At 38.6% G+C, this 121896-nt stretch overlaps 3 protein-coding genes across 4 annotated transcripts; 1 reads left to right on the top strand and 2 right to left on the bottom strand.

The window, feature by feature from the left end:
- Positions 1-1235: 1235 nt before the first annotated feature.
- On the bottom strand, positions 1236-9531 carry cd226 (CD226 molecule). Of its 2 annotated transcripts, none has more exons than XM_056254094.1 (6): positions 9126-9531; positions 7652-7978; positions 6109-6465; positions 3766-3862; positions 3179-3233; positions 1236-2325 (listed from the first exon to the last, which is right to left on the bottom strand). In XM_056254094.1, the coding sequence occupies exons 1-6, from the start codon at positions 9190-9192 to the stop codon at positions 2194-2196; spliced, it is 1035 nt and encodes a 344-aa protein (XP_056110069.1). In that variant the 5' UTR covers positions 9193-9531; the 3' UTR covers positions 1236-2193. The 2 variants fall into 2 exon arrangements, with proteins under 2 accessions (XP_056110069.1, XP_056110070.1); XM_056254095.1 differs by having other exon boundaries at positions 1236-1610.
- An 87-nt stretch (positions 9532-9618) lies between these two features.
- On the bottom strand, positions 9619-67598 carry rttn (rotatin). Its single transcript, XM_056254096.1, has 49 exons — positions 67455-67598; positions 66786-66973; positions 66346-66541; positions 66042-66119; positions 64540-64630; positions 64331-64445; positions 63393-63540; positions 62558-62723; positions 60663-60835; positions 60429-60544; positions 59088-59258; positions 58617-58829; positions 57478-57590; positions 57235-57361; positions 55565-55690; positions 55181-55297; positions 54593-54732; positions 53013-53184; positions 52748-52847; positions 52114-52202; positions 50634-50751; positions 49075-49171; positions 48152-48217; positions 47793-47984; positions 46341-46580; positions 45052-45196; positions 41952-42124; positions 36051-36270; positions 35334-35462; positions 34791-34901; positions 33615-33773; positions 30555-30632; positions 30208-30385; positions 29827-29924; positions 28916-29012; positions 28600-28795; positions 27318-27405; positions 23923-24073; positions 23684-23821; positions 22883-23091; positions 21178-21283; positions 20335-20432; positions 19287-19364; positions 16570-16696; positions 13680-13888; positions 13224-13500; positions 10499-10602; positions 9985-10054; positions 9619-9837 (listed from the first exon to the last, which is right to left on the bottom strand). The coding sequence occupies exons 1-49, from the start codon at positions 67483-67485 to the stop codon at positions 9755-9757; spliced, it is 6705 nt and encodes a 2234-aa protein (XP_056110071.1). The 5' UTR covers positions 67486-67598; the 3' UTR covers positions 9619-9754.
- A 6931-nt stretch (positions 67599-74529) lies between these two features.
- Positions 74530-79765, top strand: LOC130087665 (suppressor of cytokine signaling 6). The gene is made up of 2 exons (XM_056254093.1): positions 74530-74891; positions 77321-79765. Exon 2 carries the CDS (start codon positions 77438-77440, stop codon positions 79013-79015), a length of 1578 nt encoding a protein of 525 aa, XP_056110068.1. The 5' UTR covers positions 74530-74891; positions 77321-77437; the 3' UTR covers positions 79016-79765.
- Positions 79766-121896: the final 42131 nt, after the last annotated feature.

Here is a 121896-nt window from a genome sequence, read left to right as displayed (position 1 = left end):
TTCAATTAGCATCCCTCCAACCATCCAACATGTGTATAACCGAATTACGTTTATCTGTTGACGCTGCATTTGTCTAAAAGCAGAACAAAATATCTGTTCTCTCCCCGCACAGGAAAATGCTTAACTCTTCTGAATGTCTTTGGGTTTTTTCAAATGGTCTTGTATAGATAGGATGATAAAAGTGTGCACAGAAACAATAATGCATTCAGTGAGACAATCAATTTACTTTATAACTTGACCATAAAATACCTTTAAATGACTGTTGATCTTTTGTCTCATCGTGGTAGAACAACCTGATTTCACCAGAATAATAACATATGTCATGATGTGGAGCTAAATGTTTTAAAGCACATTATGAATTGTCATTCCCCCCCCTCCCCCCTTTTTCCACATGTAATTATTTGCTGATACTCAGAATTCATTCTAGGCAGCGTTTAGTAGCACTTGAATGTGAATCAAACCTCTGTTTTCTTACAGTATGCATTGTACATCATTTAAAAATGTCTTTAAAAAGGGAATGTCCTTTCCTAAGGAGATTTCTAAGGGATGTTTGGTCAAACACTGTGTTGTTTAATACCATGATATTCCATTGCTCGGGACTTTCCCTTTGGGATTTTCCAGAAATCATTTCTTGTAAGATGTCTTTCTGGTTGTGTTATAGCATTTACACCAGTTTTAGTTTGTGTGTGTATGCTTATTTGTAATTGTATGTTGTTTTTAATCCATGTTTTATTTTAAGGCATTAAGTAGATTTTGTCCTGTGTGGATGTGTCAATGTTTACTGAGTAAAATAAAATGGACTTTACAGAAACCCCTGAATACAGTATATGCGTCTGTGACAGAAATAATTCACAAATATATATGTGTGTGAATACTGTATATATATTTCTTAAATACAGTGAGAACAGTAATATTGTGAAATTATATTCCTGTGATGGCAACGCTGAGTTTTCAGCATCACATTATCCCTCAGAAATCATCTAATATTCAGATTTTTGTGCTCTAGTAACATTTCTTATTATCAATATTGAAAAAAGTGCTTTTTTTGATGAATAGAAAATTCTAAAGAACAGAGTTTATTTGAAATGAAATAAATTATTTTATTCATTATATATAAATTAAAGTAAAATAAATCTTACTAACCCCAAACTTTAGAAAAAATGTAGATGTGATCTTTCCATTCATACTTGATATTTAAATGAGCATATAAAAATAAGAAAAGCAAAAAGTCTACATTTAAAAGGTTAATATCTTTATATAAGTCTTAAAGAACACCATCATTCATGCATAATACAGTCTCATGAAGCCAAATCCCATGTCTTTTCAGAGTACCAAGCCTAATTTTTGATTCATAATCAAATACAGATCGATTTGTGAGATCAAGGACAGAATAGGAGCATCAAAATGTGATTCATTTTCTTCCTGTACTTGTTAAGTGCCCTGTGCTCAAACACCAAATCTGAACTCTTGAATGATCCGAATCATTTAAAGTCATTATTCCTCACAATGCAAATCCTATTCCGCCTGTAAGCTGAGCATTGTCAGTTCGACCTATGAGTAATGAAGCCTTCGTATCCTCGTTTTCATTCGTGAGGCTGGTACGTCCATTTCTGCAGAGAGAAAGCATTCAGGCTCAAACTGAGACAAGGATGTGATTCTGAGAAGATTCATCCACTCAAAAGCTCTCTGAGATCCAATCATTTGATAATTAGAGTCACTCAAGCTAAAGCGTCGCTTCGGTGTCTGTTCAGAGTGACCGTGCTTGGCTTATATCTGGCTTTGACACAGTCCAGAAAGCTTCTTAAGCAGATTACCTGTCAAACAGACTCCACCGAGGAGCAGAGAGGACGTTTTTTCCACAATGTGTACATGAGCAGCAAACATCCAGCACCATTATGCAATGAAATGCCATGAAATGTGAGTTCTGGGCCAGGCTTGAATGGTTAATGCACTGATGAAGATGACGATGATGGTGGTAGTGGTTCATCAAATGACAAATTATACGCACAGCTCCATTAATCTTCTGCATTATTAGGAATTTCCCCTCTGATCCATCCATTAGTATTCAGGTGCGAAAGCATTTCTTGGCACTGATGTTTGGTTTGTGTTTTATGATTTCTGCTCTTCAGCCAAAGCTAGTTCTTCCACGTAGACGCCAATTTATCAGTTCGAACTCTATTGAGTGGTGGTGTCTCATCTCTTTTGTTTTTGTTTTTTATGAGCCCTCACTATCTGAAAGTTAACATATATTTCTTTATCTCTCGCCCCACTTTTGGTCCCCTTTTTCATCCTGTCATAGACACAGCCATGATCATATGGGTTACGCTGCCACAGAAAGAAAACATTCAGTTTGAGTTATGAATAAAAGAAGCATTAGTACTACTGCAAAACATCTGTGTGAAGGGATTTTCATTAGTAAAGGAGAAAGCGGCAGCTAAGCAAAGATATGTTTATTGAAGGCTGCTGCAAGGACATGACACCGCTTTTCAATACAATATAATAAACTATTTAATAGAGAATATAAAGTGCAGATTTTCTCAGAACTGTGTTTTGTCAAGTGAAAATGGATTCAGGAGAGATTGGATACTGATATAAGTATAAGAATTGCTATCTTTACTTTGCCTTGTGTTTTTACAGTGGACACACTGGAATTGAGGCATGATGTGTTGATCCCAACAATGAAAAATGTCCCATGAACAGCCGTATGTTTATATACTGCATAATATACTGTTGCAGGGTGAATTTTTATGAAATATGTCCAGGTGTTGTTATTGTCAACTAAAAGTAAGACTATTAAAAATATTTTTTGTTCATTTAAATATATGAACAAAAAATATTTGTAATAGTTTTAGTTTATATATACACACACATATATATATATAAAATAAGTATTTACATTTCATGGTAATATTTGTTGTATTGAATTTAATTTGTTGACTAATAAAATGTTTAGTATGGGCACTGACGATGATTCATTACTGCCATAGTAATAAAAAAGAGGGTTTTTAAATCACTATAATTTTGGAAGAGTAATGTGATTCATTGTGATGAAAATAAATCATAAAATCATAATTTTTGAACTTTTGATTTTGGAGTGAAATATGATCGTGGACATTTCTCCATGAGATTCGACAACACATGGTCAGCTGTGTGGAGCAAAACTGATTGACATATTTACCTGTCTTTTGGCAGGGTGCAGTTTGATTCTGTAGTCCTCTCTCTTCCTTTTCATCCTGTGAAAACCAGTTTAGAAATTGAGTGACGGTTTACTCTAGATGACAGACATTAAAGGCCACTTAATCATTTTATTAAGGAGCAGCAAAGCAAACACTGCCGTATGGAGATAGGCTCGCTTCACTGCAAAATAACAAACTGCACACTCAGTATAAAACTTCGTGAGGCTGGCAGCAAGTGTGCTGGACATATGGTGAAGGCGAGGAGGGGACGGGATTTCACAGCCAATTATCTGAGAGACCTCTTCACAAAGCAGATGCTTATATCTTCATACCTAATGAAAGCTATGGGAACTGCATTGTTCTTCAACCTTCACAACATGAACGGAACACAAGTCTGCGCTATTATACCAGCAATGAATCTGTTCATACTTACTATTTAGTTATGTAACCTCTAATTACTTCCATTTAAAAAAATAAGAAATTATGCTTTTGGCTGTGTTTATCACTTGCTAAAGCAAATCCTCACGAGGTGGATTGAACCTGAAGTGAAAAAACATCTTTATGATTAATAAAGTAAGATGACATATACCTGTTCAGCCACGTCACTAATAAAATCATCAGAAGAGCGACAGCAACCAGCCCTCCTCCAATATACACATACAGCATGTAATGAAGACCCTGCAAATCTGAAATGAGAGACACATTTAAAGGGTCGCTGAATCCTAAAACACATTTTTTGATATGTACAGGTTGCACATCAATGAAAACAACAATAGCGCTCATTATGGGAAAAGTGTTTTTTTTTGGAGCCATTTCGTTCTGGTTTGAAAAGCAAAGTTGAACCAACTTCACGAAAAATGAAGATATGCCTATGCGTTAATTCTAAGTGGTGATTGGCTGCTTCGGCTGGAGAGTAGCCTACATCATCAGTTTCAGAGCATTTCTCAGCATTTATTCATTAGAATTAACTTTTTAATTCAATCACTGCGCTGTATTATTATGCCTGAGATCGCATCAATTCAAAAGACAAAATACTGTTTTAGCGCTGTTCGTTCACACAACTGTTCAAGTTCGGACACACGTGTAGTGTTCCTTTCCTCAGTACTGCAACACAAAAGTGTTGTTGGCATTCTCCCCACGATGCCGTTAAAGTTAAATTTGAGTACCATTTTAATAAAAGCTGGACGACTTGTGTTGCTAAATGTCATGCAATTACTTTACAAATATATTGTATGGTGGAGAAAATGCTGTATTACTTTTACCATACTATATAACAATGATTCGTTTTCTGTTGATAAAGGTATCCAAAAAGTTGCTCGCATGTTTAATAAAACAAAGCATCTTTGGTGTTTTCATGGTTTCTATGGAAGTAAAACCAGAAATCGAGGGTAGCGGGGATATGACATCATTGACAGGCGACGCAATGACACGGGACGTTACACTGGTTAAAATTGCTGATTTCTCTGCATTTTAACATTATTGATTAAACATTTGGGATCATGTAGGTACAAAATTCATCAAAATATATAACATTGTTCTAGTGGTTTTTGGATATTTTAATCCAAAAATCTTACATATTGTGCCTTTAATGAAAATAAATCTGCGTCTCAACTCAAGCTACTGCTACTGTCAACTCAAGCTAAATGTGCATTTCCAAGAGACAAAATATGTAATATTACACATGTAGTGTGGTGCTACCAAACCAGGTGCTGGTGACACTGCTCTCAAATTGACAGAAATTTTGCTAATGACCGTACCTTAAAGGAGAACTCTGGCGCAAAATGAACCTTTGGTCTAATAACACATTGGTACCTAGTCAACCGTTCTCTGAGATTTGTTTTCATGATAATCGAATGTAAAGAGTTGTATCTCTATAAACTGTTTAGCATATAACGCTAGTATATAGGGCATAGAGTAATGAAAAATAAGAATCGCTTGTTAATACCGCTAACAAGGCTCAAAATAGCCCCACACTAACACGGTAGCATAATGAGGGTCCCTACATTCACAAAAACTCGATGGATTACCCACCATTTTGGTTTAGGACAGTCAGTTTCATATTTTGTGCTGCTAACCCTTAAATGCATGAATGTTTCGCCAATCATTATTACATATTCTGGACTTTAGCGACCCGGACTCTATCTAACACGGATGACTCTCTCTGCTGTAATAGTACAAAACTCTCCTGATATTTTAATAAAATTGACAAAGGAATAAAATAAAGCATATTTCGTTACCTTTTGGAACTTCTAAGAGTTCAATTTGAGCAGATGTTTTATACCATCATCATCACAGTCATCGTCAGAGCTCATTTCCCAGTACATTCAGCATCTGGCTCATATTGATTGTGTTCAGTACTTGCTCTGCAGTAAATCGCTCAGCCATTTCAAGTTTTGCTGATGATTCTTGTTATATTATTTAAATTTTAATTTGAAAATTTCGTTAAAAGACCTGAGGTATGCGTTTATGGGTTTAAACAATTTTTGTCTGTAAAAATTCATAACATTTTAGTATGGCAGTGGTTCTTAAACAGAGGGCCGGGGCCCACTAGGGGGCCTCAAGATAAGCTAAATGTTACAAATAACAAAACAAGCATTAAAATAAGCTATAACTAAGCTAAATATTAAGATATATCTTATTTCAATTCAGCGCCAAACGTTTTGATTATAATTATTTTGTTTTATTATTATTTAAGAGGGCAATGGGGGGCTTTCAGTCAAAATGCTTGAGATCTGTTTATTTTTTTTTTTTTTAAATAATTATCATCCTTTTTTAACAGAAAATGATTGCATGATAGGGTTTTTACTTACAAACACTACCATTCAAAAGTTTGGACACATGAATGCCCTTTGACTGGTACTGGTCATTCTGTGTGGACAAAAAGGTGCGGAAAGGAAAGACAGATTTTGTAACAGTCCCATCCTTGTCCTACCTTGAGCAGGTAGAGTGGTCAGCAGGACTGTGGTGGACTGCACGCCGGCGTCTGTGCTGAAGTTGCAGCGGTAGAATCCTGCGTCTTCTTTAATGATGTTGGTGAGGTGTAGACTGACCTCCATAGCATCACTGCAGTTCACTCGTCCTCTACTGTCGAACTCATTCAGCTCCACTCCTTCGCTCAGCATCTGACACGTTGCTATGATATTGCTACTGCCCTCCTCAATGTTCAGTTTCTCTATGCTCACTTGTAAAACCTCACCGTTGTGGACAAGGTCACATTTAATGGTCAGGTTGTCGTTCTCTGCCACCACCAACTTAGTGTCCGGTTGAATAGAGATGGTGGTGGTGATTGCTAGGAAAAAAGTAGGAGAAATGTTATACAAGATCAATAAACCTTATGTATGTTACGTGTTCTGTCTTCCGGTTTGTTTTTCCACAGCATGAAGTTAAAATTGTACGGATTTATGAATGAACCGCTCATTTTCAACATCCTTTTGACATCCTCTTCAAACATTACAATGCTCATAACTTTCATTAACTCTACCATTAGTAAATCCACTAAACCAGCTACAGTACATACTCTTCGATCTATCGCAAAAACAGAATATCAAGGTTATACCTATTGAATTTAGTGCTTGACCAATATGGATTTTTTTTTATGGCTGATATCTTAGAGAGCAGGGTGGTCGACATAAAGCCGATTGGCTATATATGATATCACGCGATTTCATTTAAAGACAGTAAATAATACATGGATAACAATTGCTGCAATAAAAATGCATTTACATTTATTTAACACATTTACTAAATTAGAAAAATGTATATCCATACGCAAAAAAAACGGATAAAAAGTAAATCTGTAAAATAAACAGATTTATATGTTTTACAGAACGTCTTAATTCTGTGATCCTATTTGGATTCACCAAAGATTGGGGTTCGTGAAATTAAATGTTTATTACATATTCTAAGACTTGTTTAGATGATATACATGTATATGTATGTGAGAAAGTGTTGTAGCGTTTGTTTTTTTATTACTGACGATAGAATAATAATATACCATTCGATTTCTTTAAAGTTACCATGAAATCAAAATGAACAATTTCAGGGTTTTTTATGGAATATTGCAGTATTTACTATAAATGATTTATCTGTGCATATAATTTTTTTAATTCATGTGCCCTCATAATTTTTAATCAAAACAACTTCCCCTCTCTCAAGCAACGACATCTCTTCTCTGATGATGTGTTTACTGGCACGAGGGCGGGGCAACCTGTCAATCACATGACATCACAGCAATAGAAACCCAAGCAATCCAACAAATTCCTGATGGACAAAATCAAATCCCACCCTACATTTTTCTTGTTCGAGTAGCCGTTTCACTCGGAAATACGTTACAATAGGAAAGAAAAGACTATCGCAACTTGCTTCTCATGAAGAATATTCTAGATAGAACTGTTAAACAAAACTAACGCAGGCGGATAATGGGTGCTGCGGATCTGTAATGCTGAAGATGGCAAAAGTGAAATGGTTTCAATCACCTGTATTTTCGACAAATGTGTCTTTTGTCCATGAACCCTGAGGATATGTCTGCAGAGAGCAATGATACTGGCCGATGTCATCCTCGGTGACGTTACTTATGGAAATGCTGCCATCCATCTGGGTGGTTTTCAGAAACTCCACTCTACCGTCATAAGATGATTCGAAGTTGGTGCCATACTGAGGGTGATAAATAGCTAAAGGTTGTGAAAGAGACTTTTTAGTCCAAGAGACCATAGTGAGCTGGCCAGTCCACGGACACAGGCAGTCCAATATCATTCCCTCCTGCAGTATGACTGTTGATTCTGGGGCTTTCATCTGAACAGAGTCTAGAAGATCATTGCGGAAATGTGGGAAGGCAGACACAGATTAAAAAAAAAAAAAAAAAACACAATAGGGGGAATATTAAGTAGGAATATTGTATTACTTACACAAATGCCAATAAAGCTATTGTGAATTTGGAATACAAAACCATCTCAAAGATACATAATTCCACATTGTTTTTTTGTTATAATAGATTTCAAAACTAATTTGTTAGAGATTTTGCAAAGAAGTCAATGAAATACACTACCATACAAAAGTTTGAGGTTGGCAAGAATTTTTGTTTTTGCACAAAACAAAAACACACCCTGGGCTCATTTATTTGATCAAAAATACAGTAAAACGTTGATATTGTGAAAGATTATTAATTTAAATATATATTAAAATGGCACATCTGTGTTTTCAGCATTATTACTCGCATGATCCTTCAGAAGTCAGTCTAATATGCGGATTTGCTGCTCAAGAAATATTTCTTATTATTATCAGTGTTGAAAAGAGTGCGGTGTTAATATTTTTGCTAAAACTGACTTTAAGATTATTTGAAAAAGTTGAATAGAATTTTCTGTAACATTCTAAAAGGATATAAAAATATTTCAAAGGTGACAGTAGACACTTATATTATTATATAAATATTACATCAAGTACAATGATTTTTTTTCAGATTTGTATAAATTTAAAATTACCATTCTAACTCTTTTATATACTGCATATGTGTGTATTATAAATGAATAATATATTATTAATATATGTATATACATTTCCAGGCTAAATCAACAAAAAATTGTTGGTTAAATAAGTATTTTTTTAGTTTTATAAGGGTACAAAATATAATGTAACCAACAACCACAAGTACAAATGAAAGTTACTTTCAATGTAACCACATATCCTCCTTTCCAAACTAAGCAAAATCAGTTACTGCAGACGTTTCCTTCAATAAGTCTATGAAAACTTTTTTTTTAATTTATATTCGTCATCAATAAACAGTCAATTCAACTCGTACGTAAACAGGAACACTGTTTATAATGCAAGAGAACAGCCATTCATGCTTACGCGTCCTTAAATATAGATATAAATTACCAATGCACAAACAATTGCTTATAACAAACCATTTAACTACAGCCGAAAGTTCCTACCTTTGCTAAAAAACTACATTACCTTTCAGAAAACAGAGCGGCATCATGAGTACCAAGAAGTACCAGTAATCCTTTTGTACTGCCACCATCTTGCTCCTCTGAGACAGAATGAATACAGCATTGACAGGACTGAGGCGACCACAGGCACTATCTGTGTTCAGCTGCAAGAGTCTGCAATCACCTCCTCAACCAGCGGTTAAACACTGTTACAGAGGAGGTGTTAAGTTCACCAAAATACAATGACCCGAATTCTAGCCCACAGTTTTTTTTTGTTCTACTGAAACTGAAAGAGCGGATTTGAAACCAATCTCTGAATTCCCCTATGATAAGAATACATCAAAATAAAAGTAAAACAAAAATAACGACCTTACGTGATTCATCCATAATTGGATAGTACACCCAAAAATGAAATAAACTTTGGATGTACTAGTCCTTTACAGTGCAAGTGATAAATAATTATTGAGATTTCATCATCCAGTTATACCGATCTGACAGCTAGAAAATGGAGAGGCGTCTACTGTAAAACCAGTCCATTTATTGATTTGCTACAAAACAAAAATATACAAAAACTGTTTCATAGTATGTACCAAAACATAAATATACATTCACATTATTAGGTGACTTCAATGACCTCCATCACCAGTGAGGCACTTAAGAGTTGAAGATGTGTGTGAGATTTTTCAGGCACTTCAGAAGATAGATGTTCAGGGGTTTGTCACTTCTGTGCTCTTCTTCTACACGAACAAATAAACAGACAGACAGACAGACAATTACCACACACTCACAGAAAACGATCCAATCCTGATGTATCTACTGCAGTAGTATCATCTGAAGAGTAAAAACGAGAGGCTCTCCTATGATCAAACTGAATATATTCGCACCTTTCCTGGCGGACACGTACGCCTCTTCAACTTTCAGTCTGATGGAAGGACACTTCAAAGTGGCCTTTGCCTTTGCAAGAGGAGACATGCAGGATGGGAAGATAAAGGGTGAGACAGATCTCCAAGTGTGTGACTCACATGTAATTTGTGTTTATAAAAATGATCATGAATAGTGTCTTATTTCTTTGAATCTAGTACAACTATTATTCCCAATAATAAATTGAAGGGATAGTTCACCCAAAAGTGAAAATTCTGTCATGTCGTTCCAAACCCGTTTCTGTGGCTTAAAACTGGTAGTTGCATAGGCTGTCAATGGAGGGCCAGAAAGCTCTCAGATTTCATTTAAAAAAAATCTTTATTTGTGTTCAAAAGATGAACGAAAGACTTACGGGTTTGGAACAATATGAGGGTGAGTAAATGATGACAAAATTTTCATTTTTGGGTGAACTAACCCTTTAACTGTTTGTAAAAAGCATTATATAACAACTGAATGCCACTGAATAAATGATGTTACCTTCTGATTGTTGTGCAATAAAGCCCAAAGTGCTGAAGCTCCTATGGTACGTATATCTGATGAGCTACTACTCAAACAAGAGACTAATAGCTCAACAGCTTTATCTGAAATACAAAGACATTTTTATATATACATATATGTAAATGTAAATATGACACACAAACATATATACACACACATATATATATATATATATATATATATATATATATATATATAAACACACACCACATACATACTGTACATACATACATATATCAATGTTTAATAAAAAAAAAGTAATAAAAATGGCATTATTGGTGGTGTGGATTTGCACAGTTTCACACTGTTTTATGAGTACATTCACATCATGTCAAGTCAATCATCTCATTTCCTTCGCTTTCTATAAAAAGGAATTGGGCGGAAATGTTGGTGTAATGTGTAAAAATATTATCACGCCGTTGCAGCTATTGTGACACATCTGTAATTCAGTGTTTATGTGTGTGTATGTGTTGCCATATCATCATCGTACACGATGAACAGCTAAGAGAGATGAGTGTTTGTGTGTGGTGGATCACTTTTACACAGGGAGTGTTAAATTCATCTTAACAGGCTGGAGTCAGTCACAGACCAAAAAAAAATATATATATATATATATATGTTATATATATTATATGTTATTATATAATATATATATATAAATATATATATATATATATATATATATATATTATATTTAATAAAATTATTAATTACACCTAACATTATTCCTATTTTGGTAACACTTTACAATAATGTTTAATTTGTTAACATTAGTTAAACTAATAACGAAAAATACTTCTAATGCAGTGTAACGTAGTTCGTTGTTATGGGAAGGAGGAGGCGGGAACTGGCGAACATTTAAAGAATAATAAATAAATAACTTTAATAAATAAATACTAGTAAACTAGTTTATTTATATCCCCTCACGGTCGATATAAATAAACAATAAAATAAAAAATAAAACTAGCCACACAGAATAAAACAAAACCTCAAATAAAACAGTCCAGACGTCATTCCTCCTTTTATGCTTCCGCTCCTCCGTGAGAGATACGAGACTGATGCGTCACGCAGGTGATGCTCATCATTAATCACGACACCGGCCTCGCGCCGCTCTCTCACGGCCCTCGGCCTCGTCCTGCTCGCCACATGCAGTTTTTAACAAAAAGTAAAAACTGCATTAGAAGTATTTTTCGTTATTGGTTTATAATGTTAATATATAACATATATATATTAGTGAACAAAATATTTTATAAAAAAAAAAAGAAAAAAAATGTGTGTATTATTTTTATTTTTGGTCTATGACAGACTCCAGCATGTTAAGATGAATTTAACACTCCCTGTGTAAAAGTGATCCACCACACAAACACTTATGGCAACACATACACACACACATATACACACACTGAAGTACGGATGTGTCACAACAGCCGCAATGGAGTGATAATATTTTTACACATTACACCAATGTTTCCGCCCAATTTCTTTTTATAGAAAGCAAAAGAAATGAGATGATTGACTTGACATGATGTGAATGTACTCATAAAAAAGTGTGAAACTGTAAATCCACACTACCAATAATGTCATTTTTATTACTTAGAATTAATTATTGATATATGTACTGTATGTGTGTGTGTATATATGCTGGGACGCACACACACACGCCCAATTTGACATGTCCAATCCACCTAACCTGCATGTCTTTGGACTGTGGGAGGGAAACCAGAGCACCCGCAGAAAACCCACACTGACACAGGGAGAACATTCAAACTCCACACAGAAAGGACTTAAACCAGGGACCTTCATGCTGTGAGCTGACAGTGCTACCCACTGAGCCACCGTTCAATATTCACGAATACATTATTAAAAACAAAAGTTGTATCTGTTAAAGGGATAGTTCACCCAAAAATGAAAATTCTGTCATTATTTACTCAACCTCATTGGTCCAAACCTGTAAGACTTTCGTTCATCTTCAGAACACAAATGAAGATCTTTTTGATGAAATCTGAGAGCTTTCTGTCCTACGCACATTTGAGCTTCAGAAAGAACCAATGAGGTTTATTCTCGCGTGTCAAGCAGGTTCGGTTGAGCTTCTGTTTATGTTCACTGATCAATGTTAATATGTGAATAAAAGTCTAAATAAATTTGTATCATATAAAGCGGACTAAACCGCTTAATTCATGTGGATTAGTTTTATGATCTCTTTATGAACTTTTTGAACCATCAAAGTGGTAGTTGCATAGCTGTCTATGGAGAGTACAGAAAGCTCTCATCAAAAAGATGACCAAAAGTCTTATGGGTTTGTACGACATGAGGGGGAGTAACTAATGACAGAATTTTCATTTTTGGGTGAACTATCCCTTTAATATTTAATATTGAGCTTATATGAACAATGAACAGTATTTTTTATTAACTAACATTAATAAAGATGAATAAAAACAGTAACAAATGTATTGCTCATTGTTCGTTAATGCATTAACGTGAACTAATAATGCCTTATTGTAAGTGTTACTATAATGTTTATGTTACTTTTGGGGAAAAAACAGGTTGATGTATCAGCTAGGCCAATTATTCAGACAACATTTGGCTATTTTGTAAACCATGCCTGCTGAGCCTTATTAGAGACTGGCATTGGCATCAACCACTCAAAAAGAAACATGTTGGTCGACCATTAACATCTAAAACCCTGTTAATCCAGCGCTCATACCGTTGGCTAAGACTTTGGGCTTGTTAGCGGAGCAGAAGCAGATGTTGTGGAGAATGAGCAGGATGGTGGGTTTAGTGCTCGAGTGTTTGGACTGGGCCAGTTCGACCAGCAGCTCCAAAGCCCCTCGGAGCCTGAGGATCATCTGCTGTCCGTCCTCCCCGAACGACACGTTCAGCAGCAGCCTGAGCCACAGGGACAGAGGATCCCCTGTCGAAACGCCACCTCGACCACCTGCCTTAGGCATGGGGAGAGACAGGAAGTTCTGCAGGAAGTTACTCTAGGGAAAGAGCAAGAAATAAGCTTTTGTTGACACTTCTCTTTGTGAATTTCTCTATGAAACTATAAAGTGGATTTGCAACCAGAAGTTCTCAACTCTATTATTTACTGTATAGACTGAAGTGGTTCTATTTATTTCTCCCCTGAATTGTCTTGTTCAAACATTAGCCAGTGAGTTACCTTCAGCAGTGCCCCTTTGCAGTCCCTCGAGATGGCCAGGTTGGCCAGCAATGAGAAAGCCAGACTGTGGATGCTGCTGTTGTCAGGGGCAACCTGGGAGGCCAGTTTCATCACCCCATGCATCAGTGAATTTGTGACCGCAGTCTTAGGAAGAACAGCCTGAACTGAGCCAGAGCTACAACTGCTGCTGCTACATAAAGCACTGCATGCTGAAAGAGAATGAGGGACAGACAGACAGAGAACTGTTGATAAGTGTTTCTTATCAGAAACCATCCAAAACCCTAAAGATTAGGCCAAACCCCTTGCATACATTTTTTTAGCTTTAAACACGTTGCCACACACAGACACGGTCCCATATTCAGCAAGGATGCATTAATTCAGTCAAAAGTGACAGTAAAGACTTTTATATTGTTACAGAAAAAAGAAAAAAGAAATTCAACTGTTGATGATAATAAGAAATGTTTGATGAGCCAAATCAGCATATTAGAATAGATGTGGCACTGAAGACACAAGTAAATTCAGCTTTGCCATCACAGGAATAAATTACATTTTTTATATTTCACAATATTACTGTATTTTTTATCAATATATATATATATATGTATATGTATATATATATATATATATATATATATATATATATATATATATATATATTGGTGCTGCAGTGCCCTTGGTGCTGCAGAATAGTGCTACAGGAAACACGGCTGGTGATATAAAACCACACAACCCTTTTTCACCTTTTTTTTAATCTATGCATCTTTACTGCCTCAAAATATCACTGCGCAGTTGTGTAACAATGAGCTTGGAAACTCAATGGAAACTTACATTGTATTTTAATTCTTAATATATCTAGATAAAAATGTATTTCCTCCAGATCTAACAATGCTGCATTTAGTACAGTGTCAAAACCACTAAATGTCTCACTTCTGGGTAAGTTGACAGACATATTTTTAAGAATAGAATGGCTGCAGGTGAATCATTTAACATTATTCTACTGGATTATTGAGAGAACTCAGCAGGGTTTTGCTTGCAGAATAAATCCAATATTAATCGGCCAGATGAAAGAATGAGGGTTGTGTGTTGCAGGTTAATGAATTATACAATAAAAAGTGACACAGGACAGAGTATGATGGGAAGGACAATTGCTGGAGGGCTGATTCCATAACTGATGAACCAAGCTCATGAACTTTAAACATCACCTGCTGTAAGCACAGACCTTGAGAAACACCACACATGAAGCACGCTATTGTAGCCTAGTGCTGTTAAACTATAGTGACAGCCTAAACGCACACACAAATATAGGCGAAAAAACACATGCGCACCCACACACAGACGTATACGTACAAACTGACTATACGCCCATGCATTGCTGGCTCTTCACAGGTGTGAAGCCACATCCTGTGCTTAAACACAGCTTTCCATGAGCTCAGATATGTGACATTGAGCAATCATTGTGTTTAGGCAAACACACTCACGAATAGACACTTTCATGTACAAAAGTAGTCTCTCTCACTCACACACACGTGCAAATGCTTTCATGTGTAACCGCCTTGCTCTCACACACACAATGCAGTTTTTTAAAGATTAACGTGTCGTACAGATTTATTTTTTTAGTGTCTGAAGGATGAATTTCTTCCTAGTTTTCTCCTAATACATAATATTTAAAGAAAAGGGAGGTACTACAGCTAACAATCATGTCTAATATAATCAACAGTGGTTGGTAATTGTCAGACCCTTTTCTTATGAGGTTGTTATAAATAAAAATGCTTCTAACTTAAGGCTAAATTCTAAAATGTTAAATGCTATTTTAATATTATATTTTCATCATTTTCATTAGAGGTAGTGTCCATTAATTTCAGATTTTGCTTTTTAAAGGGGTCATAAATGAATAAATGATGCATTTATATAGCGCTTTTCTTATGTACTACTGTACACCCAAAGTGCTTTACAATCAGGGGTCTCTCCTCACCCACCATCAATGTGCAGCATCCAACTGCACAACCGTGCCAATTGAAAGGATGCTGAATATTAGGAGACCATGATTGATAAGGGCTGAGAGAGGGAATTTGACCAAGACACCAGGGTTACACCCCTACTGTTTACGAGAAGTGCCACAGGATTTTAAATGACCACAGAGTGTCAGGACCTCGGTTTAACGTCTCATCCGAAGGACGGACCACAGGTCATGGCATGAGAAATCACATTTGCCTTGATGTTTTGACATATAAGAGGTCTTTGTAACATTAAAACATCTTCCAAGTTTAATATCTTAAAACGCCCTCATTATAAACAAAGCATTTATTTAATCAAGCTTCAAAAACGGCTAGTTTTGATATTGCTTGATCTGTGAAGTACATTTGCATATGACTGCCTCCAGAGCAAGACATTGACGAATCATCACACCATCATCGCCCGCCCACTGGTATTTAGTCGCTTAATGGCTTACATTTGCCTACACTGGATGTGAGCGTCGTATTGCGTCACGTCAAATGCAAATAGTACCCACTATAATCACTGACACAGTCTACACTGATACAGTATACAAATATACTATATATAGCTCCAAAAGTGCTTAATCCAGCGAAAATAAGCATTTACGACTGAAGAACCTCTCCTTAACACAAATGTTCCATCCTAGCTTCCCTTCCAGTAATCTGGCAGCAGACTTAAACTATGACACAATCCTTTCTGTAGCTGTCGGACTCATATCAGCCTTACATTTGGCACACAATGGCTCCCACTGTACCGGCACATGACTCATGAGAGGGTTACAGTGAGCACAAAGCTTATACATTATCTCAGCACCCTGTCTCTGACTTTCTAATGCTCATTCTCTGTCATTCCCCTTTTCTCACTCTCGTTCCTCTCCACCTCTCAGAAGACTGACCAGCTGTGCAGTTAGCAGTGTAGACACAGAGCAGTTCCAGGGCTGAAGTCATGGTGAGGTCGTCCAGCAGGAACCAGGGCCACAGGGCCAACAGCACCGCTGCCAGACGCAGCTCTGTAGCCACAGTCTGAGAGGAGAAAATGATTCATTCATTAATCAAATGAGACGACATTTGTCGTAATCAGTCAATATTGGATATTTAATTGTTCATGCTAATTTATAACATTTACATTACCTTTGCTGACAGCTAACACTCACTAAATCTTTAAAATCACTAAAAAGCCTGTTAAATGTAATCTAGTAAAACCCAAAATTAATTTGATTTGTAAATGAATTCATATGCTATTACACACAAAAAGTCACGTTTTGTATTTAAATGGGCAAATGCTTAAAGGTGCTATATGTAGGGGTGTGCCGGTTTCAGAATTGGTGATGACGGTTATGACGGGAGTCAAATGTGACGGTTCATAACATAACCGGGGGGGGGGGGGGGTTGGGGGGCGGGGTTGAATAACTGTTCATCTGTTATAGGACAACTTAGTTTGAATAAACAAGCAGACACTGATTAGCTACTGGCCTTACGTTTATTTAACATGAACAGCAAGACAACTAGAAGTGAATGTGCTTTCCATTAAATGTATCACACAGTAAACAAATCCTTAACTAACAAAACAAACAAACGTTGCAATGAACGTGCTTTTTTTTTAATAAGTCACACACAGTAACAAAACCTTAACGAAAAAACTTTGGAATGAACTTTGCAATTTAGACGCGCAAACTGCGTGCCGGTGCGGTGAGACGTGCATGCTCGGGCAGATTCGGCTTGAAGGCTATGATTCGGACGCGGCGCCGCGCGCGCTGTTACAAAAAAAAGCCGTGCACACAGCCCATAGATATAAACACACAGCCAAGCCAAATGGGGTCTTGCCGGTCTTGCGCACCGAACGCGTCATTTTTGCCGCACGCATTTTCGCGATCGTGCGGACGCGTCGAGTATAAACAAGGCTTTACTCCGTGTCAGCGCGCGCTCTGATCGGTAAAGGTGCACAGACCTCTCCCAAATCATCTCCAGCAGTAGCAGCCTCCGTTTCCCTCTTAAGCTGATATTAGTATTTCAACATTCTCTATGATAAAAAATGTTTGTAAAAAATATTTTAATAGCATGGTTTTGGCGGTTATAGAGTTCTAATGACGGTGTTCAACTATAACCGTCGGTCTCACGGTTATATAATAACCGTCACACCCCTAGCTATATGTAACCTTTTCACTCTATTAAAGCATAAAAATACCATAATGTTTGGAGATATTTAGGAAACATGCTGAGTTCACATACTCGTTTCTCTGAAAAACACTTCTACAGCCAGTTATTTTAGTTTGAAATGTACGTTCCATGTTGGAATGTCTGTTTTTGTTTTAGTCTGTGTGATCTCGCCCACTGCCAGTTCACCCAATAGTATTTTGACACCCCGGGATGCTAGCTGGCAGGAAACACAGCGTATTGTAGCAAGCAAACAAACTGGGTCAGAGATTGCAGATTCTACCCAACCTAAAAAGCCTCGGTATCCATCTAAAAATCTCTATGAACGAAAGCTTATTAAAACACTGATAAATCAACTCATCAACTTTCAGTGTGTAAGTCTCCTCGGCTTTTATTGTCAATTGCGCTCGTTCCTGTTGCGTGTCCTTAAACTGGCAACCTACGTGAGCGTCGAGTCTGAGGAGGAGGGGACGGGGGAAACAACGATCTCCGATATTTTGAATTTAGACTGCAGTACCCATTTCAACCACTAGCTATCATTCTTACAGACTGCACCTTTAAGAGTATGATTCAATCTTAACTGCAGTTATTATTATGTTTCTATAGCATGTTATATGTTTGGCAACAGTTCTTCAAATCAAATTGATGGAGTGTGTAGCTTTTCATTTCCTAAACAACCATGTAAGACATATCATGGCCATATTCCAGGATGACAATGTCAAGATTCATCAGGCTCAAATTGTGAAAAAATTACTGGGAGGGAGCATGAAGGAGTCCAGACCTTAAATTCAGTGAAAGTCTTTGGGAATGTGCTGGAAGAGACTTCACAGAGTACTTGGCTCTTATTTGTCTATACAAGATCTTGACCCAAAATTGATGCACCTCTTGATGGAAAGAATATCACAGCATTTATTTCCATCAAGAGGTACGTCAATTTTGGGTCAAGATCTTGTATCGACAATGCAAAAGTCAAGCACTCTGGATGAAATGGAAAGTTACACACTCCATCGAACTGTTTCCAAACTGTGCACTAACAGAGCAATCGCACCAGGGTTCGTTTTAATCAAAACGAACATGTTAAGTGTGAACACACCCCTTGAGTAGAAAAAGTTCATTACAAAAGTAGAAAAATATTACTGTGTTTTTCGAACATTCATTGAAAGGCTGTAAATTAGGCTGCTTAATTGGTAAAACAGTTATCCAACAGTCTCCGGTAGATTGACTTTCCTTTGTACTTCACAGAAATGATCACGACTCATTACACGCACGCAAGCATCTTGCTAGGTGTCATGCAGGTTTTCTTGTAAAGACTGCATCTCAGTCCTTACAAGAAAATCTGCATGCAAACCCACAGTGTTTCAAACCCACAAGACCCCTTTTGAGAAAGTCTGCGGATACTGTACGATGAATGCAACTACTTAAATAATAATCACGGGGAACATTATTTGATATGACGTACTTTGCATTCATTATGTTGATACAGGCAATTTCGCAGAATCTCTAGAATCATCTTAAGTTCTCTCATGCTGTTCTCCACCTGCTGACATTGAACAAAGACAGAGCGGTTAGAACAGGAGATCATGCTGATAATGGAAATTTTGATACCATCTTATTTGTAAATGCATACATTTATGTTGCATTTTCCCTGTTTGTATTACTTATAACTCTAACACGTCATAATAAGTTAATAAATCCTAACCAAAATTGCAGTACATTACAAATTCACAGAGCACACTGTGATTTACTGAAGTTTGGCATGTTCCTGGATCAGCATCTTTTGTTATTTCTAGAAATACATTCCTTTCAACCATCATAACGCTACCTCTAAATTTAGACAGCAGTGATTATTTTATAGTATTGTCGTTCCAGGATCAACAAAGGATGTCGATCCAGGAACGTCTTACTTCAAACAAATAGATTAGTTCCCATATTTTCTAATTTAAATAATGGTAAGAGACATGATAGTAATTATTGTCTGTATTTATACATAAAAAACCCAAACAAAACAAAACGGCCAAGGTGGTTTAACAGTCCTAAGATTACAAAGAAAGTATTATAAAAAGGGCTAAATTAAATAATAATCAAATGAAAGAATTATTTGGCATAATTACCATGATTATTTCTTAAAATAAAAATATATAAAATAAAACATGCAAAAACCATAAGTTTTACATCAGAGTGTTTTAAAAAGACCATTCTGGACATCTTTGTCACTGACCCATACATGAATCAAGTTTATATACATTTTAATGGAGTTCCACCAACGATCTGCATTATATAAGCAATAATGATTGTTGATGTTATTAATGAAAGTTATTATAAGTTATAATAAAGTGGAACCATGAGGAAATCAACTGGTTAAATCAACTGAACCAAAGGATTGTTTCAGTTTTGACATTTGTCGTCACATCTGTGACAGCACTATCTCCCCCTCTACCTCCCTCATAACAGGTTTTCAGTGTTTCTGATGTTGAATCTGTCTATAATGTTGCTGGAACCCTATGTACCTTCCTCCTGTGAGTGCTCTTGCCCGTTTTCACAGACTCCAGGTGAAGCTCTGCGTAAATGTGCTTCATGCGTTCCACACAGCTGTCAATCACGCCAGCTGAAGAGGGAGAAGAGACATGCATCAGTCTATGTACTCATCCATCAGACAGTGACATCAGGCATTAAACACAAATATAATGTCACCTGGGACTAAAATGAATGTTTGAATGCCAGATTTCCTCCTAGTTGAGGTTATAGCACCTTTTTAACTGCTATGCATTAAGGGGGCCATTTTCTACACTATGTCTCATCTTTCCCACCTGAAGTTTACTTTTTATGTTAGGCAAGTAAATGCGTAGTCAAATATATTTATATATATATATATATATATATATATATATATATATATAGCGCTCTTCACTATACAGATTGTATCAAAGCTGCTTCACAGTATCAATCAAAACAACTTAACAGTGTTTGTTTATTACTGGAAAAAGACATCCAAGTTTGGTAGAGCTGATCAGTGGTATGATGGGTCATTTAATTTGAATATCCCCCGTAGCAATTTATTATACATTATAATTTTCCACCCTTTTTGACTGAATAAAACAGGATGTTTATGCTACTGTACCTTTAAAGTGCTGATTACCGAATATGCATTAATATGTAAATGTAGGCAAACATATGCAAATGTTATGACATCAAAACTATGATGATTTCTCTGTTAAACAAAACAGTGTGGTTTCATTTCCATAAATGGTTTGAGTGGAATGGGGAGGGAGCTTTGCATTGTGAAAACTAGCGTATGCATATAGTTCCTCATTGTGTAATTATGTGTTGAAAAACAATGAAATGATCTTTACCTTTACATGCGTAACTCTGAGCACTGGAGCTACAGGCTAACAGAGACATGAACGTTTTGGCCATCACCTTTTTGAAGGGATCCTGGAACAGAATCTTCTCATATTGCTGTAAATGAAACAATAAATAAATAAATAATTGTACAATTAAATATAAATATATATAAATGTATAAATAATTTTGGATCCTAAAAAAAAAGAATCTGGAATAGTTTAGAAAAAAAAAAATCATATTCATTATTTAAAATAAAAAAATCAACAAAGATACCTTAATATAACTCATAAAATAATTATGTTTATTATAAAATGTATTAAAAATGTATCATTTATTCTAATTATCGGGCGACCGAGTTCGAGTCCCGGCTCTGGGACTTTTCCAGATCCCGAAAAATAAATTTTTAAATATCTTTTAATTAAAATAATGCTAAATATTTTCCAGAGGAACTTTGTGTACGAGTTATATCAGGAATCATCCACAATCTCAAATAAGCAGAGTCAGACTCTATGAATAGTTTTAAATAGTTACCAATCTAAAACAACTTCTACTATGCATACAAATCCAAATCAGAACAAATTATAAAGAATACATAAATGCTTGCCATCTCCGAGAGTAAGACAGAGAAATATCATGTAGCAGCTCGTGTCGTACAAGGTTTAAATAATTTAAATAGACATATCAAATAGTAGAAAATTCTGTAGTATAGAGTTGTCAAAAAGAACCGACTTCGGTACTGAAATTTAAAAACTGTGACACTGAGCGCTGTTGAGCGGAATCTAAACACCTCTGATTGCCCATTGTACTCACATGCTCATCGGATATGTCTGTGATTGGCTACAATGATCAGCGCTTCAAAAACAATATACATCAGTTAACTTAGCTAACAGCTAAATATACATCAGTGACGCTTTTCACAGAGCGCTTACACAGATACAGACAGGAGCGTTTGAATGCAGGCGTCTATCAGCAGAGCGTTTCGCTAATAGTGCTCTCAAACGCTCCCGCTTCAAAACACTTTCAAACACTTCCGTGTGTTGATCATTGTAGCCACTCATAGACGTATCCGATGAGCAAGTGAACACAATGGCCAATCAGAGGTGTTTACGATTCCACTTAAAATTTCAGTACCGACTTGGTACCGAATTCAGTCCTTTTTGACAACTCTAATGTAGTATTTTAGTTGATGTTACTCTTGCCAAGCTCTGATTTCTGAGACGCACTGAGACGGCAGCTTGATTTGTGCTCATGAGTTTACACTCATTCATTTCACACACTCATTATATTGTGTAGTGATGTATATAGCTATAATAAATATAAAATAATTATATAGCTATAATATCATACTATCCCCTGGCTCACCTGCTATCCAGCAAACTTGAGGAGTGACTAATATTTTTTCTATTATTCGGCAGAATTCGTTATTCGTTTCAAAGACATTATCCATTCTTTTGAGGAAAAGGTATTCAGCTTCGGGCACATCCCTAATACATACACACCTTTTTCAATCAGATTTGAGAACATAAATACATTTTCCCTTAAAAACATGAAAAACCATAAATAGACATTACAATTGCACTTGTCACATGTTTTATCATATTTCATATTGCCATTTTGGTAAAGTGCTTGCCAATTTTGTGCGCGAAACTTGTCTATGAACAGCCAACGGAAGGTGTATCTGCGACCATTCACAACCTAAACTAAATCGGTTACCTCTAATAATAGTTCACACATGACCTCTCCAGGCTCAAAAGACAGGACCGCTGTTAGTGAGGAGCTTGGGCCCTTGCTGGTCAGATCCTCAGTGTGGCCTCCCGATCTCCTCTTAGCCTCCTCTGTGAACAACACACACAGAAAGTGCAGGGTCGACGTGTAGAGAGAAGACTCTGCGCCCGATTGGTTCAAACACACTCGGATGGTATCTGTCACAAGAGAGGGCAAAGACTAAGCATAAAGAATGCTAATATTTCGTTTTCAGAGCTTTTCTCGAACTCCAACTTCGAGACAAGAAGATGCAAAATATACAAAACTTCACAACAAACAATCTTCACCACAAGGGAACATCTGATGTAAAGTCTCTCCAAACTCGCAGGCTTTTAAAAAGGGCTTCCAAAGCTTGGATACCTGCAGGCAAGTCAGCGAGTCTACTGCCCACCCACCTGTTTTAGGATTTTCTACCACATCCATCAGATCTAAAGCAGGCTGATTGTTCTTCCTGTCTCTGTCCCAGTCTGTCATATGCAGCAGGGACACCCATCCACATATACAAGCATAATGAGCTGGCCTCCCACTGCATCTGTCTCCATCTCCTCATCTGTCTCCTTCATTCTCAACATCTATCCAGCCCATCCTCTTCCATCTAAACTCCTCAATCTTTCTTTCCCCTCCGTCCCTATGCACTTTCATCAGGCTTGCCACCATTTTTTCTTTGTACTCTTCTGCCTTCCCTCTCCATTTGCCTGTCTCTACCCTTTGTAACACACTTCGGTTTGTGTGTGTGTGTGTGTGTGTCACCTGAAAAGCACTGCCAGTGTTTCCCCAGTGCCACACCGACAGATGGGCCGACCGCAGCTTGGTTCCTGCGCAGCAGAGTAGCCAGGAGCATCAACACATCCGCCCAGGTGTTGAGCACTGCACCCTGGGCCTGCGCATCTAAGGACCAAAACAACCACACACTCATCTAAAAACAATTTTCTTTCATTTGAAGGTCTTGTTTGGAAGGTTTTGGATTTGCTGAGGACGTTTTGTGTTACCCAAGTCAGCGACAGACAGCGTGAGGATGGAAATTAGGTTGTTCAGCAGGGGTTTGAAGAGCTCTCGGTGGAACGGCGCATCCTCACTGTGCATTGCTGCTGACTGCAGGAGCTTACACAAACTTTGCACATAATACAAGCTACTCAGCACCTGAGGGAGAAACAAGGGGGTGATGGGAGGGAAAGAGAGAGTCAGTGGTAACGAGCGCCGAGTTACCTGTGAAAAAAACACAAATGCAGCACTTTGGTTTCACAACCCTAAACGACAACAAATAGCCGACTAATTGGCACTGAGTGGAACTGAACCAGCAACCATGATGCCCTTGTATTGCACTTGAGGTAGAATAGCATTTTTCTAGTATGAGTGTGTGTACTTAAATTAAAAAGGTTATAATGGGCGTAAAGGGTTAGTTCACCCAAAACATTTCTGTCATCATTTACCCTCATAATGTTGTTCCAACCCCATAAGACTTTGGTTAATCTTCAAAACACAAATTAAGATATTTTAATGAAACCTGACAAGTTTATGCCCTTCCATTGAAAGTCAAGGTAATCAAAACTTAGAGGATCTAAAAAGGTCATAAAAGCTCTATGAATAGAACAGTTTAATCTAATTCTTGTGAAGAGATTTAATCGCTTTAAAAAACAGATTTAATTTAGGCTTTTTTTTATGTGCATCTTAATGAGACACGCATACATAAAGCACATCAAACCTGGTAAACACAGAAGCTCAAACGTTCGTGCTTGATGCACGAGAACCAATGAAGTTTGTTCTAGCACGTGACACGCATGTGTTTGTGTGAATAAAAGCCTAAATTAAATTGTCTTTATGACCTTTTTGGAAATAACAGAATTTTCCTTTTTTGATATACTATCCCTTTAAGCACAAGTGTGTGTGTGTGTGTGTGTGTGTGTGTGTGTGTGTGTGTGTGTGTGTGTGTGTGTGTGTGTGTGTGTGTGTGTGTGTGTGTGTGTGTGTGTGTGTGTGTGTGTGTGTGTGTGTTAGCAGCTCCGATTACCTCACGCAGACAAGCACTAGAATGTCAGAAACTGTTCAGCCTTTTATGTTTAAACTGGAGTCGGACAATGATGGAGAGACTCAAGAAGAAGTGACAACATGTAGAATGCAACAGGACGTTTCTGAATGGTTAGTTGATGAATTTATGTTGCTGATGTGGAGTTAACTATCTTCAATTAGCATATTCTGTCATGATAATCTATAAATCGCTAGTGTGGGAACCAGTGATGTGCGGGTTGATCCAAAATGAGCGGGTGCCGACGGTCACCCGCGGTTACGAGTCATCCAAAAATATTTTTAATGATATTCGGGTCGCGGTCGGTCAGGTCGTTTGAAATAAAGATGTCAATTAAACCTTTGTATTTATATAGACACAATTTTCTATGAAATACATAGGCCTACACTTTATTGGCTAAATAACTGGCACGAAGATGACGCACGAGCTCAGTCTGCAGGTAGAGATGGAGGCGGAGAGAGGAAATATTTGTAGCTGTAACAATATGCGATATGAAACCGAAATCACGACGCTCAGATCCACGAACCTAAAGAATCGCCACACACCCCTTCCAACTCCAAGAGTTATCCTTCCCGTCCAGATCCAATGCTAACACATCTTTAAATTATATATTACTTTAAATTTTGAAGTTAACATTATAAAATACGTAGACCAACACAACAAAACTAGTTGGGGATAAATTTTTCAAAATTGGAGAATTCCAGCGTTTTGGACGTGACATTTGCAGTCAAAACTTGAAATAGGCCTATAAATTCTCAGAAAATGCATTTAATAGGCTACCAATATATTGAAACGTCTGTTTATCCATACCCCCTTAAAGGAGTCCAGACATTAGAAACATATCAGTCTACACATGCGTTTTATATTTATATGAGGGAAATAGGCTACACACGCATTCATGCGTGACAAAACAAATATTAGGCTACACACGCATTCATGCGTGACAAAACAAATATTTAACTTTTAGGAGGCAAAATATTTTTTTTGAAATTCTGTGAATTACACTGCGCAAATAAAAATTAATACTACCCACCGGATGAAGAAGGGTTGGCTCTCCACAGAACGTAAAATATTCATTTTATTTTATTTTTCGTGTTCGCATTTATGAGGAAAAAACAATGTAAGGACGTGACCGCTCTGAAGCGGCACTAAAAGACTGTTTTAAAACTTTCACAGAGACCTCAAACAGAAGACACAAAGCCTTTCTTTAAAGTGAATTGCGATTTGTACTAATTGTATCTTATTTTTAATCAATGTTTCATCAACCAACTGCCTGGATTTAATAAATAAGAAGTAAATATAGCAGACAAGATAATCATGACGGAGGCACCGGCGCGTGAACTGGAGCGCGTCTCATAAATTAACGGAAACTCAGCGTATAAGGTAGCCTACTTCACAGACCTGAAAAATATATCTATATTGAAATGTCTACTTGTAAACAGAACAATTCAAAACGAAAGAAAACGGACTGCTCTCTGCTTATCTGTATGAAATGTGCATTTCTCTCTGGCGCATTCACTACTGCGAAGATTGCGAGTCAGCAACGTCAACTTCATGTTTATTAATAAACAATTAGCCTACTTCTTGCGATGCTATTTACACATTTGTGTTACACGTCTAATGGCCCAATGACGCTACGATGATCATTTACTACTTTTAAATAATGCGTGTCAGGAAACGGGTCGGGTACAATATTTTCTTTCTTTTTTTTTGCGGTCCGAGTTGCGGGCGGGTTAGTTGAACACGTTGGTCGGGTGCGGGTTGTTTATACATTGACCCGCGCATCACTGGTGGGAACTGTTGTAAGATGCCTACAGTGACATGCTATTGCATTTGAGTTAGGTACTGTATTTATTTATTTGTTTGTTTATATATCTATTCATCTATTTAGACTGGGAAAAAACCCTGTGAGCTCAGCTGCATGACTTTCCTGTTGGTTTTGTGCTAAAGACCAATTCACACTGCGCCAACAGAAGCAGACCAACGCCAACAGTCAGCAGATTACAGCACGTCACTTCTCAGACATTTTAATTCCGATTCAGCATGTTCATTCGGCGAAAGACAGACGGCAACAGACTCTGACAGGTACCACACTGATCCGACAAAACCTGATGAAGTGCCTGTTGCCATCTGTTGGGGCGGTGTGAATTGACCTTAACAGTACTACATTGTTAGTTAAAAGTATTCATCAAATAAAAAAATAAAAAAACAGGCATGTTGTGGAGGACGTATAAAAGTTTGTAAATGTGTTTGTGTTCCAATTTTGTGGAAATTTTCCGAGCTTTCAGTGGCGCTCTGCAGGCGCACATTCCCTTATGACAGATTGGTGTTTAAGTGGAGGTAGAAAATCCCATAATGCACCTGGTTCCTAGCATCTTCCATAGCAGCTGGCAGAAGAGGTGTCCTTAACTCACTGACACATTGAGATATGGTCGCCGCATCCACCACACTGAAACAGACAGCACAAAACCAACAGGAAAGTCATGCAACTGAGCTCACAGGGTTTTCTCCCAGTCTAAATAGATATATAAACAAACAAATAAATAAATAAATGGAATCTAACTTAAAACATGTTTTGTATCCCTTTTTTGTTTTTTGTTTACATTTTACGTGGGTCTTTCTGTTAGCCAACAGAGAAAACCACCACAATTTGGCATTTAGTAAGAGCGGGCAGATAAAGGCAGGCAGGATGTGGTTTTGTTAAAGTGTTGTTAGGTAAACCATGAGAATAAAGTTATACTTAATTATGAGTGTGCGTGAAAATGAGGTAAGAGGTGAGCACATCATTGTTATTTTAGTTTTATTAATGTTTTGAATTCGCATTTTTTAACATATATTTTTTGTTTTCATGTTCATTTTAGTTTCATTTTTAGTAATTTTGTTATGTGCTGCTTTTACACTGCTATTAAGGTTTAATTTAATTAGATTTCAGTTTTAGTTCATTTTAGTTTTTATTTATTTCCAGTTAATAATTTTAGTGCTTCAACGTAAACTGTAAATTTCAGTTTATTGCCAAAGCAACATTTCTAATTTTTGTTTTTCAACTACTATTTAGGTAGCACTTTATTTTACAGTCCTGTTCCCCATGTACATACTATGTGCTTATTATAGTAATTGCAATAACTGGGTAATAACTAGGTACTAACCCTGAACCTACACTGGATAATAACTAGGGACTAACCCTGAACCTACACATCAACCTTACCTTATATTACCCAGTATGTTCTGTAAGTACACTGTAAATGCATGTACTGAAAAATGAAGTGCAACTAATATTTATATCTTGTTTTATTTCAGCTTTATTTCAATAAACAGAAAGCTTTTAATAGTTTTAGTTAATGACAATAACCCTGGTGCACAGGTCTGCATTATGTCATACATGTGCAATGCGTGTCTGTGATTAACTGCTAATATTATCTATATTTTTTTAGTAAACATTATATAAGTGAAAATAAAGTCAATAATTTTACTGTTCTGTAGAGCTGCTTTTAATAGTTTTCCTGTCTATTACTGTAAAGCTGCTTTGAAACAATGCATATATAAATAAAGGTGACTTGACTAATAAAGCGTTAGTATAATGATTATATATAAATAATGCCAGATTTCTGCACAATATCTGTTTGTCTTCACATGTCTCTCTAACCTGGCCATGCTCTGAAGTATGTGGTTGTGCTTGAGGGCAGAGAGACTAAACTCAGGAAGCACAGCCAGCAGGTTGTCCAGTAGACCGCACACGGATAGCAACAGGTGAGGGGTTACTATAGCAACAGGCTCAGTCCTTCCCCCTGGGTGGGACTCTTGAGTGAGGGCGGAGTCTGAGCTGTCCGTGTCACTCTGACCTACAACACAAAGAATTAACAGCAGAAAGACTCAAATCACTAAAGACTGAAAGAAACATTCCTCTCAAGACCAAACTGTCAGTTAGTAAAATTTCCCCTCCCCCCTAAAAAAAGTCATACCCTGAGCAGTGAGTCTGTTAACTGGAGTGTCCTGGATTCCAGCAACACCTGAGGTTGGAACTGGAGAATGTGTCCCACTAGAGCTTCCTGATGGAATCTGAAGAACACAAACCGGCATCATAACAACTTGAAAACAGTTATGAATATAATATAATATAGTGATCAGGATATTAAATTATATATATATATATATATATAAACTAATAATAACTAGCCTATATTATTTTACATTACATTAGAACACAATATATTCCATTAAATACACTACTGCTCAAAAGTTTTGGTGGGTAGGTACAATTTTCTAATTTTTTTGAAAGTCTCTTATGATCACAAAGGCAGCATTTATTTATTAAAAAATTAAAACAGTAATATACTGAAATATTATTACAGTTTAACATAACTGTTTTCTATTTATTATTATATTTGAAAATCAAATTTAGTTTTATATTTTAAAAAAGTAATTTATTCCTGCGATGGCAAAGCTGGATTTACAGCATCATTACTCGTCTTCAGTGTCACATGATCCTTCAAAAATCATTCTAATATGCTGATTTGCTGCTCAAGAAACATTTCTTATAATCAATTTTGAAAAACAGTTGTGCAGCTTAATATTTTGTGTAACCTAATTATTTTTTTTCAGGATGCTTTGATGAATAGAAAGTACAACAAAACCGCATTTATTTGAGAAAGAAATCTTAAGATAATTAATATATTTACTGTCACTGTTGATATTAAATGCGTCCTTGTGAATAAAAGTATTAATTTCTTTCAAAAAGGAAATCTGACTGACCCCAAACTCAGTAGTGTATAATATATGGACATTAAATCAGCCTTCCTGTCATCCTGTTCAGGATATTCACTAGAAAAAGAAAAAAAACATTGGTCAACCACAAATGAAATGGTCTACTAACCAGAGTACTGGAGGTGGACATGGATCCTGAGCCTTGAGTTTGGTTTAGAGGAGCAAGCATCTCTCTCCAGTGCTTTAGAGAATCATTCAGATCTGTCTCTACACGAACAGAAAGAAACACAGACCGCTTCATTTACAAATAAAACAGTCATATTTACAACTAAATTATATGCACTGGAATAATTACCTCTAACAGCGTACTAACATGAACATTTTGTTATAACAAGAATGATAAATATAAACACCATCATCTAAAATATGTGGCACACCCGCCATGATCTCTAGTACAGAACAGTATTAATAAAGTGTGTAAGCATATGGATGCCAAAGAGTCAGACATCCACTAATAGCTGGCAGTGCTCTGGGCGCGTGGACGCCGTACCCTGGGTGACATTGGCTGGCGGAGGAGAGGGGCTGAGGGTGAAGGCATGTCTGCCCATGTAACAGCTCTTCACCATCTGGCCCACGCTTTCAAAAAACTGGCAGTGGTACAACAGAGCCTGCAGGGCAGGAAGCCCGACCAGACACAGTCCTGAATCCTCATCATGCACGCAGGGGCTCTGGGAGACACAAGAAAGGGACACAAGATAAAATGTTAAAAAAAGGGGGAAATTTAATACTGAGGAAACCAGAAATCACCATAGACAGATTTGTTATGTCTACAGAGCTTTTAAGACCGGCTGTGATATTGATATTCAGTTCTGAAAGTTTATTCTCATGTAAACATACCTGCCAGGCACACTCTTTGGCCTCTTCTGCATTAGCAGGCATTGGCATCACAAGGAGGTTTTGCAAAATAAACGCTGCCTATAGGGAAGGGAAACATAAAAGTCAGAAACACTGCCATCTTCTTGCAAATGAATGGAAATGCATGCTGGTTGAATTCTCAGTGGAATCGCAGAGAGCAAGCAAATTCCTTCAAAAGAGAGAAATGCAAACACTTTCCTTTTAAACTGTGACTGAGGAATAGTTAAGATTCTTTTCTGTGCAGTGCCACCATGTATATATGGGTTTAACCTCCCCCTCCCGGTCAAATACGCCTAGTTCGAAACCTGTACTAATAAAGAGACATTCAGAAATAGATCACAGATGTGAAATAACATGACTTCCGGAGCCTTTCTGACTTGCGACTAAGTCTAATCATCATTGCAGCTTATTCTAACGAAGAACCGCCCACTTATACAGGAAGTGGCCGTCTGATTGATTTGTAAAGCTAGTAAGCACACTTTATTACACAGCTCTCTGAAATGCTTGATTCTGATTGGTCAGGCGTGACATTCCCCAATAACTGGGTATCTGCAGGGTGTGTCAAATAGGGCGGGAGCCGAGAGCCGTGTAAAATTTTGTTGCATGTTCCCAGCTCGTTCTTCCCTAAACTTGAACTCATATTATAATGGGGGGGGGGGGGGGGGGGGGGTCCCTTGACATGAAATGTTCCCTTTCTGAGGTTTTTTAACATTAATATGAGTTCCCCCAGTCTGTATATGGTCCCCCGCGGCTAGAAATTTCAATCGGTGTAAACCGAGCTTTGGCTATCTTTCTCCGCCTTTGAGAAAATGAAAGGCCAGACGCGCAGATCTTGAATCTCCTCCGTATGACGTCATACGGAGGAAAGGTAACCTCCCCTTTCTCTGCTTTGCCCGCCCAGAGAATTTGGCTCGCCCATGAGAAAATGAGCTAGGAAGTATGAACGCGCGAGCGCGATTTGAGTTTTTCCTCGAGAGATATCTTGGCTTGCAAACGAGCGAAGCATGGCAGTTGATCAGTGTTCGGATGTACAAATGAACACAAAAGTATTTTTTAGTTCCTTCATCCGAGCCTCTGAAGAAACGATGGGTTAATTTTATTTTCTCTAGAAATGCGCCGACACAACTTCCCAAAGTTTTGTATGGTCCAAACATTTCACCGACGACTGTTTCCTCAACTTGGGCCAATACAGAGCTGGCCTCGATGAACGTCTGAAAATAAATCGATCGGGCTACCAAGCAACAATTTCTGATGTGTAAGTTAGCCTAATTGTTCAAGTTCAGACAGGTAATCTTTCTCTCAAAATCGTTCAATACTGTTTATGCATCAGTAAGTCAAGCCAGTGACTAAAATATCAACTTCACATCGTTTCTTTTAGTAGGATGAAAATAATCGTATTTAAATTGTGAACAAATAATACAGAAAGCGTTCAAAGAACAATCTTCCACACAGCGCGAGTTTATCTGGACAACTCGTTATGAAATCAATGACGCACGTTACACTGCACAACAAAGCTCTTACTGTATGTACATCATCGTGTTTGCATTGGTGAAAGCATTAGAGAGAGAGCAGAAACTGCGTTGCAATGATAAGATCTTCATTCTCGCGATCAACAGACTGTCATCTGCTTGCTCAATGCTCATCACGGCAACATTTTATGTACATTCATACTAACATTATAAGGGCAACCCAGGAAACATTATAAAATAACCCCATGTCAGGGGACCTTTAAACTGCGTCTGATAGAAGAGTCAACAGCTTTCACGCATGTCTTTCAAAATAAATGTCTCAATTCAGAAGTCTTGCGACCCACAAGTTGAGAAACACTGTCCTAAACCAAAGTTTTGACAAAAACAAGTTTTATAAAATTATAAACCTAACATTTCAGCCTTACATTCCAGTGTAAGCTGTGTAAAAATATGGGTCAATCTTCACATTGGACTCTGAACAAAAACAGCAGATGCTTTGAATGAAAATGCAAATTCACTCTTTGACAGATGGCCCTTATAGAGCAGTAAAAATGTAACTGTTACCCCTGTTAACAAAGCAGAACTGCTCTTATAAACACTACTTTATTAGGCATTATACGGATAAGATAATGCCATCAAAACTTCCCTCACTGAAATGCAAAGAGTCTGCAGGTTTGACAAACACCAAAAAGTAAACATTGTCTAATACATCCGAATATTAGAGGCCGGCGCTTCTTTCATGTCTCTAGTATCACACCACAGATGTGCTCTCTCTCGTTTCATTTCAACGCTTCTGGTGCCATCTTGCACCTCAGTTATAGAGTATCGACTGTATTTACTGTAAAATGAAACCAGAGGACTTCTGTACTAATAGTAGGCCAACGGTAATATTGTTGAAGCGATCTTCTTGTGATTGTTTTGCACACTGTAAAATCTTACCGGTTTATTATCTTATAATCCATTAAAGCAGTTTCTTCTCAAATCAATATTTCATGTCCCTGTCATCATTTATATGGTGAAAAGCTATATAATAAGTGGCATGACTGTACATTATCCCTTAAATGTCCATTTTGTTTGAACTTGTTCATTCATCTAGGCTCAAATCTGCTTGATAAGAAATGGTTTTCTTCGAGGAAGCTTTGCATTTAATGAGGCGAGCTAATAAAATATTTCAACTCAAATCAATATTTCATGTCTACTTATTCACTTATGAGTCAAGCAGCTGTGTAATAAGCGAGATAATGTACATCCAGTTGGTTGTAATAGCAAATTAAACCCTGACATGGTGATCAGGACACAAAGCGGAGTAACAACCGGCTGGATTTACATTAGCCCTTACTAATTTCATTATATGTGACCTAGGGCAGGTTTATCTGGAATAAATTGTACCACAAAGAAAAATTTGCCTGTCAGTTTTAAACTGGTGATTTCAACCAACACTCTCTGGAGTCTAATATGCATCAGATGGCCAGTGAACGGACAGAGTGCTGGTCCCTAGACTTTCAGTCTGAGGCAGTCTGGGTAAACACTCAGTTTTTTGTGTTGTGTTCAAGCTGAAGCTGGATGGACTCACCTCTCGGCGCACCATACTGCACTCCTGTCTCTCCAGCAGGATGTTGAGTACCGTGGCCCACAGGCCGCCTGAAATGTTCTGGCAACTCTCTGACAGCGCCACACACCCTCTCTCTAGCGAACTCAGAGCCGCACCCACAGCCAGGCTGGCACAGCGCACCTAGAGCCAGACAAATGCACACACACACACACACACACACTTGTGCTCAGACCCTGCACATGTGCTTGGCAGTGCTAACTGCCATGGGCTCTTTGGCGTGTAGCACTGGCACAAATTTGTGTTTACCATGCCCATTATATTTTCAGTGCTCAGCATCTGCTGATCTGAGGGAGGCCTGGACATGCACGGGTACTTGGGAAAACTATCAAAAATAGAAGGCCAAGGCACACAAATTGCTAGATAAGGTTTTCATCAAAATTACAGACACATTTAATAATTTTACATAGACTATGATTGCATTCAGCGCCAATGTACAGTGAATGTACATCTTTTAACACAACTCAGGAGAAAAACTTTAAGTTTAAGAAAATCTGTGGGTAGCTGACTCAACTTTCATGTATTTCATGTCCATGGACTTTTGTCAAAATAATAATATTTATATAAATGTATATGGGAAAATATATCATGTTCTTTAACTGGTAGTGTTGTTTATTGAATTTAAATTATGCTGTCATAGAAATTTGCCTTGGCAACTAACTGAAATAAGCTTAAGTTATGGTACCAAAATTACTAATACTAAAACGGAAATAAAAATAAATTAAAGCTAAATAGAAATTAAGAATGACAAAAGCACATACAATTACTAAAATGAAAAATGAAAATATAAAACTAAGCTAATTCAAAATGTGAATAAATAGAAAAAAAAATACAAAATAATACAAAAAAGTTAACTTCCCCATTAGTTCATTTTAAATGGTCCTAGGGTGTAAAAAAATAAAAATAATCAATGTAGTCTCTCAATTAACATGTACAGGAAAGCTGCATTCATAATGAGAATAAATTAATTAGCAAAAACTGCTTAAAACAGTTTTAGATTAAACTTAGCATGTAAGTTGTACATGCTACACAGGAGATGTAAACTTCAAAAAAGTATTTCATGTCAACTATTCAAAACAATAGTTCATGTTGAGTACCTACTGTATGTCCCAATGTTTATTTTAGACGTGAAGGTCTCACCTCAGGGTCTCGGTCCACCCACAGGGGAATTAACCAGGCCAAGCCAAGCTGGGCAGCACTCTGCTCATCAGAACTTTGCTCACGTCCCAAAGACCACAAGGATATCCAGTCCTTAGACAACACACAAAGCGTGGAGCGTAAAACTGCTGTACTAATGTAACCGATACTTAATTGGTAGTATAACGATCAAACTTAGCATTAAAGGGATAGTTCACCCAAAAATGAAAATTGATAATTTGAACATATTTTGAACATTTTGAAAATGAACATAAAAGAGGAGATATTTTGAAGAATTTGGTTACCAACATTCTTCAAAATATCTTCTTTTATGTTCATCAGAAGAAAGAAACTTGTACTGATTTGGAACAACATGAGGGGGAGTAAATGATGACAGAATTTTCATTTTTGGGTGAACTATCCCTTTAAACAGGTTTCTAGTGATAAACCAATATAATCGACCAATATCATGTTCACTAAATTGATTAGAAGAAGTGTTAGCACCCCCTTGTGTCAGTTTCAAAGCCTTATGATATCATTTCTGACCTCGTTTTTGGTTTCTTTCATCATCTCATGTGACAGGTGAAGCAGGCAGATAACAGCATTTTTTGTCACTCCTTTGCCCATGAAGGACATTGAATTTCCTCCCAAATCTACGTAGAATGAAGAGATGACCTGGGAAGAGCAGTCAAATAGGAACACGATCATAATTAGCTGTCTGGGAGACGAATAGGTATCATTTGTGCTTGAATTACATATTTTCATTTGCTATTTTTTTTACAAAACCACCTAGATATCAAGGTATATTCATAATGCCAAACAGTTGATGGACCCCGTTGACTTCCATAGTATTTTTTTTTTTTCCTACTATGGAAGTCAATGGGGTCCATCAACTGTCTGGTTACAGACATTCTTCAAAATATCTTCCTTTGTGTTTAGCAGAAGAAAGAAATTCATACAGGTTTGAAACAACTTGAGCGTGAGTAAATGATGACAGAATTCTCATTTTTAAGTGAACTATTCCTAGTTTAATTAGGTTATAGAGCAATATTGATGCAAAAAAAAATGAGATACAGCTGAGACTCGGCTGATTTGTATGAAGTGATTCATGCTCAAGTGTTTGGGAACATCTTGGACCCTACGTGTGAGTATGCGTTTAATGTGTTCTGTCTGGATGAGAGAAACAAGAACCTTGTATATAATCTGCGCAAAATATATTTTAGTGTGTAACCGAGGCACTTGAGAACATGTGTGTATGCATACTTCCAAGAGGCCACTGAGGTATTTGAGGCAGAGTGTGTTTGGCTCCATGCTGGGTGCGTGTGTGCTCCAGCCGGGCAGGGCGGTCACATGGGCCATGGTCCTGAGCGTGCGCTCAAGAGAGGGCAGGCCGTAGAAGCATGGAGCGTCGGACACGCGCAGGCACTGTAGCAGGCGCAGAGACAGCTCAGAAGCAAACGGTCCGGACAGAACCCCACACACCCTTCAAAGTAGACGAAAAATGCAAAGTGAGGAACAGAGTGATCATAATACAACCCCAAATCAAGAAAAGTTGGGAAATCAAATCAAGAAAAACCCCAATTAAGAATCTGTAATTTGTTCATTCTCTTTCAACCTTAACTGACAAAAGTGCAAAGATTGTCAGTGTTTTTACTGAACAACTTAATTGTATTTTGTAAATATAAACAAATTTTGATTTTGGTGGCTGATACACACTCCCAAAAAAAATTTCTGTTGCGTTGTGGCTTGATTCCATTGTGTTGTGGCTTGATCTGGTGTGTTGTGGCTTGATTCCTTTGTGTTGCGACATGATCATTTGTGTTGTGGCTTGATCCGTTGTGTTGCGGCTTGATCATTTGTGTTTTGGTTTGTTTCGTTGTTTTGTGGCTTGATTCCATTGTGTTGTGGCTTGATTCCGTTGTGTTGTGGCTTGATCCGTTGTGTTGTGGCTTGATCATTTGTGTTTTGGTTTGTTTCGTTGTGTTGTGGCTTGATTCCATTGTGTTGTGGCTTGATCCGTTGTGTTGTGGCTTGATCCGTTGTGTTGTGGCTTGATCATTTGTGTTTTGGTTTGTTTCGTTGTGTTGTGGCTTGATTCCATTGTGTTGTGGCTTGATCCGTTGTGTTGTGGCTTGATCATTTGTGTTTTGGTTTGTTTCGTTGTGTTGTGGCTTGATTCCATTGTGTTGTGGCTTGATCCGTTGTGTTGCGGCTTGATCCGTTGTGTTGTGGCTTGATTCCGTTATGTTGTGGCTTGATCCGTTGTGTTGTGGCTTGATCATTTGTGTTTTGGTTTGTTTCGTTGTGTTGTGGCTTGATTCCATTGTGTTGTGGCTTGATTCCATTGTGTTGTGGCTTGATCCGGTGTGTTGCGACATGATCATTTGTGTTGTGGTTTGTTTCGTTGTGTTGTGGCTTGATCCGGTGTGTTGCGGCTTGATTCTGTTATGTTGTGGCTTGATCCGGTGTGTTGTGGCTTGATTCCGTTACGTTGTAGCTTGATCTGTTGCGGTTTGACTTGATCCGTTGTGTTCTGGTTTGATTATGTTGTGTTGTGGCTTGATCCGGTGTGTTGTGGTTTGTTTCGTTGTGTTGTGGCTTGATCCGTTGTGTTCTGTTTTGATTATGTTGTGTTGTGGCTTGATTCCGTTGTGTTGTGGTTTGTTTCGTTGTGTTGTGGCTTGATTCCATTGTGTTGTGGCTTGATCCGGTGTGTTGTGGCTTGATTCCGTTATGTTGTGGCTTGATTCCATTGTGTTGTGGCTTGATCCGGTGTGTTGTGGCTTGATTCCATTATGTTGTGGCTTGATCCGGTGTGTTGTGGCTTGATTCTGTTATGTTGTGGCTTGATCCGGTGTGTTGTGGCTTGATCCGGTGTGTTGCGGCTTGATTCTGTTATGTTGTGGCTTGATCCGGTGTGTTGTGGCTTGATTCCGTTACGTTGTAGCTTGATCTGTTGCGGTTTGGCTTGATCCGTTGTGTTCTGGTTTGATTATGTTGTGTTGTGGCTTGTTTCCGTTGTGTTGTGGTTTGTTTCGTTGTGTTGTGGCTTGATCCGGTGTGTTGTGGCTTGATCCGGTGTGTTGTGGCTTGATCCGTTGTGTTGCGGCTTGATCTGTAGTGTTGTGGTTTGTTTCGTTGTGTTGTGGCTTGATTCCATTGTGTTGTGGCTTGATCCGTTGTGTTGCGGCTTGATCATTTGTGTTGTGGTTTGTTTCGTTGTGTTGTGGCTTGATTCCATTGTGTTGTGGCTTGATCCGGTGTGTTGCGACATGATCATTTGTGTTGTGGTTTGTTTCGTTGTGTTGTGGCTTGATCCGGTGTGTTGCGGCTTGATTCTGTTATGTTGTGGCTTGATCCGGTGTGTTGCGGCTTGATTCCGTTACGTTGTAGCTTGATCTGTTGCGGTTTGACTTGATCCGTTGTGTTCTGGTTTGATTATGTTGTGTTGTGGCTTGATCCGGTGTGTTGTGGTTTGTTTCGTTGTGTTGTGGCTTGATCCGTTGTGTTCTGTTTTGATTATGTTGTGTTGTGGCTTGATTCCGTTGTGTTGTGGTTTGTTTCGTTGTGTTGTGGCTTGATCCGTTGTGTTCTGTTTTGATTATGTTGTGTTGTGGCTTGATTCCATTGTGTTGTGGCTTGATCCGGTGTGTTGTGGCTTGATTCCGTTATGTTGTGGCTTGATTCCATTGTGTTGTGGCTTGATCCGGTGTGTTGTGGCTTGATTCCATTATGTTGTGGCTTGATCCGGTGTGTTGTGGCTTGATTCCATTATGTTGTGGCTTGATCCGGTGTGTTGTGGCTTGATCTGGTGTGTTGCGGCTTGATTCTGTTATGTTGTGGCTTGATCCGGTGTGTTGTGGCTTGATTCCGTTACGTTGTAGCTTGATCTGTTGCGGTTTGGCTTGATCCGTTGTGTTCTGGTTTGATTATGTTGTGGCTTGTTTCCGTTGTGTTGTGGTTTGTTTCGTTGTGTTGTGGCTTGATTCCATTGTGTTGTGGCTTGATCCGGTGTGTTGCGACATGATCATTTGTGTTGTGGTTTGTTTCGTTGTGTTGTGGCTTGATCCGGTGTGTTGCGGCTTGATTCTGTTATGTTGTGGCTTGATCCGGTGTGTTGCGGCTTGATTCCGTTACGTTGTAGCTTGATCTGTTGCGGTTTGGCTTGATCTGTTGCGGTTTGGCTTGATCCGTTGTGTTCTGGTTTGATTATGTTGTGTTGTGGCTTGATCCGTTGTGTTCTGGTTTGATTATGTTGTGTTGTGGCTTGTTTCCGTTGTGTTGTGGTTTGTTTCGTTGTGTTGTGGCTTGATCCGTTGTGTTCTGGTTTGATTATGTTGTGTTGTGGCTTGATTCCGTTGTGTTGTGGTTTGTTTCGTTGTGTTGTGGCTTGATTCCATTGTGTTGTGGCTTGATCCGGTGTGTTGTGGCTTGATTCCGTTATGTTGCGGCTTGATCCGTTGTGTTGCGGCTTGATCATGTGTTGTGGTTTGTTTTGTTGTGGCTTGATTCCATTGTGTTGTGGCTTGATCCGGTGTGTTGTGGCTTGATTCCGTTATGTTGCGGCTTGATCCGTTGTGTTGCGGCTTGATCATGTGTTGTGGTTTGTTTCGTTGTGTTGTGGCTTGATTCCATTGTGTTGTGGCTTGATCCGGTGTGTTGTGGCTTGATTCCATTATGTTGTGGCTTGATCCGGTGTGTTGTGGCTTGATTCCATTATGTTGTGGCATGATCCGGTGTGTTGTGGCTTGGATCCGGTGTGTTGTGGCTTGATCCGGTGTGTTGTGGCTTGATCCGTTGTGTTGTGGCTTGATCATGTGTTGTGGTTTGTTTCGTTGTGTTGTGGCTTGATTCCATTGTGTTGCGGCTTGATCCGGTGTGTTGCGACATGATCATTTGTGTTGTGGTTTGTTTCGTTGTGTTGTGGCTTGATCCGGTGTGTTGTGGCTTGATTCCGTTACGTTGTAGCTTGATCTGTTGCGGTTTGGCTTGATCCGTTGTGTTCTGGTTTGATTATGTTGTGTTGTGGCTTGTTTCCGTTGTGTTGAGGGCGGGGCTTGATTCCGCCATGTTGTCAACTTACGTTTGCGGTTTCAATTTTGTGACACTAATGGGTCACTGTTCATAAGTTTGGAGTCAATACGATTTTTTTTTTATGTAACAAGGATGCATTATATTGACCAAAAATGACAGTAAAGACATTTATAATGTAGCTTAGTAGTATGAGTAGTATCAGGGCTGGTAACCAAAAAGTTGCAGATTTTAAATGCCCTGATTGTGTTTTAATTTTAATTATCTATTAAAATGTTGCTTTTTTTATTATTAAAATAATTGATGCTTTCTATTCTTTTTGCAACATCAGACCACTCCTTTCATGTTTAAACCTATAGTATACTTTTTTCTTTTTTTTTGCAAAGAAACATATTCATGCCATTTTAAATTAAGTTTCTTGTATTATGAAGAATTACAAACTAAAACGATCATAACATAGAAGGACCATAAAAAGCACCCTGAACAAATGATACATGTTAGATTGCTGCTCATAAACTGAAAATGCATGCAGGGAAATGTCTTAGTAGATCAGATTTGCATTACAGGGCCTTGATACATCAACAACTAACAGTGGGAGTTTCCAATTTACGGATCCCTTAAGGTGTTTTCAGAAGAGTTATTCCATAAATAACAAAATTAAATCAAAAGCATCATTAGATTTGTACTTCCCCCCCAGATGGCAGGTAGAAGCAGAAGTCTCCTAATGAGGATAGTTAAACATTTTATGCATGTACAGGAGAGAGAAAAGGAAGAGTGTTTTAGGAATAACAAATCTGCCTTGTCGGTCTAAATGGTTTCAATGAGTGTGTTTTGGGGAGTAAACAGATGTGACAGAGTGTTTTAGCACCCTCACTAACCACAGGTGCATGCTAAACTCAATAGATGCTACGGCTCTTGAATACATTTGAAGATTTAATTAAAATACACAGCGGCCTGCAAACCAATCATTTTGATAGAAAAAAAGACCAGGATTCAAAAAGTGATATCTTGATTATACTTCATAAAAAAGTTTTTAGAAGCTTCTTGGGGCCATGGCTTAGGGGTCAGCGCACATGTTCTGGGCACATTGAGCTGCGGTGTGCATGTGGGTGACAGGTTCGAGCTCCACAAAATCTCTGTAACTACATAACTATCCAATGAAAGATGAAAGACATTTAGCTATAGTAACTGGAATACCCTGGTAAATACACTACTGTTCTGAAGATTGGGGTCAGTATTTTTTTTTTAGGAAATGAATACATTTATTCAGCAAGTATGTATTAAATTGATCCAAAGTGACAGTAAATATTATTCTATTACAACTTTCTATTCATAAAGTATTAATGAAAAAAGTATCTTTGTTAGGCCTGTCATTATTATTGATTAATCGTCTGATTGTGGTCATTTGATCAAATTGAAATTATTTCAGATAACCGCAATAATTTTCCCGTTAAAATTTCACTCACATTTTGCCAAAGAATATAAAAAACTGTTGTAAAGGACATCAAGAGATTTAAAGGCCTGTGGGTTTAATCAGACTGCATTATATATTATATTATATTATATTATATTATATTATATTATATTATATGGGCCAATTTTATAAACATTTTTATTATTATATTATATACGATTCCAAGTAAAAAGAAACTATTACAGAAAGTGATACAAATAATTGCGCTTGATGAATTAAGCTTTGCATCACATTTCAAATTTAGCCAAATAGAAAATGTTTCTTTTAAATTGTAATATTTCACAATATTACTGTTTTTTCTGTATTTTTACTGACCAGAAGAGACTTCTTTAAACAATAAAAATAAAATTACCGATCGGTATTTTTTGGTTGGTAGTGTATTAAGGCCTAGCAGTCAATAGCAGATACTGAAGAACTTTAATTTCTATAGTCTTCAAACAGGAAATAGGTCCAAGACAGTACTCAGGTGCCACAGTGTGTGTGGGTATGTTCTATAGATAGAGCGGTCTGATGGTTGACTCCATGTGTTAAAGAATATGAGTGAGTCAGTAAGTGTGGGTCTGTTGTTAAATGAGTCAAGTGAGTCAATTTTGTGTGTGAGTGACTCATTCAGTGTCCCTGAGTTTGTGAGTCACGTGTCACCCACCACTGTGTGTTACCTGTCAGGACTGTGTGTCATTCGAAGCAGCAGAGTGTTGAAGAGGCCTGTCAGTTCTCTCTGTAGCCGGTGACTGAGGTGGGCCTGAAGCTTGTCCGCTTCCCCCTGTGACTGGATCTGTGTGTGGGTCTGCAGTTCAGCACTCAGCAACAAGTTCAGCAGGGTGTGTGACTCCTACACACACGAATACACAGCTACTTAACAATGTGATCTGTCAATTACAGCCATCTTACACCTCCTGATTCAGCTGAACACAATTTGATGACTCCATCCTTATCCTCCACAGGAACGACTACTAAAAATAGCAGCTTTATTACAAAGTCCTCATTCAGCAACACTAGAAATCTTAATCCTGCATATAATTTACCTACAAGGGGGTTCTGTGTGATTTTTAAGGAGTTCTGGCTAGTTGCTTGTAGTTGTAAGGGTGCAATGGATCGCAGTTGATCTGTGATCTGTACGGACCAGGCCCCACGGTTCGTCACGCATGTGATTAGCGGATTAATTGCGGATTAGTTTAACCATCATAGAGTGAAAGTTTATCATTTGCAAGTCTTTTCTTGACAATTTAGACATTTAAGCGATTTTAAACCATTCAAACACAAGAGGCAAAAGAGAACTCAATTGCGTGCTGTTATCTGAGCAAACAGCTGCACACACCCGATGCACACACACACAGAGGCCTTCAGATTGATTCAAATTGATTCCTCTTTCACATCTTCTTGCGCTTGAACGGACACATACACACAAAATTATGGTAAAATACCCGTCTCTGCATGTATTCTCGTAAACACTATCGTTATGTCTTAAGTGAACATAAACAGTTGAGAAAGAAATCGGATGTGTATCATTATATTGGATTCGTTCATTGGGGCTTAAAAGGACAGCAACCTATAAATACCTGCTGCTAAGTCATTAAAGGGTTATTCACCCAAAAATTGTTCTTCTTTCAGCCAAACACAATCTGAGTTATATAACAAAAAAAATACCCTGGCTCTTCCAAGCTTTGTAATGGGAGTGAATAGTACCTGAGATTTTGAAGCCCCAAAAAAAAAAGCACATTCATCCATCATGAAAGTAATCCATATGGCTCCAGGGGGTTAATAACTGAGCAGTGCGTTTTTGTAAGAAAAATATCCATATTTATAACTTTATAAAGAGTACAAGAGTAGAGTTTCGGCGGAAGAGTAACCCCTGACCTGACACATGACATATTGACGAACGCAGAAGCGCAGGATAGAGCAAAACAAAACAATGGCCACGAATTAGAAGTCTAAAACGAGAATATTTTAAGAGAAATGTTGGAGGAGCTTGAGTTTGTTGCCCAGTCCTATTTTTTTAATCACGAGAGGCGTCTTCCCTCACCTAAGCTCACACTACTCCTACATCAAACGTCATGTGTCGGGTCAGATGTCACTCTTCCGCCGGAACTCTACTCACGTAAGGCCGTTACCGGAAGCAAATTATTATCATTTATAAAGTTAAATATGGTTGTTTTTTTGTTACAAAAACACATCACTTAAGATGGTCTTTCTTAACCCCCTGGAGCCGAATGGATTACTTTTATGATGGATGGATGGATGCGCTTTTTGGGGCTTCAAAATCTTAGTTACTATTCACTCCCATTATAAAGCTTGGAAGAGCCAGGTTATATTTTAATATAACTCCGATTGTGTTTGGCTGAAAGAAGAAAGTCATATACACCTAGGATGGCTGAGTAAATTATGAGATCATTTTCATTTTTCGGGTGAGCTAACCATTTAAATGTTAATAAAACAACTAAAGACATTTTAACAAAGATTAATCTAGATTTAATTTATACAGTGAACACTATATTACATTTAATGATCACATTTCTGTACCTGAATACTACTGTTAGACCTTACTTAACTTTGTTATATTGCATTTATCTATGGTTGTAATTTTTTTTTTTTTTTTTTTTTTTTGCTGATCTGAAAAATTGTCTGATCCGTGATTTAAAAAAAACGCCCTATGATCCGAACCGTGAGTTTAGTGATCCGTTGCACCACTAGTTGCTAGGATCACTGTGGAGATCGCTAGGGTGTTCTGAATGGTTGTTAGGCAGGTAAAAAAAAAGTGTGTGTGTGTGTGGGCGGGGGGGGGTGTTCTGGTTGGTGGTCTTGGTGGTTACTCAGGAACTGTTGGGAAGTTGCTGTTGGGTGTTCTGTGTGGTTGCTTAGCTGTTTTGGTTTGTATAGAAGAAAGGGGGTTTCTAAGGATCCTTGTGCATCGCTAGTCATTTGCAAGGGGGTTAGAGATGGTTGCTAAAGCATTGCTAGGTAGTTGCTATGGTGTTCGGTGTGGTTTTTAAGTGGTTGCTAAGACATGAGTGATTGCTTTTTAACCCAGCCGTAATTCTCTATGATATTCCTCTCCTTAGATATTTGTGTGGTCCCTTTTCAATGCAAGTCTATGGGATTTTTTTTTTTTTTTTGTAAGTAATCTCTCCTCCTCAGTAAGCCACACAATTTGAGCAATCATTCATGTCCAAAGCTCTAATGATGCAGCATACAAAATTTTTGTGCAAAAGAATATTAATAAGCATGTGCTTGTCTTAACAGGCACCACTGGAAAAAAAAAAAACACACGGTTGTGCCCGTTTCATTTAGACGGCACAGATGTTTGAGAAACACTCCAGCGACTGTGGATGCTCTCTGCATTTCACCACCTCCCCCACCAGGCGTTTCATCAAACCCAGCGTTCTCTGTCAAGCGTCAAGGCAGGTTTGTTTGCATACATACACATTAATGCGAGGTAAGTCAGGAATAGACTTTTAGTAAATAAAGCCATTCTTCCCCAGTGTGAAAAACAAAAACAATGACAGCTGAAGAACGTCTCTCCGCCACAAGCGTTAATTCAATATTAATGTATTTGTATTGCTCCGCAGTGTGATTTATTTCAGCTTCTCTTAATAAATACACCACACTGTGTTCATCTGAGGCAGGAGGGCAAGCTAATTTAATTATCAAGGTACAATAAGTCTCTTTATTGTTTTTATGAGGGCTCCAAAGATAAATAAAAGCACTCCATAAAGGATTCAACACGGCTGTGGTATGTGGCAAGGGTTTATTCAGAAATACCTGGTTTAGGAGTAATTCTAGGAGCCATTTTAGGTCCTGGTGATCCAACTCAGACTGATTCTGCTTAAAGAAGGTGTTGAGGAATGAGACAATGTCCACCAAGAGCCTCTCATCTTGACGGCAAGCTGGACGTACCATAATAAATCTGTTAATAAAAAAAGAAGTGTTTATGTTGGCATTCAAAAGTTTGGTGTTGGTAAGATTTTAAAATGTTTTTGAAAGAAGTCGTTATGCGCATTTCTAATGCATAATTGCATATATGTGTGTTTTTATGAAAAATACAGTAATTTCAGGAATATTGTAGAAAAACTGCAATTTAAAACAACTGTTTTCTTTAATATATTTTAAAATTGTACGTTATTGCTGTGATGTCAAATCTCCGGTCTTCAGTGTCACATGATCCCTCACAAATCATTAATTATCTCATTATTTCTTCTTATTATCAATGTTTAAACAGTTGTGATGCTAAATATTTTTGTGAATCATTTTTTCAGAATTATTTGATGAACAGGAAGTTCAAAAGAACAGCATTTATATTAGAAATATAATCTTTTGTAACAGTATAAATGCATTTACTGTCACTTTTGATCAACTGAATTCATCCTTGCTCAATAAGTATTGACAAAAATCTTACTGACCAGACATCTTGAACGGTAGTGTATATTTTACGTAACTTTTTAACAGGTTAGAAACAGGTTAGGACAGGTAGAACAGTTCACTTAAAAATTTAAATTCTGTCATCATTTACTCACCCTCAAGTTGTTTCAAACCTGTATGAATTTATTTCTTCTTTATTTTGAAGAATGTCAGCAACCAAACAGTTGATGGACCCCATTGACTTCCATAGTAGGAAAAAAAATACTATGGAAGTCAATGGGGTCCATCAACTGTCTGGTCACCGACATTCTTCAAAATAAAGAAGAAATAAATTCATACAGGTTTGAAACAACTTGAGGGTGAGTAAATGATGACAGAACTTTCATTTTTAAGTGAACAATTCCTTTAATCGATTTAATCTGTCTTTGCTGAATACATTTCTTTAAAAAAAAAAATCTTACTGACCCAAAACTTTTGAACGGTACTATATTTAGTTTCAGAGTCATTTCTAAGCTCTGTTTTGCCAAAGATAAAATATCGTTCTGCTTTGTGTCTGAAGGTGTCAGCTCATTCATTGTTTAAGGCTGTGTAATGCTGGCGCACTCCATCAAACTCATGCCTGGCGATCACAAATCACATACCTGGAGGTATACAGAAAACAAATGTATAGATCACACACACAGTGTGTTTACCTCTCTACAGCGTTGTGCCAGCTTAGGGTTTGCAGGATGTTCTTGCTGCTCTGGGCAGTGGATTTGAGTGCAAGGCGGTCAGCGAAAAGGTACAGGTGCATTCTGGTCAAGGCAAAGGTGACTGTGCTGTGGGAGCTTGCATCACGGACCCCGTGAATGCAGTCCCCTAACCCGGACCTTATATTGCTTATTCTTAACACCACCACCTGAGATTCGGACAGCACCAGATCACCATGAAACCTTAGGGTGAGGAGGAAGCAGAAAACGAGGGGTTACGAAAAAAGTTAAGCCTTTCAGCACTCTAACCCAATGTGCATGTTGAAGTCACTGAGACCAAAACATGTTCTTACATGTGTCGTAAGCAATTTAAAAAAAAATTCTGGATGCAAACATGTTATGAGCCTTGGTGATGATTATTAATGAATAACTATTTTAAATATTTAGGTTATCAAAAGAAGACTTGGAACAGTGCACAAATCAACTTTTATGGTACCTTGTTGTTGTTTTTTGAAGTTTGACACAGATGGTCACTATGTATCGGAAGCATAAAGCTTGAAAAATAAAAACAAAAATTTTCTTCCACAGATAAATTACAGCATAGAGGTTTGGAGCGACCGTAAATAATGACATTTTTTATTTTTTCATTTATTCCTTTAGGGAAGCCAGACAAGTTTACTGCCAGCAGATCAGCAGATCTGTAATCATTTTATACTTGGTAACAAATCAACAGCTTCTGTGTATTAAAATGACGTTAAGTTCTACTGCAAAAGTTTCCAAACAGTTCAGCAATAAAAAACTATCTATCTTAACTCTTAAGATGATACAGATTTACTGCCTAAAACTCCTAGTGCTCAATACAATTTGAGTGCTTGAAAACAAATAAAAGGCTTTGAGAATGTCAAAAGTGCACCTATTATGCTATTTTAAAGATTCCTATTCTTGTTTTGGAGGTCTACAACAGGTTTACATGCATCCAAGTCCAAAAACACTTTCATTTTCTCATAATATACATTGAAGCATCTCTCGCAGTGTCTGAAACCATTCAATCAAGGATTCGGTCCTAACATGTCAACAGCACAAACCAAGCTTTTCCAGGCTTCAGCTACAACTACAGATTTTTTTAGGTCAAATTAGATGTTGTTCACGGGCAACCAATGAAGACCAAAGGCTGGCATTATGCAAATATATTACAAACCTACTTAGGTTCGTACAGGAAGTACAGGCTGGAATTACTGACGGCTCGTTTCAGGCCGTTCTAAATCGGTTCAGTACCTCCATGCACTTTGATATTTGAAACTTCGCAGACATTTTACATTTGTAAACAGCTATATTACACACCACATGAAACGTAATATCAGGAAAAAAGCATAATAGGGGCACTTTAAATTAAATTGTACCTTAAAACGCTCACCACAATGAACTTATACAAGCATGCGAGTAAATTCTACTTACTCCAGTACATCACTCCTAAAACCCTTCAGATGCTCTAGCAGTCCATCAATCCCAGAATGCCATGCTGTGTTCCAGGTGATCTGCAGTGCCTCCCAGGCAGGTTTCAGACTCAGCAGGTCTGAATATGGAGGGAGAACTGAACAGTAGGGACTCACTGCATGGTGTGAGGGCGCTTGAAACGGAAGATTATACCTGTAAGAAAATACGAGATTTAACATTTCATATACAGTTAATCTGTCAAATAATAGTTAAATCACCATTTAATTTTCCCACGACACCTATAAAAGTCAGGTTATGGGGGAATTAAATGGCCGTTTCTTTTAATGCACAGCTAGAATGTCGTAATGGATGTGATTTACCTCCGTATAATGGCAGCAGGCAGTGAGAAGGAAGACAGGCCTGTGTCTGAGCCAGCTTTGTCAGTCCTGATCATGGCACAAAGAGGGTGAAATGTAACGTGAGCCAAAGCATTCTGGTTTTTACCATATTTCAACTGTTTTTTATCTACATAATGAAAGTCATTGGAGACCAAAACAACACTGGACCCCATTGACTTTCATTTTTGGGTGAAATATCCTTTTAAGTTAAACAAAACCCTTACTCATAATTATAAGAGTGTGATCACTATTAAGCCGCCTTTCCACTATCTCCGACAAGCGTCAGACCAGAAGTCATTCGTTTTCAATGCAGAGTAGTACGGGAGGTTCATGGAGTTCTGACCATATGCGTGGCAATTTCAGAACTGATTTGAGCTTCGGATGTGATTACCGGTATTCTAAAAAATATGAATGTGAGGTGATTTCATAATTATTTATGTCGATTAGAAAACCCACTATGTTTTTCTTTTGGATGTATGAATATACCCACACAAAATAAATTACCTCCAAATACATTTATTATATTCATTCAAATCCTTCATTTTACCGTGGTGTGTAAGCGGAGGGTAATGGTTGCTTCACGTTTAATTTGAAAGTTCCATGCGACTGCCACTAGAGGTTGAAATGTGACAATTGTATGTGAATGTCGAAGATTTACATCACTTTTACATTTATTCATTTAGCAGACGCTTTTATCAAAACAAACAACTACATGTTGAAGAATACAACAAGTGATTCATCTTAAAGTGACAAACTGCTAGTAATACAAAGTTTCAGACAACGGAGATAGTGGAAAGCTGGCTTTACAGGTTTTTTTTTTAACTGACAGGGTTTGATGAAACCAGCTGCAGATATTTTACATATCGACCAATGGAGTGTGAGATCATACAACAAAGAAAACTTACCAAACGTCCATTCGTGCGATTTCATCAAACAGCAGATTGCACATCAATGCGGCAGCCTCGCTCACATCACCCTGACTCTCCTTTATCAACAGAGATGCTTAAAAAGAAAAGACAATTTAAATGGCCAGGGAAGCAATCATTTAAATGTACAAATGTGTCGTAGCATGAATTATACAGCATGTGTTCGCATTAAAAATGGTTAATTGAGGCATAGTGGCAAACAGATTTTAAGGGCCGCATCCTGGGACCGAGGTGGAATAAAACATGAAAACAAAACTATAACAAGGAAAACAACACAACTCATCCATTATAGATGTGAAAGTAAAACAAAAAGGGCTCGAGTCAGAAAAAACTAATTTTACATCGCCGTACTCTAGACGATCACAAACATTTGCAAACAGCTTATCGGGGAGCTCTTCACTGGACGTTTCTAAATGTCTGGACATGCATAAAAATTACATTTGCCATTTGTGCATTGTCTAGAACTGGAAGGATCGTGTCAATAGCTCTTAATTTCCAGCAGTAAGTAAACAAAATGCAACTGCAAGCAGCAATTAAGTGGCCAAACACACCAGTGGATCTTGTGACGCCATGATCTTTTGATATTTTCTTTTTGGTTGAAAGGCTAGAAGAAGATATGTTATTTCTTGTAACAAATGACCAGTATGTGGTGCTGAATTCAAACTTTGCACATACCATAGGGAACTGTGAGAAATGACAGACTGTTGCCATTAACTTGTTTGTTTGTGTTGAAACAGTTTTGAAAATCAAGAGGTTTGGTGAGGTTTGGTCTACAGATGGTCTGAGCTAATTTTGTGAAAGATTACAGACCTTGAAAATAAAGCTATCAAGCCTTCACAAATATATGGTGAGAAGAACGAGTATAACCTATTTTCCAAAACTATATTTTTTAAAAACCTTTCACCGCCATCGTCTGAAGATCACTGACAAATAAATCAGCATGATTTATCAGCAAATTTAAGGAAAACTATTTTGTTTCTAAGCTGTAAAATTGTAACAATCCAAAAAGTTTGGGGTTAGTATGTTTTTTTAAATACTTTATTCAGCATGGACACATTACATGAAAAATAATTAAAATAATAAGAAATGTTTCTTTAGCACTAAATCAGCATAGTAGAATGATTTCTGAAGGATCATGTGACAGACACTGAAGAGAGGACTGAAGTAATGGCTGCTGAAAATTCAGCTTCGCATCACAGGAATAAAATACTGTTCACTTATATATAAAATTGAAAAGTTATTTTAAATTGTAATAATTTTTCACAATATTAACAGTTCTTACTGTATTTTTGATCAAATGAATGCAGCCTTGGTGAGCATAAGAGACTTCTTTATTTTTTGCTTGAACAGTAGTGTACATGCTATTGCAATGAACTATGCGCTAGAGGGATTGAGAAAAGGACCCCAAGACTGGCACCATGAACACCAAGGGCCTTCCCAATCACTGTGCCAAAGGGGCTGACATAAACTAACATCTAAAAAAGGTGTCTACAAAACTGGTTTTTGGGACTAATTAACCAACTATCTATGTGCCGTACCTCTGAGCAGCGTGACGAGAAGAGACGTCTGCTGAGCCAGACTGTGACGCAGAGAGGGGTCCGCAAACACCAGCTTCCTTAGCATGCATATGCTGGGCTCCAACATGCAATCCATGCCCTGGATAATGAATACAAAGCCTGAATGCAAAACCTTCTAAAGTAAATAGATGCAATAGCCCATAAAAATGCAAGCCCTAAAAATACAATGCATTAAAATGGAAGCATGGTTAATGCAATGCATATTTTTTTCAAGTAGTGCAATTTAACAGGCTTTTTTGTTTCAAAAACATTTGGCATTATTTTACTTCCATAGTTTCGACCGCAGGAACCAGGGTCTAAATGAAGTTCCGGGTAAAAATGTCCCCCTCAGAAAGTCCCTGCTTGCGAGGTAGTACTTTTTCAAAGTTCAGGAACTTTCGGGGGTGGGACTTGGGCGCTGAACATGCTGACTGGATGAGTTAATGCCGCATTTTGATTGGTTGATTGGTTTCATTTCACTGACCATTTTTAAAAATGCGGCTGCATGCAGTCCTAAGTGTAATTTATCTAATCTTAGACAGTGGTGGAAAAGCAGAACGCAACAGGTCTGGGGGGAAAAAGTTCCTGGGACAAATCTCCGGGTAATTTCGGTGGAAACGCAGCTAAAACAAGCCTAAGATTTATTAAATTAACACATATTATACAGAGACACTTCATATGTAATGGTATTAAATTATTTGTTGATTGCATTTAATAGATAACATACTTTCAATAAAACATTTGTAATTGGTTTGTAAAAGGTGTTTTTATGCATGTTTGGGTTGAGTTTTTGTTGCATTTTCACTATTCTGACCAGCAAGCATCACCCACATGAGCTGTTTCAAAAGATTTAAAAAAAAAAAAAAATCACTTTGCAAAGCAAGTGGTTCAACTGATTCAAAGATTTGAAAGGTTTTGTTTCTCCCATCTCTAGTAGACCCTAGGAAAAACCACACATCTGCGATAAACTACTGCACTGCTAAGCTGTTTGGAGTGGTGTTATGCCACAGCTTTAGAGGAAACAGTCATAATTCATCACAATTGAGTCTAGAAGTGTTTACACAAACAATCACAACCGCAGTCATAACATTCACAGTAAAACTACAACAACACAAAAAGTTAGACAAGTAGTCAAAACAAACAGGCAAAGCAGTGACGTAATTGACAGTAACAGCACTAACTAGGTATGGCAAATGTAGGAGACATATCGGATTCTGCTCATGGCGTAATTGCCAGACATTTCTGTGCATAATTCTCGCTAATTAGCCATATTAGCAGGCTGGAATACTTGACAAAGCTGGCAGCTTTCAGCCTAGGGATGCAGAGATCATGCAATAGATGCGAATTAAGACTGACTCACTCTTGACTGAAACCATTAACTCAAGCATCATGCCCAGGCACCAGTTTCCTGAATTCATTCAGGATAAAAGGCTCACTGAACAAAAGAGAATGTGAGGTTTACCGCCACATTGTTGTTGACGCACTCCGTGATGAAAGATATGAGCTTGTCTGATAAGCCCAAGGCCTTCAGTACCACATGCATTGATGAATCTATAAAGAACATAATTACAAATAAATCAAGACCAGCTTTGTTTCTAGAACATGTTGAAATATGTGTTATTTGCTTTGTCAATTTATGTTTCAAAGATCAAAAGCATTATTCAAAACAATTAAAATTGGTTTGTGAGGTGTTTCAAGAGAAATGGACCTCACTTTTGGATAGACAACGTGTTAATTTGATGAAGTTCACTCATTAGGTTATAATGTCTAAATTAATCTAAAGGACAAAAAAATCTGGAGTGTAAAAACCGGTAAAACAAATCTATTGAACATCGATAAATTAAATATGGTGTCTTCTCAGCCTAAGGTTAATTAGGATGAATGGATACACGAGTGTTATTTTAGTATAACTGATATAGTACTATAATAATTTTTGTTAAGATTTTGAATTAGATTACATTTTTTTGTATTCTGTTAAAGTGTTAATAAAAAAACGATTAAAAATGACAAACAAAATTACAACAAAATTACGAAGTTAATGATAAAATAATTTAGTTAATGATAAAAACAATGGGATGCACAGATGAATTCCTCACCTTGCAGAACAATAGCCAACTGATCAGCCGCAGATTTCCGCAAAACTAGATCTACCGTGTCCGACGTAAGGATATTGTACAATTTATTTACAGACTCCACCTGTTTAAACAAAAAAAAAAAACATTTACTGAAGATTTTGTCAAGGCCACTAAAAACAGAGCAAAATATTTGTACATGGTGTCAAAGCCAATAATAACAGTGGATTCAAAGCAACACAAGAGTGTATTATTAATAGGCTGCTTGAGTGAGGGAGCAGCGTTTTACCTTCACGTATGACTTTTCTGAATTGCTCAACTTTATGTCCACACTTTTATTAAGAACATAGAGATTTGGTAAACATGACAATGTGGAGCTGTCCAGGGTTGGTCTGGAGTTGCTGGCTCCCTCAGAGCTGGTCAGGTGTGGTAGCAGATGTTGGACTGCTTTATTCCTCACGCTAAAAGTTGCAAACAGAGACACAGCATTTACAAACTTTGGAAAGAAGTTATTAAGCTCAATGTCAAAGCTGCTCTTTTTCTTTCAATGAAAGTGAATGCTGATCACGACTGTCCAGCAATGTTTTCTGTGAATAACATAACTTTCAGTCTGTTAGCCTTTGTGATATAGCCTTTTTAAATTGAAATAATGTTAACACTTTACAATAAGGTTTCATTAGTTAACATTAATTAACTGCATTAGTTCAAATTAACTAATAATGAACTGCACTTCTACAACATTTATTAATCTTTGTTAATGTTAACTACTTCAACATTTACTAATACATTATTGAAATCAAAAGTTGTTTTGTTAACATTAGTTGATGCACTGTGAATAAACATGAACAGTTTATTTGTATTAACTAACATTAACAAAGATTAAAAAATACAGTAACATATGCATTGTGTTCATGTTAGTTAATACATCAACTAACGTTTACAAATCTTATTGTAAAGTGTTACCAATATAATATAGTTTAAAAGAATAATAATATAGTGCAAAATTAATGTATTTTTTCTGACAGTTAATTGAATGTTTACTGCAATTAAATAGTTTAACCTTATATTAAATGCAATTAGCTGACCTTGAGTGCTTTTTTATGTAATTTCATAATTAATTCTTCTGTCTTTTGAAAAAAATGTAATAATTTCACTGCTGAATGTACCAACAAGCATTAATGGTAAAATAAAATTCCTTTAATGTCATTTTTTATTAAAACTTGTATTTCAGGTATTTAAATGTTTGTAATTAAACATTTGTAATGATGAGGTTGCAATTTAATACATATAAAATATATTAACTTTAAATGTATTATCAAATACTAGTTAAATGATCAAGTACTTTACAAGTGCTTTAGTATGTTAGTCAACAGGTTTTTAAAGCACGACAAAAGATTATTAAAACAATGATTACAAAGTGCACTTTTTTATAGTGTGATTAATTGTGTAAGGAAACCGTCGTAAAAGCGTAAGTTAAGTAGACTTTTGTTTCATTATATATTACATTATATTTATATTATTTCATGCAAGAACATTATTTAACATTTGTACACTACAAGTGCACATACATACAATACAATGTATGGCACTTCTTTTTCACTTGGGAAAGCTACTGTATAGTTTCAGAAGACTTGGAATATATCCATGTGGAACTACTTTTACAATGCTTATTAACCTTGACTTTCACAGTTCCAATTTCATTACGTTGTAAAAGAGCAGCGATAACATACTACAAACAATCTCCTGTTGTGTTTCACAGAAGAAAATGATATGGGTGAGTAAATGATGACAGAATTTTCATCTTTTGGTAATTATTGCCATAGAGAAGAAAATGGAAGAAATCCAAATCGATGTGCACTTTAAACTCACGTGTGATGCTTGGTGAACAGAAGCCGGAGGGCCATCCGTAGTCTGGTAGGCGGTGAACAAACCTCATCTTCCTTCTCAGCAGATGCTTCACTTAACAGCAAGATACAGTTTCCCAGGGCGTCATCAGTACTGGCGTAACTCTAATATACATAAACGCACAAAGCTTTAACACAGCATAAAATAGACTTCCAAAACCTAAATACAACTTGAAACAACAATAAATAAACACACAATTCCGACAGACTATTTCACCACTGCTTTATTGACAGCACAAACCAATTACTGAGGCTTCAGCTAAAATGAATCAAATGTGATGACCTTGACAAGATTTATGAATATTCAATGCCACTCCAACCCCACCCTTCAAAAACTGAAACGCAGCTTCTGTAGTTGAAAAGTACAAGATAACCATGTTTAAAATAGAATGCGGCGTAACATGGATATTACCATTCAGCCTCGGGCATCTTGCAAACACGTTAATATTACATTGGAAATTATTTTTTCAGCCAAGTTTGACGGTTATATTGCTGCTATGCGCTTGTGTGTGTGTGTGAAGAGAGATGTGGAGAAAGGAAAGAGTGTTTCCACCTGTAATATAGGAATGACCGGGTAAAGTGCCTCATTAAATCTGCTCCAACTTGCGGCTGTCATCATCAATCGTCCCTTCAGCAGATAGAGTAGTATATCCTTGGCAGCAGCGCTCACCTTTGGATCACACATAAAGTTAGTTGATGGCGCTATGATATTGCACTTACAACAAGCTACCTCATCCAAATCCACCAAACGTCACCTGCAGCAGTGTGACGGGGGCATTTCCAATGTCAATCATTAGTTTAGCATGACCTCAGTAACCCATTAAACATACAGAGTGGATACATTATTTATTAACAAACTGTGTATTGGTATATCAAAATATTTCTTCTTTGTGCATTACTTGGGGTCTCGCTGGAAACAGGAAGATGAATTATTCACCTCTCTTGCTTGGTCTTGAAGGCCAAACACACTGATCTCATACAGGACACGGGAGTGAAGCAAGAAATGCACTCCGCTGCAGATGGATGAGGCCGGTCTGGCCACATTCTGAACTCCCAAGCACTCCTGTGGGGTGAGAGCAGCAAGTTAGGGTGGGGATATTACCGTCTACAGGGTTCAAGGGTCACCAACACCCTATGTGGAGTGTAATAGAATTGCTAGGAAGTGTAATTGCAGGGGGTAAAAGTGCATTTTACCCCCTGGAAAAGGAAGAACTCTTAACTAAAATATTTCTGGCTGGAAGTACCAGGTCATCAGGTGGTCAAGCTTGCCAACTAGTCCAAAAGATGCTTTAGAATAAACAACATTTTTGTATAATTTTAAATATATGCACTATTGTTCAGAGGTTTGGGGTTGGTTAGGTTTTTTAATGTTTTTGAAAGATGTCTCTAAAGGTTATCAAGTAGGGCTGGGACAATAAATCGATTCATCGCGATTCCAATATTTTCCGAATGCATAGCTATTCTATCTCAAATCGATTCTGAGCTTAGTTTGTAACAGCAGATGGCCGTTCTAGGCTAGTTTTTAACCGCACGCTCAAATGCTCACGAAGAAGAGCGCTCGTGCGTTCTGCTGAGTCTGAGAATGTAGTTGCACTGAATGCTTTAATGACGCGAGATTAATGTAAACAGCCCACTGCAAACACCCTTAATACGCTTCAACCTTTTCGAACTTTATGATTGATTATTTCGTAGAAGGTTCAAGTGGTGTGTCTAAGGCATTGGAAGCCAGCAGAGTACGGCTGTTTCTAAAGCATGCAGTGACATCAGCTGTTAAAAACTAAGCTCAGAATCGATTCGAGAGAGAATCGCGATGCATTCGGAAAATCTCAGAATCAATCCAGAATAATTTCTCAATTCACGATCACGATTTATTGTCCCAGCCCTATTATCAAGGCTGCATTTATTTATTCAAAGATGCAGTAAAAACATTTACACAAACATTTGTGCTGCTTAATATTATTGTAGAAATTGTGTTCATCTTTCTTTTTTTTCAGGGTTCTTTGATGAATAGAAAGGACAGCATTTATTTGAAATATAAATATTTTGTAACATTATAAATGCATTTCTCTTTTGATTATGAATTTCTTTCAAATTATTTTTTAGTGAACCAAACCTACAGAACTTTTTGGTTCTGAAAATGTTAAATACTTACATCATTTTTTATTATAATATAATGTAATATAATATAATATAACAATGATATAATATATAAAAACTCTTTAACTCTATATTTTAATTGCATGAATCTTAAACACACAAAACAGTTTAAACTTAATTTCAAGTTGGACACATCTGATTGTGATTTGTTCCTGAATCTATAGTGGGCCATTCTTTTTTGAGAGTCAACATTGAACTGCGGTTCAGGAAACACTGGATTAATGGGTCAACTTTTGCCCTAGCAGGTACTAGTCCAGCAAATCAACCACCTAAAGAATGTTAGATAAGTTTGACCCTATAAAACCATATGCTTCCATCAAACAAATCAGATGGTTAAGCTGGAATTTTCAGTTCCAAACCTAGGTGAACTTTTTCCTTTTTCGTTTCTGTCACTCATCTACAGGAAGTGGTTAAAAATAAGCTCCCTAATTTTCACTGCACATCTTGTACCTTCAAAACACTCAGAGTGCAGGAGTAGGTTTCCACCTTCACTTGGGACAGAGGGTGAGACAAAAGCTTCAGAAATATCTTCTGACTCTCCGACTGCAGGAGCGGGCTTGCTTGTGCAAATTTCCACCTACGAAGAGACACGATTTTACAGATTTTTATACGATGACACTTCTTCCACAGTGCCAGACAAAACAGCAGATGTCAATGGTGTTTTTACGGTTGCTATAATTGTGACAAACTTACAGGTAGGAGCAAATTTGGACGCATTCCTTCACCATCGGTAGGTGCTGATGGTACGGAAAAGCATCTATTCCTTGGTCAGCAAGCTCCAAAAGCTCATGCCAATTCTTATCGCCCTGTAAAGCAAAATTTCCACTTGAAGCACTTCTACTTCCAATTCGACATAAGGCTGAGTAAATAATAATCTTTTAGTGGGCTAGTCCTTTAAAGTTGGCATGAAATGGAAGTTGTGATACACTTTTCTTCCTTAATGTGATGTATATATGAGTGAAATGGCTTCTCGAACAAGCAAAAAAAATGTAGGGTGGAGCTTGATTTTGTCCATTGGGAATTGAGTGAATTGTTGGATTGTTGTGGGTTACTATTTCTGTGATGTCATGTGAGTGACAGGTTGTCCCGCTCTCTCGGCAGTGAACATGTCATCAGAGAAGAGAAGACATGTGGTTTCAAGAGACAGGAGGTTGCTTTGGTTAAATTATTTAATTACTTTGATTTCATGCCCATTTCCTCTATTTTCATAATTAGATATTACCTTTCACTAATAATTTAATAACACTAATAAATTACATTTTTAGTAAATCTCAACTTGAGTCAATATTTCAATATATTTTAGTTTGTGTTTTCTTTTTAAATTATTTAGACATTAAGTGTTGAATTTTAATATTGACTATTATAACATAATAAAATAATTATCGGCTTATTGGTATAGAACAGTATTTTAATACCAGTGGATTCATTGAATAAGGCATGCACTGAAAGAAATTGTTCTAGCTACGAGTTTGTCATTCTTGAAAGATCCAATCATTACCTTGGCCTTTAGCAAATCACAAAATTGCTCAAAACAAAAAAGTTGCGGTAGCTTTTCTTTCCTTTTGTGAAGTATTTCCAAGTGAAACAGCTTCTTAAACAAGAACAAATGTAGAGGGCAAGTTATTTTGATTAAAAATTGCAAGGGCAAAATTTAATAAAATGTTTCTTATAAAAAAATAAGAGTTGTTCGTTTTGGATTTCATGGTGACTCATTTAGTAAGACAATAGTGCAGAGTTTAAATATTGACTACATGTCTTAATAATGAATCCAAATATATTCTTCAAGCAGATATCCTACATGTTAGTAGCTCTTGAAAATTCCCAATCATTACCTCAGCCTGTGCATCCTTTAAAAAGGCGCATGTAGCCTCCATGCAGTGAGAAACACGGTATACTCTACGATACAGACTGTATCTTTCAAAGCAAGCCTGCTCTAGGTACGCCACAGCTGACTCATGGATGAGGGGGTACGCCACACAGAAGGATGCGTCAAGACACAAGAGGAAAATGGCAGCCACTGTACTTTCCGGAAGGTTATCTTCAGCCTGTTTGTAAAGACAACACACATAAGGTAATAAACACACATATGTGCAGTAAACAAGCACACACCCTAATGAATTTGTCTATAATTACAGTGCTGTCCTTAGGTCTACAGCTTAACTGAACAATTGACCCTTTCACAGCGACTTCTGGTGTGTTTCACAATCTCATTTGTTTTAATAATGACCATGAAGGACACGGCCATATGTCCACGGTGGCACGGCTTATTAATGTCTAAGAATGGCACAGCCATATGCTCTCACCTTCTCCACAGGTAACAAGGTTTGCAGGAGACGTATTGTGAAAATGGCAGTGCCCGTGAAGACCAGTCGGTGGTGGATCACAGATGATTCTGGCTCTTCAGAGGAAGTCATGCCATGGTGGTGGCACATAATGTCTCCCAACGTCTCTATGCATGCCTGTAATTTCTCCCTCTTTTATGAGACAAAAAAAAAAAACTAAATTACAAAGAGACTTATTGATCTCATGTCTTTTTCCTGCCAGCAGGGGGCAGCAAGAGTCCTGTGCATTTCAAAGAAAGTTTTCAGATGACAGCAGTTTTTCAAGATAAAATGCCATGAGCGTGTATTAAAGATCAATGAGGGAGAGAGGCATGCCGTGAAATATGCATAATCATATGCGGCGGGGAACGTTCTCATAGGTGTGCGCACACACACTAAGCACAATGAGTTTGTTTAAAAAGATTTCTACAGGCAATAAACATCATTGGACGAGGCAAATTTGGATATCAGTGTAATGCGACCTACATAATCCTTTGTATGCAATGCACTGATGTAATTTTATGTAAAATACACATACACTGAATGAGATAAACTTTGCATAATGAGAATAGTAAAACTTTACAATAAGAACACAATATATGTTAACATTAGTTTTTGCATTATGACCTAACATGTATTTGAAAAGTGTTAATTCATGTAATGTAATATAATATAAAAATAAATTGCTGACAAAGATTGTAAGTTCATTAAACCTAAATGTTGACATATAGATGGTTATTGGGAAACGCTAAAAATAAGGCTAAAAAAACATTAACATTAGTTAATGCATTAAGTACAATGAATAAAAAATAAAATTACTAAAATAATCTATTCATCTAGGTTATTTTATACATATTGTATTTTTCCTTTTTAATGTTCATTCATAATACATTAATGTTAATCTATACAGCTTGAAATGTTAAAATGTATTAATACATTAACATTAAGACTAATAAATACACTAAAATGATTGTTCATTGTTATTCCATGTTAGCTATTGCATTACCTAATTTTGTTGAATAAAGCATTATTGAAGCGATTTACATCATATTGTATTTTTTTAACCAATACAAATTTTTTAGATTGAAAAAACAGATGTATTCAGGGACTTCTAAGTGGTGAACCTGGCCTAAAAAACAACAGTTGTGCCATGACTGATTTGCGCTGATAGCTTAACGTTCTACAATGAGCATCTGTCCCTCAGAGTAAGTGAAGTGGGTGAGACGGAGCGGACGACAGGTGTGTGTTTGTATGCACTAATGCAGACATCAGCCTCATGGCTGTTGATCTGCACCATGGAGGAGTGCTGTTGAAAACACTTGCCAGCTCTGTCGCAGTCGGGTTGTGCTCGTCCCACACCTCGGGGGCTACGCTGTCTCCCAGCAGGCCCTGCGCCTCTGCCAGCAGCTCTAGTACCCGTTGGAAAACCTTCAGGCTCTCTGAGAAAACAGGGATGAGAGAAAAAAGAAGAGAGGAATATGATGGGCGATGGAAGCGCACGTGTGAGGGAAACAGCAGCAGCTGGAAGCAGGAAAGAGGGTTTAAGAGGACTCTCACCTGTCCTGATGAGAGGGAGCGCGTGCTCCACGGCCGCCACGGCGAATCTAGCCAGGCTCCACTGCTGCAGCTGCAGCTCCAGCGAGTCCTCCGCTTCCATCTCCGGGGGGAGCTGCGGGAGCGGAGACTGGTGGGAAGGCCTGGGGGGAGCCCCTATCTGACTGCTGCTACCGCTGTAACACACATATCAAAAAGAATCCTTAATTGCGAACGACGTGAATGGTTGGGAGCAATATTTAAAATAAAAAAAAATGAAGAAAAAAAAATGAAAAAGCTTAAGGCAGTGACGAATACTTTCGCTATGTTTAGTTCTCATCTTTTCCAACATAAACCTAAATTTAGTCATTAAAAAGCCATATTGCACACTTGTGTATTATATATATATTAAATCCACTTAGATATATACTGTTCAAGTGTTTTTGTTTTTTTAACTATCTAATGCTCAGCAAGGCTGCATTTATTTGATCTAAAATGCAGTAAAAACAGTGTTTTAAAAAGTAATTTATTCCTGTGATGCAAAGCTAAATTTTCGGCAGCTATTACTTCAGTGTTCAGTGTCACATGATTCTTCAGAAATCATTCTAATATGCTGATTTCCTGCTCAAGAAACATTTCTTATTATTATCAATGATGAAAACAGTGCTGCTTAATATTGTTGTGGAAAAAACCTGAAAGAAATAGCTGAAAATGTAATCATTTATTGATTACATTTTTTGTGGCAATGTAAACGTTTTTACAGTCACTTTTGATCAATTTAATGCATCCTTGCAGAAAAAAGTATTAATTATAAAAAACATCTTACAGACCCCAAACAGTTGAACATTAAAGGTGCACTATGCAGGATTAAAAAAAAAAAAAAAAAAAGTATAGACTCATACAAAAGTAGTGCCTGTCATTTACTTATGGTCCATTAGAAGTGTGCAGTGATATTTGTGTCTTAAATTCCTGTGCTCTGAACATTTCTGGGCCGCAGCCTTTGGCCAGTGGGTGCAAGGCTATCCCGTCTGGTCCGAGCCAACAGAAGGTCTACTGTGGCAAAAGTCCAAAAATGTTTAATGATAGTCATGGGAGGAATGTGTCACAACACACAGTGCATTACACTGTGTATGTGGCTGCATAGCCGTAGAAGACCAATAAAGAGTGCCTATATGATGACCACTGTCCACCATCAAAAGCACCTACATTGTGCACCCAACCGTTGGAACTGAACCTTGGAGCAGTGGAAGAAGGTCGCCAGGTCAGATGAGTCCCGTTTTCTTTTACATCACGTGGGCAGCTGTGTACTTCTGCGCTGTTTACCTGTGAAAGTGATGGCATCAGGACGCACTATGGGATGGCAATTCGGTGGAGGGAGTGTGAAGCACTTGTAAATGTTCTGTTGGGAAACCCTGGGTATGCCATTCATGTGGACGTCTATTTGACTCCATGTTGCTTTAAGCGCATCATTCTGCACACGGGATGCGCATAAGCGCTTTGCCGCTCTATATTGCCAAGTTTGACTGTTGTGTTTACAAACAGTACCTGGAAATCCTGCATAGTGCACCTTGCATGTCTTGTACAAAAAAAAAAACAGATTTAGTTTAGCATGACTATTTCCACCCCCCTCTCTAAATCTCTTGAATTAAATGGGCTGTTTTTGATTTCTCTATGTAAAATAAAATAAATATATATAAAAATAAATTGTATGTTCAAAGAGCAATTTATCCAATTCAATATTTTATAGCTTTTACTAACTAGAAATTTCCCTGACTTTTCAAGGCCTGAAAACACAATTTCCAGGTGTTCCATGACCATGGGAGGGAGCTTTGTGTTATGAACATTATGTCTAACAGATCATCCAGAAAATCCTATTATCAATTTTATTTTAAAGGTAGAGAATAAAGCTTAGTAAGCACCTAGAAGAGGCAGCATCTCCGTCCTGGCCATCCCCGCGTGCCCGCTGAACGGGTCGGCCCACCACAGAGGGTCTGGGGGAACTTTCCTCTGGAGAAGAAACCCCAGACCGTTGGGTACCCCTCACCTCATGAGGGTAGGAGATAGAGGAGTTCTGAGAAACAGGGTCTAAAGGGGTTAAATAAAAAGACAGATAATGATTCAGCATTTAGAAAAGTATCTAAGTTTAAAATCACATTTAGAAGAACTGCTGAACCACTTCTGTTCAAAAGTTTGGGATCAGTAAGATTTTTTTAAAGAAACGTATAAAAACTTTTCTTCAGCAAGAATACATTAAATTAACTAAAATGTCAGTAAAGACATTTATAACGTTACAAAAGGTTTCATTATAAAATAAATTATGTTAGTATTTTAACTTTCCATTCATGAAAAAATCTCAGCTGTTTTCAATAATAATAAGATATGTTTCTTGAGCACCAAATCAGCATATTATAATGATTCCTGGAGGATCATGTGACACTGAAGACTGGAGTAATGATGCTGAAAATTCAGCTTTGCCATTAGGAATAAATTACATTTCAAACTATATTAAAATAGAAACGAGTTATTTTAAATTGTAAAATATATCACAGTATTACTGTTTTTACTGTATAAGGAGCATGAGAGACTTCTTTCAAAAACATACTAAAAAATCTTACTGATCCCACCCAAAATTGTATGTGGTATTGTATAACTGATTTTAATCATGTAAAAAATTGCATCAGATCAGCTCATAAGAGTGAACCTCTACATTAGGACAAGTTAACATATACATAAAAGATGGTGTTGGGTACCTACCTTGCTTGGCTGAGTAAAAGCTTGGATCTCTGTAGAAACGTAGGCGACTCCTCAAGTTCCTACAAAGCTGTTCCAGACAGGCCAATGCCTGCAACGTCAGGTAACTGACATCACCATCAACATTCAGGCCGAGAAGTGACAGCAGACTCTAGAGGGGAAAACAGCAATATATGAAAACAGAAGTTGATGTTGTCTTGTAAACCTAGCAGAACATGTGTAGAACTGTTATAACATTACAACTGATCCAAAATGGTGCCAGTGTTTTAAGAGCAGTGATTCGACATTCAATTAGGCACTAAATAAAAGGCCACCACCTGATACTGACTTTTATGTTGTGTAATTTGTACCAATTTAAAATTCACTACCCCTCCAGTGGTACCGAAGCAATGCCGATGAATCAGGGTGATTCGATAAACCTAATTGAACTGACCACGGAGTCAGAATCAGTGGCACTTTCAATTTTTAAACAATTAGACAAAAGATCAAGAGCATTAAGAACCAAAGAGAATGCTTGCAAAACAATTCAAAGCTTTACTCTAGCACATAAGAATTATGAATAATTTTCATTGAGGACATTGAGACATATCTCAGAAAAATTCTCTCAAACGCAGCCGTGCCAAAACATTTTTGACAGAAATACAGCAATGCTTGTCGCTTGGTTTTAAATGCTAGTACTAAAATGGCTAGTGTCAGCTTGCCAGCTAATCATCACGGTACGGTCCTAGACATAAGACATGATTTTCTACTGTCATTCCAATACTTTCAGGACTTGAACCTATTGTACGACCAATCAGATTCCGTGGCATTCAATTATAGAACGGAATGGGGATTACGGAGCCCACAATATCACTTTCATCACTGTCACTCAACTTATGAAGCTCCCATCAGGGGTTAAAACAACTGACAGATTGAAGACAGAAATTAAATTTAAATCTTACTTGAACTGTACTTGGCCTTTGCAGGAATATTTCAGCGGGGAAGTCTTGCATGATGACGTCCCGAAGCAACTCACATGTGGTTCGTACCAAGTTGTGGTTGCCGCTTCTAAGGGAACTAAAGATTGAGCAAGCAACAGGTCATTTTGGCAATACGACATACATTAGATGGTAACAGTGGTAAAATTACACAAAGCAGAGTGTACCATTACCTTTCATTTGATGACAAGATATGTCGATCTGTTGTGTTCAAAGACAGCCATGGAAAAACAGAGAACTTCAAGCATCTAACAGAAGTAATGACTGCGGGGTAAAGAAATAAAAGATATAAAGATCTTAAATAAGTGTAAAGACTTCAAACAAGGCCAAATTTCAACAAAAAGGATATTCCAGGCCCCGTTTGAAAGAGTTTTGGGCTAAGTGATGGAACTGTTACTTGGCCAATTAGACTGTCAGGTATGGTGCAGGTTTGGTAAAAACCTGTACGACTTGCTTTCTTCACAAAAGAAAATATTTTGAGGAACATTTAGGTCCAAACAACATTGGACCCCATTTACCCTCATTGTATGGACGAATAGAGCTTTTTGCTAATTCAATGAACATTTTTAAAAACGTCTTCTTTTGTGTTGCACAGACGAAAGAAAGTCATACATATTTGGAACGACATGAGGGTAAGTAAACGGTGACAGAATTTTAATTTTTGGTTGAAATAATGTGTTTGCCGATCATGCACATGCATTTTTATGCCTGGTTATTGAATAAAAATAAAATCTTAAAATACTCAAATATGTCAGCAGGGTTGTATGGCTAGATAACAGATTAGGATTGACAGAATAGCCAAAATGATTTGACATTTTTAAAAGCATCAGTTAGAATGCCTGAAAATTATAAATGAATTCCTGTTTTTTTAAACTAGAATGCTTAATTAAAAATATACTACCATTCAAACTTCAAAAGGTTGAGGGTCAATAAGATTTTATTTAAGAAATTAGTAGTTTTCTTCTTCAGCAATGATGCGTTAACTTGATTAAAATTGACAGTAACGCCTTTTAAATTGCTACCATAAAAAAGTATTTCAAATCAATGCTGTTCTTGTGAGCATTCTACTCATCCAAGAATCCTGGAAAAAAAAATCCACAAAATTTTAAGCAGCACAAATGTTTTAACATTTTTTGAGCAGCAATTCAGCATAAAAATGATTTTTGAAGGATCATGTTAAACTGAAGACTGGAGTAATGGCCGCTAAACATTAAACCTTTCCAACAAAAACTACATTTTAAAACATATTCAAATAGAAAACTATTTTTAAATTGTAAAAAAAAAAATCAAAAAAAAAAAAATCACAATATTAACTTTTGACAGTATTTTAAATGCAGCCTTGGTGAGCATTAGAGACTTTCAAAAGCATTAAAAAATCTTACCAACCCCAAACTTTTAAACAGTTAGGGTTAGTAGTGTATATATATATAATTTATTTCCTAATTTTACAAGACAGACATAAAGAAAAATTGCTCAAAATTATTCTACAAATCTGTACTACTGGTCCAACCTTGCCAGAAAAAAAAAAAAAAAGACTTGTTGCCAAGTCCTGACAATTCATACCGGTGTTGATATTAGATTATTTAACATACATTCTACAGTGAAGATTTAATGAGTTTAAGTTCTCCCTGAAAGTTAGTTAAACAAAAAGTAATTTGATGTTGATGTCACCTACATGATACTCTGGGGGTGGGAGCATCTGTCTGCTTGGGTTTACTGCACTGGAAATATCCCCTAGCCGACGAGTCCTCTTCTGAGAACACAAAAAGCATCTGTAGTTGAAAAGCAAATCAGAAACCAGCACTTTCAAGCTCTTCTCTGCTTTGAATCAGACAGTCTACTCATGTTCATTCCCGAAGCTGCTGCAGACAGCTATTCAAAAGGACCATGTGGCAACCTTGACATTGGTTGTAAAGACATCGATATCTACAGTAATCTGCAGAACAGACGGATATAAAATCAATGTAATGTTTTTATACCTGTCTGCAGTGCGGGAACAGAGTGTGGCTCGTAGGAGGTGGTGGGTGGACAACCAGGCAAGGCCTCTGGGAGGTGGAAGAGCTGATCGAAGATGCCGTCTACGGTTGTTCGGAGGCGAAGATCCACATTAGGCGAGAGCTGTGTTAGGAATTCGACAGCCCCTACCTCTCGTAGCATTTGGGCTGCGGTCGGGTGCTTTGACATGACAGGGAAACCAAAATTAGATATTACTCAAAACATGCCAGAGTAGAATAATCTGCCTGGTTCTTTGTGTGGATACTGACATCCCATGTACTTTATTTCCTCCCGAGCTGATTGGTAATGAATAGTGTCACTGCACTAGACCCATTAAAACATCACTTCCTTTCATGTCACTAAACGCAGCCTGACAATATAAAGACACTCGAGTCATTTTACATACATTCTGAACATTATCTACCTTGGACAGCATGCTGATCAAGTCCAGAACTTCTTCCTGCATTGGAACTTCTGGAAAATTAAACCATTCCAGAAGGAAAACAAACAGCATCTTTTCCTGGACCAGATCAGGAACAGCGATGAGATCATGATCCAGTTTACTTCTGATATTTTTAAGAGCCCGAACTCTGATTTCCACTAAGGAGTGTCCTTATGGAGAAAAAACAATGATGTATCAATAATGCTGTATAATAATACAATGCAACAAACTATGCAGAGCATCAACGTAGAAATATCTCAGTTGTGATATGCATTTTCATCATGCCACAAACACAGATTACAGATCAACTATCCAAGTTACAAAAAAAGTGCATTTGGATGTTATTGTCATAAACTAAACAACAATAAGAAGTTCGACAGATTATTCGCGAGCTCATAACAAAGCTATCAAAATGCACGCTCAACATCACAGTAACGTTAGCCTTTATATGACTTCAACAAGCTAAAACATGACGTTTTTGCGTGATACGACAACAATATTACCACGATGGATAATGATGCACACATGTTTATCTCAAATAACTGATCAAAACATATAGCTTCACTTGTTTAGCTTATCAAGCTACTTCAAAATCAGCTGTTTGTTGTTTAACTTCCGAAAGTCGTCTGTCTGTTGAACTAAGCGTCTTACCGATTTTCTTTATGAGTGATGATAACTCCATAGTTTATCTCACAGGTGGAAAACAAAAAAGACAACATTTACTGTGACCAACGGCGCTTTTCAGTTAACTTAAACGTCACATCCTCGTCATCATCGCTGGCAGCAGCGCGGGTCTGTTTTCAACTAGCGCGCCACTGTCAGGCACTTCCGGTTTATGTCAGTGAGATGTTGTGACCATAGACAGTATAAGAAAGGTTGTGACAAACTGAGTATGCTCAAACTTCACAACTGCTTGAAACAAAGATATGTTTTGCAAAATAAATAAGCACATCAATAATTGTCTTCTGTATATAATTTATCTGAATGTCCCCTTGTGAACAGTATTGTAGCTTCTGTAAAATTTGCCATAGTCTACCATGCTCTACTGTTTAACTTTTTCTGTTGTTGCAAGTTATAGATTACTAAATAATCTTCATGCAGTCTCTCATGTTGATCTAGCCACTACGAGGAGCATATTTTAGAGGACTAGGATGTGTGTTTAATTGATTTCTTAGGTGGCATTTGTACTGTGACTCTTTTCACCAGCTAGAAATGTCACTGTTTTGCAACACTGATACCTTTATCAACTACACTGTTTACACAGAAGAAAAATAATCTTATTTAATACAGTGAGATGAGTACAGTGATCTGTTTTCTTTTTCCAAACACAATGCATCAGTGCACATTTCCCCAACTTTCTTCCTAGCAAATTCACATTTTACCAAACATCAAAAATAGTGGATTAGGCCTATAAAGTATGCAAATACACTACATGTGTAGGCTATAAGGATTTTGCAGGTCATATTTATTTGGTGAGTCGGTGACTAACATTTTCACACTCTGGTTGGTGACATATGATAACACAGTGGGATCCTACAAAAGTGATAATTAAAAGACTAGATTGTGATATGGCTTGCAGGCACCATTTTACTTAAAAATGGTCTAATAATATAAGCGGTAGGTGACAGGAGACAGTGTGTTTCATCTGATTTTTAATACTGACCAAGATGTCCAGCACAATTATTTTTCAGGAATATTTTTGTATTATTATTATTATTATTTATTTATTTATTTTTTACAAATAATAGACATGCAGTTACATAACAGGCAGAGCATAATTTATCTTAATCTTAAGTAGATTTAAACATACGCCAAAAGGACATGCTCAGGAAAGATAAGGAGCGCAAGACATTGCTAGTTTTTACCAGAAAACTACCATAAAATTAAAAACTCCAAATGCGTTGGAATCAAAACAAGTCATACTGAAGGCTATATTTTTCAAAAAACAAATTTGAACCTGGAAATAAACAGTGTTTTAAAATTTTAAAATGGACAAATGGACATTCCAGATGGACAAAATCAAGTCCCGCCCTACATTTTTTGGTTCCAGAAGCCGTTTCACTCGGATCATCACAATATATTAGGGAAGAAAAGATCACAAACTCTGTTACATGTCGACTTTAAAAAAGAAAAATACAAAAGCCCTTTACTGTAGGCTATCTGTTATTTTAATCTATTTATATAAATCACTTATTTGTTATGCCATGTTTGTTATTATGTTGTCCTTAACAAACATTTCCAGTGTCATCCTTTATTATAATAAACTGAAACTGACGTTCTGTGTATCTGTGTTTCTTTATTAATAATCTTGAATCAATAGCACACAACCCGTTCTACAGTCTGATGAGCCTACAATCCACAAAAGATTGATTATAAAACAATTTCAGATGATTTCATAGACAGGTCTTCAGGATAGCTCTGGATGAGTTTTCTCTCCTCTTCCATCTGTCTTTATATCAGAACTAAAGGCCTGTATGTGGCGGATGAAATATGGTTTAAACACCTAAATGTTCACCATGTGCTCACTGTGATAGACCCTGCTGGTAATCAGTCTGGATCTGAGATCAGTCATTCAAAGCATTCCAGCCTGAGGAAACAGACTGCACCTTCAGATGAATGTGTCCTGGGTTCTGTATGATTCATCAACTCCTCTGGTATACCGAAGCTTCACTGTCCAAATCACTCTATTTGTCTAAAATACCACAGTGCTGCAGTCTCCTCCCTGAGCAGTCTGACCGGTTGATATGACTCTCAGCACATCCCTGACCTGGAGACCTTTGGACTGATTTCCCTGTTTTATTTTCCGCATGGCTGTCTCTTTCGGATATGCGAACCTGTGATTACGGAGAGGATCGCTTTGCGTCTTCTCCCACTGTGAGATAAAGTGCTTGGCTGATGAACCAAATCTATCGCCCTGGCTTGCACCCGTGCTCCCGGGCTCATCATGAATATTCCGCACTAAGAGTCCAATATGGAACATAACCCAAACACATTTGATATCGCAAAGACCTGGTAGAAACTTTGATTTTCTTATTTGGTTATTTTGAAACACTTGGCTGTCTATATGACAGTGAGTTTCAGGGTGTGTCTGGAAAAAATTGAATTTTGCTTTGTTAAAGTCAAGAAATAAAACTGTACAATTATTATTTATTATATTGCAGTTTATTATAAATCATTTATCTGTACATCATTATTTTTTAAATATGTAAAAACATTCAAATCGGCATGAAACGGACGTTGTGATAGTTTTTTCTATTGTGACCTATATCTGAGTGAAACGGCTTCTCGAACAAGAAAAAATGTAGGACTTGATTTTGTCCATCGGGAATTGGATCATTGTGGTTTGCTATTGCTGTGATGTCATGTGAGTGACAGGTTGACACGCCCTCGCATCAGTAAACACATCATCAGAGAAGAGAAGAGATGTTGCTGCAAGTGGGAGGGGAAGTTATTTCGATCAAAGAGGGGACATGAATTGAACAATAAAGATATAATGATGTGAATGGATAAATCATTTATAATAAATACTGCAATATTGCATAAAAAAACAAGAATTGTACATTTTTATTTCGATGATTTTAACTTCCCCCTCAGAGGCGAAATTTGCAATTCAGAGGCCCGTCTTAAAGAAACAATTGGAAAACATTGGCTATGTTCGAAATCGCTCTTCACTATTCCCTACATTACTCCACTAAAGTTTACTTGAGTGAGTGAATGAAAACCAGTGAGTGAATTCGGACACTGAGTGCGCCGTACTTTTGCATATTTTGTGCTTGGTGATTAATAATCGTTTAAAACTTAGAAAACTGGCAGCTCCAGTAGTAAAATGAAAAGATTTATCTTGAACTCTGTCATGTATAAACCTTAATTAAACAATTTCATAATCAAATACAAGGAATTTATCCCTGTATGATATTACGCTGTACCCACATTGGACCAGCGGTTTGGAAAACGGTTGGGTGGATGATTCAGCTGCGGGCGCCATCTTCTGGTCAGACATGGGAATTCATTCACTCTCACAGTGCATTATGGGTAATAATGCTCTGTATGCTTTCAAATCGTTTTCGCAGTACTTTTATGTCATAAACCGATCAGTCTGCACAGCGCCGCTTCAAGTCAAACACAGCATTTAATCTGCAGTGGTCAGGTGGTATCAGAAAATGACAAGTTTGCATGTAGTAATTTCAAGTTTTACAAGCACGTGAAGCCTTTTTACAGTTCAGAATTGTTACGGTAATTACGACATAGCGTGAACGCACCTCTATGCCATCCCATCGCGCAGTCACATTACTTTTTTGATGCGCATCAAGGAATTTATTCAGTAAATGTGTTTCCATCATAGTTCATGTGCATGTCTTCTTTTTGTTTTTTTTATGGACATTTTTTTTTTTATGTGCATCTTGGTGTTTCCATCCAGCATTTTTTTTATCCGATATCCCAAAATGCACATAAACATATTGTGGATGGAACATAGATTATGACACATGAATACAGTCTTTCCGACATGATGAACGCACCATAAATCATTTCAATTAAAGGCTATTTTAATGATCCTATATAATATCCAGCATAACATGAATGTAAAAACAGAAACATTTCTAGTTTGATGTCGATGAAGTGGGTCAATAAAGCTGGACAAAAAGGCTGAAGTAAAAACAGAAAGTGCATGTCAAAGTTACATAACAGACTCATGCCTCCAGCACATCATACTTTAACATTTCACAACCAGGCCATCATTATTATAAGCACGCTTATTCAAAGAGTTCATTCCCGACACAATCCTCAGACTTCTTCAAAGCACATTAACACCCAAACGACCCAAAAAGGATAGACTCAGTTTAAAGACAATGAGCAAAACATGTTTTACAAGCTAAAGTAGGTTAAATATCGATGGTGTTTTTTTTTTTTTTGGTAATTGCATTCAGCTCGAGTCGTACTATAGCCGACTCATTACATTCTGTGCGGCTCCAGCTGTTTCAGGTGCAATTAATGCAAACTCTCTCAGACCCTTTAAGGACTCTCCATGTAGAGCGAGCAGAGGTTTTGAAGGACTAGCTTGCGGATCACCTTTCTTGCATGCTAATGCATCCGGAGCATGCACTTGTTGACTTGAAAGGAAAGGAAGAAGGCATACGCTAAAGAGGTAAACATGATCAATCCAATAAATGACCCCGGACCGGAGAGCAAGAGCCAAGTAATCTCAGACAACAAAAACCCAAGTGGTCCCACTGGTACCATCACTGTCTGACATGTCTGTAATACACGTCTTCCGCTCCACTGCAAGTGTTGAAGATATTAGGGTGGGCACCGAGGGACCTCTGACAACCACCCCCCTAGCTAAAACAGTCAAGCTGAAGGACTAAATCAATGTGAAAGATGCTGCAGACATATTGAGCAAATCATTTCTGGCTCATGCAGCTTTCATACAAAATAGGGAAAAATCATATAAGATATGACAAATGATAATCTCCTGCTTTTGAAAAACATAGAAAGCATGCAATGTGCATAAAAAAATCTGTTTTATATAAAGATCCGGATTCGTCTTCTAAAACCACTTTATAAGCATGGCTGTGCTCTTTTAACGAAACAGGTTCTCTCCTCCTCTCTGGATATAATGTGGTTCAGCTTGATAAGCCTTAATAGGGGCATGTAATTAGACTCTTTGCTGAGGCTGTCTCTGCACAAAGAGCTCCAGCAGGTTCACCACTGCATTTTATTAACTTGACAGGTTAACTTAAAGGGAGGGGGAAACACAGCATCTCAGAGTGTGAGGCTCAAATTAGCCCAACAGCAATAAACACAATTACCCACTTTAAAACAATACTGACACTAATTAGGCCACCGATGAATTACTTAAAGTTCATGCTTTGTCTCTAATAACACTGCAGCATTTAGAAAAAGAAATAGCTATCTGACAAAATATTCATAAATATATAGGCTAAATAAATTATACAAATAATAATATTTAAAAAAAATGGTCAAACACTTAGAAACATAATCTGATTGTGTATGTGTTTTTAAAACCCACCCTCATAACATAACACAACACTACACTGTGGAAAAAACTATTAAATGAATTCAGTGAATAATTCAATGAAAAGGATTCTGTTTTCCATTTTTCTTCTAATAAAAAATATATATTTAAAAAATTTCAGAATTTCCCAAATAATTCACTCCCATAACATAATATAACAGTGTTAATGGTTAACACAATTTATTATGTGATTAGATCTTAATTTGAATAAGATTCTGTGATTATTCTTCTGTGAACTCTGTTGTAGACTTTGTTATCCACCAAATTTGCAGATGTGTATAACGATCCACTCTTTTTTAGCATATTTTACATAATACATAAATAATGGATACACAGTTTATTAATACACAGTTTAATAAATACTTGAATATAGGTAATAAATAATCTGCTGCAACCTATTCAAAGTGTCAAACTTAGTCAATTATATTATTATGTGATGGTTTGATGCACAACAAATGTAAATTTACATAGGTATTTAAGTTGGCTATATTTCACATTAAATAAATAGACAGCTAGCTAGATAGATGGATGGATGGACGGACGGACGTCCGTACTACGGACAGACAGACAGACAGACAGACTAAAAGACAGATAGATAGATCAATGGTTGTTTGTGCTTGATCTCTCAAACTTTACACCGTAGCCCCATTTGTCAACTACAAAATAAAACTCACTTGGACGAGTACTGCAACCACAGATTATGTGAGTAAATGTCAAATACAAAAGAGTTTAGTTGTTACAATCTATGTACCTCACTACAGGTGTGAGCAGTTGTAACACTAGTATGGGGATAGATGTAAGACTGAGAGGTACGTAAATTCTGAAAATGTGCACACAAAAAAGGATTCGCTCAAATGAGGCGAGATGAAACCAAGATGAAAGCACATTTACCACATACATCCCCAGATACGCAACAAAAAAACTCACGTGACTTTGCTTTAAAAGATTGTGATTGATAACTTGACTCATTGGAATCATTAGGCTATAAGAGGTTGGTTGTAACATTTTTAATGAACTGGCCACCCCAAAGAGCCATAACATAGCTACTGTTATACTGTAGCATGTGGTTTTGAAGTAAGCATGAATGCAAAGCATCAAATTAAACTAGAGAAACAGCTTATATTATGTAAATCAAATAATTTAATCTATAATACAAATGCAAGGCACAAAAAAAAAAAAAATCTTGATAGTAAATATTTACTGTCCTTTTTTTTTGGTCATAAAATGTACAATGTTGCTCACAGTCGCACGCCATCTCATATGAGCTCAAAAAGGTGATGCGAGTGTATGACATTGATGATATCACCATAGTTCTTTTCTGACTTGTAAAACTGACAGTGTAACGGACCCTGTGTTACAGCACAACCCTGACACTCTTCCCCTGCATATTTCACATATTATATATCACAATTAAGATATAATCCATAAGCACTTGAATATAAAGTAATAATCTGCTGCTGCATAGCCTATTCAATGTGTCAAACGTTGTAAAAGTCATGGTTTGTTGCACAACGAATGTGATTTACGTGTTTATGTTGGTTATTTCACAATCAACAAATAAATAAATAAATCTTAGTCCAGACCACTGATCTATATAAATTTATATAGATAAGTGGACCAGCAGACAACCTCCTCCCTCTTGTTATCCTTTCAGAGTGTTTTCCCATAATGCAACAGTCAACAAAGGAAGAGGGAGAGGAACAGGCTGTAGCCAAAGTGGCTAGCTAGCACAAAAAAGAGGAAGAAAGAAATGGAGCTGTCTTGAAAAATTAAAGGAATGTTTCTCTCATCAGACTGGCAAATCCCGATGAGGAGAAAACAGTCTCGGCTCCTTACGTGCATGAGATGATGACAGACAACGATTAGTGGGCTTTAATGTAGTAAAGCAGCTCTTGTTCGAGTGAGGGAGCTGTTGCTGTATTAGCTTAGCAGCTAGGAGTCTATTATTGGCACGCTAATGCTAAATGCAACCCTCGTCGTCAGATCTACGGACATGTTCGACCCAAATCCATCTTTCTGAAACGAGAGAGGGGAAGTAAACTCTGTTTAACGTGGTAAGTGGACGTAATTTGTTGAATGTACGTGCATATTTACACTCTCTATTTGTGTCCGACACGATGAATGTCCCGTAGCCTGCTAATTCAGCTCACTTCAGGCCTGTTTATTTTGCGAGACAAAGTTACAAAGATTTATCTGATTGTCCAAACGTATTTTTTTTTTATTATAATTAATTAAACTTCAGCCTTTTAGTGTTTGGTTCTATGTTGCTCTATAGTTATTAAGTTAGATGCTGCTGTAACTTATTTAGGCTAGCTTGTGTGTTGATAAAGGCCTGTGTCAGTTCTGCTGTAAACTGCTGATTTTGATGAACACCAAGGATGATTATAAGTATGTCTGGTTTTAAATGTTGGGAAGAATGTGTAAACTTATGTTATGGTTTTATATTTAAACAAATAGCCCTCATGTTGATTTGATCATAATAACTTACAATTTAAGTAAAACATTAAACATCTGACAGTATAACATTTTCCCCTGTTTCACAAACAAGGTTTAATTCTAGTCCTAGACTAAAATGCATGTTTGAGCTGTCTTATTCTGAAAGCAACTTGCAGTTACATCTTAAAATAATGTCAGAGCCATTGTTTTGTCTCTAGATGCACATCAGTTATGGTTTTTTTTTTCCCTAAAGCATGTTTATACAAGCTTAAAGCTACTTAAATGTCCTAATTCAACTAACGCCTAATCTTGGTTTAATCTAAGCTCTGTCTGTGAAACCAGGCCTTAATATAATAGCTTATACCATGGTCTGTCTGAATACTCGATTCTGACTGGCTGGAAGGTGTGCATTAAGACCGTAGTTCCAGTCAGTTTAATCACCGCTCTATATTAATGCACTGCTTTCATTTTGGGCTGTCACTAACAACTATTTTGGCAAACGCGTTATCGGTCTATTATTTTGTTTAGTTGGATAAAATTTTTGTCATAATAAAAGAGACCTAAGAAAACAATAGCCTTTAAAATGACTTAAAATACATAATAACAATGAGGCAATCATTTTTGGTTTAAATAAAGTATTAAAAGCAAGTAATGATATGCTTTTATAGAGTAACACTGTTATAATACATAATTTACATAAGTTGATTGTTTATATTATGACAAATGCCTGCAGAGGGCACCACCGGCCTGGTGTTTTTGTTGTTCCACTTTACAGCAGATCAAATCCTTGTTTAAAGTCCACGTGAACCGGAAGTTGCAACCGACTTTACTTCAGTGTTGTGACGTGTTTCCAAGTGAAACGGAACATTTTATAGAGGGAGGGGTTTATTTTAGCGCACCTCCTCTCCATCCCTCGCTCATAGCAGACTGACGGTTGGAGGAGAGTGGTTAAGGATATTCAACCCAAGCCGTTAAACTGACGTCAATAGAGACGGAACGCCATTCCAGAGCAGAAGCAACTTTTCAGATTTCGACTTGCACGGGTTAATTTTTCACCACAAGACTAGTAATGTGCGATAAAGTTAATTGTCAATTTTGGTTTCATGACAACTTTAATATTGGCCAAACAACATTTAATTCAAATGTTAACTTAATCTTTAATATTTGCCACTTCTTTACGATAGAAATGCTACAGCCACTATAATTTCTTGAACATTATGTGGACATCAAAACATGCAAAACTCAGAGCGAGGTTTTAAACTTTTATTTTGAAATTGCTATAAACACACATTGTGATGTATTCTCCTGTGTTGGCGTAGGTTTATAAATAATTTACATTACAAATCTGAAGGAATTGCCTTTCCGGATGAACATTATAAGCCAACCAAACTCTCAGCATATGCAGAGATGGAGTTTGAGACGCGCTCCACACATGTAAATAATAACAGTTCATGTGGAGCAGCATTTACTGTGGACGGAACGGCTCTTGAGACGCACGTAACCTACGTGCATGTAAATAATTAAAGCGCATTAAACACACAGGGCATATATTTATTTAATTAAATCACAGCCTTTGTGAATTCACAATAGCACTATGCTATAGTATGTTTTTTAAATGGTTTCAATACAACGTGCTGCTTTAGACAACAATCCAATAATGCGGTTCATGGATTATCGTCCGCGGAACGGAAATGATTAAATTTCAATATAAATGCGAATTTTCTGAATGTCAAACTCAAAGGTATATTAAATGGTTATAGAGTTTGCCTTTGTATTATTATACAGAACTCTTAAACAATGACCGAAGACTTAAAATGGGTGCTCATGTCATGTATCTGCGCTTTGGTGTTGGGTTCTCAGCACTGTCAAAATAAAAAAGTCCCGTTTACGTCACTTATTGGCCAAACTGGAAAAAAATGCCATTTATGGGTCAACCACTTTCACAGATGACTTTAAATGTCATGATAAATAAATAAAAAGTGAGTACTCTGCATGTTTAGTGGTTAGTTCACTTTTTCATGATATTTTTTCATCTCACCTTTTGCAGATGACAAAGGCTTGGCGTTCACATGATTGACGTTCCCAAGTCACATGGCCGGACTAGGTTAGCCTTCATCGGTCAGCAGATAAGACCGTCCCATGCCCTCACCTGGGGTGTACAAGGATGAAGAAGATCAGTCTGAAGACGATCAGAAAGTCACTGAACATAAAGGGCAAAGAAGATGGTGATTTCGTCATGCTTCAGCAGCCATCTTTAGCAGCTGAGTTTGCCAAGGATGACTCTCTCTTTGGAGGCTGTTACACCAAAGGGCTGGTAGGTTGTGATCTTAATGGGGAGGATGAGAAGGGTCATAAGAACCGATCAAAGAGCGAGAGTCTTATGGGCACTCTAAAGAGGAGACTGTCTACCAAACAGAAAGCGAAAGTCAAAGGAGGTTCCACTGCGGTAGGCTCTGGAGATGATGATGACACGTTCTCTTCCTCGTCAGTCCCGATAAGCTTTAATGAAGTCAAAGCCCAGCGTCCCTTAAGATCCTCGTCCCTCCGAAGCCATCATTACAGCCCTTCTCCGTGGCCTTTCCGGGCTGTCAGCTCGGAGGAGGCTTGCATCAAGATGGAGGTGAAGGTCAAAGCTTTGGTCCACTCCCCCAACCCCAGTCCCTCCCTCAATGGCATCAGAAAGGAGTTCCATGACATCCAAATAGAAGGTCTGTTCCAGGATCAGAGCCAGTCTTTGAAGGACATGGAGACTCAGAGTGGTAGCTTGCATTTGAACATTGAGGATCACGTGCCTATTGGACTCACACCTCAGGACTACATCCAGTACACAATGCCTTTAGATGAGGGAATGTACCCAAATTCGTCCCAGTCCTTCTGCTTGGATGGCCCCTCGCCAATGGAAGTGGTCGATCAGGTCGAATCTGACTCTCTGCACGTGGACCAGTGCCCGGATGACCACAATCTCGTGCCGCCAGACATTCTCATGGAGCAGGCGGTGAACGGACACCTTCCTGGTACTCCGTCAATGGTCCTGTCCAATTCCAGAGCAGACACACCTTTATTTTCTCCCTCACTGTCACCTCTTTCCACCAACGATATTCCAAGAACCCTCTCTGGGTTCAGTGGTGCAGACTCTCATGTTGTCGAGAGAGTGAGGCATCACCTGAACTTTGACCCCAATTCCGCTCCTGGTGTTAGCAGGGTGTACGATTCTTTCCAAACCAGTGGACCCATGGTTGTAACAAGCCTTACGGAGGAACTTAAAAAACTGGCCAAGCAGGGTTGGTACTGGGGACCTATAACTCGATGGGAGGCAGAGGAGAAGCTCATCAACCTTCCAGATGGCTCTTTTTTGGTGAGGGACAGTTCAGACGATCGCTATCTCCTCAGTTTGAGCTTTCGGTCACAGGGAAAGACGCTTCACACCAGGATCGAACACTCGAATGGCAGATTTAGCTTTTATGAGCAGCCTGACGTAGAAGGTCACACTTCCATCGTAGATCTCATCGAGCACTCTATAAAAGACTCAGAAAATGGCGCTTTCTGTTACTCCAGATCCCGTCTGCCGGGGTCCGCCACGTACCCCGTTCGGTTGACCAATCCTGTTTCGCGGTTCATGCAAGTCCGTTCGCTGCAATATCTTTGTCGCTTCGTCATTCGACAGTACACACGGATAGATCTGATTCAGAAACTGCCTTTACCAAACAAAATGAAAGATTATTTGCAGGAGAAGCACTACTGAACGGACTGTGGTGGGAAATGGTAGTAAATTGCACTTTTTGTTTAGTGACGCATTCTTAAAACAGTTTACATGTATGGAGGTCAAGTGATAAGTTGCATAAGTTGATTATCCGATCTTCCCACAGAATTGAATAGTACATTTGTTGTTGCTCAGATTCAGTGTTTTACGTTTCGCAAGGTGATGTCCAAAAACCGGTCAGGATTTTTGATGCCATGCCTAATACACATATTCATATTGACTGCAGTAATGCTAATACTATTATCAAAGCTTGGATTTCGCCTGCAAAAATTTGCCGAACAATGGTAAATGCGATTGCACCTTTAAAAGGAACTTGCTCCTTTCTAGAAATATGATGTCAGCCACATTTTTGTCAGGTTTTGATAGTTTTTCTTCTACAAATCGGTACTTTTAATGAAATTTGTGAATATGCTGGTTGACAGAATTTTAGTGGAATACAGTTATCGTCAAATATCAGCCGACAACTTTTATAAGAGAATAAGTATTTATTTAGCATTAATATTCTACATTTATTGGAGGTTTACAGTAAATCATTTATTCGTCCATTAGACTTTTGTAGATCTGTGCAACAACAAATTCAGTCAGTCAGGTATGAGAAGGCCAGAAAGACAGGACTGTGAATCTAAAACAAATGTTATAGAAGAATACATGCAGAATGTTACAAATCTGTGATGTTATACAAAAAGGGAGCAGGTAAGAACAAAAGTTTTTTTTTTTTTTTTTTAAATTTATATTGTATAGTGTGGTTCACACAGTAGTCTGTTCTGTCTAAATCATTTTTGGCTCATTTACATTAAGTAAAGATTTGTAATCGTTCACAAACATCTTTTTTTTTTTTTTTTTTTAAACAGCATTTCAAGTATTTCATATTCTAGTGCTGGAATGATTGCCATCAGTCGTTGTTGTAGAAGCTCTGGTTGAGAGAAGAAAATAATGCCAAGAATTGTTCGCAACCACCTACCAAACCCAAAAGCACAGTTTTTTAGAAACATTTCACCTTAAATGGCTTGTTTACACTTGAACCATAACCAAACATTCAATTAATCTGCAAATATCCCTAAGGAATTATGCATTCATAAGTTCTTGAGTGATTATGGGAGATTTTCCCCCTTCGCAGAACCGACAGCAGGCTTTCCTCACCCTCTGCCCTCCATAAAAGCAGCATGACAGCCTGTCAATATTCCATAAACACTGCTTCAAGCCAAAAATGTTGCATTCAGATATTTTAGAATTCATCTGTTGTGCATTGTTTTCCCCACACCACCTATCCTCTTTTCTGTCACCTGAAAGGGAATTGTGTGTTGCTCATCTATCCTTTAAAGAGGGCTTTAATAGGGCTTCAGATAGGAGAAATCGTCAGTCATTGGAAGCTCATATTTTGTGAGAGTTGATGGTTTATGTGCATTACTTAAATGCTGGGATAAATTTGACATGAAATGGTTTTGCATGTGCACTGTCCTCATACAAGTCGACACCGGTTGGCTTTGTACTAGATTGGGATAATCAGCAAACGGGAGCTTATAAATGTCTCTTTAGTTGGCATATTGAATGTGTGTGAATCAGCCAGATCTTTCTATTTGCAGTTTTCACACCACACATGGTCCAAGGCTTTTAAGGGCCTTTTTTTTGTAAAGTGCCAAGTGGCGTTCACAGAAACTGGTGAACAATGCCGCGGAAAGTATTCGTGAGACACATTGGGGAGACTTTGAAGGTTAGCTGTCAAATAAACAGTTTGCCATCTTTAATATTTATTAGTGAAAACAGCCCATAGAGTTCATTCCTTCAGCGAAAAATGTTTTATGTGATGCGTATGAGGGAACAGTTTGAGATGTGAATCGCTTTATTACACAACTGAAAGGAGCTTATTTTAAATGCTGAATCTTGCTGTATTTGAATGGGCAAAAACTGCCATTTTCCCCATTAAATGAAGGTTGTTGTTTTTTCAAATCGGTTGTTGCATTTCAGAAGAATCGCCTAAATTGTGTGTGTTTGAGAGTGAGCGAGTGTGGACAAGTAAGCAACAAAAAGAGGAATGTCTTAGGCAAGGCACAAGATTTTCAATCCGTTGAAAATGCATTTACCAGAATGTGGAAGTCGACTAATGCAAAAAATAAATGTGAACTTGAGTGTTTGACCGCAATGTACATTGAATTTCTTTTGTTTTTCCCAGATGTGTGGCATAATTAGATAAACACTGAAAATGTTCAGTGTGTGTGAGCATGTTTCAAAAAAGGAAAAAAAGGTGCCGGGACTCCATCATGTTCAATATCATTTTCATGACCTTGTTTGTATGTCGTTAGATGTCTCTTTGTTCGGATTGCTGAAGTATTTTGAACCCATGACAGTTGAGCACTTAACAAGCTTCACTGAAATATCTATTTTTCTGATCCATGTTCTGTTGTCCTTGTGCTGCGAATGAAGGTGAATGTTTACATGATGTATTTAGTACAAATTAGTTTCTCTTTGTTTGTATCTCTTTCTTAAACATCTTGGTACAATTTTACAGATGTATTTCTTTAATGTGTCATACACATTTGTGCTGCTTTACGATTATGATTGCCTTTTTAATTACAAAATGGGGAAGATAGAATGTCACCTAGATATAGGCCTATGTATTCACAATGATTTTGGTATAGTCTTGAGAAAGTCAGATGCAAAAATTGTAGTCAACGTTTTAATCAGTGATGATAATGCTCTGAATTCAGTCCTTTTTGTTGAAAAGGGTCTGCTCGGTCCAGTTTACATGGTCAGTTTTCCAAAGTCCGTTCTTGTTTGTTGTTAATTTGAGTTAATGAAAGTACCAATAGTGTTTTCTTGCACATTTGGATACAGTTAACATTTTTGTATCTGCTGGTATAAATTATGAATAAAAAAACGTATTCAAATCTTTATTCTGTACTGTACTTCATTTATGTTTACACAACAATATTGCACTTAAAATGGAATTTTTTTTTTTTTTTTTTTTAGTTTTCACATACAGGTGACAACGTTGTCAAAACGATCCCCGTCCACACAGATCCACGAAAACGACTAAAAATACTGTTACACATGCCAGGCCAATAGTTGGCGATGTCACTTTTTAAAGAAACACTATAGACTGAACACGTAATATGCATGACGTCAACGTTTTCACAAATTCGCGTTTCGGCAAAATGGTTGGTATCGGTTTCAAAATCTTGCACTTTGAAACCCGTTTGCAAAAGTTTGCGTTTTCAGTCCTCAAAACACTGTTGTCATGTAAATGAATGGCCAAAACGCATAAAAAGTTTGTATCTGCTGGTAAAATTATAAATAAATTAAAACTATTAAAAGCTTTGTTCTCTACTGTATTCCATTTGGCTACGTTTTCACGATGACAGTGTACTGAAAACAAATGTTTCGCATCAGCAAAAATGACTAAAAACGCAGTATTTTGCTTAAAGTCCCCGTGAACCGGAAGTTGCAAACGACTTTTCTCCAGTGTTGTGACGTATTTCCGAGAGAAACGGAATACTAAATGAGGCAAAATAGTGGGCGTGGCTTTTTTCTAACTAGCACCTGATTGGATCTAGAAAAGTAGGTGATTTCACTCCGCCTGTCTACTGTCAGTTGGAGGGGCGTGGTTACGGATGTTAAGCAGACACCCAAACCGTCAAACCTACGTCATCAGGGAAGGTCCTCCAATGCAGAGGGGAGGGGAAATTTCAGATTTTGATTAAAGATTATGAAGTCAAAAAATTTTTTTGTGTGGATTGACTTGCATGGATGAATTGTTCACCACAAAACGATCAATTTAGGCAAACAAAGTAAGTATGGTCAATTTTGAATTCATGGGGACTTTAACGGCCAGTAGTTGGCAATGTCAATTTGTAAAGGAACACTATGCATCTATAGACTGAACACGTAATAAGTATATGCTTTGCTGTTTTCACAGATTAGCTTTTTTGTAGTTTACATGGAGACTATAACACTATTGTTTTCAAAAGCGTGAAATGAATGGCCAAAACGCATTAAAAGTTTTCCGTTTTTAGTTGGTGTTGTATAAACGCCCTTTTACACACACACACACACACACACACACTATATATATATATATATATATATATATATATATATATATATATATATATAGGCCTATAAGTAATTTATTTTTGTTTGTTTCTCAGGAAAAAAAAAATATCGTTGACATGATTTTGAACTCTGCTAACTTTTGTTCGGGGGTGTATTTGTACAGTTTGGGCTCCTAATCAGAAAAATATAGAATATTTAGTTCTTCAATACGGACTCTTAAGGAACAGGCACATATTTATTCTTTTTCTGGGTGCAAGATGTTTTATTCATGGTAAGGTGGTGATAACTTGTCACACTAGGATGCCACCCTCATGAAATAGCACGTCCTTTTAAATGTGCCAAACCAAGTGAGTCAAACTTTCTGTGTGAAAAGAAGAGTAGGTTTGTTTTGATATTCAGCTACATATTCTGCTTCAGGATACAGTTGGTTTTATGGATCTGTCATACTGTTTTTTCAAAGCCTCCGTCTGTTATCCTCCCATTGTTTAGGTAAGAACTTCAATACTGTTTAATATGCGTTTCACATACTGTTGGGTCAATTTTTGTCCTGAGTACAAAAACTGATTTAACTAAAAAATATTCATGACTTGGAGTTCATTAGCTATAGGCCTACTGTTGAGAAGGCCAAATTAAATTTGAATCGCTCCAGATTTGCTGGTGTTACGTCAGTTTCAATTAGAGAAAGGAATCGCTGTTCGGTTTGTTTTTTACTGGGAGTGTTTCTTTATCCCGTAAGTCATCAATCAAATGTCTTATTTCGTAGATTTATGACTTAGCCTCGCCATCTGGTCCTCTGCATGAAGTTCCATTTGTCAGCGGATGATGAAGACAACTCAAATTACCCAGTGAACACGCTTTAAAATGACACGGCAGAAGGAACTTTGGTCTGCAGCATAATGATGAGACCCAAAGTGCCTGCTGGCACCAGATGTTTTTATTTGTGGGGTACTAAAGGTTCACTTTTGAGAATAGCCTGTGATCCCATGCCAAAGGTCTAATCACCACTGAAGCTATAGGAAACCTGCTCTCATAACTTATTTACTGAGCATAATTAATTAATCAATTAATGCCATTTTATGTATTTTTTTGTTGACAATGGCTTGGTTCTGGGGTTACTGCCAGTTTGTTAATTGTTCAATATTTAATTTAGTCTCCGTCAGTTTTTATTGTAGGCCTATTTGATGCTTTTAAATGCACGGAGCCTATAAAGGGGCATGGTGATGGGAGGAAAAAATATATTTCAAAGCTTTTGCCTTCTTTCCGGTCTCTCAAGAAACTTTGCGTTTGCTCGCAAAACTTCAGTGTTCTTTGCAATTGAACGCAAAATTTTCTCTGGGTTTTTACGGGGAACGCAAACATTTTGCGAGCGAATGCAAAAGCATTGACATATTTTTTCTTCCCATCTCATCCCATGACCCTTTAGGCTCTGTAGATATGGGGTGTATATATTACAAGTACTTCACAATTATTTTTGGCCAGTTCTTTGTTATGGCCAATAACTGATAATTATTAAATCATATTAAAATTCTATAGGCTACTATTTTCGATAAATTCAAAATAGAACAAAAATAAATCAATTATTTCAAAGTCCCCATGTGGTGAAAATCAAGCTTTTATGTCTATGTGGTGTTTTAATATGCTTTAAGACAAACCATGTACAGATGCATAAGTCAACACCATTGCTATTTTCTCATTAAAACTGCAATGACCCAAAGACAGTCTCAAAAACGCGGTTTGAAATCGCTGGTGTTTCTGACATCACAACCTTGTAACCAATCACGTCAATGTGTTATTTGACAAGGAGTGGATCTCTGAACTGGTGTGAGTGGAGGCGGGGCTAATTTGCATACTCATAGAACCTCATATACTAAATGAGGCAAGGGTGTAGTTCAAGGTATTTTTTTAAGGATTTTTTTTCTTAAATGTGTCATTTTGGCGATCAAAGATTAGTTTTAAGGTATAAAATGATTGACTACAGGGGGACTTTAAATACTACAATTGAATTTATGAATCACAACATTATAAAAAAAAATGGAGAAAAAATATTTTGAGATTTGCTCCTTACAAAAGTGTGAATTGGTGTATTAGTGTAATTCAATGTGATATATTATAATTTCAATAAGCATTAGAGGTGAAGTCAACCTAAATTCAAAAGTGAGAATTTTTTTTTTGCATGATCAATTAAATATTAAGAAAAAATAATCATCAATAACTCACATGAAGCCAATATATTCCAAAGATTAGGATACCGATTGACATTTGCATGGAATATCTGCACCAAATGCCCCATTTTGAATGCCCCCTAAGAATTATTTCAGAAAGATAATTTTGTAAAATACTAAAATAAACTACATTTAATGAAAAAATATAATTGTAACTTGCAAAAGTCGCTGCCACAATCGGATGTTGTTATGTGGTTGCTAAGCGGGTTGTTTTTGTATGTTGCTAATATATGGTTGCTAGGCGGTTCTCGGTGGTTGCTAGGTGCTTGATTGTTTATCAAAAGAGTCCAAAGTCTCAAGTCTCTAGATATGGCTCGCTTCTTGTTTTAACTGCTTTTGTACATGCAATGAAAGTCAATGTGGTTCAAAACAACATTGGACCTCACAGATTCTCTTTTGTGTTCCACAGAAGAAAGAAAGGCATGAAGGTTTTGAACATCATGAGTAAACAATGAAAGAATTTTCATTTTTGGCGGGACTATCGTTTTAAGTATATGAGAAACTAAAGTCATTCAAGCTGGAATCCCGCCAGATAGACTCCTAGAATTTGGCCTTTATTGTACAAACAGTCACATCTGGTTCCTGAAGGACAACAGGTGACAGAGAATAAAGAGAGAGAGGAGGCTCCAGCAGTGTTATGTGACAATATTCTCTTCCCCCAATGATCCACAGATCCTCATGTGGCAAAGTGAACAGGTGGCGCCCATCAGGAAGTGGTTGGGGAGAACTCTCTGTAGCCATACTTCAAGGAAGAGCACCCCACTATTGGTCCTTTAAAATCCTAGCCATACTGTTAGAAGAGAAAGATAAAATCCTAGCAGGTGTTCCTTTGTCAAGTTAGTCTCTGATAGAGTCTCAGGAGCAGGTATCTTTGGCATATGTTCCCTTTGCACCAATCCAAAGAGTTTGTTTCTCACCACACCACTGATGGAAGCCAAGACTGTTTTTTTTTTATTGCGCGATCACTCGTAATCTATATGAAATGCCATGTCGCACTTGTTGACACTTTACATAGTACCCATATTAATCCAGTTAATAAAATGAATGTGAACAATTTAGTAGCAGTGCCAAATTAATTATATATTAGAGGGATAGACTTGAATTCTGTTATCATTTTCTCACCCTATGTCATTTCAAACCTTTTTCTTCTTTCTCAGTCTGTTCAGAAGACTTGGAATATAGCACACAAGTCATATATGGTCCACTTTCATGGCGCTTTTGTATCCTTTCTTTGAAGCTTCGGTGGTTATTTATTGTAATTGCATGGAAAAGGGTGACCAGTACACTGTAAAATAATAATAATAATTGCTGCCTTAAATTTTTAAGTACAATCAACTTGGATGTTTAAGTAATTTTAACTTAAATTACATAAAAAGAAATTAGTTGAATCTTGTATTACTTATTAAAAAAAGTTGAAAATTGATGCAAACAATGCAAACACATTTAAACAGTTTTTTATCATTATTTCGAAGACAATAAAAGGAATTCTGAATTTACACACACACATATATATATATATATATATATATATATATATATATATATACGCAAGTAAGTCTGTCAAAAAAGCACTAAATTTCAGCTAAATTAATTTAGTATAAATGTAAACTATACTACATTTTTTATTTAGTTGTAATTAATGACCAATTAAGTGTCTGAAATCACATTTCTTTTAAAGTATCTAATAATAAAACTCTTAAATACACCTTTTAAAACTATGCTAAAGTGTCATTCTTTTTCACAAGGGCAAACAGGTTTGAATGATAGGATTTTCATTTGTGTGTGAACTATCCCTTTAAAAGCATGTTCTTCACTTATAATATTTGATTTTTAATTCTATAACTTCAATGAATAAAAGGTTTATGTGTTTTCAGCTATCAAGTTTGTTCTGATTTTTCATCATAGCACTAAATAAAACACATCTATTAATGAAAATGCATAATTTATGACAACACTACCAAAAATCTTTTGATATAAGGTGGTTTGAAATTAATTGCAACACACTTTTATCCCTCACAATTTGGTACCACCTGCTTGTATCTCTCACAATTTTTGTGTCCCTATATTCCTTATCAGCATGTCACATACTTAACCAACAAAAGCCTTCACACCACAAAGTGTGCGTGAATCCTCTAGGCAGTGTTTCTCTTTATTACCTTTCTGCATCGTTGCTGCTTTGTCTCACCAGCGTTTACATGATCTGCAAATCTCTCAATCTTTTTACCAGCAATGCGGCTCTGATTAATGATGCTCTGAACCAGCAGACATTGCCCTGTTTAGCATGCTGTGCATTTACCTGTTTACTGTTCTAAAGGTGGCTTACTATTTCTCTTTACTATACGCTTTTACAGCAAATAATGACGAATTATTGTGGCACAGACATTTAGCCTTACTCAAGCCATGTATAGGTCTATGTGTTGAATAAAAAAATCTTGTATGTTAAACATGTCAACCCTTAGGTTAGAAAGGGCTTGCTTTTATGTGCATCATTGACTTCTATGTAAATGACATGTCTGTTTTGAAAAACCTAAAAAGTCAGAACGGGAAAGGTGGCTATTTAAAAATAAAGGAAAAACCATATCTATCATTTTAAAGGAAAGCTTGGACATCTAAAGGGTGAGAGGAGGAACTTTGCTTTTAAACTTGCCTTCTAGCTGTGGAAAATCCCTTGTTATGGATATTTTAGAGCAAAAATAATATTCAACGTGAGTCTTAAAGATTACATGTAGACAACAAGGCACCAATTAAAATGCATGACACTGTTCTCATACAATGATGAACAACGTGAATATATATGCTGACCAAGAATGAAGGATTGCAGAATAGAAATGTCAAAAGCAATATTTTTTTCAGCATTAGACATAAAGCATATTTAAAAAATATTATGAGAAGATCATTCAGTTTTCTGCTGTAGTCTATATCCTTATCCTTCAGTTGATCTTCAGTTGAAAAACATAATTCTGGATAAACAAAGATGTGTTTCAAAGGAGATGGCAGTGAGGCAACATATGGATATGAAATACAATCTAATATACAGATGGCTCAATAGATCCAGAATCTGGATGAACAGCTTCAGCAGTGGTCACTCCTAAATTAAAATATACAATAGTAAAAGGACAACACATCATTTATCTGTTTACAGAGATGATCGCAATTAGCTTGGCAATTCAGTGCGGAGGACATGAATAATAATAATGTATGGTAAATCAACATCAAGACAATATATATTATTTGAAATCCTACAAACAACAAGGTTACAACATTTTCTTAGTATGAGTACCATCTCATGTAGCAGTGGAAGGGAAAGAGGAAGCAGATGCTTTCGCCAAGAAGACCTTGGTAACAAATAGGACTAAATATTTAATTAAGCAAATTCAAAATCAAAGGGTTAATAAAAAAGAGCAATAAAAGGAATGTGGGATAAGGAGGGAAAGGGTAGACACTTGTATAGTGTACAAAGGGAAGTACATAAGAGAGCAGTTTGTAGAAAAAGAAGGGAAAATACGGTTTTCTCGTCTCCGTATAGGACGTACTGCACTCAGTCATTCTTTAAAATTGGGAAACATGATACAGGCCTTAGAAAATCAAATCAGGTCATTAGGTGTAAACGGGTTGTCACTTCAGAATTTAATTTAAGACATTCCCTGAAAGTTTCCAAGATACTATACTTTTTAAAGGTTACAACCCTAATTAAAAGAATTTAGTTTTATTTATTTAATTATTTTTTTTCTCCATCTCATTTCCCCCCTCTTTTTTTTTTAATATATTTTTATTAAACTCCACATTGATGCTGCACACTCCATCTCAGTGGAGGAAATGCACCATAGCCTCCGTTACACACTCTTTCCATTTATTTGTTTGTAAGTTCATTGTGTCGTGCTTTTTTTTAGCAAGTTTTATCACAAAACACTTAATTCGCAGGGATTTACAGTAGCTAGATTGTCAGTTGTAAAGTGCTTAATATGTGGCATTGAGTTATTAATATTTTTAAAGTGTGTTGTGTCTGCCCTTAAAGTGTGTTGTGTTGCAGATTCCAGATGGTTTTAGAAACAAGCAAATTGCAGGTATATCCAACACTGAAAAATGTTGTCTGAATATGAGTGCCGCACTGTAGAGAAATACCCACACTCCAGACACCTTTAACATGTATTTGCTTTATTTTTGTGTATTATTTAACTTTTAAATGGATACAGAATACAAATCTCAAAAAAACAATATAACTTTGGCATAAAGTAGTATAATAGAGCTTAAAGCACCACCAAAAAAGAATTAAAACATTTTTATTATAGTGTCATCTTGAGGGAAGAAAATGAACTTCAGCAGCTTCATAAGGTAACTTTCACAGGTTTTCACATACTTTGATACTAGCAATCTCATTTGTAGGGCATCACTTTAAAACAATTCAAAATCTGTTTCTTCAAATGTGTACAAGATGAAGAGTTTGCACCTTGGGTAATTTTTGGATTTCCACTTGAATTTTTCCTGTTAAATTTACAGTAAATAATTTGTAAAATATTAAGCTCAAATATGTGATATGTAGCTAGAACACCAGCACCTTGATATCCTTTTCCCACCCATGGTCGCAATCAGGTTTCACTGCAGCAATCAGGGACTGGATGGTCTGCCGTGAAAGTCGGAGGTTGGGGCGGAGGTCAGCTCCATCTTCAAAATATAGCTGAAGAATTGGCACATCAGCATTGAGGTGGCATAGGTTGTAGGGCTCACAATCTGTAAACGTGTATATAGTTTATTTTAGAATACAATTTGAATCGACAAGACACTTGTTTCCTGTGTTGGCTTATTTATAAATATAATATGTATTTATATGTAGGCCTATATGATCAATTTCTTATATGATGTATTTATCGTTTCTTCAACAAGGGGCACTTTTAGCCTTGTGAAGTTGAATAAAAAAAGTCACTTAACACAGTCTCATAAGTTAAAATAACTTAGATTACAAGAGAAATTGTTAATATTTTACATTTTTTCCGACCTGCAATGAACAAATGTCATTTCCACCACATCTCAATATACAGCTGTTATTTAAAAATAGAATAACTTATGCCACTCAAGAATTGTCTAAGATAATCTTGTGACTATTTTTTTTCAGTTGTTCCACAATCTACAATAATTCTACATTTGTCAATGAGATAAATTAACTGCCATTATAGGACCAAATGCTGAACTGTACAGCTGTCACACTCTGAAATTTAATATCGGTTTGGGCAAGAGCTTATTAGAAAATAAATAATTTGAATTTTTATATTAAGTAGAGCATGATCTCATAAATTGTGGATACATTTTTAATGTGTGATGAGAACTTTTTAAAATATTTTTTTAAAATGTGTGTGGTGATGGAAATGATAGGGTGTTGTGGAAATGTATAGAAACAGTAGAGATATTTATTAGAAACATTTTTAAACTCATCACACTCATTAAACTCAATTCACAAAGTCAAAAATCTACCGGAAGAGAATTCAATGCTGAATAAAGTCGTAGTTTTTGTTATTTTTGGACCAAAATGTATTTTCGATGCTTCAAAAAATTCTAACTAACCCACTGATGTCACATGGACTACTTTGATGATGTCTTTATTTCCTTTCTGGACAAGGACAGTATACCGTACATACATTTTCAATGGAGGGACAGAAAGCTCTCGGACTAAATCTAAAATATCTTAAACTGTGTTCCGAAGATGAACGGAGGTCTTACGGGCTTGGAACGAGGGTGAGGGTGAGTCATTAATGACATAATTTTCATTTTTGGGTGAACTAACCCTTTCATTCATACTACCCGTATTCATACTATATAGAACATACTTTTTTAACGGTCACGAAGTACGTTCTAATTTAAATGTAGTAGCCTACCTACTCACATACACGATTTTGGACGCAGCTGCTGACAAAAAGAGAACGCGGCAGAGCTCGTAATAAAACGAGAATCAACATTGGCTTTTCGGAGTTGGCAAGAACTGACGGATTTGGAATATTGTAATGGCGACGATGGCGTTTTTATTACTCAACAGGTGAGTTATATTCAGCAGATTAACTGCCATATGTAGCTCTCAGTTCTCTTACGAGAGGTTCTCTCCTATTGCGTAGCTACGGGTAAAGTTTATCTTTGCTCGAGATATTGAAGCCAAAATTATCCTTAATTTTGTATATATTGTCAACGCAGTGCAGCAGCTGCAGACCTAGAGCAGGCTATCTAGCGTGCTCATTGGCTGCCTTGCGGCAACTGCAGCAGCCTACCAGTGAGCCTGGCGTGACGTCACGCCCAATGGTGGCGCTTTTACGCCCACTACGCGTCACAGCCAAGCGGCAACATTCTAATCTGAAAAATGAAGCCTACCCGGAAGTGCGAAAAACTGCAATACATCGAAAATCCGCTAGAGGGATGTCCCAAAAGGGAGCAAATATCCATAGACCGCATGTTAAAATGTCCGTTTTCACAGCATAAATTTATATGTTTACATGTTGGTCCCATGGACTTTTATTGTATTTTTGGATAGGTCCCGAGTGCCTGACAACTGTGAGGGGGGTGAATTTTTTTCTAACTCGGTAGTTTAGATCGTATTTAGATATAAAATGTATGACAAATAAGCGCGTGATTGACAGCTGATAACGGGCTGCGCAGAGTGGAATTCCTGAAATTTGACGTCTCGGCCATGATCTGACACAACACATCATACCACCTCTGTATCCTTTCTGAACATTTGTATTTGAAATTTCGTAAGATTTTCCAAGATGGCACCGCCCATACCCCCCATAAACAGCCTCAAAACCGTTCTTCAGAAAGTCTATGGGTGACGTCACAGACGCTTTGTCCATATTTTTTACAGTCTATGGTCACAGCCCGCGCAAGGGGGTGTGGCTTAGCGTATAAAAGCGGGGCTCAGAGGCTGCTTCCCTGATTTTCATCTCTTCAGCGAAGCTCTTCATACCCCTGGATCCGAGAGAAGCCGCCGCCGTCGAATCCAGCGACTGCCAGCAGAGGAAAGCGCTTGAGGAAGCCGGTCGACTTCTCGCCGCCTTCAGCCTTCCGTGCCAGCAACGCTATCCGGCGACAATATCCTTTACTGCTCTTTTCACTGTATTTACTGTGTGTGTGTGTGCTCGCCGCTGCAACACACACTTTACTAAAAGAGCGCAAGCATTCTTGTAAGAATGCCTCGCACGTCCTGCTCAGCATCGGAGACCGCCAAGTGTTTTGTGCTCTCTGTGTGGGCCCGGACCACGCAGCCCTCGCACGTCGGGAGGCTGCGTCCGCTGTGAGGAACTATCTATGTCGACCCTGCGGGCTCGTCTAGACCTCTTAACGGCAAAGCTGTCACTCCGCCATCTGGTGGACCGCGCAAGAAGAAGCGCCGTGCACAGAGACTGCCGGAGCCTGATGTGGCACTCAAACGCTCGCCGGAACGACTCCCTCGAGCATTTCTCTCTCCTTTCCTGCCCCCCCTCCCGGACGCGCAGCTGCCGCTAACAGCTGTTTTAATCCCGGCTAGATTCTCTACGTACGAGAAAGCTATCCCGCCCCCGCGCCCCAGGCGCATGCGTATCTTACCGGCGGAAAAGGGAAGCGTGTTCTAGTCATTCAATGTAATCGGGTCGTTATGTGCGAACCAGGCCAAGCGGCTGTCAGCGAGCCGCTTTGTTCAAGCACTGAGGGCGCGCGCGTCTCCGTTCAGTTCCCAAAGCCCACAGTGTGCGGCGACCGGAACCCGGAGGCCATTCTCCCCCTAGCCACATGCACAAGCATGGGAAGCCATTCCAGGGGTTTCAGAGTGGGTGCTGAGCACAATAAGACAGGGCTAAGCACTACAGTTCGCTCGCCGTCCCCCGCGTTTTCACGCTCGGACCGAGTCGACAGTGAACGCGAAAGTAGCACATCTACTCCGCGCAGAAATAGCCAAACTGCTGTGCAAAGGAGCTATAGAACCGGTGCTGCCTTCTCTGAGCGAGTCAGGCTTTTACAGCCGTTATTTTCTCGTACCAAAGAAGGACGGAGGCCTGAGGCCTATATTAGATCTGAGATTTTTGAACAAAGCTCTCATGAGGAGACCGTTCAAAATGATTACAACCAGGCAGATTCTCGCGCAAATTCACCCGAGGGACTGGTTTATATCTCTCAATCTGAAAGACGTGTATTTTCAGATACAGATTATACCCCGTCACAGGCCATTCTTGAGATTCGCCTTCGACGGCTAGGTATATCAGTACACCGTCCTCCCGTTCGGCCTGTCCCTGGCACCCCGTACATTTAGAAAAGTGCATGGACACGGCGCTCGCCCCCCTCAGATGTCAGGGTGTGCGAATTTTGAACTACGAACTACTTGGACGATTGGCTGATTCTAGCACAGTCAGAGATAGAGCTCGTGTCTCACAGAACTATGCTACTCAGTCACTTGGAAAGATTGGGTCTCATGGTCAACTGGACCAAGAGCTCATTACGGCCCAGCCAGTCAATCTCCTTTTTAGGGATGGAACTGGACTCCGTGGCTATGAAGGCTCAGCTGTCGACAGAGCGCGCGCGCCGTGTTCGACACCTAGCCGCATCTTTCCAGAAGGGCAGAACCGCCTCCCTGAAAAAAATTCAGAGGATGCTGGGCTGTTTGGCCTCAGCTGCAGCAGTGCTTCAGCTGGGCTTACTGCGCATGCGCCCGCTACAACGCTGGTTGAACGCCCGCGTACCCCGTCAGGGGTGGACGCGCGGCTACAAGCGGATCAGGATATCTCAGAGCTGCATTTCAGCTCTGCAGCCCTGGTTAGCGGCCAATTGGTACCAGCAGGGGGTGACAATGGGAGCGATTTCCCACCGGAAAATCATCTGGACAGACGCCTCCAACTCAGGTTGGGGCGGCCTTTTCGAGGGCAGACCGGTCTTTGGCCTGTGGCCAGACCGAGAGAAACGCCTTCATATAAACTGTCTGGAGATGCTGGCGGTCGAGAACGCGCTGAAGCGCTTCCTCCCGTTCATACAGGACCAACACGTTCTAGTCCGCTCGGACAACATGTCGGTTGTGTCCTACGTGAACCGCCAGGGCGGTGTCAGATCCAGGAGCCTCTGCGATCTGGCAGAACACCTCCTCGTTTGGGCCCAGTGCTTCCTGCACTCGCTGAGAGCGACGCACGTGCCAGGGATCCTGAACGACGGCCTGGACAGACTGTCCAGGGACAATATTCCCCCCGGGGAGTGGTCTTTACACCCCCAAACAGTCCAGCTGTTATGGCGCCTCTTTGGCAGAGCGGAAGTCGACCTATTCGCGTCAAAGGACAACGCTCATTGCCCAGTGTTCTTTTCAAAGAACGAGGATGCGCTGGCCCAACTCTGGCCCAGCCGCCCGCTATATGCCTTCCCTCCGATCTCTATGTTACCACAGGTAATCAAGAGAATCAGGGAATCGCACAGCGTGGTGCTCCTCATAGCGCCGCGATGGGAGAACCAAACCTGGTTCCCGGAACTAACACGGCTGTCACACACAGCCCCGTGGCCGATTCCGGTGAGGAGGAACCTCCTCTCTCAAGCCCGCGGCTCGATTTGGCATCCCCACCCAGAGCGCTGGTCTCTGCACATATGGTTGATCAACGGATACCCGTTATCCTGCCAGAAGGAGTTATAAACACGATCACGCAATCTAGAGCCCCCTCTACGAGACGGCTATATGCGTCTAAATGGTCTGTGTTCTCCAAATGGTGCACCGACAAAAATCTGGACCCCAGAACGGGTGAGGTTTCGCAGGTGCTCGGTTTCCTTCAAGAGCTGCTGGATAAGGGCAGGTCCCCATCCACGCTCAAAGTATACGTGGCGGCCGTTGCAGCCTTCGCTGAGTCGAAACCAAGGCTGGTCGCTAGGAAGGAATGAGCTGGTCATCCACTTCTTAAGAGGAGCCATAAGGATGAACCCTCCGCGCCCACCTTCGGTTCCTATTTGGGATCTCTCCGTGGTCCTAGAGGCCCTAAAGATGCATCCCTTCGAACCATTAGATTCAACGAATCTAAAATACCTCTCGCTCAAAACCGTTTTTCTTTTGGCTCTGTCATCAGTTAAACGTGTGGGGGACTTACACGCGCTATCTGTTAGCGCAGCGTGCCTTGAGTTTGGTTCGAATGACTCTAAAGTCATCCTCAAACCGAGACATGGCTATGTCCCGAAGGTGATTGGCACTCCCTTCAGAGCTCAGGTCATTTCTCTGTCGGCTCTGCCAGCATCCGACAGCGTGAGCAGCGACAGCCTCCTCTGCCCTGTCAGGGCACTAAGAGCTTATGTTACGCGCTCCACCCCTTCAGACGCTCCGAGCAGCTCTTCGTTTCGTTTGGCGGGCGCACCAAAGGTCTCGCCGCCCCGAAACAGTCTCTATCCAGATGGATAGTGGACGCGATTTCTGCTGCCTACGCGTCAAAAGGTCTGCAACGGCCTCTGGGCATAAGGGCTCATTCCACAAAAGGCATGGCCTCGTCATGGGCATGGTCCAGTGGAATTTCCATTCACAACATCTGTATGGCGGCGGGCTGGGCCTCCCTGTCTACATTTGTGAGATTCTAGAATCTGGAAGTTCCCGCCTTGCAGGCTAGACTTTTGTCAGTCTAATATGTGTATGACCTGCCCACATGACTGGTGTGCAGGCTACCTCAACGTTAGCTCTCCTGGTTGAGCTGCACTTATATGGGTTGATTTACATGTAACATGCAGCCTGGCGCCGCCGCTCTGCATTCCCCATGGGTGCTTATGTTATACATGTGTTGGCCCGCTTGCTGGCCGCCTGAATTTCCCACTTTCAATGTTCCCCGGGTTGGGACTCATAGAGTGGATGCTGGGCGCGCACGGCGTTGGCAAAGTGTTCCCGTAGCGTAAGCTAAACTTACGCAATACGAGAGAACCTCTCGTAAGAGAACGTACTCGGTTACCTAACGTCACCTCGGTTCTCTCTAGAGAGGGAACGAGTATTACGTAACCGGCCGTGCTGGCGCCACGAGCGATTTTCGCATCAGATCATGAAAACCAGGGAAGCAGCCTCTGAGCCCCGCTTTTATACGCTAAGCCACACCCCCTTGCACGGGCTGTGAGAAGTCGACCGGCTTCCTCAAGCGCTTTCCTCTGCTGGCAGTCGCTGGATTCGACGGTGGCGGCTCCTCTCGGATCCAGGGGTATGAAGAGCTTCGCTGAAGAGATGAAAATCAGGGAAGCAGCCTCTGAGCCGCGCTTTTATACGCTAAGCCACACCCCCTTGCGCGGGCTGTGACGCGTAGTGGGCGCGAAGCGCCACCATTGGGCGTGATGTCACGCCAGGCTCACTGGTAGGCTGCTGCAGTTGCCGCAAGGCAGCCAATGAGCACGCTAGATAGCCTGCTCTAGGTCTGCAGCTGCTGCACTGCGTTGACAATATATACAAAATTAAGGATAATTTTGGCTTCAATATCTCGAGCAAAGATGAACTTTACCCGTAGCGTAAGCTAAACTTACGCAACTCGTTCCCTCTCTAGAGAGAACCGAGGTTACGTTAGGTAACCGAGTACGTTCACTGTAAAGCATTATCTATTGTGAAGGGTCATTTCTTTGTGGTTGTTGTAGCACTTTGCTTGCATTTATTTTCAAAGAAGTACCGTACTATGGTTCTTTCTCTTAACTAAAAAAAGAGATTAGAAAACACGTGTAATGGGTAGGCCTATAGCAACAGTAACGTCTTCAGCTTGTCAGTTTGAGATCCTTTCCATCTAAACTGGTTATAACTCTTAAGCCTATAGTAGTGATGTTTTATGAGCAGTAGGATAATCTCTCTCTCTCTTTTTTAGTTATGAGAAAGAGAAAGAACCATATTCATCTGAAAAGTCACGCAGAGCCAAAGCACAACTAAAGCAATTTCTTGCATGCAGTTTTGTTTTTTAACTGCCAAAAGTTACATGGTGTAACTTTAGCATTTAGTAATGTATGCAAGTTACATAAACTAACAGTGAGCAAAATATTTTTTTTTTACAACATGTAATAATTGTTGTCAATGTCAGTTAATAAAAATAGAATTGTTAATTGTTTGCTCTTGTTAGTTATTTATTTTAAAATTTTTATTAGTAAATGTTAAAAAAATCAACATTAATCAAGACTAATAAATGCTGTAACATTATTGTTCATTGTTAGTTTGTTAAAGGTGAACTAAGTAACTTTTTTACCTTAACCGAACAGCTTTGGAGTCATTGTAATGTTTATATTACTGATTTCGTGTTGAATGGTGGTCGTCTCGCACCCCCCTGGTGCCTGTGAGCCGCAAAACCACCCTTGCAACTTTGGGCCGGCGAGCCGCCGGCCTGAGTGTTAGGAAGTATCGTGTGATATCAGGTCTCGCGAGGTAACGAATTGCTTTACGGCAAAAAACAGATCTGATAAAATGAGCATCAAACAGAAATAACGTCTCCGGTTACTTTCGTAACCTCGGTTCCCTGAAAGGCAGGGAACGAGACATTTACGTCGATGACGTAGTATGGGAACTCCTCCCCTTCTTCACTTCTGCTGAAATCTTATGGGCTAACGCCAGCTGGAGACAGCTGGCCAATTGACGCAAAATATGCAAATACTGACACGCCTGCTGGCAGTATAAATTGCATACGCACGTCAATTGCATCAGAATACGACTGAACGCTCGAATGAACAAGCGACACGGCGTTCGACGTAAATGTCTCGTTCCCTGCCTTTCAGGGAACCGAGGTTACGAAAGTAACCGGAGACGTTCCCTTTCAAGGCGGTCACTTCGACATTTACGTCGATGACGTAGTATGGGAACTGTGTCAAATCCCGCCGTGGAGCAGTGAACCCACCCACTCGAGAATGACAGAACCCTCATCCAATAGCTGTGCTACTAGAAATACGAGCTCCTGATAGGGCGAAGTGAGCCAATAGCGCGCTTTCTAAACCTCATCAAAATTTGCATATCCCAAGCAAATGAATAGAGGGAAGTCTTGCACTGAATCATTCAGGGCAGAACAACACAGAGTAATAGCAAGTATAATACAAGTCAGCAGCAAAGCGGCGACAGTTGCATAAGCACAATACATAAATCAAGCATTCATGCACAACCTGAAGGCTCAGCTCACCGAAAGCACTTGAGACGCAACAGAAGGTACATCCAACTTATAAAATCTGGCGAACGTATTCTGAGAAGACCAGCCAGCAGCAAGACACAAGTCCCTTATAGACATACCTCTGGACCAGGCCCACGAAGAGGCGATCGCCCTCGTCGAATGAGCCTTAATGTTGAGGGGACAGACCACCCCCTGGCAATCATAAGCCAAGGCAATAGCATCCACAATCCAGTGAGCAAGCCTCTGTTTCGAAACTCCACGTCCCTTGTTGCAACCGCCAAAGCATTCAAATAGCTGATCCGATTGACGAAAAGCGGCTGAGCGAGTCATATACATCCGTAAAGCCCTGACTGGGCAAACAGCGCTCTGAGCATCAGTATCACGCGAGACTGAAAACTCAGAAGACAACGCCGGCAGTAAAACAACCTGCGCTTTGAACGGAGTACTGAGTGACTTCGGAACGTAACCCTGTCTTGGCCGAAGAGTGAGATTACAATCTCCCGGTCCAAAACGAATGCAGTCCTCGTGAACCGAGAACGCTTGTAGGTCCCCCACACGTTTCGCTGAAGCAAGAGCGAGAAGCAAAGCAGTTTTCAGGGAAAGCTCCTTGATCGCAATCGAAGCCAGTGGCTCAAACGGTGGAAGAGACAGAGCCCTCAACACTAGGGCTAAATCCCACGGCGGCACAGAAGGCGGCCGTGACGGACATAATCTCCTAGCTCCCCTGAGAAAACTGATCACCAACGCATGTTTACCGATCGACTGTCCTTCGATCGGGGGGTGAAACGCAGAAATAGCAGCCACATACACCTTCAGAGTGGACGGTAAACTCCCATTATCCATCCTGTGCTGAAGGAAGCGTAGAATATCCGACACGGTGCAATTACCCGGGTCAATACTGATATCCTGGCACCATTTAGAGAAAACTTCCCATTTCAATTTGTATAAACGCCTGGTGGATGGGGCGCGCGCCTCAGCGATAGTGCTCATCGCTCGAGAGTGCAGAGCGTCCCGCTCATTCAGAGTCCCCGCAGCGGCCATACATGAAGGTTCCACAGCCCGGGGTTGGGGTGCCATACCGTGCCGTTCGCCTGCGATAACAGGTCTCTCCTGAGCGGAATTTCCCACGGGAAGTCCACTAGTAATTCCATCATGTCCGCGAACCAGGGCTGATCCGGCCAGTTCGGGGCTACGAGAATCACAGACGCTTTCTCCTCCCTGATTTTGCATAACACTGTAGGCAGAATCTTCACCGGAGGAAAGGCGTAAAGTCTGGCTCTCGGCCAGCGCGAAGTCAAGGCGTCGTTCGTCCGTCCCAAGGGGGAACGAGACAGCGAGAAGAACGCCTGGCAGTGCGTGTTCTCGCTCGAGGCGAACAGATCGACTTCCGCCCTCCCGAACCGATCCCAGATCATCTGCACCGATCCCGGGTGAAGCCTCCACTCTCCACGAGGAATTCCATTCCTCGAGAGCATATCCGCTCCGCGATTCAAAACACCGGGAATATGCGCTGCTCTCACGGATAGAAGGTGCCGGTCTGCCCACAGCAGGAGACTCGCCGCCTGCTCGAATAGGAGTCTGGAGCGCACGCCTCCCTGGCGATTTATGTATGAGACCACCGACGTGTTGTCGGTCCGAATCAGTACATGCTGACGCTCTAACTGTGACCGGAAGGCTTTGAGGGCTAAGGATACCGCCATCAATTCCAAGCGGTTTTAATGCCACTTTCGCTGCGACTCCGTCCATAAGCCTGAGGCAGTCGCGCCCATGCACACTGCTCCACAGCCTGAGGTTGATGCATCCGTCAAGACTGCGGTGCGATGCGCCACGGTGCCCATCGGAACCCCTGAACTGAATAACGCTGGGTTTTTCCACGGTACCAAAGTGCGAATGCAGCTGCCGGTGACCGTGATGCGCCTGAGTCCGGACGACCACGCCCCCTGAGGGACTCGGAGCTTCAACCAGATTTGAAGAGGGCGCATATGCAACAGCCCCAGATGACACACTGGGGAGGCTGCCGCCAACAGACCTAACAGCCTCTGAAATTCCTTTAGTGGCACAGACCTGCCCGGTCTGAAACGGTCCAGAGACAATGTCAGAGACTTTATGCGCTCTTGGGAGAGATGGGCTCGCATCGTTATTGAGTTCAAGCACACTCCCAGAAATGTTGTGGTCTGACTCGTGTGAACACGTTTTTCTGTTCGTTTACACGCAGCCCCAGCGAGTCCAGGTGACGAAGTAGTATTTCCACATGACCGATTAGCACCTCTCGCGAGTGGGCTAGAATCAACCAATCGTCCAGATAATTTAGGATGCGCATTCCGCTCGACCTAAGGGGAGAAAGCGCCGCGTCCACACACTTCGAAAAGGTGCGGGGGGCAAGAGCCAATCCGAACGGGAGTACTGAGTACTGATAAGCTGTGCCCTCGAACGCAAACCTCAGAAAGCGCCTGTGGCGCGTTGCTATCTGGATATGAAAGTATGCGTCCTTTAAATCCACTGAAGCGAACCAATCCCCGGGACGAACTTGCGCCAGAATCTGCTTCAACGTTGTCATTTTGAACGCGCGCTTGTGAAGTGCTCGGTTTATGGGTCTCAGGTCCAGGATCGGACGGAGACCCCCCCCTCTCTTGGGTACCACAAAGTAGCGGCTGTAGAAACCGCTCTCCCTCTCGTTCGGGGGAACCGGTTCTATCGCTCCTTTCTCGAGCAGACTGAGAACTTCCTGTTTCAGAACGGGAACGTTTTGGGGCAAAGTTAATGACGGGATCACGCCGTTGAAACGGGGTGGTCTGCGTCTGAACTGAAGCGAATACCCGTGTCGAATTAAGCCCAACACCCACGGTGAAATGCCCGGAATTGATTCCCACGCACCCAGAAAATTACTCAGAGTGCGTGCTCGAACTGCGGTCATAGCCGCCCCCAGTGTAGTGTTTAGACTGGAGCCGCACTCCCGCGAGGCTGATAGCCCTGGTGGGAGTGCGGCTCGCAGTGGGCTGAGTGTAGTGCTGGCGATCTCGTGCCCATGAGATGCCATTATAGTCATCGAGTGTGACCCTGCGCTGTCTCGTGAAAGGGCGGGTGACACAATGTGAGGTGTAAGAGGAAGAAAAAGCTCTTTTTGTGAAGGGATACATGCTTTTATTAATTTTTTGGAACAAACAACATTCACACATATGCGATCGTCGCTCAACTGAACATGAGGGACACGATGCATAAGAACACGGCGCTTGGAGGCCGGTCCTCCTTCGCGCTCTCTCTTCCTCTTGGCCGCTCCGTCAGGAAGAAGGCTTTGACGCGGAGGGGGGCGCGCTGACCTTCCCTCGGCGTGGGCTCCTTCTCTGGCCCTGGCCACTGTCTGCCCCGGGAAGCGCGAGCATCCGGCTTCTGGGTCTCCGAGAAACGCTCCGTGACAGCCTCCACCGCGTTCCCAAAGAGACCGGCTGGGGTGATGGGAGCATTAAGCAAGGTTTTCCGGTCGGAATCCTTGACATCAGACAGCATCAGCCACAGGTGCCTGTGGAGGACGACCAGAAAACCCATGGAGCGACCGATGGCTTGCGCTGAGCGTTTGGTGGCCATCAGCGCAAGGTCCGTAGCTGAGCGGAGATCCCGGATGACGTCAGCGTCAACAGAGGCGACGCCATCCAGGGACTTAAGCAACTTCGCCTGGAACACCTGTAGAATAGCCATGGCGTGGAGAGCTGATACTGCCTCTCCTGCCGCTCCGTACGCCTTATCCGCTTGGTGGGCCGTGAACCTGCAGGGCTTGGACGGCAGGCTGCGGTCCGCGCCCGGTGCAGACGTCCATGGGCACAGGTGAGTGGCGACGGTCTCCTCGACGGGCGGCATGCGCACGTAACCGTGGGCTACAGCCTCGTCTACATGTGCGAACAAGGACTGAGTGGCAGAGTGGGTGCGCGCCGACTGGGGCGCAGCCCACGACTTAACCACGTGTTCGTGGACGTCCGGGAAAAACGGGGTTCCCCTCTTCCACGCGGCCTGACGGCGGCTCGACTGAAGGAACCACGTGTCCAACTTGCTCTTAGCTGGCTCATCCGGTGCGTCCCACGAAAGGTCCAACTCGGCGACGGCCTTAGTAAGGACCCTAAAGGACCCTAAGGAGGTCAGGGCTCCCTTGCTCGGGAGGTGTGGCCTGCTGGGATCCCCAGTCCTTCTCCGACGCTGAGAGGGACATGGCGTCCTCTGTTCCTCGCTAGCTCCAAAGGAGATGAAATCCGCGACGTCGCGGGGGGGCTCGCTGGCGGCAGTGGGCCCAATCCCTGCAGCTGCTCGAGCCGTTTCTCTCCTGGCCTTAAGGGCGCGCACTGGCATGTCCGCGCAGTGGGCGCACACGAGGTCGTCCGACAGGGCCGTCTCGGCGTGGGCCAGGCCCATGCAGGCGACGCAGAACAAGTGGGTGTCGGGCGCCACAATAGGCCCCGAGCACAAGTTGCAGATGGATGCCATCGGATGCCAAAGACAGTGAGGTATCTTTAGATGCACCTTCGACGATGGCGAGTTTTTGTAGAGTATTTTCCAATTCGAAGCACACGTCGATTTGAGCGTGAAGAAAAGGATTCTGATGCAATTGACGTGCGTATGCAATTTATACTGCCAGCAGGCGTGTCAGTATTTGCATATTTTGCGTCAATTGGCCAGCTGTCTCCAGCTGGCGTTAGCCCATAAGATTTCAGCAGAAGTGAAGAAGGGGAGGAGTTCCCATACTACGTCATCGACGTAAATGTCGAAGTGACCGCCTTGAAAGGGAACCCGGCGCCGTATACATGTGGTGTTGGGCGAGCGCAGCTCTTAAAGGGGCCATACCTTATTTCCACTCGTTACAGCGTCCATCCTACTGAACAGGTACCAGTGTACAGGGGGAGGGGATCCGGCCGTGAGTGCGAGCCATCTCTGCGTGAGTGCTATTCACGACAGTACAAGTGCTCCACAGCGACTCTAGGGGTCGCTGTTTGACAAAAACGGAATTCTTACTGAGTGCTGCTTTAACTGATACAGGTAACTAATGTTAACAAATGAAACTTATTATAAAGTGTTACAAAAAATCATCATCATTTACTCACCTTCACCCTGTACCAAACCGTTCAGGCTACAAATATTATATATATATATATATATAACCCAGTAGGTTGTAAGTATGTTGTTAATAAGTTACCTCAATTTATTAGCTTGTATTTAGGTTTAATCAAGAGATAACATGTGAATTAACCATTCATCTTTGTTTAGTGAGTATAAGGTATTTGTTCCTTTAAGAGCGCGCCATGATATACAAGTTTGATCGATGTGTACATGTGAAAAACGTGGCATTAACCATCAGTTAGGTGTTTGTTTATTTTATTGGTTTAAGGGAATTAAGTCCCACCCTCACTGGTGTTTTGTGTAAAGTGAGTGGTTGTTCGGGAGATGAGAGTTTTTTTGACAAGCGCGAGAGGGGCGTGAGAGAGACAGACATGAGAGAGACGCGTTTGCGGGGACAGAGTGATTTGATTGACGATTTATAAGTTTAAACAACCTTTAACTGTAATGTAGATCCAAGATGAATCGATTGTGTGTGCTTCTTTGAGTTTGTAGCCAGTGTTTTATAGTTTTGTTTCGTGTGGCTAACCTGCCGTGTGGGAGCGAATCCGAGTGTTTTCGGTTAGTTATCACTGCGCATATCAGCGCATTTGAACGCTGCTATCCTAACCCAACAGTTACCAGACCAAAGACTGTTTATCGCCGTGGTTTCCCTTCACGAGAGACAACTGAGGACCAGATAGCGCCCCAAGTACCCGTGTTATTTGGGGTTCCTCTGGCGCCGCGGGAGGTGCTTCGGCCAACGAGCGAGTGCGAGGACGAGGAGCTGTGCGAGGCCTGCTGCTGAAGTCGCGGATTGCCGCATTGTCACACGTGGAATTGGAGGTATTTGTTTGTTTTATTTGTGCTCAGGAGAGTTAAGGGGCCATTTGTCAGTTTCCCGGCCACCACGAACACAAGCCACGATTCAGGCCTGCAACGGGGTGGTGGGTTGAGTGAATGACTGGTATGTGTGTGGGCCCACAACTGTTTATTCAAGGTATTTTGTGTTAAACATTGCACTGACAAGGTGAAGTATTCAGAGTATGTCTGGCTATAAGTAGTAAGTTATTTTGTGTTTTATTTCATTGGGTACATGGTCTATTATATATTGTTTTATTTGGCCGGTGTTACAGATCAACTGGGGATCATGTTAACTGGGGAAGTGCGCGTGCACGCAGACAGTTTTACCTGGATTTCCAGCAGATGTTAAACGGTGACAGATTCGTCACAGCTAATTTTTCACTTAGCAGATTTAAAAGCTTTCCACGTTATTGTTAAATGTTTGTATCATATTAGGACTCTGTTGTTTACTCTGCGCTGCTCCGCTGTGTGTTTCAGACGCCTTTAAGGGAAGTTTTAATGTGCTTTAATTTCGCGACACACAGACCACGCCCACATTATTTTGTTACATTCGTTTCAATGAAATTTGTATCTGATGACAACTGTAAATATATTACATAAATTATGCTATTGACATTGTGTCTTTGCAGTGCGTGTGTATTCGCAGATTATTGTTATGATGCCAATTTGTGGCTTAATTTAAATTGAGCAGCAATACTGCTGTGGTTAAAGCAGTGGTTCTCAAACTTTTGTCGGTCATTCCCCACTTTGGACAAGGGGGGATTTTCAAGCCCCACTGCCCCCATCGCCCCGACACAATGCTAATGAAATACGTAACAAGCTTAAAATGTTCCAATTTATTGAAGTAACAAGTAGTATCAGTATAGTAACAAGTTGTATCTAAATTCAAACTAACTATCTAGGCCTACATCAAATAACAGCAAGTTCAAAAATAAAGAAAATGAAGTGCATCTGTGTCATAACTTGCATGAAATTCCAAAATAGAGAAAATAAAAGTGCCTCAAAAATAGAAAAGAAATAAAAGTGCCACTTTGCAATCTGTTAAAAAAAGAAAAGAAGAGAAATACATTTGGCAAGACAGGTCTATTTATCCCTGCATTAGTGACTGCAATGAGCCTGTTTTGCATTGCACAATTTCTCTAAGCAGGTTTGCAGGCTTGATACTGACACTCTCAAATTATGTTCAATGTTCAGAGAAATTTCATGTCTTGTCGTAAGCCACAACATAATGACGTCACATATTTTCCAACCCAGCCCTCAGCCCCCACTTACGCATGAAACAGCTTCCAGCGAGCCTGGCTACCCATCGGCGCGAAACATAGGCTACATATCTATGGGCGCAAAAGTTTGTTCCGCTACAATTAATATGCCGACGTCACGTCAATCATTATTTTGGGGGTGGGGAATTCCTGTTACTTGTTGTCGCCCCCGGGGGTGATCGGTCTAATAAGCGGCAAGACACAGCTATAAGGACGGTTTGCTCTCACACGCGCTGCATTAATAGTCACACACACACACACGCGCGCGCGCGCAGTCACTCTCTACTCTAGTGCGCGGTCTTGCTCCAGATTCCGGGAGATTGGATCTCATTTGCGGGCGTCAAGGAGCCGCTATCAATATGCGGGAGACTCCCGGAACTTCCGGGACATTTGGGATGTCTGGATAAAGATATAAAGGCATAAAAAGGAAAATTTCCTCCCGTTTGGCGCGCCCCACCTGTCACGTCTCTATTCTCCACCAGTGGGGCGCGCCCCACACTTTGAGAACCGCTGGGTTAAAGGGACATGTCAAGTAGGGCTGGGCGATAAAACGATAACGATATGTATCGCGATAGACACGTGATCGATATCAATAAAAAATGTGTTCGATAAAACGTTCGATATTTTTTTTCTTCGTCGGAAGAAACCACAGGTTGCGAAACTTGGTTGCATTATCAAGGCACTCGCTCTCTGGTAACCTAGCAACGTAGGGAGTGACACGCTCAGGCAATCATGTAACGTGTCAGTTTGGTTGCGCCATCGTTGTCTCGTGCTGCTGGGTTCCTCTTCAGTAACCGGCGATTGATAAGCAGAAAATGAGTGTCCTTCATCTGCATGCCATGCAGGCTAGAATTGCGAAACATTATTGGATAATTCGCTCTATTCGGGTTTGATGTGAACACAGCATAATGAACAGGCTGCGATGTCAAGATTGCAATGCTGGAGTGTGTGTGTGTGTGTGTGTGTGTGCGGCGCGCGCGAGAGAGAGAGAGAGAGAGAGAGAGAGAGTAGGCACGGGCGCGAGAGAGAGAGACACGCGGGCGCGATCGAACAGTGGAGACATAAAAACATACTCCGTCATTTTGTTAATACAGGACATCATTCAGTCTGCAAAGTGTTTACTTATATTTGTGTAGGCCTATACTCGCAATAAAACACAACATTGTGCTTTTGTCACACTGTATTTCTTGTCAAACTGTAACCTACAACTGTCACACACCGTTTTAAAAGCAAAACATATTTATCCAACCCCTTTGTAAAACAGTCCATCTTTTGGACATTCATCATATCGCATTGGTTTTCATTTCTTGTCCTCAAAACAGAGCACTATATGTTTATTTTTAAGTTACACATTGATTAAAAAAGAAAGTGAAATGTGTTGGTAGATTATTTTATACGGAAATCAATTATTTATAATTCTGATGAGAATAAAGTTAGGGTTAATTAAAATTAAGGAAAACAAATATATTGATCTGAAATATAGCAAATTAATTTTAAATTCATTCAGGTACAATTACCAAACATATCTCATATCTATCTTTTTATTAGTTTAATTAATAAACCAATTATATAAAACTATTATCAGTGCACTATAAATAAACTGGTTCTATGCCTTTATTAATAAAACTTATTTAAAAAATACAAGGCTTAAGACATTTATAAAAATGCCTTCTATATTTCTGTTTTGCTTTTCACTCATTGTACCGAAATCGTACCGAACCGTGATGTCTCAAAAAAAAAAATCAAGCAGGGGGCACATACGATCACAAACCCCCACCACCCACGTCCCGCCGCGCCACTGTCACCTTTTTTACTCTGAGGAGTTTGCAGGTCTGATTGTGAATTTAGACTTATGTTTACATTTTAATTATTTGAGTTTTCCATGGTTGTGTTGACATTTCTGTCTTGGGATTGTAATCAGAGGAAGGTTAAGTTTAAAATAAAAATGTTTAAATGTAATATATTTTTTCTCCTGGTCCTTATTTTAAATGGGTCATAAAAAAATCAATAATTATCGATATCGACCGATATGAAACACTGATATCGTGATACAGTTTTCAGCCATATCGCCCAGCCCTAATGTCAAGCATTTATTTATTTATTATTTATGTATTTCAATGTTGCTGAGGAATGAGTTAAAGCATTAAGCATACAGTACACTCCATAAATGTTCATTAAGAGTGGTGAAAATTGATAAGCCATAGCTTATGGATCCGATCCAGTGATTTACCCACAGCATTTATATAGGGGAATGTTCAACTAACATATTCATTAGCTAACAGGTATGAAACCAACAAAAGAAAAACAAAAATAGGCAAATGTGCATGCATGCAGGGCAGCTGTAATTGCCAACTGTGGAGGTCTGACCACACAGTCTCACCTTTTGAACATTCAATCTAAGGAAGGAAGAACAAACTATAGAATAAGTTAGAATATAAGTTACATGCTAATGAAGAACAGTTACTGGTTTTGCAATGTATATGTATACATTTTTCTTACCCATTGGCTAGTCTCAGCCTCAGATGTCACGCCCACGGAACGTTGGCTAAACGTCTGATGCATATGGTACACTTAACTGGAAACACTTCAGGAATGTCGAAGTCGTCATCTGATTGGTTGAATTTTATCGGATTTCCGGGGGGGGGGGGGTTTATTATTTTGCGTTTATTTTCGGCCCGCCGGGAAACAAAGCTCAGACCTGTGATTGCGGAAGAAAAACTGTTGTGTTTACATGAGTGACAATGAGCATTTATCAAGATCAGCTGAACGTAGGATTCTCAAAAGTATGCGAGGTTCACGGCATAGACTCTTGAAGTTTTCTTCTCCTTCTTTGATTTTCTATGCTGACTGACTTGTTGCACGCCGGTCTGTTGTTGTGGGGACATTTCCACGCACCGAAACGTGACGCTGAACGAAACGAACTGTAATTGGTTGTTTGACATGTCGGTCAAACGGCCTTATGGGCGGGCCTTGGCCAAAGAAAGCTGCTATGAGTTCCAGACCTTCAGCCGTCAGTCTGAAGGTCTGGCTACGCGAGACTACCCATTGGCCAGTTTGGCCTTCATACTGCTCTCCATCTAATATATTCATGTTATATTAGAAAATAAATGTCACCAGTTGTATTACCTGTTTATAGTAAGACCAATTTAACACACAATTACCCTTCATTGTGAAATTTTCACATCTCCTCTTTAGTGTTGCACGGTGCACCGATACTTCAAAAGTATCGCGATACTCGGAAATTAAAAACTTCACGATACCTAAATTTATTAGTATCGATACTTCTAAGAATGACCACGTTCCAGATTTGTAAGAGAGTATTGCATGTTGGTGTGTGCAACGCACGCTTCCAGTGCCTCCCTATGGACGTCTGTGTTTTTCTCCTCATGCGCGTGTGACAGGGCGCGTGAACTGAACGAGCGCAGAGAGAGAGAGAGAGAGAGAGCGCGAGAGAGCCCCGGTCGCGCGCGCGCGCGCTCTCTCTCTGCGTAGCCAAGCGAAAGTATAAACAAGGCTTCACCGTCTCTAAACTAAGCGCTGTCTTGCTCTCTCTCTCTCTCCCTCGCACATATTAATCAAATTAATTAAAAAAATGTTTTCCTGAATTACCGCTAGGAGTAAATTGTGGTAAAATACGTTGCCTTATCTTCTCTGAAAAGCGTTCCGCACATTCAGCTGACATAAACCACACTTTAAATAAACGAAAAAAACTATCCAGTCATGAAATGTTTTCTGTGATGACACAAATCTTGTGGGATGTCCTAACCGCCGGGATAATCACACAACGCGCACACGTCCGATAATGACACATCCAATTCGCGAACTAATGACTCATTTGAACCGATTCGTTTTAATGAATGGTTAAAACAACTGATCTGTCTGAATCGGTGTATAACTAATCGCTAACACTTTGTAATAAGGTTTCATAAATTACATAAAAAGTAGGCTACAGTTTGCTTACTCAAGTGTAAGTTTTTAAAACAAATACCCCCCCCCCCCCCCCCCCCCCTTGACTACTTTTTTCCACACAGTGCTATCAGGAATCGATAAGAGAATCGTTAAAGAATCGGATCGATAAGCAGAATCGTCAGTGGCATTGATATTGATAAAATCTTATGTTTCTTATGATAACTGAGATAATGCTGCTATATTTATTTATTTTTTTACCTTGAATGTCATTGCTCGAATTTATTTTTTATATTTTTCATATTTCATATTTTGTTCAAATGGTTAATATAACCTATATGCTGTTCATATGTTCATTTATTAGTGTGTTATATGATTAGAATGTTGTCCCAGTTTTAAAATAAAGCACAGCAATGATATTTGAGTGTTTCTCCCTTTTCAGGAAAAGTATCGAAAAAGTATCGAAATCGCAATTCTTGACTTGGTATTGGTATCGAAACAATAATTTTGTTATCGTGACAACACTACTCCTCTTTATATATTAGTGTTTCTTTCTTGAGCAGCTGTCAGGATATTGGTTATCCTACAACGTTTTTGATTTGTCTAACTTTAATTGCATCAATTTGCTGTGGTAGTCTATGGCCTAACAACAATGACACCAGTAACAATAATGACACTTGATTTATAGACCTTTTTTGAATCTGTTCCTAACAGATAGCAGATGACAGCAATGAAGGCACATGATGTGATGAATAACAAGTAAAGAGAATATGTTCAAGGATTAGTTCACTTTCAAAAAACATTTTTGCTGATAATTTACTCACCCCCATGTCATCCAATATATCCATGTCTTTCTTTCTTCAGTCGAAAAGAAATTAAGGTTTTTGAGGAAAACATTCCTGAGTGAGTAAATTATCAGCAAAAAATTGTTTGAAAGTGAACTAATCCTTTAATGAGTTTCATGGTACCAGTCAAATTAAGAGAACTGGCATAATTTATATATTACATAAAAAGAGGCCCAAACCCATTAGATTTTATTTATAAAACTCATAGACCATTGTGTCATATTTCTTTTGTTAAAGAGGTCAGCAAAAAAGTAAACAATAAAGCATTTCCTATTGTTTTAGAGAGGGACGAGGTCATGCTATTCATGTGAGGTGACAAATGATTAAGAGGTTAGTGATGTAGGTGAAAATTAGCCATAGAGAATATCAGTAAGCCTATATATTTGTAATAATTCATCATCACTATATGTTCTGCTTATTTCAGTAATACAATTTGTGGTTGCACTTGCCACTTTGTGTTTTTCACAGGACTTAAATCACTAAAGACAAGGGCTGCGTTCCAAACCGCATACTCAATGAGTAGGTACTTAATTTCAATGAGTAATTACTTAACGAGCGCTAAAAGAGTAGGTACTTTATAGCCAAATCTCGTTGAGTATGAATGCGATCCGGACATCATCTGCCATGTTGACGTTAACATGTGACCTACGACGCGTTATCACAAGCGCAACAACTTAAAAGATGAACGACACGTTTAATTCATCTATCTGTAAATATCTTGATATTGATGAAACTTGCTCATTTTGTGGTATTGTTGAAGAAACAGCTGCCAATTTATTTTGTGAATACATTTAGGCTTGATTTAAGTTGTTATATTTTAAACCCGACTAATGTGACCCACAGTTCCTTATAACGATTGTTTTTAAGAAACCCCAAAATCGTCATCTCTTGAATATGTTGTTAATTTCTTTATTTTATACCCAAAAAGTTTCTCCTTTAAGTTTTCCTCTTTTCTTGATGAATTTACCTCTCGTTTCATCCTTCAGACTTATAACAACAAAACAATTTTTTAATGTAGGGCCTATTATGAAGAACTATTTAAAGATATTTAGCCTTGTTATTGTTCTTTTTTCCTGTGTATATATCATATTATGATGTACACAAACCAATAATCCTTATGTTTTCTGTTTTGTCATTATGATTGTTCATTGTTAGATACAACTATGGTATCTTTCTATGATCTTTATGTAATAAGTTTAAATTATATGAGTGACAGGTGCATTAACACTTCATAACATCAGTAACCCGACAGCACAACCTAGAACAGTTTTCCTCAGCGTTTGTAACGTCTGCACAAGGAGACGGGCCGCTGCTCGAAGATCTCCTGTGGTGAAAACTGTTGACTTTATACTCGAAAAATGTAAGTATCGCTCCTTGAAAATTAATATTACCTCAGAATGAATTTCATTGTGAGCCCACCCCAAAACTTAAACAAAATAATATTAAATGCTGACCAATACTTAATTATATTACTCTTTTTTTTTATATATACTAAAAATGATATAATTTAATAAAACAAGCAAAATGTAATTTGTTTTGTCATATGAGTTATGCATGAATACACGCGAACATCTCAATTGTCAGTCAAGCAATGAATTAATGCATACATTAAATAATTATATTTTATATACTAAAACAATAAGTAACATGAATAAATGAGTAAAAGAACAAATAAAAGTAACCATCACACAATAAACAAATGCATATACAATTCAACAACACATGAAACAAATCTTTATTCAAACTACAAGCATGTATTTACAGGCGCTGAGCCCCACATACTGCCATCTCAACACAGCGGCTCCCATTCTGCGGCTTTACTCTGATGAATTCACCAGAGCTGACCGTGCCTTCGTGCCGGAGCTTGTTGCTGCGCTGCGCTTCACAATCTGAGGCGATAAGGGCAGATGGAGAGATGGAGCGTCTCATAAGGGCCGGGGAGAGATGGAGCGTCTCATCCATGGCACCGTTTCCAGGATTCAGCTCTGGGCTCCTCATCCTCAGTGCTCACACCAGTCTGAATAAAAACACGATTAGTTACTTTATAGATTTGTTTATTTACAGCACATGTGTCTAATGTCTACAGTGTTGACAACAGTGAATTAACGTTATCCTATAATAATGCCACATATACATCACTCAGATGTCTTTTTCATGTTGTGATGTGCTCATCTGCAATATGTCAATACTTACAATATTTTCCTTTCAGATGTAAATAGACATTTTAAATAAGCGTGTTTTAAGATGTTATGTAAATCCACTTTAGAGACGTTACGTGTGCTTAGAGCTCCCCTGTTAGCTAGCTATATACAAAACATGTTTTTACAGCAAAATCACAACTATACTGTCTAACTACTTTACACCTTCAACAGTTAAAACGTTTACTCTATAGTAGTTTAACACATAAGGAACCGTGTTTACTCACATTTGAAAACCCCCGGCGTCGCAATCTCCGTGATGTTTGATAATGACGGATGCTCTCGCGTGGCCTCCTGGGATAGATGAGTACAAGCTGAAAAGCACTCAAATGTCTGGGCGAAAGCAGGAGATCATCCGGGAACTTCTCGCCTACTCTTTTAGGAATACTGATGTTTCGAACGTACTGCTTCTTTCACGTACTGTTTTCGCCTACTATATAGTAGGAAAGTAGGCATATTGGAACGCACTATCGTCCAAATCTCGCGATAATTAGTACGTCAACCAGGTAATTCTCGCCTACTCTTTTATGAATACTGAGGATTCGAACGTACTTTTTTGCTCGCCTACTCTTTTTCCCATACTATATAGTAGGGAAGTATTCGGTTTGGAACGCAGCTAAAGTGTTCTCTAAAATGTCCAATACAAGACATTAGATACACAACATTCAAGTTCATGCTACTGAGCATGATGTACAATGTTTGAGCAACTTACATTGCATTTCAAGGTACACATTTTAAAGTCTTATCAGTTCTTGCTTTCCCTGGGAATCGAACCCATGGCTTTTGCGTTGCAAGCACAACACTCTACTGTTTGAGCTACAGGAATGCTTGATAGAGTGGTTTGATCACTTGGTTCATCAAATGATTATATGCTTCTAAGAAGATGCAGTAGTGAATACAAAATTGTTCTGAAAGAAACAAAGAAATTAATCTTTTTGAAAATGTTACAAGTTCATGAGATAATTAACTTCATGACCCTATATGCATTGCTGCTTTATATCCAGGTAAAATGCTACGGACGCGTCACAGCTGGTTGTTCAAAAAAGAGATCTAAATATCATATCAGAGTAAAATAAGCTGATAAGTGTTTTTATATAAAAATAATAGATAGGCCTACATTATAAAATTAGGCTATATAAGCCCTATGCAGATCGATAAATGCAACTTGTTGAAAAAAATGTAAATGACTTTGCAATTTACATCTGTTGTTATTTGTGATTAGAACTCATGACAACACAAGTGCGCTGACAAGTCTGTTCATCCAATGAAACTGAATGACCCTTGTTAACATGGGCGTGGTTTCTGAGCTTGACACTAAAGTATGTTAAACTTCTTTGAAAATGCGTCAAATACGAAGGAATATCATGCACTGCAAAAACAAAGCACTTTATTCGCATACCGTGTATACAACTGGTGAAATATTCGTTTTAAATCGGTGTTCCGTAAAATATGGCATGAATCTGTCACTGTTAACATCTGCTGGAAATCCAGGTAAAAGTATCTGCGTGCACGCGCGCGTCCCCAGTTAACATGATCCCCAGTTGATCCGTAACACCGGTAATCCAATTTCAGTTCGTTGGCCATCTGAGTTATTGCCCTTCTGGGACTGAATTGTGATCCAGTTAAGGTGAGGGTAATTGTGTGAACATTTCACACATTTAAATTAATTTTCTTGAGCCATTTAATATTTGACAATTCTATTCCAATTAAATCTTTTATTTGTTCTGTACTTTTACTCGTGTGTTATTCCTTTAAAAGTGTTGGTTGACGTCATTAGTCAGGGGGTGAGAGATTTAATTTGAGTAAAATAGTACAAGGAAAGTAGAGCTTATCATTTTAATTCTAAAATATAAACTTAATTCATGTAGTGACAATAGAGGGGCCTAACTACAACATCTGTAGGCATTTAGTTCATGAATCTGGAGTGCGGTCCTACTTAGTTACAAGAAAGACAGGTAGAGGGCGCTACATATATATATATATATATATATATATATATATATATATATATACTGACTTGATCAAAAGGGGCATTAAAGACTTTTACATTGTCAAAATCTATTTTAAGTAAATGCTGTTTTCTTAACATTCTATTGATCAAAGAATCCTAAAAAAAAGTATTAGTCTCCACAAAAACATTAAGCAGCACAATTGTTTTCAACACTGATAATAATAAGACATGTTTCTTGGGCAACAAATCAGCATATTAAAATGATTTCTGAAAGATCATGTGACACTGAACACTGGAGTAATGATGCTGAAAATTCATCTTACCATCACAGAAATAAATTACATTTTAAAGCATATTAAAATAGAAAAAAGTTAGCCTACTTTAAATTGTAATACATTTACGTTTTAAACATATTTTTCATCAAAGTGCATGCAGCCTTTGTGAGCATAAGATATTTCTTTTTAAAAACATTTTTAAAAATCTTATCGGCCCAAAACTTTTGAATGATAGTGTATGAGATTTGTGGAGTTGATAAGCTCTGAGAAAAGCCATCAGCAAGTGTTGTCACATGAGATTGTTGGGTATTGCTTGCAAACAAACATAAAAAGAACATGACAATCAACCAGTGTTTTTGCAGTTCATATTTTAAATTTATCACCCTGTGGAAAAAACAACAACAACAAAAAAAAACGGCCAGTTTGCTGTGGGCAAAATATGAACCCATTTGAACATCATGCAACTGGTTTTGTGTGAAATGTTTCTCTCCTAAACATCTCTCCTCTGGGTCTTTTCACCAGAGCGAACTACAGTAAAACGGTCGATTATTAGTTGTGTCTCATCTTTTCCCCTGACCCGTAATAGATTGCTGAGTCCCAAACCTCTCTGAACTCTGCAGCAATACAGAAAAAAGGAAAAGATTTCTTGTTCTGCTTTGTATTTTTCCCTTGATCAGCTGTTTAAGTGCTTTTACGTCTATTTCTGCCCTTTTTTTCTCTCACACACCAGAATCTTTGCTATGAAATTGTCTTCCCATTAGGGCCGTAAAGCAACGGCGCACCATTCTTCAGTACAGAGACTCCGCTTAGGTTGCCCTAGATCTGTCCATTTACTTCCCTCTTAAAACAAATAGATGAGTTTAGGAAGTGCTGCTTCCTTGTATATACAATACCTCAACACGTTCATTATGTAACGCATGACTTTTTTTCCATCCATTATGCAAACTGCTTTTTTAACGGCGTCCCTGGCCTTGTATTATACTTTTCCCACAATTGTTTTCGGTTTGTAAATAATGTAATGCAGCCTTGATGAAGAGGAGTAGCCATAAGCTATGCAATAATAATGAACTTTGGGAGCTGGCTTGTGCAGAACTGAAATAATTCTGTTTGAGGATGACTGTTAAATATCTACAGCTGTCGAATTGCATCTACAGGGAGTCGGTTAGATAAAAGAATGCATGTGGTTTATTTATTCCACAAACTGTCAGCTGCTCTGAAATCCTGGTGATGTTTTAACTTTATTTTGAGAAGAAAGAAAACAAGATAATGGGGGGTATGTAACCATTTTTGTGTGCTGATGTTACATTACCAGCATTTATCTGAATCATTAATCCATCTGGCGAAAAAAAAAAAAAGCTGATGAATTCATTTTACTGTGGAATATGCTCTTGAAAACAGAGGCTTCATGAGTTATGCAAAACATTTTCTTATCAAGTTAGGCTCAAAATGAGGCAATGCAACTATGCTGTTCTTTGAAAAAAAAAAAAGACTTTGCCCTAAACGGAGACCTCTGTTTGGCTGTTATCATTGAGTCTTTAGGAAAATGTTGACTGTTATTGACTATAACTCGAACCGGAGTTAAGCTGACATCTTAGTCTTTAGTCTCACTTTTGATGTTGAAGCTCCTTTTTGTTTTGATTGACAGGGATTATGAGCTGTGGAAGTTTCTTATGCCACACATGTGATTGTTTCTTCAACTATAATGTTGATTTATTTAGGGGTGCTCCGATCAGGTTTTTTGGGGCCGATCACCGATCGCCGATTACTGGTAGCTGTAAGAGAGAGGTATAAGGGCACAATATGTCACTTTGAGTGATTTATGGCCCCAATCAAATGGTTCCCACGCTCAAGCCACGCCCCCTTCTACCCCACCCACCCACTTCCGGTCTGAACACCTGGACCGTTGGAATTTTCCCACGGTCTCCCCTCCTCTTTCCACCTCCACCCTCCCACTTCCGGAGAGGTCATGTGACCGCGGAAATTCTCCCACGGTACGAAACCCCTCCCATCCGACCCGGTTCCGGAAAGGGCACCTGCTGTACACCTGTTATGGGCATCTGTCTTGTTCAATGTAAAAATGTTCAAAATGATGGAAAAAAACATTCAAAACAATACATTTTCAATCTTTTTAAGAAGGATGCCAGAAAACGTATAATGAGAACATAGTCAGAGATAGGTTTAGTGTTTTTATTAAAGAATGGTCCTTTTACACACATCTGAAAGTGTTCAAAATCATGTTAAAACAATGTATAAAAGTGTGTTTTTAGCGATCTCCATACGCTTGTAAAATGTTAAAAACGTTTAGACATAAAAAATAAATAATTAATAAATTTAAATATATAATTCAATAATTAAATACAAAGTTTTAAATTGTGTTTTCTTAAAGTTAACAAAATGTTCTAGTATTAAAACATCTAATTACTATATTGAAGATGTACTTTTTCGCAATAACACCGGGGTTTAAAGGGTTATAAAGTTAAAATACATATGTCTTAGTGTTCATACACTTGTAAAACGTTAACACATTAATGAAAAAGTTTAAATAGTGTTTTCTTAAAGTAATCAGAAATGATGCATGTTATATATATATATATATATATATTTGTCATCTGGTGTAAATACTTGTTAAACTCTGCTTACCTATCATTATGTTAAAATTTATATTTATCAAATACATATATTTTCTAACATACATATTAAGAACAAGTCTTACTTTTCACATAACACGTATAGTGCTTAAAACTATTAAGCCTATTTATATCATTAAGACACAGTACAAGCATTTAACCTTCACACATTATTTTGTAAAATGTTCCATTTTTTACATAAAACATCTGTTTTAAAAAAGGGATTTTCAATCACAAAAATAAGTAAAACCGCATGTATTAAAATTTTATATCAAGCAATAGATCTATTTTCTAACATATATTTGAACAAAAGTAGTAGTTTCAAGTGTTTAAAGGTATTAAAACGTTGTATAAAGTTTAAAATACACATGTCTTAGTGTTTTTACACATTTGTAAAAATGTTAAACATTAATGAAAAAGTTTTCTTAAAGTTATCAAAATGTTTTAGTATTAAAACATCTAAAAGAACATTTTAAAAATGTTAAAACGTTAAAGAGTCAAAGATCAGTCATTTACAGAAAAGTAAAACAAGTTAAGAGAGTTTTTTCATTACAGAAAAAGATCTATTTCTAAAACCATCAATTTAAAAAAAGACTTAGGCCTACGTTTACAAAACTGCGTTTTGAAGAGAGAAGAACAAAAACTTTGGCGTGTAGAGCATACTGAAACACGCCTGTTCAGCTCGGTGTCAAAGACAGCAATGACCGACTGAAAGTGAGCGTAGAGTCCCACTCAGACCCCTCCCACGACACTCCCACACCACGCGACTTGCGTGGGAAAAGAGTGCATACAGTGCCCACAGTGTGCGCACACGCACATAATGAAAGAAGACCCAGCCCCCGTATCATGCGGCGGTCTGTTTAAAAAAGCCACAAACTCAACGTGCATTCACTTGAGATTTTACGCTACTGCAGACCCCAAGACTCCCGAGAGATGCCGTGATGAAGCTATGATGGATTTAACATTAGCTCCACGAAAATTACATGGATCGTGCTTAACACAATTAACCAGCGGAACACGTGGAATATATTTTTTCATTTGCGAAGTCAGATTGGCCAACGTGGATAACGATTGAAGATTTACATGGAATAAAACAGTCACAGAGCGCGATATTGGATTTTATTTTTTACCACGTTATGGATTGGCTTGAAAAGACAGAGGAGACGGATTAACAAATGGGGAATATACAGACTGCTCGCAGACTACTACGTTAATAAATACCCACGTATTAAATAAATATATGTATTTAATGTAATAAATAATAAATATAACGTTACTTTCTTTGCAGTGAATCTGAGAGGGTGAAAAGTAGATGACTATGCCTAAACACTATATTGTTTTAACCGGACATCATGCACCCATGTAATTACACCGAAGCAGAAAAAGTTAGAAGTGAACAACATGGTCCTTCGAAACGGCAAACATGCCCGTACATGTCCCCTGAGACACAGTCGAAGTCTACACAACATGCATATACCATGACATACTCTACAGATAACACGGGAGGGTGGTAATAATATAAAGTGCAAACATTTCTAAAGACGGAATGCCTCACGATCTAAATTCTCTCTCTTATGAACGTATTATACAATAAAATATGCTCATGTGTTTACAATTAGTTGCACGCACACACATATTCCTTAGTTAACAACACTTGATTTTAACTATTATTTACATTGAACACAAGAGCATCTGTAACGTTACATTCTCTCTCCATTAGATGTTTTCAAACACCCGGAAAGTTTTAGAACAGTCCAAATAGCGAGCAGAGGCGGGGGTTTTTGGGAGAGTCCATTTCCAAAGGGCTTTTTACTGTTTTATAACAAATAACATCATGTCGCAGGAGAAATTCGCACACACACACACACACACACAAACACACCCCTACAATGTATTGTCTGTGGAAAGATCAGGGAGTTGTTTTTAATTAAAGAAAGTTTCGTTTTTATTTGAAAAGTTCACCGTCACATTTTAAAACATTTTTTAAAAAAGCTGTATAAAAGTTCAAATACAATGGATTAGGGCTGCAACGATTAGTCGACGTTGTCGACAACGTCGACAATAAATATTTGTCGACAAATATCTTTGTTGTCGAGTAGTCGTTTGATCTCACGTGACCTAATGTAAGGGCCTGCAATCCCGCGATTTGACCGCTACGGCGCTGTAGCGCTAGAGTGCAGTGCAGCCCTTACAAATGCTATTGCGGTAGAAGAAAACACAGCGCGAATTATGACAGTGCAAACGAATCCGAACTAGCAAGGTTTAGGTTTGGGAAAGTTTCACAAAACTTCAAATCAAGAATGCTGTCGTGTGCAATACATGCAAGGCGGAACTTGCTTTTCACGGGAGCACAACATGCATGTGTGCAAGAGGAAACATCCCGGCACAAGAGGAGCCGGTGAGAAGTGAGTGTTCTCCAGCTGGAGCTTACTAACCAGCGGTAAATTTCTCTTTATTAGAGAATGCAATACTACTAATAATAGTAATAATATTATCAATAGTAATATAATTACAGTAATGTGATGACTTATTTTGCATAGAATAAAGCTTGATCGAGCTTAGGAGTCAGGGCTGTTTTTATTATTGTAACACTATTAGTATATTAGGTATTATTATAGTCTTTTCACTTGCCTGTATTTTGTTCAATAATCATGAAGACTTGCAAAACGAGATGTTATATCCTTCCTATGATATAGGAAGAATATCATGGCAGTTACTGTATCATACTATATATTAAAAGGTGAATGAGAACGTCTCTGTCAGCTCAATTGTCATGTAAAAAAAGATTGTAATTTTATACTTATAATAATTGTTTGCAGATTAATATTTTACCATTCTTTGTGTCCTGAAGTAAATGTCCCTTTTTCTGTTTCAGTTCTAAGAAAAGCAGTGGGCCTATTAAACAATGCTTAGAGAGCATTTGTGTGTGATTTGAGTTGGACTGAAATCTGAAAACTTAAAGAGAATGACCTGTTTAGTTGGCTCAAAGTTCATTAAAACAACTATTTCAAAAGCTGAAGTGATTTTCTTTTTTATATTATAGTTAGAATATGTATAACTCAATGTTTTAACTAATTGGAAAAGCTGAATAATCGTTCCAAACTTACTGATTAGTCTGCGGAATAATCGACGATTAGTCGATTAATCGTTCTATTAATCGTTAGATTAATCGATTATCAAAATAATCGTTTGTTGCAGCCCTACAATGGATGGTACATTTTAATACGTCATCAGAAAATGTTAGAGAAAGTTTTTACATCTTTTTTAATTCTGTATTTTTACAGACCTAAAACCACGAGGCTTCAAAGTATGGAATAGAAGTTCTTGAACATTAATACGTTTTTGAACATTTATAATTTTGTGTGTTGCAAAAGCAGAAGTCTATTTTCTTTAAATAAAGATTTACCCTTATACTTATGCTTTAATTTCTTTAAATCAGTCTGATGACAAGCATTATTTCTGTGATTAATTGATTAGTAATGTAGCGAGGTGCTTTTCTCACACTAGGATGTGTTTGTGACAAACACATTGTATTTACTTAGACTTTTTAAAAAATGTATTTAACATTTTAAATGTTTTTTTTTTTCTTCTGACCAACTTCATTTCATATGAATTACCTGAGGCGTTTAACAACCACATATAGGGAATGCATGTTGATTAGTGCACTGTACCACTACCACCACTGTAGTATTCTGAGGAAATATCAGTTACTTACTTGGGATAATATCATTAAATTGAAAAACATTTGTTTAATTTATCAAATTAGCACCTTCGCCACCATGTGATTTTATAGATTTTAGATCTAGTGAGGTTAGGGTAACCAGAGGGGCAGTGAGGGAAGATTTCATCATCCAGGCTTGTAGAGAGCCAAACATGTGGGGGCTAATGCTTTCTGTGTGCATTTAAACATTATATATTTATTTTATATGAATTTTATTTCTTAAAAAAATTTCATAATGTGTTGTATGTAATTTTATTTTTGTGATTTTATACCTGTGGTTATCTTTAAGGTTGCTTTTTATTACACCCGGCTGGGTACATTTACATTGTTTTAATGTTGATTAACACTGTCCCCTTTCATTTAAAGAGAAAATGAAAATGAAAAAAAAAAAAGCACGTTTCAGGCATAGTGCAAACATGCAATGTTCGAGAAAAGCTCATTTTGGTGTAATCTTTGAGAGGTCTCATGCACCCCCACAAACGTGAAATTTTGTGTAGGGAATATCCAGGCATAGCTTTACTAAAAGAAACTTTATGGAAGTCATTTTCAAACTGTAAGTATGCTTCGACATGTAACTATACCATATTTTATATATTAATATTACGGTTCCATGTTGCTTTAAAGCCTTTGTTTGTTTGTTTGTTATTAACTAATACCTTTTTAACTAACACCCCAACAAATTAAAGAAACATATGAGCTAAGTAGCTAAGGATGTTCTCTAATCCCAAATAAACAGATAATGGAATGTTCGCAATCTATATCATTCAGTATGTGTGTAAATAGTTGTGCTTAAACCTTTGGG

This window comes from Rhinichthys klamathensis, unplaced genomic scaffold, assembly GCF_029890125.1.
Source record: "Rhinichthys klamathensis goyatoka isolate OS25496 unplaced genomic scaffold, OSU_Roscu_1.1 h1tg000110l_1, whole genome shotgun sequence".
Classification (NCBI taxonomy): Eukaryota; Metazoa; Chordata; class Actinopteri; order Cypriniformes; family Leuciscidae; genus Rhinichthys; species Rhinichthys klamathensis.
The sequence above is the reverse complement of the archived record's forward strand: the minus strand, read 5'-3'. Positions and strand labels throughout refer to the sequence as shown.

Bases quoted from the DNA above. Each gene is read 5' to 3' on its own strand.
- cd226 (XM_056254094.1), bottom strand. From the start codon at position 9,192: ATGGTGGCAGTACAAAAGGATTACTGGTACTTCTTGGTACTCATGATG. The intron at 7,979-9,125 runs GTAATGTAGTTT...ATGATCTTCTAG, and splicing joins GCCGCTCTGTTTTCTGAAAG to ACTCTGTTCAGATGAAAGCC. The intron at 3,863-6,108 runs GTAGGACAAGGA...CTCTCATTTCAG, and splicing joins GACCACTCTACCTGCTCAAG to ATTTGCAGGGTCTTCATTAC.
- rttn (XM_056254096.1), bottom strand. From the start codon at position 67,485: ATGGAGTTATCATCACTCATAAAGAAAATCG. The intron at 60,545-60,662 runs GTGAGAGTCCTC...CTGTTTTCTCAG, and splicing joins GCTCCCTCTCATCAGGACAG to AGAGCCTGAAGGTTTTCCAA. The intron at 47,985-48,151 runs GTAAATCACATC...ATTTTCTTACAG, and splicing joins CCTGCTGCCATTATACGGAG to GTATAATCTTCCGTTTCAAG.
- LOC130087665 (XM_056254093.1), top strand. From the start codon at position 77,438: ATGAAGAAGATCAGTCTGAAGACGATCAGAAAGTCACTGAACATAAAG.